This window comes from Lygodium microphyllum, chromosome 22, assembly GCF_053477565.2.
Source record: "Lygodium microphyllum isolate KBCC chromosome 22, Lygodium_microphyllum_v1.1.10, whole genome shotgun sequence".
Taxonomy (NCBI): domain Eukaryota; kingdom Viridiplantae; phylum Streptophyta; class Polypodiopsida; order Schizaeales; family Lygodiaceae; genus Lygodium; species Lygodium microphyllum.
In genome coordinates this window covers 16,432,136-16,576,314 of record NC_141156.1, presented here as the reverse complement: position 1 = coordinate 16,576,314, position 144,179 = coordinate 16,432,136, and positions in this window count along the sequence as shown.

The window sequence follows — 144,179 nt, the reverse complement described above, 5'->3', positions numbered from 1 at the left end:
GATCAGGCGATTGCAAATTTTTAGCAAATGGTAATTTGAAGTTAATATTAATCATGCATTGTACTCGCAAGCTAATTGAAAACCATACACAATAAGATTGGGTCTTGTTGGTAAATTTTCTATCCAGGGGGTGATGTCTCGACCCAAGGGGGAGTGCACCCTTTGCGGCCAATTAGAAGAGTTCGTGGACGTGCGATGGATGGATTACAGGAGCCAATCCACCGTTCACAAGGCCCATCTATACCGTCAATGCCAGAGGAGATAGACAACCTTCCCAACCTACCTACAATCTTGAAGCCTGAGATGGAAGCAATGATAGATGCATTGATTTCCATGGATGTCGAGACATTTGACCCGCTTAGAGAGGAAGCACCCATACCATTATATGATGGGTGCCGAGTATCTCGGTTGAAGACATTGCTTGCACTCTTAAGTGTGCAAGCAAAATACAGGTGGAGCGATACGAGTGTGACCGAGTTATTCAGGTACCTTGCACATAGGCTTCATTGATTTTTTTTTTTTGACACTATTACTACAAACATTTGTGCTTTTTCAAGGTGTTTTATGATTTTTTTCAGGTTATTGAAATATCATATATTACCAAATGCAAATACCATGCCTGAGTCTCGTGATGATGCCCGACATGTTTTACGGAAGCTTGGTATGAACTACAATAACATCCATGCATGTATCAACGACTGCATACTGTTTCGAGATGAATACGAGACTATGGAGACATGTCCAAAGTGTGGTGCTCATAGGTATCGATAGGACTTGCAAGGGCAAACCATCCCTCAAAAAGTTCTCAGACACTTTACGCTCATCCCCCGCATAAACCACATGTTTCGCACGTCCCGCATGGCAAGCTTGACAACGTGGTATGTGCAGAATAGGTCCACGGATGGAGTTCAATGAATATCAGCAGATTCGCGCGCATGGAGCCACATTCACTCTACCTTCCCAGGCTTTGCGTGAGAGCCAAGGAATTTTCGGCTCGGTCTCGCAATGGATGGTTTGAACCCATTCGGTATGCACTCAACTTCTTACAGTGTGTGGCCTATAGTGCTTGTCAACTACAACATCCCTCCATGGCTTTCTACGAAGAAAGGACATCTCATCCTTAGCTTGCTCATCCCAGGCCGCTACAAAGTAAAAAATATGGACGTGTATCTTCGTCCATTAGTTGATGAGCTTAAGATTTTGTGGGAGGAGGGGGTCATTGTGCAAGATATGAGTAGGCGCGATGGTCGGCGCGGTCAGCCAACATTCGAGCCATTCTCATGTGGACGATGCATGACTTTCCGGGATTGGGAGAGTGCTCAGGTGAGCAGACCTCCGTTCTCGCTGGTAATATCTATATTTTATCTCTTTCAATCAAGTATTCACTAGGTCGTGGCTTGCCTTACACGTCTGGTTACCTCAGGTTATCATGCATGTCCATTGTGTGGGCCACAGTTAGACTCTGGAAGGTCATGAACCATGAAGAAGATGGTATATCAAGGACACGCCGCTTTCTTGCCAGAGGATCATGAACTCAGGGAAGGTTTTCTTGGACGACCTCCAACACGTATGAACGCCGCAAGCTGGTACGAGCTGAAAATGGTAAACCCAGAATCACATCCAAATGGAATGTGATGGTTCTCTGTTTTCTACGAGTTGCCATATTGGACCCACTTACAGGTCAACCACTTTTTGGATCCCATGCATATTTTCAAGAATGTGGGAAGCTTGCTATGGGACCACATCACAGGAAAGAGAGACATTATAGGGTCACGAATGGATTTGAAGGAGGTAGGTAAGATGGAGGCACTTTGTCCGCAGTCGAGTGCTGAAGGGGTTTAGAATATGTCATATCTAAATTTTATATGCGACATCTAATTTAAGTGTTTCAATGTACAGTACAAAATATATAGTGCAACGTGGTCGCGTGGACGACATTTTCGCGTGGAGCGTATTGACAAAATGCACTCCACAGTGGACTGTGGTGTCATGGCAAGGTTTGAGCAAGAGAGCCGGCAACAAGCAATGGATCCGAACACGGTTGTGGACGAGATGGAGTATTTTGGGAACTTGCAAAGTATTATTACGGTGGATTACCATAGCTTCTCCATGATACTATTCGATGTGCAGTGGTTCAAAGTGGTACTTGGAGGAGCTAGAGCAACAGTTTGATGAGGTCCATCTGGATTTCTCAAAATAGATTCCAAAAAAAAATGGACGGATTTGCGCGACACCTTTGTGTTGCTGGCCCATTGTGAACAGGTGCATAGAGTCATTTGCTTGCTAATTGTAATACGACATGGTTTATGTCACAATGGTTTGAACTCACTTCGTATGTATTTGTGAACAGGTAATCTTCTATCCAAACCCCCGACAACCTCGATGGTGGTATGTTATACCTTGAACTCCTCGAAGTGCGAGAGTATATGATCAAAGCGATGTTCCGGGAATAGATGAAGATAATATGCAAATAGAGGGGTCGATATTACAAGGGGTGGAGGCCACCGCAAGCTTGGAGCCCGCATCGGCTAACAATGATGAAAATACAAGAGTCCAAGAATTTTTTGAGAACGAGGCAGACTCATTCTTTTGTGGTGACATGTCTATCGAACTTCCGGTGTATACAAAGTTGTGCCAGGAGATTAACATGGGACCATAGGATACTTCATTCTTGGAGAATTGTATTACTCAATTCGTTGTTTAGATCTTCCATAAAGTTACATAAGATATGCATTTTAAGAGGGATTTTTTAAAAATGATTTATATTATTGTGCTTTGTATAGATTAAATTGATTATTCTGACACCATTTTTTTATGTGCAGGTGACCTTTTCAGGATGAGTCGAGGAATGAGCGATGAGGAGTTTTAGGACATGATGGCACGCATGTCTCCAGACCAGTTCGCGAGATTCAGAGAGATGGCAGACCAAGAGCTATCTCATTCTTCATCAGGACGCTCTGCTAGATTTGCTTTAGTGTGATCAGATGCTTCAGCTTCGAGCAGACAATCTCGACGCTCGCGACTTGGGACAGAGGGAGGGATTGCATCGAGATCAGGGGGATACTGCTGTGGAGACACGGATGTGGTGTCTCCGTCTCGTCGTTCAGCTAGAGCTGTGTCACCTCCAGGATTTGTCACACCTATGGGGACGTCTAGTCTAGTTACTCCGGCTTTTGCGCAGCCGTCAGCAGGTGGCACCCCTTTTGGTGGCACCCCTTTGAGTGCCACTCCGAGAGAGGTTACCCCCGTCGGTACACCGGATGTATAGGGGTCTCCTGGATATGCCCAGGAGCGTGGACAGAGATGGGAGAGGACCCATCTTAGGTAGACTCCTAGGGGTTATGGATATCTGGTTGATAGTAGGTCAGGAGCCATCATCATGAATGATGAGGGGAGGAGGGTGATGGCTCGCATGAGAGAGTTGTGCCAACAAGTTTTTCGGCACAACGTCCTGGATCATTGGAAGAACATACTAGAGGGGAGCAAGGACTACATAGTAGCATCCTTACACGAGGAGTTTCCGGTGCCATCCGCAGTAGATAGATTCTCTACGGGCTAGATGATGGATTACATGCGTGTATACATGTCACATAGACGATCCGACACACACAAGGCAATCAAAAGTGGGGCTACAAAGCCTGAGTGGTTAGATGCAGACGACTGGTGCCGACTGAGGGAGGAGGTTACAGATTCACCAAGATGTTGGAGACAGCAACGGGAGGCGGCGAGGGCACGACTCGAGGCTGGAGTGGTCCATCATCTTGGGAGTGGCGGCCACAGGACATATTTGGAGGACTTTGTAAGTTTCTCTTTTGTTTTGCTTGTTTGTTTTTTTGAAATATTCTTTGTACTGACAATCATATTTTTAACAGTTAGCATTTTTTTTCTTTGCAGCACTCCATTACAAATCGCGATCCGCAAGGCCTTGAGACTCAATATGCAGAGAGGCACGGTCTCAATGCATTGATCGATCGATTGTATAGACGCGGTGGCCCTATAAGTCACTCATATTTCTTGTCCTAGTTACCATGAGATATTTGAATGCATTATTGTATGGTGGATTGATGTGTTGTTTTTTTTTCTGCAGAATCCGTTCGATGCTCCTTTGCGACAGGAGGAGCTTTCGAGGGACGAGGATTTCTAGCTCGCCCTTGGATCCTTGGAGCTCACACACCTTTATTTTTTAGTCACCTGATCTATGTAGACATTTTCTATGTATTAGTGATATCCTTTCATGATTGTACCAATCGCATTTTATGCGATCATGTATTTATTTCGTGTATCAGTTTTATGATTTCAGTATACATTCTTTTTGTTTGCAAGCGCTTTGTATACAGTAGTGCAGAAACTGTTTTGTATGGCTCTCATACAGCACACAGTGCTAACAAAATTTTTTTCCCTGTTACCGTCGCTATTTGCGTCGCAAGTTTACTGCTCGTGTCGCTATTGGCGTCGCTATGTGCGTCGCAAATTTATTGGTTGTGTCGCTATATGCATCGCATAGCGACACATATAGCGACGTTTCTATGGCCTCGTCAATAACGACGCTTTTTGCGACGACGGGGGCAAATTTTATTGTTTGTATTTTTGTCGCTTTAAACGTCAGTATAAGGTCTATATCTTGTAGTGGACACTTGTGCAACGTGCAGATTCGTATGATCTTGTGATTGGATCACAAGGGAATGGCCAATTCTTGGAAGGAGGTTGGCAGATTCTTACGCAAGTTATCTTGCAAGAGGATGAATAATAGTCCTAATATAGTATCTTTTTAGGGGTAAAGATAATTGCTTGGGGCAAAGGACAAACCAATAAATTGGAATAACATATGAACTTAAGGTATTGACCAAGTCGAGTTAATAGGGTACGGCCCTAACCCAGGATATAGAGGGATCTTGCCAAGTCGCAAGTCATCCCGGATCGAGTGCTGGATGCATTCGAAAAGAAGGATTCACTCCTTAGTAGTTGGCCAAACAATAAACGACCAATGGAAATGTTTGTGCTTGTTACAGATTTAAGAGCACTATTTTGTCTTTTTTGATCAATGAATTAAAGGATAAATGGATATCTAATACTTCAGGTTAAAGGCCTGAAGGAAGAGGCAGCTTCAGTTACCCCCGACTGCCTACCTGACCCTAACCAAGGGGGTTGTTAACCGCGATGGGAAGGTGGACCGAACCCGCCGCGAGAGATCTCTCCGTTGAGTGCTACTTGGAGCAAGAGGACCCTTGGGTGCTAGGGGGGCTCTGGTCTTAAATCCCTCACCTTCTAGGCCCTACACAAGAGGCTAACGTGACTCGGGATTGGATCTCAAGGCCCACATACTAGTCTTGTTAAGATTGTGGGAGAGAAGGAAGGAGTCTCACTTGTAGCTTTCTCACTTACACAATGGGGGAATACACACAAAGGTGGAGGTTGAAGCAGTTTTCCTCTTCTTAGTTGTGTAAGAAAAAGAACTCTAGTACAAAGAAATAGAAGAACCCTATATATGGGTCTCAAACCAAACTCAACTAACTAAGGTGGCATACTAACTGAGCCAGGAACTAGAGTAGATAAGGATAGCTATCATCTAGCTATTATTCATGGGCGGTGTACCAACCTCATCTGCAGCTAACAAGTCGGTGACATAAATGCACAACGATCACCCTGGCATATCACGAGTGGAGCTCGATATCTCAACACTCCCCCTTGAGCTCAATCCCAATTCCTGCACACCAAGCAGGTCTCTGAACTTGCGCAGCTTCTCTATGCCCAATGCCTTTGTAAATATGTCAGCTACCTGATCCTTTGTGCTGACATAAACTAGATCAATAGGACCTAGTAAAACCCTCTCCCGCACATAGTGATAATGCACCTCAATGTGCTTTGTTCTAGCATGATAGACTAGGTTATTTGCCAAGTGTATACTACTCATGTTGTCACAATAAATGACAATTGGCCCATCTGTAGGCTGATGCATATCATAAAATAGCTTATGCAACCAAGCTACCTCACATGCAGCCATTGCTCCACCCCTGTGCTCGGCCTCTGTGCTCGACAAGGCAACTGTAGGCTGTTTCTTGTTGCTCCAAGTGACTGCAGCACTCCCAAAAGACAACACATATCCACTGGTAGATCTTCTATCAGAAATGCTACCAGCCCAATCAGCATCAGTGTAACCATGCAACTATATCTGAACCCTAGTCTCATAAAATAGTCCATACTGCAATGTGGACTTCACATACCTGAGTATGCGTCTAGCGGCATCCAAATGCGGTTTCCTTAGAGCCTGCATGAACTGACTTTCCATTCCAACAGCATAGCTCAAATCTAGCCTGGTAATAGTCATATAAATCAAACTTTCTACTATGCATTTGTACATAGTAGGGTCTTCCAGAAGCTCACCTGCATATGCGCTCAGCTTCACATTCTGCTCCAAAGGAACTAAAATAGGCTTACAACCTGTCATCCCATATTTGGACAGCATGTCTAATCCATATTGCCTCTGCAAGAGCCGTATCCCACTTGGTGATCTAATCACCTCAATGCCCAAGAAATAACACAACTCTCCCAAATCCTTCATCTCAAACTTCTGCTTCAATAGCATTTTCACATAAAGGATATCTTCATCACTATCACCTGTCATAATCAAATTATCAACATAAATGACAAGTAGCATAATACCTTTCTCTGTTTTTCTCACATAAAGTGAGAAATCTGCCTTGGAAATCTGAAAGCCAATATGACAAGATACTGTCCTATCTTGTCAGACCATGCTCTAGTTGCTTGCTTCCAGCCATACAAGGCTTTCTTCAACCTACAAACAAACTCAGGATGAATAGCATGCACATAACCTACTGGCTGCTCCATATAGACCTCTTCTTGCAAATCACCATGTAATAAGGCACTCTTTACATCCATTTGATGTAAAGATCATCCCTTTGATGTAGCCATAGCAATGACTGCTCTTACGGTTGTCATCCTTGCAACCGGACTGAATGTTTCTTCATAATCAATGCCATATGTTTGTGCATACCCCTTGACTACTAATCTTGCCTTGTATCTGTTCATAGAACCATCTTTATTGTGCTTCACCTTATAAACCCACTTACAACCAATTGCATTCTTATCTTTAGGCAAAGGTACCAATTCCCATGTAGCATTTGCTTCCAAGGCATCCATTTCTTCATCCATGGCTTTCTCCCATTTTTCTTTTCCCATGGCTTGCTAAAAAAAAGTGGGTTCTGGTTCCTGTATCACTTTGACCATATAGGCATAGTGAATGGCTGTAAATCCATCATATTTCAGCCTATCCATAGGATACCTAGCTCTGGTAGACCTGCGCAAAGTAGGTTCACTCCCAGGTGCTCTCAAAACATCCCTGGTCTTCCTTACTCCATGTGTAATAATAGAAGGAATACCCAACTCATCATCAATGCTCTATTCTGACCCATTGGATTCACCATCCACATAAGAGTGATCTGCATTCACATCAAACATGGGCCAATCTACCTTCTCTTTTTCTTTTCGTGAAACCTGCATACCACTATCTTCATTGCTTTGAGGAGATTCTCCCGATCTCAATCTGCTTGTCCATGGTGAAGAATGTGAACCATTGCTAGAGGACACTCCAGGTCCACTAATATTTTGTGATTGCTGCTATGAATTCTATGCAGCATTACCATTTTGTGCATCTACATCATCAATCACATTTACTGGTTTATACCAGCTACTCATCTCATAAAAAACAACATCTCTGCTCACTGTAAACTTACGAGTAGAAGGGTTATAGCATCTATACCCTTTTTTCCGGAGAGAGTAACCAATAAAGATGCACTTCTCAGCTTTTGGATCCAACTTGGATCTCAACTCATCTGCCACATGAACATAGGCAATGCAACCAAAAATTTTCAAATGAGAAATATCTGGTTTCCTACCAGTATACCTCTCCTCTGGAGTCATCCCATGTATTGCTGCAGTGGGAGTTTTGTTCATTATGTAGACTGCTGTAGCAACTGTTTCAGCCCAGTAAAAATTTGGCAAGTCTTTTTCGTTGAGCATGGCATGAGATACCTCTCCAATATGCCTGTTTTTCCTTTCTGCAATTTCATTTTGTTGTAGGGTATGATTGCATGAATATTACTGCTTTATGCCATGCTCCTGCAAGAACCTTGCAAACTCATTTGAGAGGTACTCTTCCCCTCCATCTAACCTTAGGAATTTTATTTGCAAGCCTGTTTCTTTTTCAACCATAGCTTTAAGAGTTTTGAAATGCCCGAACATTTCACTTTTCTTTTTCATAAAATAAACCCAAACTTTTTTGCTATAGTCATCAATAAAAGTGACAAAATAATGATAGCCTCCAATAGATGTAGCTTTAGTAGTCCACACATCAGAGTGTATTAATTCCAATGGCTTCTTACTCTCTTGAACATGTCTAGGAAATGGTTTCCTTGTATGTTTTCCAAATTGAGAGGCTTCATATACCTTATGCATTTTTGCAACCTTGAATTTAGGCAATCCTGCAACAATATTTTGGGCATGCATTGATTTAAGTCATTGTACATTAACATGACCAATGCGTTTATGCTAGATATCAATATCTGCAACTACACCAGTCCCATGTGCAAACATTGCTGCACTCAATTCAGGCATGTCTGTATCCAACGTAAACATTCAGCCCTTCTTCTTTCATTTTTCTATCAAGTGACCTTTATTTTTTATATCCTCAACAAAGCATCCATGAGGATTAAATCTGACCTGCAAGCCCTGCTCAACCATTTGACCAACAGAAACTAGATTCTTGGTGATATTCCGGGCATGAAATATATCTAACAGGTATTTCTTTTTCCCATCCTGCATAGACAAAGGAATTTTTCCAATCTGCACAATAGGATGTGTAGTATCATCATCACTCTCCACAAATCCTAGTTTTTCCATTTTCCTTGCATCCTACATCCATTCTGCATGACCTGTCATGTGGTTTGACACACCTGAGTCAACATACCACACTTCGTTGCTTTCTTCTGCACTCGTCACAGAATTGTTCATGTACTGCACCATAAATAAATGCTCATCACCCTGTCTACTAGAAGATGCATAATTCCCTTGTTGCAATTTTCCATTCATGATGTCATTCTACTTTTTATAGCAGTCTTTAGCCATATGACCCATTTTACCACAGTAGTAGCATTCAACATTGTTGTTTGCATTTTGGCCTCTTTGCCATCCACCACGACCTCTTTGGCTCCCCTTGCCTCTAGAGTTACCACGTCCTCCTCCATAGGACTGGTTTTCTTGAGTTTGCTGCATATTCTGATTTCTACCACAGCCTCTAGATCGGCCTCCTCTACCTCTGCCTCTACCTCTTCCAGCATTTGAGTAGAAGATAGTTTCTTTTGAAGTTCCTCCTAAAGAAGATGCACCACCATTTCTCTGCTCCTCAGAAATTAGAAGAGTAATCAACTCCTCAAAATCAGGAAATCTTTCATGGATGAAAATGGATGTCCGAAACTGTACATCATCCTTTCCTAGACCATTCAAGGTCACAGACATTAAATCATCATCTTCCACTGGCGACCCAATGGAAGCAAGTGCATCTGCAATCTTCTTCACCTTCATGTGGTAGTCATTGATGCTCATACTTTCTCTTTGCACATTGTGCAACTCTTGCTTGAGTTGCATTTTCCTGGCTTGCGTATTTCTACTATACATTTTTTACAAAGTATCCCATGCCTCCTTTGGCGTACTTTCATCCTGAATATGCACAATCATAGAGTTTGAAATACTGATAGACAACCAGTACATAACTTTTCTAGCTCTCTCATGCCATCCTTTAAATGCCTGCTGAGGGCTGAAATGATGAACGGATTGCCTCTTACCCATCCAACCTCCAATCCTCACTAAGAGAACTAAAGAGGGGCACCACCTAGCCAAAGGGAGGATGGGCTAGGACATCCCTTTTCTCAAAGAGAATCAAGAGAACCAAGACACAAATTTACAAGAGAGAATATATGTGCTAGACACCATATTGGAATATAAGAGAGAGAGATGAGAAGAGAGGGAGACAAGAGGAGAAGAGGTAGAAGAAGCTTGCCATTATGCTACATGGAATGAGAAGATGAGAAGAGAGGGAGATAATAGGAGAAGAGGTAGAAGAAGCTTGCCATTATGCTACATAATAAAAGAACTTACTCATAGCTTACCTCAAAGAGATGAGGATATTGTAGAGTGCTCTCATGGACTTGTCATTCTCCTTCCTCCCTCTTTTCTAAAAGAGAATCAAGAGAACCAAGACACAAATTTACAAGAGAGAATACATGTACTAGACACCATATTGGAATATAAGAGAGAGAGATGAGAGGAGAGGGAGACAAGAGGAGAAGAGGTAGAGGAAGCTTGCCTTATGCTACATAATAAAAGAACTCACTCATAGCTTCCCTCAAAGAGATGAGGGTATTCTAGAATGCTCTCATGGACTTGTCATTGTCCCCCTCCCTCTCCTCCCTCCATGGGCTCTTTATATAGCCTCCATGAGGGATTAGATTAAGCTAATCTTCTTGATTAACATAATCCTAGATGATGTATGGCATCTTTGAAAATATGGAGCATAGTGGATGGGACAAGTCCCCACCTTGGTCATCATGCAAGAAGCCAAGGGTGGTGGTAGACAAAATAGATAAATGGAGCTAGATTACAAGAGGTGGGTGGCCAAAGCACATTATTATAATATATTTACAAGAAGGATAGAGTGGAAAGTTGGTGTGGTGAAAGAGAGAAGAAAATTGCATGTAGCCAGCAGTCTGCGCCTTCGTAACTTCAAATCCGTGAGGAATTTGAAAAAAGTTTCTTCTGCAACTTTGTAGACCAGGTCGAAACCGATCGGCCTTCGCGGGAATTTTCTTGAAATTAGCTTTTTCTTGGGAGTTATTGAGATTATAAAAAAGGCTTCCAAAAGCTGCTTTGACTTTAGTATCCCATATGTATATAAATACATATAAGCATGTGACAAAAGGGGTCCATGCTTGTAAGCTTTTGTGCAAGATCCAAATGACACCATGATGTGGATATTGACTTGTGTGCAAGGGTGAGGTGTCCTCTAATGATGGTGATAGATTCCAAATCTTAGTGATGCAGACGGGGCCCATGTGTAGTTGGAGGCTAGTCCTTTGAAAAATCCATGCATTCACTCAACTCCTAGGTGTAATCCTTTTTCATCTTCACTAAGATAACCATCCCTTTTACCCTTTACATTGACATGCCTCCTAAGAACTCGTTCCCCCCATTTGCTAGAGTTATCGTAATCGAGAAGCAATGTAGCATACCTAGTGCTTGAAGAGTAAACCCAGAGTGATATGGTAGGCTCTTGATAGGGGCTTTGGCCAAAATTTTGTGGTAGTAATCCGGGTTGTAAAAAACCCGGATCATTAGCCCTCCCCTTAGGCTAGAGGTATTCATGCCTCTAGCTTGATAATGATGGTCCAATAGAGCAAGGAGGACTGCACCCCCTCATTGGTGGCTCTTCATTGAATGACTGCTCCAAAGTGTTCATATTTCTTTGAAAATAAGGCTTCAGTCGCCATCCATTTACCCTTGTCTTGTGAACCTTCCCATCCATGTCACCTAGCTTATAACTGCCATTTGGATATCTCCTTATGACCATGAATGGCCCTTCCCACTTGAACACAAGTTTAGCATCCTTTCTGTTATCGAAGCGGTTATCATAGCGTAGCACAAGTGATCATTCCCTTATGTGTTTGCTAGCCAGCTTCTTATTAAAGGTCTTCCTCCTCTCTTCAGCCTGCATGGAATAGTGTTGGACTGCTGCTTCTCTATCTAACTCCAGCCTCTCCAGATCCAAGATCCTTTCCTCTAACTTCTTATCTTGATTCTTCTCTTGACTACTAAAACACGCAAACTGGCCAGTTCCACCTCTATAGGAAGCAAAGCTTCTTGGCCATAGACGAGGTGAAATGGAGTATAGCCAAGCGAGGTTCTAAATGAAGTCCTGTAGGCCCAAAGAGCTGCACTCAATTTTTTATCCCAGTGCTTGGGGTGCATGTGTACTTGCTTGGTAATTATCTTACAAATTAGCCCATTTACTTTTTCGACCAAACCATTACACTGTGGATAGTAGGGAGTAGAATGCTTGTGCTTGATTTTTAGCCTTTCCATTAGCTCCCCTACTAGGTTCGCCCTAAAACCAGGACCCCGATCAGAGATAATTTCCAAAGGTGTGCCAAACCTGCAACAAATATTTTCAAACACAAATTTTCCCACTTCTTGGGCTGTGATCCTACTAGTTGCTGAAGCCTCTGCCCACCTCGTCATGTAGTCCACTCCCATTATGATGTATTCCTTGCCAGATTGAGTTCGTGGGAGTGGCCCTATTGCATCAATCCCCCATTTCTCAAATGGGCCATATGTAGTTATGGGATTTTGTTCCTCATGCACTAGCTTCCTTGGTCCGGCCTTTTGGCAATCGTCACAAGTGCGGCACCAATGTTGCACATCTCGATGTAGACTAGGCCACACAAAACCGGCTTGGAGAATCTTTTTGCTGGTTATTTCTTGAGCAAAATGTCCACCACAAACCCCTTCATGGCAGCTCTTAATCACATCTATAATCTCCTTTGCTGTTGGCACCCTTCTAAGCACTGCATCCTTTCCTTTGCAATACAACACATCATTTATCAAGCGGTATTTAGTGGCCTTAGTAGCTAGCCACCTTTTCTCACTTTTACTCATATGTGTAGGTGCCTCACCTTGCTCGAGAAAATAAAGCACATCTTGTAGTTGAAACTTTCCTTGAAACAAGGGAAGCTTTACGGCAATGATGCCCACCATTGCCTCTTTCAATTTTTCAGCTGCTAGAGCATCTGCGTCGCCATTTGTGCGCCTTGGCACAAAATAGATTTGGGCTTTCTGTAGCTTTCTCATGAGAGTTTTAGCTTCCCTCATTTTCACTGCTAAGTTATCATTTTTACAAGCCCAGATTCCTTTCATTTGCTTAACAATGAGCATAGAATCCCCAAAAACATTAAGCCGAGTGATACCATGTGAGAGGCACCACCTCAAACCTAAAAGCAAGGCTTGATATTCTGCCTCATTGTTAGAATGGACATCCTCCAAGCTGATACCTTCTCCATAAAGTTTGTCACCTATGGGACTGAACACCACTATTCCTGCTGCCGCTCTGTCTTTAATACGCTTGTAGGCTCCATCAAAGTAGAGGGCATGGGCATTCTCCACCCGTGGCGGCTCCTCAAGAGGAGGTGTCTCCTCTTTTACCTTTCCCTTCTCATTTTCCTTCTTTTGATGGCATCTATGGGTCAACAAATCAGCTAGGCAAGCTCGAGTAGAATCCTCCACTTTGAAGGTGTAGTCAAACTCTTGGAGTTGTATCACCCACTTAGCGATTCTAGCTGAAACATCCATGTGCTGTAAGGCATAGGGAAAATGCTCTTATGTCGTGATCACTGTGAATGGCCTAGGGAGAAGATAAGGACGAAACTTTCTTATAGCAAACATTAGAGACAAAACCATTACCTCGACCATCTTGTACCCTCGTTCTGATGCTGTCATTACTCTACTAGAAAAGTAAACCGGTCTCATTAGTCCAGTTTTAGCATCCTTTTGTATTAGTGCTGCCCCTAGAGCATTGTCCCCAAAACTCGGGTTGACAAAAAACTCTTGATCCCAACAAGGCTGTAAAATTATAGGAAGGGTGCTAAGAGCCTTCTTCACCTCGTGAAAGCACCTTTCGCTTTCGTCACTCCACAGGAGCTCCTCAGAGTGGGTTAACTGTTGCAGTGGAAATATTAATTGGGAGAGGAGATGAATGAACCGCCCCATATATCGCACCTTCTGAATGAAAGAGGTTAGTTGCTTCACAGAAGATGGTGATGGCACCGCCAATAGGGCCTTAACTTTGTTTGGATCAGCTTCAATGCCCCTCTCACTTACGACATGCCCTAACAAAGTTACACTGCTTTCGCCAATGCGACACTTCTCATGGTTTAACTGCCCCCCCATTTGTGCGAGTCGGTTGAAAGCTTCATCCACCTTCCCTAAATGTAGAGCCTTAGAACTATAAATACAAAAATCATCAATAAAGACCCTGATGGATTTCCCAAAATATGGCTGGAAGACATAATTCATGAATCGCTGGAAGGTAGCTGGGGCATTTGTTAATCCAAATGGCATTACTTTGTAAGCAAAACAACCCCAAGGTGTAATGAAGGTGGTCTTCTGTTGATCCTCCTCAGCTATTCGGATCTGGAAATAACCTGAATACCCATCACAAACAGTGTATCTCTCATGCCCGGCCACCTCGTTAAGTATTTCATCCTGAAAGGGAAGAGGAAAGTGATCTCTCTTTGTTGCAGCATTTAGCGGCTTGTAATCCACACAAATCCTCCATTTTCCATTCTTCTTGGGTATCACCACCACAGGTGAAACCCACTCTGAATCCCCTATTGGATAGATAAAGCCTGCCTTTAAAAGTCGTTGCACCTCAGTGAGTAGAGCGTTTTGTTGAACTACTCCCAATCGTCGTAGTCGCTGCACCACTGGCCGTGCTCCCTCTTTTAGATTAATGTGATGTTGTACTGCTGTCACACCTGTGATGTGTTCATACTCAGAAATAAAAAGTGCAGAGTGTTTTATCACCACTTCCATGTAGGCTGCCTTCTCCTCAACTGATAGATCCTTAGCCAACATTTTTTCTAACCCCTCCTTCTCGACCTTTGGAAGCTGCTGCGGAATTTCACTACCAAAAGGCCCTTTTAATGTAATCCCCATCACTTCTAGAGAGCTTTCTTCCTCCTCATTAGAAGACTCTCCCTCTGTCATAGATGACCAACCCTTGCTGGAACTCCATTCATCAGCGGTGGTTTCTAACACAAGATCCTCCTGTCGGCCCTCCTTCATGTTGTAGATAGTGCTCTTCCATTTTTTATGCAGCCCCTTTTGTGGCCTGAGCTCTAAAGCCCCTGTCTCCCAATCTTGTCTGGCTTTCATTCCCATTAGCCATGGTCGCCCAAGAATGAGCGGATAGCCATCCCCCTTCACTGGCATCACATACATGTCAAGCTCCAGTTGCACTCCACACACCTTTACCTTGACTTTCTTTATAACTCCCAAACAATTTACTACCACATTGTTAGCCATTTTGGCCCCAAATTTAGTAGTTTCATTTACCTCTAATCCCAAACGATGCATCAACTTTTCCGTCATGACACAAATCTCTGCACCTCCATCCACATATGTCTTTGACACTCTCTGCCCATTGATTTCGGCTTCCACTAGAGATACAATATCTTTCATCTTTCTAGCCTGGATTGCATTCACATGTCTATTCTTCATGGGTCTAATGCTTACCATCTTTGACCATTGTCGCCGCACTGTTGGAGATAGATGTAGTAATTGTGGCCATGAAATTTTTGGCCCTTGATTCCTCACATCAGCAAGCAAATCATAAGCTCTAGTACCTTTACCCAAGGGAAAATCATCTGGCTCAATGTGTCGGCGTGAGCGAGCCCTCCTCTTTTTACTGGTGCGTGTCTTTGCAGCCAGTGATGACTCTGCCTCCTCTTCCATATTTTCAACCTCCTTTGGTAGTGTAGGCTCCATCTTCTCAATTCTCCGGGCTTTCTTCACCGGCATTGCTTCAACCTCTACTACTTTGGCCTTCCCTTTGACATCACTCTCATCTAAACTAATTATCCTAACATCATGATTCTCTGGCGGTTGGACAGGCAAGGGCGGCACCTCTGCAAGTGGTCGAGGATGCTGGAGAACTTGAACCGGTGGTGGAGGCCTTGGATTCGGTGGAACAAACCTTTCCCTAGGTGGTGTCACTTGTTGTCCCCTCCTTCTTGGTTGGAACCCATTTCCTGGAAAACACCTGGGATGAGGGCAAAAGTACATACCATGGCCAGTCTCCCCACAATTATAGCAAACATACTCTCTTTCTTGTCTTCTTGGACCTCGATTGCCTTCATTTATGAGGGGAGGGGGCCGCACTCCTTGCACCAAATTTAATGAAAGGCTTTCGAGTTGATTAGTAATGCGTTGTAGGAGCTCTTGCTGTGGTATCTCTGGTTCAGGTGGGGCCTCTGCTATTTCTCTAGGCCTTGGCATGGTTGGTAAAACCTGCATGGGCTCAACTCCCCCCTTCACTTGGGCTTGATACTTCAATTTTCTATCTTTCTCTCTCGCATAAGTGACTGATTCTTCATAGGATGTGGGAAACTTTCCTTTGACCTTCTCCCTTAGTAGAGGATGGAGTCCGGCTAGAAAACAATCTTTCTTAAGGCAATCAGGTACTCTTTCTCCCTCGGCTAAAGATGTTGTCCATTTATCCCATAATTTTATAAACATGCCTTCATAGGTTTGGTACTCCCCTGCTATGGTTTGGCGAAGATCTAAGAGTTGCCTCCAAATATCTTCAGGTGGCTCTGTATCTTGGTACTTGTGCATGAATGCGGTCTTGAGATTCTCCCAATTACCCCTTGTAGCCTCTAGGAGAGCTTGATACCACACTCGAGCATCACCCTTTAGAACTAAAGGGAAGGCCCGTACTTTGGTTGCTTCGTCATCCCGGCCTGTGACTAGGAAGGCCATTTCTAAGTCATCCAAAAAGTCCAGAGATTTCTCCCCTTTGTGCCCAAAAAAACTTGGAAAAGCCATGATAGGAAGATGTTGGCCTAGCTCAATACAAAATAAAGATGAACACGTCTAGGCCCAAGTCATATCTTATTAAGGGTAGAATAAATGGATTTACAGATGCATTAATCTCAGCAAGACGGCGAGGGCCCAATAAGCACCTTATAATATTTTGAAACCTGATCTTTGTGCTAACGATTATATGCACGGTTTGTCTAGCAAGTGGACGGATAGGTCCGCACAAGTCCCTATGGTTCATGGGACACACTTAGAGTAGAATGAATATGTGCACATTAAAGGAGATGTTATAATCCAAAATAGGGAGTATTATGGGATCAGGAGACAATAAGATCTCTCTCAACCTCTCAGCTCCAAAATAGAAGACCAACCTTTGCTGAAAATGTATCTTTCTACTAATGCACACATCCACCCGAATGTTTTGAACCGATTGAAAGTTGTAGAAAGTAGGAGTAGTCATTTATGCATTAACTACAAATTTACACTACAAACTTTCATGAAGCGTGTCGTTGAAGCTATGGCCTCTTAGATCCCACCATTCGAGAGATGCGAAGGATTTGCTCACCACTAATTAGCGTAGCTTTTGTGTGACCATCATCAGCCTTGTAAAGTTCATAGGCTTCGATAGCTATCTTTTCAATTACTTTGAGTCTTCTTGCTAGTAGCAGTTGAAGCGCATCACCATATGTAGCCTCTCGCCAATACCGCACACCATTAATGTGTAACTCACCCTCCAAAAACTTGTTAATCCCCGAATTTGAAAGCGCCTTCACCACTTGAAGACGAAGCTCCGTAGGGAGTGTCTTTACACTAGACACCAAGCACTCAACACAATGCCTTGACGTAGAGACTTGATGAGAGCAAGATTTCTCATGAAGCAAAGAAGGATGTGTGTAATTAACTTGCTTTACCCGCATACGTGCCGTTTGTCGATAAAGATCCTTCTTCTCATGAGCTTCTTTTGGAGACCATTGCGGTACTCTTGAGCGGCGAATCCCTTGAATAGGGTTTGATGAAGATTCCTCCTTAGTGATTTCTTGACAAACACTCGTTGAAGAAGAGGACAACTCCTTAGATGTTTCTTTCTTCATGGAAGTTGTAGAGCATAGCTTGAGAACTCCTCAGTGGGGCACCAAAAATGAGGGCTGAAATGATGAACGGGTTGCCTATTACCCATCCAACCTCCAATCCTCACTAAGAGAACTAAAGAGGGGCACCACCTAGCCAAAGGGAGGATGGGCTAGGACATCCCTTTTCTCAAAGAGAATCAAGAGAACCAAGACACAAATTTACAAGAGAGAATATATGTGCTAGACACCATATTGGAATATAAGAGAGAGAGATGAGAAGAGAGGGAGACAAGAGGAGAAGAGGTAGAAGAAGCTTGCCATTATGCTACATGGAATGAGAAGATGAGAAGAGAGGGAGATAATAGGAGAAGAGGTAGAAGAAGCTTGCCATTATGCTACATAATAAAAGAACTTACTCATAGCTTACCTCAAAGAGATGAGGATATTGTAGAGTGCTCTCATGGACTTGTCATTCTCCTTCCTCCCTCTTTTCTAAAAGAGAATCAAGAGAACCAAGACACAAATTTACAAGAGAGAATACATGTACTAGACACCATATTGGAATATAAGAGAGAGAGATGAGAGGAGAGGGAGACAAGAGGAGAAGAGGTAGAGGAAGCTTGCCTTATGCTACATAATAAAAGAACTCACTCATAGCTTCCCTCAAAGAGATGAGGGTATTCTAGAATGCTCTCATGGACTTGTCATTGTCCCCCTCCCTCTCCTCCCTCCATGGGCTCTTTATATAGCCTCCATGAGGGATTAGATTAAGCTAATCTTCTTGATTAACATAATCCTAGATGATGTATGGCATCTTTGAAAATATGGAGCATAGTGGATGGGACAAGTCCCCACCTTGGTCATCATGCAAGCAGCCAAGGGTGGTGGTAGACAAAATAGATAAATGGAGCTAGATTACAAGAGGTGGGTGGCCAAAGCACATTATTATAATATATTTACAAGAAGGATAGAGTGGAAAGTTGGTGTGGTGAAAGAGAGAAGAAAATTGCATGTAGCCAGCAGTCTGCGCCTTCGTAACTTCAAATCCGTGAGGAATTTGAAAAAAGTTTCTTCTGCAACTTTGTAGACCAGGTCGAAACCGATCGGCCTTCGCGGGAATTTTCTTGAAATTAGCTTTTTCTTGGGAGTTATTGAGATTATAAAAAAGGCTTCCAAAAGCTGCTTTGACTTTAGTATCCCATATGTATATAAATACATATAAGCATGTGACAAAAGGGGTCCATGCTTGTAAGCTTTTGTGCAAGATCCAAATGACACCATGATGTGGATATTGACTTGTGTGCAAGGGTGAGGTGTCCTCTAATGATGGTGATAGATTCCAAATCTTAGTGATGCAGACGGGGCCCATGTGTAGTTGGAGGCTAGTCCTTTGAAAAATCCATGCATTCACTCAACTCCTAGGTGTAATCCTTTTTCATCTTCACTAAGATAACCATCCCTTTTACCCTTTACATTGACATGCCTCCTAAGAACTCGTTCCCCCCATTTGCTAGAGTTATCGTAATCGAGAAGCAATGTAGCATACCTAGTGCTTGAAGAGTAAACCCAGAGTGATATGGTAGGCTCTTGATAGGGGCTTTGGCCAAAATTTTGTGGTAGTAATCCGGGTTGTAAAAAACCCGGATCACCTGCATTTGCTGTTGATTGGGAACATCAGGAAGAATTCGTTCTTCTTCATTTTCTGTAACGAATTTCCAATATCCTTTTCCCATAAGAAAATTCTTCATTCTAAACTTCCATGCTTGGAAGTTGTTCTTGTCAAGCTTTTCAGTGACAATCTGTGAAAGAGAATCAGACGCCATTACAGTACACTGCAAAATATTCTATCACTGCAAAAAAACACAACTTCAGCCTCACAAGGGAAAATCTGCAAAACTGATGAAAGTGGTATTTGACCACACAGTCACTTCCTAGTGATGATTTTACATATACTGCCCTCTTGCTACACCGCGAAAGGTGTCTCAATCTGAGACAATGCATTCTTGCACTTTCCGGTTGTGCTACCTGCAAAGACTTGCTCCCAAACTCGAAAAATGAAAGCAACACTGGTCCTCTTACCAGAACACCGCAAACTTGGTTTTCTTTCTTGAGCTCCTTACCACGAACCAGGCTCTGATACCATGTCAAGATTGTGGGAGAGAAGGAAGGAGTCTCACTTATAGCTTTCTCACTTACACAATGGGGGAATACACACAAAGGTGGAGGTTGAAAACAGTTTTTCTCTTCTTAGTTGTGTAAGACAAAAAGAACTTTAGTACAGAGAAATAGAAGAACCCTATATATGGGTCTCAAACCAAACTCAACTAACTAAGGTGGCATACTAACTGAGCCAGGAACTAGAGTAGATAAGGATAGCTGTCATCTAGCTATTATTCATGGGCGGTGTACCAACCACATCTGCAGCTAACAAGTCGGTGACATAAATGCACAACGGTCACCCTAGCATATCACGAGTGGAGCTCGATATCTCAACAAGTCTACGAGGGGAATCTTGGATTGGCAATCCCTGTGGATTGCTGGATAGCCTTCGGACGGATTGTGGATAAGCCTACGGGCTGTACTTTATGTATTTCCAAGATAAATATGATAACATGTTAATAAGGAACATGTTTAACATTGCTTTTCTATGTCAAGTGATATGATTACGTGAAGAAACCAGTGCCTAATGGGCTAATTAAGGAAACTGATTGATACATGTCCAACTAAATGTGTTAGGTAATTAAATAACTAAAACAACCTGAGGAAAGTGCGGTGGATGAGACCATAGGTCCGTCCTACAAATGGGTGGTCCCGGTTGGCCGAAAACTTTTCTCAAATCATGATGGACAGCCAAAAGATTGTCAAAGAACAAGAACAACAAAAGTGTTGACCTAGAGTTATAATTGATCCCGATTTACGCTGTTTTAGGGGAACAGAATGGGACTATGCCTTATGGTAGAGAGGTTGAGCTTCAGATCCCTCTCTTTTCCCATTGTCCTTGAACCAAGTGCAGCGTGAATCCGCTTAGGACCAGGCATTTCTGCGTAAAGTAGTTCGCTCGGGTTCAACGCTAGTTGCCGTTAGGAAATCACCAATATGGAAAACCCTAATTCAGGTCGGTCCTAAGTGGGAACGGCCGAAATACTTCCGCTACGTGGCAGACGTGGAAGGTCCTAGATCACAAACCCCGTAACATTCCATGGGAGTGCCGGGCAAAGCTTTCTAGACATCCTTTCCGATGGACTGCTAAGACTTGTCCTGAAGATAATAGGTGGACACGTTACAGGGTGGCTCTTCGCTCGTGGGCATCTCATAAGGGCAGGGAGGTGGGTGCACAATGGCCAAGCTCTGTGCTACCTCAATACTCTAGTTGTGGCCGAGAGGGTGCGTCGATGTCCTGGTCACTGTCCTCTTGCACCTCAGTGCACATAATATATATGGAAAAGGCGGCATCCCTCTCAAGGAGATCCATCATGACGTAGTCATGTGACGAGGTGGGCACTGCTCTAGCGTGGAGATGTTGCCCCACATGCACCAGGGCTCGACTTATCACCTTTCCATGGCTAGATCTGGCACGCAAACTATACAAAAAATCTAGGAATAGAGCAAGTGAGAGGGTTCAATGCAAGTGAGAGGGTTCACTGCATCACAAAACGATGCTAGTATACTAGAGTCAGGGTCTATAGCGGAAAGCGAGCTCTCTAAACTCAAGGTCACGCAAAACCTAGGGTATATCTGGTCCCCTATGTGCGCATAGCGTGTGGAGCTGATCCATGCGGCGAAGGCGGGAGTGATAGCCATGGCACACAAAGAGAGAAGGAAGGGGAGCACAAGTGTAGGGAAGTGGAGAATGAAAGTGAAAATGAGTTTGGAGTTATATCTTTTATGTGTCTAGGGTTTTAAATAAAGGTTCTTTATAAAGTTATTAACCCTACTGTTTCAAATTAAAACTCTTACCTTATTTTCTTTATTTCAATACTTTAAAGTCACTATTAAAATTACTCATACAGACAAACGCTTCGTTCTACATTATTATATCCTTACGTATGTTTGGATCGCTGAGTATATTCAAGTCTAACGAGAGAAAATATATAAATTTTTAAAGAAAATAAATCTAAAAGACCTTCAAAATCCCTTTGGATCCAATTTAATATTAAAATTTAAGAAACGAGTAGCAGAGATGCGCTACAATATATCATTGTGCAAAGACAATATTCTATAGATTATAGACCTCTAGCTTGCAATTTAATTATGATTTTTACTTGCACGATTGAGTAATTACAGTATGTATAATTGCACACTTGGATCACAGTAAACTAAAATTTAAAGTACTCAGAAGTTCAAAAAAGGTATGTATTCGCTCTTTATAAAGTTTTTTTACAAGGATTCCACTATCTTAAGGATATGTGGAGAAGCACACTGTTTACATGTCATGGATTTCTCACTACGAGTCGTGACTTTTCTATTATCTAGACTCATTGGACATTAATTGGATTTCTTGTCTCAGAAAATAAATGAGCCAATGACTCTTTGCGCTGACTACGAAAGGATTATGACCACTCCACAAGATTACCACATCTATGAGCGCTGTATGTGTCTCATCTCGGGTATCTTGATCCAAGCTGATCCACTCCCCTCGCAAAAGTCGCCATCTTCTATATTGAAAGTGAACGCACAGAGTTTGTCTAGCAATGAAATACCTGTAATAAAAACAAAAATAATGGTAAGTGAATGCAACTAACACAACAATTCATCTAAGCGAGACCTATGTCAATTAAATCGAGGTATGCAAAGTAGTAAAAAAGTTTTGTTTGAATGTAAGATCAGATTGGTTGACCTTGCACTCAATTGTCTCATTAAAATGTGTTCTTTTGACTTGCCAAGACTCACCCAATAGCTGACTCATCAATTCCTTGGATGGACACTTGCATTGATAAGTAATCTTTGTTTTCTTCAAAACATCATATGAACCAAACAAATGTGCAAACACTGAGAATGGAATAAACCAACTAAGATGCACATCTTTGGAGCCTGTGGTGGGTTTCATAGCATATTGATGTTAGATTTTATCTTCGACTTGCAAGCTCCTGACAATTCCAAGCTACCAATCAACCATTCACCACTAGATAGTGGCAGCAATGGGACATCCTGCAATCTCTAGCTTTCTACCACATACAATGAGTTATAAAAAAAGATATTTTGAGTGGAAAGTTGATTTGCAGAGTTATTATCACAGATCAAAGAACCTATCTCTTCATGCCAAACATGTATCTTGCCGCTTAAACATTCCACATTCTACCATTCATGCAAAGTCGATGGATATAGAGCTGTCAATCAAACAAGACTGAATTAGAATATTGTAAAATCTTTTAAAAACAAATTTGATACAAAAGAATAATCAATGATAAAATTTAACAACTTACTAGTTTTTTTATAATTTGCAATGTTGTTCTCGTTGTGTACAGAGATTTGTTTGTGTGTATAAACATGTTGAATCAACACTTCTCTTACTGCACTTCTGCCATTAAACACTTTTCTGAACTCTAGAATTCTACCTTTCCAATGTTTGCTAGGGTTTGCAATATCCTTACGCTTGACCTTGAAACTCCCTTGAGTACTTGGTTGCATCAAAATCCAATCCAACTTATAATACTTATCACAAATCCAATTACCGCCATAATCTTTCCTGTTGAAGACCTCCACTGCAAGTATGCTACTGATGTTTTTCCTTCGTGAAGACATCTATAACAACCAAATACAAAAGTTACCTATCAACATGTGTATAATTTGCAAATGTTCTCTCCAAAAGAAATTAAATTTAAATGGATCAATTTCAAAAAGAAACATTGTACCTGTAAATTCTTTCACAAAGATCCCTAGATATGTTGAACAAGAAGTTGACTTATAGCAAGACAATTGTTCCTTCACTGACAGATTCTTACAGTACAAAAACAAAAGAAATCTTGGGTCAAAGCATACATATAACTTATATAGGCTTTTTCCAAATGCATTGAAATTTAACCATGGAACAACAGTAAAAAATAGCAATATACCTGTGGCTTTCTCTACAAAAAAGCCCAAAGATGTTGTAGAAGTTGAGTTCTTAAAAAATCATTGTTCTTCACCCTCGGAGATTCTTGGAGTACAAAAACAAAGGAAAGCTCAGTATGCATATAACTTGTATACATTTTGCCCAAACGAGATAAAATTTAATAGTGGAGCAACAAAAAAACAAAACAATATACATGTAACTTTGTTTACAGAGAAACCCTAAGATGTTGAAGAAGAAGTTGAGTGTTCAAAATATCACTGTTCTTGACTATAAGAGACTCCTAGAGCACCAAAACAAAAGAAATTATATGTCAGAGAATGCACACAACTTGCACAGGTTTTCTCCAAACGAGATAAAACTTTACCATAGAACATCCATGGAAGAGAAAAATATACCTGTAGAGTTTTGTGAAGAGAATCTTAGGGCTTTGGTAAAACAAGCTCTGCTCTCATAAAACACGTGAAACTCTCTCTGTGCTTGTGTAGAGCAAATGAAAATCTACAGGGTTACAGATAGGGAAAGCAACAATGAGCTTGTAAAATTTCGTCAGGAAAGAAGAAGCGCGGAAAGAGATATGACAAATTTGAGTTCTGCCTAAGAAAGAGGGGGAAACTGAAAAGGGGAGAAAAGAAAAGTCAAACATAAAAAATAAGAAAATGAAAATTTGAGGCATAAACTTCCAAGAAGTGACAGCATTGTAGTTCCCACATTTCCCCTTATTTTATTGCTAAGGGAAGATTTGGGCCGAGATATGGCTAGAAGATTCATGTTACATGAATATGGAATCCCAACTCTCTCATTGGTTAGGCCTATATTTGTTTATTCACTCCTTAAGGGGCAAAAAAGAGAGTCCATATTTCTCCTGATGGATGTGAAAGAGGACAATGATGAAGAGATCAACCCACCCTCTCGACCACAGCTAGAGTATTTCGAGAGGGAGCTAGAAGAGATTGCACTTGATCCGAGCATAGAGGCATTACAAAGCTTAGCCATTGTGCACCCACCTCCTTGCCCTGATGAGACACTGACAAGCCATGAGCCACCCCTCGCTTCTCTCCATGCTATCATTATCGAGGTGGTGGAATATCTAGTCATGCAGGATGTACTAGAAATTTTGGAGCTAAGAGAAGAAGAACTATATTGTATCATGGTGTGTGATGCCCCTAATGATTCTATAGATTTTGATATACAAGATGCCCCAGTACATGTTGATGAGGTGGCTTGATATGATGGCATGGGTGCCAATGTCATCTCTACCATTGTGAGCATCCAAGAGAAAATTGAGAATGAAATTTCACAATATGATATCTCAAATGAGGAGTGCGAGCGGTTGCAAGAAAGCATTTTTGGACCTTGACTTGACTACACACTACCTCCTAAGGGAGAGACGAGGGTGGCCTAGTTGCAGGAGTAGACATGGACGCTCCATCACAACAACAAATAGATGATGCAAAGAAGGTAATGTTATTGGATTCGCACGCAAATTTATCAGTGGGGCACCTAGGGCATTGGGATCATTGGGATTAACTTTTACCGTGGGATTAGGCCCCCAGAGAAGCCCTGGGCCGGAGGCTCCCATTTGGGGGCAAAAATCAATCCCAATGGTCATGATGTCCCATTGGTAAATTTGCGTGAAAATATGATGTATATATATTTAGCATACTTCATGCATAGTGAGTTTGATAGAGTGAGTCTGACACTGAACTTGTGTGATGTAGGACATTATCTATATAGATGAATTTTCATCTAGACAAGGTGGCCAATCTGGTAGCCAAGAAAGGGTACAAGACTTAGCATTGAAGGAGTATATTGGCTAGCTTGTGAGTAACATTATTGTATTTCATTAGACATGCTCTCCGGCTTTTGTTGAGAACTTCTTGAAGTTGAGAGCACTAATGAAGGTTGGGCCCTTCAAGACCATCCCAACGAACTCTAGCTTGGAGAAAGTAGTATTGCTTCGACGTTTGAAGCTCCTCTACTTATTCTCTAGTACTAGGTCTAGGCCACTTGTTGAGTGTTGAAATGACTTGTTTTTTGGCTGATTTTTGTTGTTTTTGAGAGCTGAATGGTTGATTTTATGAGATGATTGATTAGTTTAGAAGTGGTTTGAGAGTGTTTTGGATGATATTGATTGTGTTTTAGAAGTTCATGATGTTTATTAGTGGTTCTGTGATGTTCTGATTGGTTCTGTATACCTTCTGTATAGCTTCTGTTTTGTTCTGTTTTGTTCTGATTGTCTTCTGTAAGGAGGGATGGATTATTGATTGATGAAGATTGAGATCTTGTGAAAGTTTATTGAATGGTTTGTGAGAGTTTGGAATGGTTTGAGTATGAGTTATGTGGTTTTGATGACCTTCTGTAACCTTCTGTAGGTCTTCTGTAGAGCCTCTGTCTCTGTTCTGTTCTGTTCTATACTGTAGCTGTTCTGGTACTATTCTATGACTGTTCTGTATGCTTCTGTATGTGTTCTGATGGATGAGAGTGTAGCTTGGGAAAGTTTTCTAGCCTTGGAAAGAGGTGAATACAAGTGTAAAAGAGCTGAAAGAAGTGAAAGAAGTAGATGTTGAAGACTCAAGTGAAGACTAGAGTGAAGTGACTGTAGTGAGCTATGAAAAGACATTGTAGTGGATCTGGTGACTCTTCATATCAAACATACCACTTGGGAGGGGTATCCACGACCTAAGAAGGATTATTGAGAGTGATTTTTAGGAGATTGTAGTGAGGACATGATGTATTATTGAGAGAGAGAGAGAGAGAGTCAGAGATAGCCAATTCTACTAAAACAAAGTGATTATATATGAGAGATTGGGAGAGAAGACTATGAAGATATTGAAGATGAATACTATGTGATATATTTCCATTCAAAGATGGTGTATTCCTTTGATTTCTTTGTTCTATTGATGGATTTTGTGAAGATATTGAAGAATATGGTTGATTCTATCAAATCCGTGGGAGATCTACATTATGTTGTATGAAGATTTGTTGTGCTTGGTGTTCTTTTCTTCATTGTGATCATATGAAACATGATAAACAAGCTTGTTGATGTTACAAGATAGATTTTCTTGCAAGATAATTCCCTTTTCCTTGGTGTTCCTCTTGGGGCTCCATGTTTTTGGTGCGCAACCGGGGAAAGTTGCCATCAACAAGCACCAGAAGAGGCTGAAAATGAAGGAATTGGCATTGCCAAGAAGAGAAGAATTCAATGGATGTTTGTAAAGCTCCTTCTTCCACTGAAGAGTTGGAATTTCTCATAATCAAAGACACTTTCCACAAGAAGTTCATCCCACAATGGGGGAAACACATCACCATCATGATGCATGCTCTATGTGGTGGACAGTTTCCTCTTCCTATTGAAGCAGCAGAAACTTGCATCTTGGTGGCAAACTGTTTGGGAACAAACTGAAGAGCAGAAATAGAGAGAATGACCGTCCATGGAAGATTTGGCATTCATTGAGAAGTTTCCAGACATCATCAAGTGGGAGATTGTGAAGAAGCTTCAGGAGTCTTGGTCTGTGGAGGTTCACAGAGACAAGAAGGAAAAGAGTTGGAATTTGTTCGTGGATGCTCAACAGCAAGATACATGGGATGCTTGGTGCACTTATAACCTTCTGTTTGTTCAATTAGCAACCCACTGGAAGTTGGTAGACAGAGTGTTTTTCACAACATACACTGTTGAAACCATCAGAAGCTGGCATTACTATGATGATGGCACCACCACAATGCTTAGACGTATGCATTTTGACACCTTCAGAACCAAATACCTTCCTCTGTGCAGTGGCATGAAAGCAGAATTCAGAGATGTTGAAAAGGAAGAAGTAGAAGAAATGTTGGCAAGATAGTCCTCCAGAGACTGAAGCCTTCTGTTAACCCTCTGTGGATCACTAACAACATAGTGGAGCCAACCCCCTGATGAATGATGCAATAAAGAGGCAAGCGTTAGAACGAGTCCAGAGGTACGTGAGAAGAGAGAAAGCAAAAATCAAAGCTGAGAACGAGCTCGCAGTAGAAGCCGCCTTTGACGCCCTTGCGGAACTCTTTACAGAAGTCCCAATGGCACATCAAGCCCTTCCTCCTCCTACTGGAGGTCCACTTCCAAGTCAGATCCATCCTGGAAATATTGATGACATGCCAGCAAATGTAGTTCCATTGCCAGTTTTTAAGGGAGAGTACAATGAAGACCCTGATCTTCATGTAGCAGAGTTTATGGTAGCATGTGTGGCTAACAATGCCAGAACCCCTGAGCATTGGTTGGTAATATTCCCCGCCACTTTCAAGGGCGCGGCGTTTCAGTGGTATGAGAGACAAGCAGCAGGAACTTTTGGCACATGGGACGACCTGAAGTTGGCCTTCCTCACTAAATTCAGGCGTGAAGGTTTTGAAGAGCGGATGCGAGAGGAATTTATGAACCTAAGTCAGTCTTCTGGAGAAAGAGTAGAAGCTTATGTCTCACGAATGGAATCCATCCTGAAGAGATGGACTAACCATAATCTAGATGATGGCATTCAGAAGGGAGTGTTTCTCAGAGGATTACAACCAGAAGTTCGTAAGTTTGTGGAGTGCAAAGACCAGCCACACTGCAAGCTGCAACAGAAGGTGCAAGACTATACGATGAAGTGGAAGCTAGATTAGCGATGGATACAGGAAGAGGAGTCCTACCTCCTCTGATGCCAGGAATGATGTATCCACCAAATCCAGTCCCAAGGACTGTCCCCTACCCTTACCAAAAGATGCCCCCAGTATCACAATACAGTGCACCAAATCCACAGTGGCCACAATCAATGCCTCAAATGATGGTTCAACCACAACAACAATGGTCCCAACCAATTTCCTCAATGCCAAATCAGCAGCAACAGTGGAACCCTACCAACTGGAGTCAACAGCCAACAGTTCAAACAGGAGCTCTGAATCAGAATTAGAATAGAGACCCCTCTGTACTAGCCCAACCGGTTCATACAGTGATTACAGAGACTCCTCAAAACCCTCCTGCCAATGCCTCATGAGGAGAAAGCTTGAAGGACTACTTATCCAACTCAGTTGCAAATATCAAAAAGGAGTTGATGGATGTGATTACAGAGCAGCTACAGACGCTGAAAGTGAATACTGCTAGCATATCCAACGTTGTAGGAGTAGGAAGAGATGTGATGCAGTCAAATACTTGGTGTGGTAAGTGTCATCAAGCAGGCCATTTAGCCACTGAATGTACAAGAAAACCAACCATCCCTGGAGCCTTCTATTCCTACTGTTTGCGGAAGAACCATACAGAGGACATTTGCTCTCTGAAGGAGATGCATGATAGGGGGAGGAAGGAAGAAGACGCAAGATTCAACTTGTTGGAATCCAAAATGACAACACAGGATATTGGACCCAAGCCTAGAGAGTTTGGCCCTAATTTTTGGACCCAGAAGATTTCCCTCTCAAAGTTACAGAGGAAGACAGTCTGGCGGTGGTCAGAGGACAGAAGTGGAGTGTTACAGATGCGGAGAAAAGGGACACATCTCACCAAATTGTCCAAATCCCAAAAGGTCACTGGATTACAAGCCCTTATGCAGTCGATGCAAAGGAGAAGGCCACACTGCAAAAGACTGTCCAAGCCCAGCCCCAGTGAAAAACAGTGTTACTGATAGTCTGGCTAAGGCCCAAGAGCCTACCTCCAATTTAGTGGAATTGGAAGTTGCTGCCATCACACGTGCAAACAAGAAGGAACCACCTATCCAGAAAGAAAATAATCCTCCTGCCAAAACAGTGAAGTTCAATCTTCCACCAGAAGAACAGAACAGAACAGAGCCTGACAGTGCCGTACAGAGCACTACAGTGCCACAGAGAGTTACAGAGACAGTTACAGAGACAGGACTAGAGGTCCAGGAGACAGAAGAGGAGGAAGTGCCACAAGTGACAGAAGAGGTTCCCATGATTCCTCTGTTGGAAGAAAGAGGGAAAATGAAAATGGGTGTTGCCCCATTCCCTAACCGATTAGAGAAGCCAGTGGATCCTATTAAGGAATATGATCTGGTTAGAGATCTAGATACCTTTAAACCAAACCTTACATTCTGACAATTATTGATGTTGTCTCCCAGTTGCCGAAAAAGGTTCAAAAGTATACTGACAAGAAGATGTGGCTCAAGGATTGCTCCCTCAACAGCAGCAAAGTCCAACAAAGCTCCAAGCTCCAGAGCCTGTCAAAGCAGTGGACGTGGCTAACGCCTTCCTAGATCCAAGTACCCCAGAGACTGGCGTGTGGATTGAAGGCTGCTTCATTGCAAATGCACTGATTGATGGTGGTTCATCAGTGAACATTATGATGTATGTGACAATGAAGGATCTAGGCCTACAAGGTGTGCAACCCACCCAATGTCTTATCAGACTGGCGGATCAGAGCAGAATCAAGCCTTTGGGCATTCTTGATGCCAGGAGGCATATTCCACGGTGGATTCCGTGAGGTTTTACGGTGGATTCCGTAAACTTAGATGACCGGGGCTCATACACAAAGAGGATTCTTTGTGCGAGAAGTTGATGGGGACGCCTGTCCTTTTCGGACGTTTCATTAATTTAGTGTGTACATGGGTGATTCCATAGCGGGTGATTTCGCAAAATGCATATTAAATTAATAAACGTTTATGAGTTTAGAGTGCGCACTCGTAATAAATTAAGGTTAGGATTTATTTCTAACCAGTTGATTTATTTATGTAGCTGAAGACTGCTAGGTATTCACTTTTGTCGGTTTAATTGTATTATTTTACTAACGATTGTGAATGCTTCAGTTGATGTGTAGAGATAGCAACAGTGGCAGAGGAAAGCATTGGAGTGTAGCGAGTATTCGACCTTTGGATTATATTTTGATAGGCGCCACGCATATATTTTGTTATGTCTATAGAGACATTGATTATTGATTATTATTTTGTATGCGCTTATGCGCCCGGATATGTTATTTCTATTTGGACATTGAGATTGGGCGTGCCAGACTCTATGGGCACCGTCCATTAGCTTTATTTTCCTATTTTTGTAGAAAGCAAACTCAAAAGCTAAAAGCTTGTCATATTTTTGTAATTGGGCTATTATTGAGCATGAAGATTGAAATATACATAAAATACATGCTTTGTGAAGCGCTCACACAAGGCATGGGGGAGATTGAAACCAATTTGTCTCTTGCCTCTTGTCGTTCATGCTTTTACATGGGTTTTTGTGCAAAAAGGTAGAGTTCTTTGTTCTTGGGGACCTTTCGGGATTCACCACGTGAGCTATGTGCGACCGATCTGCGCACCAGTGGTATCAGAGTGGAGCAGAGATCAAGAGCTTCCAATCGCTACCAATCTCGGGCGAAGGCAGAGCTCTAGGAACAAACGGGCTCTACAGTCAATCTCGTCGTGAACCGTCGATACAGGCAGACTTCTGGCGATCAAGAACCCCTGTTTCCACTGTCAGATCGCGAAGGACCAAGCTCTGCAGGCGGAGGACCACGCATACACTTCCATCATCAAGTCGTTGAAAACCAGTGAGAAAATTCTTAATCTTCTCAATAAAAAGCTTAATTACAAAGCTTTAAAAGCTTAAAGGAAGCTTAAGGCTCCTTCAAATCATCTCGGCGTGTCAGAGAGTGGCCCAAAATTTCCGTGTGAAGAAAAAACGGACCCCCTCCCTCGAAAATTCACGCCGCTGCCAAGCCTTTCATTAAGCTTCATAAGCTTAAGCTTAATCACTTAAGCTTAAGGCTTTCTGCAAGTTACACAGGTCAGACAAGTCGGCAAACTCCGGGTCTCGCACTTCTGAAGTTAAGTTCCGGAAGTCGACAGTAATCAAGTTCTGCAAGTCGGCCTAAGTTCAGCAAGTCAACAACTCTGCAAGTCAGACTAAATCAGAACTGACTAGTGCTTAAAACTCCTAGAAGACTTGTTCGTATGCAAAAACTCTGAACTGGAAAGTTGTTCGCAGCAAGCTGTTCTACTTATCTGCAAGTTCGTTGAAGTACTTTCAGCAAACGGAGACAGAAATATTGCAGAATTTCTGAAAATTGAAGAAGAAATACCCAAAAATACATAGCCTTGTAACCCCAAATTTGAGCTACGCTCATCCCGCTAACCTGATTTTGAGAGAGAAAGGTTTGTTGAGTTTTACAGGATGACTACCCCACATATGGATGATCCTATGACTGAAGACGACTTACTTGAGCCTACCATGGAACAAAAGCTGGATCTAATCATGCTATAATTGGAAGAAGAGCGAAGGGCTAGGCAAGCATTGCAAGCGCAACTAACAAAACTTCAAAGAGCGTCCACCGATAAAGAAGAATCCTCTTTGTGTATGAGCCCCGGTCATCTAAGTTTACGGAATCCACCGTAAAACCTCCCGGTATGATGCCAGGAGGCATATTCCACGGTGGATTCCGTGAGGTTTTACGGTGGATTCCGTAAACTTAGATGACCGGGGCTCATACACAAAGAGGATTCTTTGTGCGAGAAGTTGATGGGGACGCCTGTCCTTTTCGGGCGTTTCATTAATTTAGTGTGTACATGGGTGATTCCATAGCGGGTGATTCTGCAAAATGCATATTAAATTAATAAACGTTTATGAGTTTAGAGTGCGCACTCGTAATAAATTAAGGTTAGGATTTATTTCTAACCAGTTGATTTATTTATGTAGCTGAAGACTGCTAGGTATTCACTTTTGTCGGTTTAATTGTATTATTTTACTAACGATTGTGAATGCTTCAGTTGATGTGTAGAGATAGCAGCAGTGGCAGAGGAAAGCATTGGAGTTTAGCGAGTATTCGACCTTTGGATTATATTTTGATAGGCGCCACGCCTATATTTTGTTATGTCTATAGAGACATTGATTATTGATTATTATTTTGTATGCGCTTATGCGCTCGGATATGTTATTTCTATTTGGACATTGAGATTGGGCGTGCCAGACTCTATGGGCACCGTCCATTAGCTTTATTTTCCTATTTTTGTAGAAAGCAAACTCAAAAGCTAAAAGCTTGTCATATTTTTGTAATTGGGCTATTATTGAGCATGAAGATTGAAATATACATAAAATACATGCTTTGTGAAGCGCTCACACAAGGCATGGGGGAGATTGAACCCAATTTGTCTCTTGCCTCTTGTCGTGCATGCTTTTACATGGGTTTTTGTGCAAAAAGGTAGAGTTCTTTGTTCTTGGGGACCTTCCGGGATTCACCACGTGAGCTATCTGCCCATGTCCTCTCTCCCTCGTCCTTCCGGGATTCACCACGTGAGCTATCTCCATTTCCACCCCCCCATGTCCTTCTCTCTCCCCGACCCCTCCCAAATCCTAACTGCCTCCCCTCCCCTCTTTCCCTCTCCCCCTGCTCCTGCGTGCCGCCATTTCCCTTCTTTCCCTCCTCCTCTTCTTCTCCTTCTCTCCTCCTTCCTCCCCTCTCCTTCCCCTCCTTCCTCTCCCTCCTGCCCTCATCCTCCCTCCCTGTTCAAAGTCCTCGCCTCCAGCCGACGCTGCCTCCTCCCTCAACCTCTACAGCAACGCCAACAGCACTTTCTCCGGCCAACTCCCCGTCGCTACTGCCCTCCATAGCAACACCACCCGCGATGTCGACGAGCTTCTCGACGCCCTCCCCCTCTTGGCCGCTGCCGCCGCCGCTGAATTCTGCAGCATCGGCAGCCACATCAGCCTCCAGCCTCTAGCCTGCGCCGCCACACCCCTCGCCTCCAGCCTGCGGGCGCCCCCTCGCAGCCTGGCCTCGTCCGCCCCAGCCTGGCCTCGTTCGCTTCAGTCCGGCTGCGCCGGTTCGCCCTTCGCCCGCTTGTGCTGCGCCACGTCTCCCGGTGGCTCTGCGACAGCCGCCCGGCACCGCCGTGAGCTCTCGCCTTCTAGCCGTCCGCCCCGCCTCCTTGCCACCTCTCCCGCCTTCTAGCCATCCGCCCCGCCTCCTTGCCACCTCTCCCGCCGGCCACGGACTCCCCTTCCTCCTCCTCCTCCTCCCCCACCACCTCCATCTCCCCCTCCTCCCTCTCCTCCTCCATCTAACCACAGCCAGGTTAGAACCTAACCTAAGTTTAGTTAAACCTAACCTAAGTTTAGTTACCCCCTAACCTAAGTTAAGTTAAAACTAACCTCAGTTAGGTTAAAAACTAACCTAAGTTAACCTCTAACCTAACTTAAGTTAAAGACTAACCTAACTTAAGTTATTAAACCCCCTTTTAGTTACCATAACCCCATTAGGATTCCACTAACCTAACTAGGGTTAGGATTCCACTAATCTAACTAGGGTTAGGATTCCACTACCCTAACTAGGGTTAGGTTTCCACTAATCTAACTAGGGTTAGGTTTCCACGAATCTACCTGTCGTCGGTCTGACTAACCTAACTCAAGTTAATTCCACCCCCACTAACTAACCTAGACTAACTCAAACTAACCTAATCAACCCTGACTAACCTGACTAGACCAGACTTGACTTACCCTGACTTACCTGACTTATCTAGACTAACTTGACTTTACTTACCCACCTAACCTCATTTACATCATTTCATTGATTTAGTTAATTTAACAAAAAATTCATTTAAATTAAAAAAATTACCAAAAAAATTCTAAAAATTTCCCCATATTTTTGTCATATTTTGAAATATTTGTCAGGTGAACATTTGAACAAAAAAATTAAAGAAACTTAAAATTTTAAAAAGTCATTCAAAATGACCTGCCAAATGCATAAAATTAATTTAAAATTAATAAAAATACAAAAAAAATTCCAAAAAAAATCTTAAAAATTCCACCCACCCCTGAACTTTTTCCATTAATTTCTCAGTTTCAAATATTTTCATACAAGGCCCAAATATTCTTTTTTAAAAAAACAATACCCTAATTTTATTAACCTAAATTGTGGATATTTCCTCCATGGCTGAATTTTCATTTTTTCGCTTTATCACATATTCATGTGCTATATATCTTGATTTCATTATTATTATTATTAAAAACAAACACAAAAACAAAAACAAACCATAAATAATAACAAATTAAAAAGCCAAAAAACAAATAAACGAAACCACACTATAAAACCAAAACAAACACACCTAAAACATAACCTCACTCCCATCCACAATCACAAATTAAAAATACATTCACAATCACCAAACCCACTAAGGTGTTGTCTTTGTTGTTTCGTCAGTGGTCTTTACTTTTCTTTTATTGGATTCACTCCTTTTGGGGGACTCTTCCGTGCGCATTTAGGCCATTACATACACACCTCTTCCAGGTATTTATTTTATGTGCTTTATTTATTTTCATTTCCCCCTTAATCACAAATTAATTGTTAAAATGACATATTTATTCACCCACAGTTTCCACGCGCATTCGCGCTAAAGACACCATATTTTTTAATTAAAATAAACCTGCCGTTCACTTAGCACGCGCTACGTGCGCTAAAGAGGCACTTTAATTTTTAATTAAAATGAACCAGCCATCACAAGAGCACGCGCTGGCAAAAAAGCACTCCACATCACTTTAATTTGTAATCAATGAACTTGCATTTAGAGACCCAATCTGGGTATCAAAGTCCGGGATTCGAATTAATGCACCGCTTTAACCTAATATTTGGTAATTAATTTTTTAAGAAGGAACCGCCATTTTCTTGATAAGGTTTATCACTTAATAAAACTTCACCCATTCTTAATAATTTCTTTAGATAAACCCTTCATTAAATTAATTTCCCCCTCACTGCACTTAAATTCCCTTTTTTAACGAACCGGTTTCGTGGGATGGGTATGCGCAGTCATTGGAGTTATTTCCATGGTCCAATACTGGTTTATCAATGATGTAGTCTTGATCTGTGTCGGATGTGGTGATGTTTTGGTTTACTATCTTTGTTACGGTTAAGGGTACGGCGTATAGTTTTTTTCTTTTATTGCCTGATACAGGGTTCTGGGTGTTTGTCTAATGCATAGCATGAAGCTTTCGGTCGCATATGTCTAGAGGTCATGTCGAATTTTTTCTAGGTTGTGGTTTGCTTGGGGTTAGTTGGTCGCGTCACGTTTTATTGTTTTGGTTGTTCTCTTATCCTTGGATTTTGTCTGTTGCTTTGCAGGCATTCTCCTTGATTGTCTGTGTTTGTGGTGTGTGTGTAACCATCTGAATGGCACCTTCTCACGCTCCTCCCCCTATCCAGTATGTCCCATTAGTTAGTAGGGATTACTCTTCTCTACTCACTTTTGAGCCTCTCACGAAGGCAGGACTCGCTGCTTTTGTGGCTACTTCTTTTCCATTGCTTCCCGAGGATCCGTCGTTATGTGATGAGTTTCTGGCCTCCTACAGCAAGAAGACAGGACTAGTCCAGGGAATTTCTATGACTTTGATACCTCGAGGCCTAGGGAAGGCTCTGTCTCTTCCCTCCAAAGGTGAACCCTTTGTTACCACTCGTCAGCTTTTCTCTAATGAAGAGATTCTGAAGCTATTGCAAAAGCAGACAAGGGAAATGCTGGATGTTAAGAAGGTGATCAACTCTTCAGGAGTTTCCTTTTCCATGATCACTGATCCCGTATGGAAGATGGTCTGTCAGTTTCTCCAAGACAGGTTTATGCCTGCCAAAACGCCATCCCAGTACTTGTCCAAAGAGCTTTTCACAGCTTCCAAGATGGTGTTGAAAGGAGTTGCTATTGATTGGAGCACTTACCTCCTCACTAAAATGGATCAATATTTCGTTAAAGTCACCAGGGGTAATGTTACCAATGTCACATATGGATCATATTTGTCTCCCTTCTTAACCTATTCAGGTTTACAGAAGACTGTGCCTCCACCTCCTCCATCAGATCCAGTACCTCCTCCTCCACCTTCCGATGAGTCAGAACCTATTGACATAGAGGATGATGATTCTTCGCCTCCCCTGGTCATACAACGCAAACGCTTGAAGCGGGTAGCGGATAAAGCTCCTTCGGTTCTTCCTTCAGTGCCCATTCCTGCTACCTCTGGCAGTGATCTCCCTGGGTATCTCACTTGTAATAACCTGTTCAGAGCACATCGAGAAGGATCATTGGACATATCAATTCCCTCACTGAACAGTCTAGTCTCAGGGGATGCAATTCCTTTCCTCTGTAAAGATATTCAAAGTTCCATTGAATTGTTAGTGACAGCCTGTGTTCAACAACTGTACGCATCTTTTTATGAAGAACTCATGCAGTCTAAGGACCAGTTGCATAAGGCAACATCCGAGTTAGCTTCTGCTAAAGATACCCTAGCAGATTTGTTTAAGCAAATGGAACACCAAACCCAACTGGTTGCCACCCAAAGTGATGAGATCTCTTCTTTGAAGCTCCAGTTTACTAGAGGCTCAATCAAAGGTTACTAGCCTTTCAGAGGAGAAGGAGAGGATTTCCAGAGAAGCGCAGGAGTTCCAAACTCTCTTAGATGACAAACTTTCAGCTTTAGAGACTGCTAATGACACAGTGGCATCCCAAGCCTCCCAAATCAAGCAGTTGCAAGATCAACTGGTAAAGTCCCGGTCTGTTCCTCCAAGCCCTAATGTTCCCTTGATTCCTTCTCTTTCACAGCAGGACTTGGCTGCTCTTCAAAGACAGGCTACCTTGTGTCTTCTATTCCAAGATAAAGTGGAAAGATTGCAATCCAGAATGGACTTGTTATGGTCTACATTTGAGCAGTTTCAGGAATATGTTCCACCAAACCATTCTTTCTTTGTCCACTACCACTTACAGAAGTTGGTCTTCTACATGAAGCTTTCCACGATGGATTTACCTCTTCCAGAGGATGGATGGAGTGGGGCTTGGTCTGCTGAGTTGTTGACAGAGGTGGTCAGGATGGTGTTTGAGGATTCTGTCACGCCAGATACCATGTTGATGTCCCACATGTATCTACGAGGAGACTTGTTAATTCCAGATGAGGTGGATATGGCATGGTATGTGGGGGATGTGGTTCTACAAGCTGTTTTGTATGTCAACCATTTGGAGTTGCGCATAGTTGACATGTTTTAGAGTTACTCCTCCAAAGTGGCTGATTGTCATGATAATTCCTGGCATCCCATGATTGATTCGGTGGTCCTGAATCAAAGACAAAACACAGCTCCTACTTATGCCCAGAGTACTAATCAATTGAGGATGGATCTCTTAGCCTATCTTTCAAAACATAATCTGTTTGATTCTACCTTCTTTGATGCCTATCATAGACGATCTCTCTTAGGACCTTCTATTCCTACCCTCCTCTATTACCAACAAATGGCTCACCGATATGATCTATATCTTTCCCTTTTTCAATCTAATTCCACCACTATTTTACCCCTTCTTTTCCAACCTTCATCTTTCCCTCAAATTCCCATTTTTACATACTGTTCCTTTATTGAGGATAGGGTATTTTCCCCTTCTCCACCCTGTCATTCTCCATCCATTCATGTACCCTCCACATTTCCTATTTATCAGTTAACACCCTTCCTTAGTGATTCCCTCCAAATTTTTGCCACTCCTTATTTAAATCATTCTTCCTTTTATGATTTTGCATATCCCTCACTTCATCCACTTTTCCTTATTCCACTACCCTCTCCTAACACTTCTATATCTCAACCACCTCAGTTGGTTAGTAACTATGACGGGTTTGATAATCAGATTTCTAGAAGAATGGGATGGAGTTTGAATGATTCCCTTAGAGGACCTAAGATCAATTGGCCAGTAATTCCAGGAGAATGGACAGGTGCCAGTCAAGCTTATCAGAACTATGTTCATTTTGCTCAGCAGTATTCACAGTCTGCAAATCCCTCAGTGAGATTAACTGCTCACTTTGCTTGGTACCTGGCGTATATGCATAGGCACTCTCATAATGATTCCAAGCCTATTCCAAAGTTGTGCATGAATTTCAATGTGAGCATTGATTCCCAGCAGCTGGATATATTGTATTTTCATGCCCTTTGTTTGCCTAGCAGATACCTGGTCCTGTTGGAAAGGATGTGTTGTCTTCAGTTTTTTCAAAATCCTCCCAAAACCTTTGTAGATGAATCCTTGTCTATGGATCGTTTCTGACAACATCAATCTTTCAAGAGGGATCATCTTCATTGATACCTTTCCAATGTATGGTGGATGCTTTTTAATGAAAATCTCTCTTTTTGGAGGAGTCATTCAGATGGTTGTGTTGTATTAGTGTTTGTGTTGTGAGTTCATTTATGTAATACAAACATGGTGGTTTCCTATTGGATTGGATTTCGTGTGCGAGCTACATTTTGGAGAATTGTGGTGTTGAGGTCGTGGTTGTAGAGTTGAAGCTGATGCTGATGAAGAAGAAGAAAACTCTTATATCCTTTACAAATTTGTTGTGATTTTTAGTTTGATCAGAAGTGTTCCTGTAAAACGGGTTTTCCTTTCTTTGTATTTTTATATCAGATACAGGTTATAAGTTGAGGTCGTGGTGGATGGATTCTTTTTGAAGAGATATTGAAGATCAAAGTTGAGCTTTTCCCTGAACTTGTATTCCCTTTTTTTGGGTCGCGAGGAAGCTTCCTTATTAAGTGTGGGGATATGTTGAGTGTTGAAATGACTTGTTTTTTGGCTGATTTTTGTTGTTTTTGAGAGCTGAATGGTTGATTTTATGAGATGATTGATTGGTTTAGAAGTGTTTTGAGAGTGTTTTGGATGATATTGATTGTGTTTTGGAGGTTCATAATGTTTATTAGTGGTTTTGTGATGTTCTGATTGGTTTTGTATAGCTTATGTTTTGTTCTGATTGTCTTCTGTAAGGAGGGATAGATTATTGATTGATGAAGATTGAGATCTTGTGAAAGTTTATTGAATGGTTTGTGAGAGTTGGGAATGGTTTGAGTATGAGTTATGTGGTTTTAATGACCTTCTGTAACCTTCTGTAGGTCTTCTGTAGAGCCTCTGTCTCTGTTCTGTTCTGTTCTGTACTGTAGCTGTTCTGGTACTGTTCTGTGACTATTCTGTATGCTTCTGTATGTGTTCTGATGGATGAGAGTGTAGCTTGGGAAAGTTTTCTAGCCTTGGAAAGAGGTGAATACAAGTGTAAAAGAGCTGAAAGAAGTGAAAGAAGTAGCTACTGAAGACTCAAGTGAAGACTAGAGTGAAGTGACAGTAGTGAGCTATGAAAAGACACTGTAGTGGCTCTGGTGACTCTTCATATCAGACATACCTCTTGGGAGGGGTATCCACGACCTAAGAAGGATTATTGAGAGTGATTTTTAGGAGATTGTAGTGAGGACATGATGTATTTATTATTGAGAGAGAGAGAGAGAGAGAGTCAGAGATAGCCAATTCTACTAAAACAAAGTGATTGTATATGAGAGATTGGGAGAGAAGACTATGAAGATATTGAAGATGAATACTATGTGATATATTTCCGTTCAAAGATGGTGTATTCCTTTGCTTTCTTTGTTCTATTGATGGATTTTGTGAAGATATTGAAGAATATGGTTGATTCTATCAAATCCGTGGGAGATCTACATTATGCTGTATGAAGATTTATTGTGCTTGGTGTTCTTTTCTTCATTGTGATCATATGGAACATGATAAACAAGCTTGTTGATGTTACAAGATAGATTTTCTTGCAAGAGAATTCCCTTTTCCTTGGTGTTCCTCTTGGGGCTCCACCACTCTTTTTCACGGTGGCTGGTGGCATCATTGTTGATGTTCAAGACCCCCATGTCATTAGGCACAAACTACGAGGGAAAAATGTGTTTCTTTCTATGATAAGGAATAGCTCTCACCATGGGGACTATAGCTTGAAGAAGCCTAGAAGAGAGTAGATGTACTTATTGCCAAATGATATCTCATCACCAATGTATTGCACTTTGTAATCTTCTCTTGAAGTAATAAAAACCGATATTTGTTTGATTTGCGTGCAATGTAGTTTGCCATATAGATCATTTATTATTATTTTTAGCTTGAATATTACGCTTATGTATCGGATTTATATGCAACACAATTTGTACCCTAAATTTAATATGCAATGTTCTATCGGTTCGTGCACACAACATGTGTTCGTTCGAACGCATGTAACAATAACTCAAAGACAAATAAAACAAATAAGAAGAGAATAAACAAAAATAAGACGCACCAAAAAATCCATATTCATATTCATAACATTTTACATAGGATCCATTACAACCAAGATTTTACAAAATCTCTTTGGAAGCTACATTCCGTATATGTTTTAGTAGTACACCCCTATCATTGTTGATCATTGCAAGGACTATCCTTCCATAGTCGGGAGAACCTCACTATCCGTAAATCCCTATCGGTGACAATCACCCTCCTTGCATGCACTATTGCCTAGATCTGGTCTTCGAACAAGTTGATAAGGTAAGCTTCAACAGCTTCCTATAGTGCAAGGAGGGCTTGGATAGTCTAGCGATCGGATTTTTGCAAGTATGATCCATCTAGGAAGTGTCTCCTATAGTTCTTAATGAGTATGCCATTCATAATCTTCGGCACTAGCTTCTGGAATGGAGCCTTTGGTATCAGGAGTTGTGTAGTCTTATGGTAATGGCAGATCTCATGAAGAGCTAATGTTCTTGGCATCCATCGACTCTTGCGATGCTAGCATGGTGGTGGTGGTGGAACTGGGAGGTGGCTGATCCGGGTTTTTTACAACCCGGATTACTACCACAAAATTTTGGCCAAAGCCCCTATCAAGAGCCTACCATATCACTCTGGGTTTACTCTTCAAGCACTAGGTATGCTACATTGCTTCTCGATTATGATAACTCTAGCAAATGGGAGGAACAAGTTCTTAGAAGGCATGTCAATGTAAAGGGTCAAAGGGATGGTTATCTTAGTGAAGATGAAAATGGATTACACCTAGGAGTTGAGTGAATGCATAGATTTTTTCAAAGGACTAGCCTCCAACTACACATGGGCCCCGTCTGCATCACTAAGATTTGGAATCTATCACCATCATTAGAGGACACCTCACCCTTGCACACAAGTCAATATCCACATCATGGTGTCATTTGGATCTTGCACAAAAGCTTACAAGCATGGACCCCTTTTGTCACATGCTTATATGTATTTATATACATATGGGATACTAAAGTCAAAGCAGCTTTTGGAAGCCTTTTTTATAATCTCAATAACTCCCAAGAAAAAGCTAATTTCAAGAAAATTCCCGCGTAGGCCGATCGGTTTCGACCTAGTCTACAAAGTTGCAGAAGAAACTTTTTTCAAATTCCTCACGGATTTGAAGTTACAAAGGCGCAGACTGCTGGCTACATGCAATTTTCTTCTCTCTTTCACCACACCAACTTTCCACTCTATCCTTCTTGTAAATATATTATAATAATGTGCTTTGGCCACCCACCTCTTGTAATCTAGCTCCATTTATCTATTTTGTCTACCACCACCCTTGGCTTCTTGCATGATGACCAAGGTGGGGACTTGTCCCATCCACTATGCTCCATATTTTCAAAGATGCCATACATCATCTAGGATTATGTTAATCAAGAAGATTAGCTTAATCTAATCCCTCATGGAGGCTATATAAAGAGCCCATGGAGGGAGGGGAGGAGGGAGAATGACAAGTCCATGAGAGCATTCTAGAATACCCTCATCTCTTTGAGGGAAGCTATGAGTGAGTTCTTTTATTATGTAGCATAATGGCAAGCTTCCTCTACCTCTTCTCCTATTATCTCCCTCTCTTCTCATCTTCTCATTCCATGTAGCATAATGGCAAGCTTCTTCTATCTCTTCTCCTCTTGTCTCCCTCTCCTCTCATCTCTCTCTCTTATATTCCAATATGGTGTCTAGTACATGTATTCTCTCTTGTAAATTTGTGTCTTGGTTCTCTTGATTCTCTGAGAAAAGAGAAGAAGAAGAATGACAAGTCCATGAGAGCATTCTAGAATACCCTCATCTCTTTGAGGGAAGCTATGAGTGAGTTCTTTTATTGTGTAGCATAATGGCAAGCTTCCTCTACCCCTTCTCCTATTATCTCCATCTCTTCTCATCTTCTCATTCCATGTAGCATAATGGCAAGCTTCTTCTACCTCTTCTCCTCTTGTCTCCCTCTCCTCTCATCTCTCTCTCTTATATTCCAATATGGTGTCTAGCACATATATTCTCTCTTGTAAATTTGTGTCTTGGCTTTCTTGATTCTCTTTGAGAATAGGGATGTCCTAGCCCATCCTCTCTTTGGCTAGGTGGTGCCCCTCTTTAGTTCTCTTAGTGAGGATTGGAGGTTGGATGGGTAAGAGGCAACCCGTTCATCATTTCAGCCCTCAGTGGCCTATGCATGGGATTTCTAGGGGGTGCATGCCATGTCTTCTAGGAGAGAAAACTCGAAACTCAAAAGTGAAATGTGTATAATGAGGTGAAAATTTAAACTTAAAGCAAAACTTTTCAAAAATCCGTAAACTTGAATTAATGTAACTAATTTCTTAGAATCTACAACCAAATTTAATTACAAGGTTTCTTCTCAAAACATATTGTTGACATTAATATTAAATGCATCCTTGTTGTTATGGATCCTACAAACAAGAACTATATCTATGGGCTTAATAGTGATACGTCCGGCATGAATGGCTAAAAGTTGACAATCTCATTAGATCGATCAAGTAACTTTCAGCTGCTTCTTGGAGAGCAAGCAAGGCTTGGTTTGACCATCGCCCCACATTCCTTGCTTAGTTCCTTGAAAAGAACTTGTGATGATGCCCTAACTGCAGATCTTGCAGTATTTCTCACACTAACCTAGAGAATGGTGCCTTAGGAATAATCAAGTTGGCAGTCTTGTGGAATTTCCTTATCTCACCTAACACAGCTGTACTTGGTTTCCATCTTCACTTCTTATGTGTTGAAGGACGTGTATTACTAGCTAGAGCAGTAGTGGGAGGTGGAGTAACTAGAGCACGTGGACCACCATTTCTGGACAGTGGCGAACCATCATTATTGACCATACTAGGGCCACCATTGTTGGACATAGTAACTATAAAAATTACATGCCGCAGCGAACAGAATCTGAAAAAGAGATAGAGATAGAGAGTAGACAATAGATAAGAGGAGAATTAGGAAAATTCTTTAGCTCCCAAAAGCTGATATAGAGATGGCTCTGTCCACCCATGTGCTTCCACAATGAATCCTAGATGGCGATCTAGACAGAAGATAGGTGAAGAGCTTAAGGCTAGCTGGAACAACTCTAACTCGGTGAAAGATAGATGATCGATGGCTGTGAATGGGTTTAGCTTTTATAGCCCGTGAAGGTGGTTAGGTTGGCATGACTGACCTACCATATGAGCCTCCACTAGTCGGCTAGGGAATATTCCATATGAGCCTCCACTAGTCCCCCTTGGGACCCCCCAGCCAGGGGCCTCTTTCGCGGCCCTTGAACCCCAAAATAGGGGCCCCTTTTAACTCCTTTACTGGCATATATGGGGAATAAGTGAAAAGTGTCTAAGAAATTTATGAGGGATGGTTTGGCCTTACAAGTCATGTCAATATCTGTGAGCACCACACTTAGGACATGTCTCCATAGTCTCATACTCTCCTCAAAACAGTATGCAATCATTGACACATGCACAGATGCTATTGTAGTCCATGCCAAGCTTTCGTAAAACATATCACGCATCATCACGAGACTTAGGCATGGTATTTCCAAGTGGAAATATATGATACTTCAGCCACCTGAAAAGAAATCATAAAACACATTTAAAAAGTATAATTGTTTTTTTCTAATGGTGTTGAAAAAAAAATCAACGAAGCAAATGTAGAAGATACCTGAAAAACTCGGTCACATTCTCATCTCTCCACTCGTATTTTGCTTGCACACTTAGGAGTGAAAGCAGCGTCTTCACACGAGATGCTTAGCACCTATCATATAATGTTATGGATGCTTCCTCTCTCAGTGGATCAAATGTCTCGATATCCATGGATATCAATGCATCAATCATTGCCTACATCTCAAGCTCCAACATTGTAGGAAAGTCTGAAAGGCTACATGTCTCATCTGGTATTGACGGTATAGATTGGATCATGCCTTCCAAGTGATGGATTGGCTCTTCTAAGCTACAATTTGTTCTATATATAGGCGATGTTTTCATCTGATTGCCAACTTGCATTGAGAGCAAGGACACAGGACATGTTGATTAAGATATGCCTTGTGATCTTGAATATCATGACCATCATCGTTTTCCATTTTGTCTACGTTACGACAAACAATTGGTTTTTGTTCCCATTCTCTTTTTCTTTCTTAATTTGTTTAAGAAGGGATTTTTTCTCTTGTAACTCAATAAAATTAATGTCACCTAAAGTCTTGGTTTTCTCCCCCTTTCATTGCACATTTCTTTGCACTCTGTGTTTTATGTTCTCTCCCCCTTCTCTTTCTTCCTCTCTCTCTCTCTCTCTCCATTTCTTTATTGCCATTCTCTTTGTTTCTCTCCATCCCCTCATTTTTACTCACTCATTCTCCTCTCTCCCCCCTCTCTCTCTCTCTTTCCCCATTTCTTTGTTATCTTTCATGTCTATCCTCTCTCTCTCTCTCTCTCTCATTCTCTCTTCATTTTCCTTTCTTCTTCTCCCTCTCTCATTTCCTCTTTTTCTCCCTCGATGCACCTCATTCTCAATAAAAACAAACTTTAAAAAATTAAGAAAGAACAATAATAGACCAAGAGGAGGATGGATTGTTCGTCTCCTCTTTGCAACAAACCCTCTCTTTGTTTATCCCCACCCCCTCATGTTTTCTCACTAATTCTCCTCTCTCCCTACCTCTCTCTCTCTCTCTCTATCTTTAAATTAGCTAGAGATCATGGCTAGAAATTTGTAAATCTAAACTTACTAATTGTAAACAAACCTACTAACTTACTAATAAATTATTTAAATAGATAACAATTTAAACAATGCAAACATTTTTTTCTCTCTCTCTCTCTTAATCATTGATCAATAATATAAACAAATTAAAGCAAAGTATCTAATTAAACTAACTAACTAATAGATAAATCTATAAATCTATCACCCCCTCGTGTTTTCTCAGTCATTCTCCTCTCTCTCTCTCTCTCTCTCTCTCTCTCTCTCTCTCAATCAGCTAGAAATCTATAAATCTAAATTTACTAATTGTAAACAAACCTACTAACTTACCAATCAATTATTTAAATAGATAACAATTTAAACAATACAAATCTATCTCTCTCTCTCTCTTTCTCTCTCTCTCTCTCAATCATTGATAAGTAATCTAAACAATTTAAAGCAAAGTATCTAGCTAAACTAACTAACTAATAGATAAATCTATAAATCTATATCCGTAAACTATACAAATCTCTCTCTCTCTTTCTCTCTCTCTCTCTCTCTCTCTCTCTCTCTCTCTCTCTCTCTCTCTCTCTTGCTCTTGCTCTTTCTCTTTTCCTTTCTTCTTCTCCCTCTCTTATTTCCTCTCTTTCTCCCTCAATGCACCTTATTCTCAAGAAAAACAAAAAAGAAGAAGAAAGAACAAGAATAAACCAAGAGGAGGATGGATTGTTTGTCTCCTCTTTGCGACAAACCCTCTCTTTGTTTCTCTCCACCCCCTTGTGTTTTCTCTTTCATTCTCCTCTCTTCCTCCCTCCCTCTCTCTCTTTCTTACATTATTTGTTATCTTTCATGTTTATTCTCTCTCTCTCATGCTCTCTTCCTTTTTTTTTGTTCTTCTCCCTCTCTCATTTCCTCTCTTTCACACTCAATACACCTCATTATCAACAAAAACAAACAAAAGAAAAGAAGAAAGAACAAGAACAAATCAAGAGGGGGAAATGTACTCACCACAAAAGCCCGAGGATAGATTCTTTGTCTCCTCTCACAATGGCCTCTCTTAACACAATATTAGTGAGTTTGGGAATCTCCCAGTTTCCATTTTTTGAATACTAAAGAAGGTGGCACCTTGATAACATGCCCATAAGTTTCTCAAAACCATATTATGTGACCTATCATTTGAAAGTGCTTGAAAAATTGAATCTATTGAGCTATAGAGCGCTCGATTTGGAGTTATAGTGTTCAAGTTATGACAAATCCAAAGATTTGACCACATATCCCAAACTTATGGGAAATTCCCATAATATTCCCCCATATGGTGTTTCTTCTTCCTTCGTACACTTCCTCCCCTTCTTTGCGAACAGTAATGGTGGTGGTGGTGGTGGTGAGAAGCTCTCCTTCTCTCTCTTTCTCTCTTAATCTCCCTCTCCCTCCCAAAGGCACGATATCTTTCACTCTCTCTTTCACTCTTTGTGGCAAAATGCCGTGCTCGGGTTTTACGTGCTTTTTTTTGCTTTGAGTACCATCACTATTTGTGACGCACATAGCCACACCACTAATATGCATTGCAACTGCCTATCACTATGTCCCTGTATCATTGTAGTTATTGGAATAATGAAGAATAATACTTCACAAATCCTCTTTGGTCTTGTACACACCTCCTAAGAGGTATGTTTACTATAAAGAATCACTAGATCCACTATTGTGACCTTTTGTAGATCAACACTGTCACTATCACTTCAGTATTTACTTCAATCTTCAACAACTGCTGCTTCTTTGAGCCATTTTGAACTTTTATTTATCTCTTTTTATGTAACGTGTCCACCTATTCCCTTCATGACACGTCTTAGCGGTCCATCGGAAAGGAGGTCTAGAAAGCTCCGCCCGGCACTCCCATGGAATGTCATGGGGTTTCGATCTAGGACTTTCCGCGTCTACCACATAGCGGAAGTATTCTGGCCATTTCCACTTAGGACCGCAGGGATTTCCCTAATGGTCATTTCCTAAACGGAAACTAGCGTCGCACCCCGAGCGAACTACTTTACGCAGAAACACTAGGGCCGAAGCGGATTCACGCTGTACTTGGTTTAAGGAGAATGGGAAACGAGATTGATGCAAAGCTCAACCTCTCTACCATAAGGCATAGTCCCATTCCATTCCCCTAAAATAGCGTAAATCGGGATTGTTATGACTTAGACTCTAGGTCAGTGCCCTTGCTGTTCGTGTCCTTTGAAAGGATCTTCTTGCTATCCATCATGATTGAGAAAAGTTTCCGGCCAACCGGGACCACCCATCCGTAGGATGGATCCATGGCCACATCCACCGCATTTTCCTCAGGTTGTTTTGGTTGTCTAATTACCTACCACATTTAGTTGGACATGCATCAAACAGCATCCTTAATTAGTCTGTTATGCACCGGTTTCTTCACGTAATCATAGCACTTGACATAGAAAAGCAATGTCAAACAAGTTCCTTTTCAACAGCTTATCATATTTATCTTTGGAATATATTTATAAAGTCCAGCTCGTAGGCTTATCCATAATCCACCCGAAGGCTATCCACTAATCCACAGGGATTACTAATCCAAGATTTCACCCGTAGTCTAGTATGCGGGCCTCAAGATCCGATCCCGAATCAGGTTGGTCTCTTGTGTTGCAGGGCCCGGAAGGCAAGGGATTTATGGCCAGAGCCCCCCTAGCGCCCAAGCGTCCTCCTACTCCAAGTAGCACTCAACGGATAGACCTCTCGCAGCCGGTTCGGTCCACCTTCCAGGCGCGGTTAACAACCCCCTTGGTTAGGGTCACGCAAGCAGTCAGGGGTAACTGAGACTGCCTCTCCCTTCAGGCCTTCAACCTGAAGCATAGATATCTTTTCATCCTTTAATTCCTTGAGCAAACAAAGAAAAACAGTGCTCTTTAAACTGTTACAAGCACAATCATTTCCAGCGGTCGTTATTTTTGGCCAACTACTAAGGAGTGAATCCTTCTTTCCGAATGCATTCAGCATTCGATCCAGGATCAATTGTGACTTGGCAAGATTCCCAAGGGTTTGTTTGTTAACCCTTATATCCTTGGGTTAGGGCCGTATCCTATTAACCCAACTTAACCAATACCTTAAGTTCTATTAGTAGTAAATATGTTATTCCAATTTACTGATTGGTCTTTTTCTTCCAAGCAATTATCTAATCCCCTTATCTTGGTTCTTTTCCCAAGAAGGTGCTATGTTAGGATGACTACTCATCCTCTTGCAAGATCAACTTGTGCAAGAATCTGCCAATCTCATTCCGAGGATTTGGCTATTCCCTTGTGATCAAATCACAAGATCATGCGACTTTGCAACATGTTGCACCATTGTCACATCTAATCCATGGGACTATTTTACCCATCAAATGGCATCTTCTAATTACGGAATAATGATTAGATAGGAAACAGGGTTAGGGTGTCTTCATATCAATCCTTTCATGATTGCACTAGGCCGACATTGTCGGTCCTAGAGTTCCAAATTCAAACTGAGTTTCATCTTTTTAGCGAGGGATCCTTAGGGTAGAAACCCTAGATCGTTCCTTGCAAATATGCCCTATTGTCCCTACATTCCGTGAATGTGAACAGGTCTTGAGAGTTTCATCTTGGCAATAAGTGCGACTAGGTCACGTCCTCAACGTGCTAAACCCTAGTTAGCACTTTGGGATATGTTGCATCGATTTAACCCTTCCTAAGCGATTCCTTTGCAGTTTTAGGTGTTTAGGGTAAACCAATTTACTTGTCTATTCATGAATATATTGTCTTGATCAAATAGGAGAAAAAACTAGTTGCATTATGATACCATTCTCGTAAGCACACAATTTATTGCCTACGTATGATTAGATTTACAATCCCTAACTTTTCTGGATAAGATCAAAGCGTATGTTAAGTTGAGGCATAATTCTTATTGATCCTTTTATAACATGCAATCAAGATTAATGCTACTAAGATTTAAGGTTTTATGTGAACCATGCAGCCTTTTCCTAATTTCATTTCTGAATGAATTATTCATATGCTAAATTTACCCAACCTTTCGTAACCGCTTACATAATTGATTGAGATTTATGCCAATTTCCTAGAGATTTATCTACTTCATGTAGTCCTAAAATCATTTCCATGCCTTGCGAATTCCTAGGGTTATTATCAACCTTCTTTAAAGAATCATTTCAAAGAAAAGATGTCTAATAATGTGACATGCGATTTATTCTTTCCATGCATAATTGAAGTGTACTACCATAATTTTGACTTGTAAAGATGGTCATTAGTTGATCTAAATTCGTTACTTTGCAATGCATAAAAACCATTTGCTAAGAATTCATAGAGATCTTATGCTTCTTTTTTTTGTTGGATTCTATTGAAAAATACCAATGATCGAATTCTTCTATCGTGAGCTATTAGCCAAAGTATTTCAATCGAAAAAGTACATCCTAATTCCATAAATGATCCATGCACAGTTGTAATATTATGACAGATCATCAAAATTAGGAAGAAAACCTGAACTTGTGGATTCGGTGAAATGTCCACATGAATGCTAGGAGATGATCCTCCTATGGTTGCACCTTGTGCCTTTTTAGGAGCCATCACGTATTCAACCTTCTTGCCTTGGCCCGCAGACTTATGATCTTGGCTCATCTCCCTCGCACACAAAAATCCCTTTGAGATTCGACTTCCTTTACCGATTTCACCATCTTTCACAATCGGGCTTTAGAAGACCTTATAGGTTTGTGGGAGTTTCAATAGGAAAGATGGTTCTTGAATCCAGCGGTTAGAGTGAACTTAAGGAGGACCAATGAAAGAGGGTGTAAAACTTGCTAATACAGTTTGAGTGGGAATGCCATGAGAGCCTTTAAAGAACTTGAGTGGGGGAAATCCACGAAAGGGTTAAAAATGGCTTTGTGGAATGCAAGGAGAAGTACACAATTTTCAAGGATGCAAGGGGAAAGGGTGTTTAAGTCCCCTGTTTGTAAAAAACCTACTTTGTAAGGGCAATGGAAAAGGGTCCACGAGAAGAGAGTTTATAACCCGGCCTTATGTGAGCTTATGGGGGATGTAAGGGGAGGAAAATCCATGGAAGGGGGTTTAAATTGACTTGGATGGAACCCCACGGGAAGAGGGTGCTTAAATTTAGGGGGGAGGGGGTTATAAAACCCACCTTGGAAGGGTCTTATGAAAGCCCACAAGAAGGGGGCTTCCTAAGGGCCCAAGAAGCTTCTAAGAGCTTCTGGGAGTCGTGGAAAAAACCACATGGACGAAAATGATGGTGGCAGCTAGCGCAAACTTCACGACTCCTCCTTGTTGAGAATCAGCAATCACACTCAAACAGCCTCTTTGTATGGAGTCTCAGGGTCAAGGACATGCAGGCTAACTTATCCCATATGCACAATAGTGCCTACTGCAGTTTCCTACTTTCCTATAAAGCATTGTACTTGCTTCCTTTCTTAATGCAATGATAGTACTCTTTTCATTTCAGTAAAGTGTCAATGTCATTGTCCACATACACAAGATTGTGTTTATGAGTCCAAGTCTCAATCTTGGAACCTAATTCACTTGTGTAACAAACAGTGTCCATTCCATCATGAGTCTACACTTCTCTTTCCATCCTCCATAGCTTCCGGTTATGCCATGCTCTAGATCCCGCATTTCTCACATGGTATCAGAGCCCAGTTGGGCATGGCATTGCTTGTCTAGCCTCTCTTGATTCCTTTCAACCTCAATCTAGCTCAATGTCAGCTCATGACTTCATCTCCCAACTCTACTCTCACTGAAGCTTCCATGGCAGCCATAGCCAGCAGCACCCTGTCAGATTGAACTGCTTATATCTCACTCCACAGGTCAAATCTCTTGGAGCTTCCTTCTGGAAAAGTATTCCCCAACTCATAAAGCTTCCCTGTATCACATCAATCCAGGACATTGGACCATCTGGAGCTCAGCATTGTGAAAATCCCCAATCTCTGCTCTGTGTCTGCCATAGCCAGACAGGACCTACCTCACTTGGAGCTTCCATAACTCTTCAACCAGGCCATTTCAGCCCACAATTTCTTCTAGGAAGTTGTTCCTCTGCTCAAGGCGCTTCATCCTGGCACAACAAACAACCACATTGGCAAGCTATAGCTCTGGCATTGCACAAATTCGACCTCGCTGCCCCAGACTGTGCCGATTCTGTTCGCGGCTCCTGCGTACTGCATACTGTCCACGATGTTGAGATTTTGATAGGGCTTTTGTAGCCCATGAAATCAGCTTCCTAGGCATATAAAAAGTTTTGAAAATGATCCACTGTAGCTCCTGCAATCAGCAAAAAACCAGGCCCCTGTCTCAGAAACCCTAATTCCACCATAGCCAAAAGCTTCAAAATCTTGACATTTTTCACTGTTTCTCTCACTGAAGTTATCAACAGTGATTTTAATCACTGAGCAATACTCTCTGAAGTTCGTTAAAGTACTGTCACTCAGATCTGAAGGCATCAGCATCAAATCAAGAAGGGGAAGATCACTTGGATTTTAAAAGAGTAAAAGACTTTTGCAGATTTGGTATTAATTGACACTCAGTTAGTGTTTTTTAACACTTGTGTCTCTCAATCAATTCTTCTGTTGCTCAAATCCAATAAGTCTGAAGTTGATTTGCTACTGTTCCCGTAAATCTAACATGGGAAAAGACTCTCCAAATGCTCGATTCAAAGGAGTCGGATTCCACACTTGGCAAACCCGCATCAAGCTCATTCTGATGAAGAAGGGTCTCTGGGCCATCACAAATGGCAAAGAGAAGAAACCTCGGGACACGGACCTTGCAACTACTTGGCAAAAGAATGATGACAGAGCTCAGGCCATTATCAAACTGGAGCTAGACGACAGTTATATCCATCATGTGGATAACTGTGAGACCTCACAGGATATATGGAAAAGACTTGACACCCTGTTCGGTGCACAATCTAAATCATCAAAGTATGGTCTTCTGATTGAGTTCTTCAGGCTTGAAATGAAGTCAAGCACATCACTTGCCACACATCTTAATTACATGGAAGGACTCCTAACCCAACTTGCAGGAATCAACATTAAAATGGATGAAGATGTTTGCATCGGTGTTCTACTTAAGAGCTTGCCTCCTGAATATAATAACGTATCAACAACTTTAATCAACATGCCAAATCCTGAACTTGTTGATATCCAGGCATCACTATTAGAAGAAGAAAAGAAGCTAAAAACCAAAGAAGAACCAAGTACCTCTAGAGATGAGCATGCATTATATGTTGGCAACAGGTACAAAGGCAAGAAGGATCAGCTCTTTTGTGACTTCTGCAAAAGGACCGGACACACCGAGAAGTTCTGCCACGCAAGAAAGAGATTCCAAAAGGCCTATCTAGTCGCAGTCAAAGAAGAAGAAGAAAATGGAGCAAAGGAAGAAGAAGATGAAGATGAAGACCACCAGGATCGGAAGGACAAGACTCATCAGTCCTTGTACTCTCATAATTCTGATAGACTATTTTAATGGCGCATCATGCCTTGTTGTTGTTGGTACTGAGCGTAGTCTCAGACACATGATTTATGTAGTAACTGATGAGTTCTTATTACTAATAGGGCTGGACAACTGTAGCACTCTCTCCATCACTGGTCACCAAAGTAGCCTGTGAGGTTCTTTCATTTTATTTCAGCTCTGAGGAAAGCTTCCATGTTGTCATCAACTTTCGACTTGCTGGATTGCCTATATGGCATTGCCACTCAAGCTCGCAAACTCAGAAGCTTGTGGAGAAGCCAACCCACTTCCCATCTACAGTTTATCTTCACAATTGTGGTATCAAATTACAACGTGTAGCACCACGTTACATGAACTCAGTCAGTTTCGATGCTAAGAAGACCATTCTGTATTTGACCAAAATAAGAGTGGGAGATGATACAAAGAGGTTGTTTAGAAACCTGGTAGCTTACGAGAGCCACTTAGCAGATAAGCTTCCTCTCTCTCTCTCTCTCTCTCTCTCTCTCTCTACATTTCCACATCAACATTACTTTTGGATGTTGATATTGTCATGCTTCATGATGATCGTCCTCGTTCGTTATTCCATTGATGAGCGTCTATATTCTAGCTCATGATACATTGTTTCATTTATATTTCTTCCAGCTGATAAGCATCTATATTCTAACTGATGAAAAATTGTCTTATTTATATTCTGTTCATGGCACCCCACATTTGTTATGTTGTCTATAGAGCAGCATCGTGAACCGTCACTATAGACCTTGTGTTGTTCTAATGTCACTATAACGTTTTTCTTTAAGTTTTGATGTGACAGATATACTGCTTACATCCCAAGTTCAGTTGAAGGAATTTCTTGGAGATTTTATCTTTTGCAATGATGTCGCTTATCCTTATTTTACATGTTGTATATTTAGGAGTGATAAAGCCCTTTTGATGCCTCTGAATAGGCTATTGTAATTCAGGAGTGATGTAGCTCCTGAGTGATGTAGCTCCTTCTCCGTTGATGTTGTAGTTCACGAGTGATGTAGCTCCTTTGATGTCTATGAATAGGCTCTTGAAAGTTCAACTTTGTGATTTTATATTTTGAATATTAATATAACGGTAGGCCTATATAGAGCTGTGGGTTTTTCCCTTGAGCCCCCAAGGGTTTTTTCATCCATAGTAAGGGACCTTTATTTGAGCGGGGGTGTTAGCTATATATAGTCTGTCTATATATAGCGCCCCTTAGCTATATATAATCTGTCTATATATAGCGCCCCAGGTCCCTTTTATATATTCCTATCATGTGTGCTCAGTTGACACACTTCTGGGGTTCCACTTTTGCTGTCTCGTGTCTCTCTTCTCCTCTCTCTTCCTCCGTTCCACGTCTCCCTTGTGCACTATTCAACAGGAGGCAAACTGGGAATCTGTACCTGGGGTTGTGCCTGGATAAAGGTTTCTTAACGTTTATACTCGTTAATCGTTATGATTTATATTACATCTCCATTTCCATTATCAACCAAGCAATCTAGCCACTTAACTTTTTATCAATTCTCATAGACAAAATAGACATTGATAAAAAGAAGTCTTATTCCATTGATATGGGTCTAGCCCTTTCGGAGTACAACATGTCCTGATATGGCAAAGCAACTGTTACATTTAGTTCGGAGAGAATAGTATTGTATTACATTTATCTATCGGAACTAGATAATAGTATGGTTTCGGGTCATGAATCTTCAGGAATCGGTAAGTCATCAGAAGATAGGGTTGTCCTTTCCTTTGGAACCCATTCTTCTCATAGCACCCCAACACCTTGACCCTGTCAATGGGGATTACACGGGTCACTTCCTCATATACATATGAGTTCAGCTCAACCCTCTGACCTCGGACTTATAGGATCGCGTTTGCGTGAGCCTCAATAAAGACGAACAACTTCACGATCTTTAAGTCCTCCATCCACTTGATTCTCTTCAAGTTAATTCGAAGGCACACAGGACGATGGGTAGCTATGTAATAGATCCCTGAAACACCCATCCATCTCCATTCCACGTACATAGGTGATAGATTGTAAATGCGATCTAGGATGTTCATCATCTCAACCCTTTGATGATAAACCGCGGAATGCATCGCAGTCATAAACATGACTCAGAAGACTAAGAACTTGTTCCATGCTTCATAATTTTGCAAGGCAGCATCGAAAGTAAGGAAATGTTCGAAACAACAACATTTGCTTTACTTTTTCTTATTAAGATCTCTTAAAAACAAATCCTCCGTTGGTTTGATCTGATACCAACAGTAACGTGTCCACCTGTTCCCTTCAAAACACATCTTAGTAGTCCATCGGAAAGGATGTCTAGAAAGCTCCGCCCGCCACTCCCATGGAATGTCACGGGGTTTGCAATCTAGGACTTTCCACGTCTGCCACGTAGTGGAAGTATTCTGGACGTTCCCACTTAGGACCCGACCTGAATCAGGGCTTTCCCTAATGGTCATTTCCTAATCAAGAACTAGCGTCGCACCCCGAGCAAACTACTTTATACAAAAATGCTAGGGCCACCTACCTGAATCAGGGCTTTCCCTAATGGTCATTTCTTAAACGGGAACTAGCGTCGCACCTCGAGCGAACTACTTTACACAGAAACACTAGGACCGAAGCGGATTCACACTGTACTTGGTTCAAGGAGAATGGGAAACGAGAGGGATGCAAAGCTCAACCTCTCTGCCATAAGGCATAGTCCAATTCTATTTCCCTAAAATAGTGTAAATCAGGATTATTATGACTTAGAATCTAGGTCAGCGCCCTTACTATTCATGTCCTTTGAAACGATCTTCTTGCTGTCCATCATGATTGAGAAAAGTTCCCGACCAACCGGGACCACCCATCCGTAGGATGGATCCATGGCCATATCCACTGCACTTTCCTTAGGTTTTTTTAGTTGTCTAATTACCTACCACATTAAGTTGGATATGCATCAAACAACTTCCTTAATTAGTCCGTTAGGCACTAGTTCCTTCACGTAATCATAGCACTTGACATAGAAAAGCAATGTCAAACAAGTTCCTTTTCAACAGCTTATGATATTTATCTTTGGAATACATTTATAAAGTCCAGCCCGTAGCCTTATCCATAATCTGCCCGAAGGCTATCCAGTAATCTACAGGGATTACTAATCCAAGATTCCGCTCGTAGACTAGTATACGGGCCTCGAGATCCAATCGTGAGTCATGTTGGGCTCTTGTGTAGGGATTGAAAAGCGACAGATTTACAGCCAGAGTCCCCCCTGGCACCCAAGCGTCCTCTTACTCCAAGTAGCGCTCAATCGAGAGACCTCTCACGACGGGTTCGGTCCACCTTCCAGGCATGATTAACAACCCCCTTGGTTAGGGTCAGGCAGGCCGTCGGGGATAACTGAGACTGCCTCTCCCTTCAGGCCTTCAACCTAAAGCATTAGATATCTTTTCATCCTTTAATTCCTTGAGTAAACAAAGAAAAATAGTGCTCTTTAAATTGTTATAAGCACAATCATTTCCAATGGTTGTTATTTTTTACCAACTGCTAAGGACTGAATCCTTCTCTTCCAATGCATTCAGCATTCGATCCGGGATCAATTGCAACTTGGCAAGATTCCCAAGGGTTCTTTTGTTAACCCTTATATCCTTGGGTTAGGGCCGTACCCTATTAACCCAACTTAACCAATACCTTAAGTTCTGTTAGCAGTAAATATGGTATTCCAATTTACTAATTGGTCTTTTGCTTCCAAGCAATTATCTAATCCCCTTATCTTAGTTCTTTTCCCAAGAAGGTGCTATGTCAGGATGACTACTCATCTTCTTGCAAGATAAACTTGCACAAGAATCTGCTAATCTCATTCCAAGGATTTGGCTATTCCCTTGTGATCAAATCACAAGATCATGCGACTCTGCAACATGTTGCACCATTGTCACATCTAATCCATGGGACTATTTTACCCATCAAATGACGTCTTCTAATCACGGAATCATGATTAGATAGGCAATAGGGTTAGGGTGTCTTCATAACAATCCGTTCCTGATTGCACTAGGCCAACATTGTCGGTCCTAGGGTTCCAAATTCAAACCGAGTTTCATCTTTCGAGCGAGCAATCCTTAGGGTAGAAACCCTAGATCGTTTCTTGCAAATATGTCCTATTGTCCCTACATTCGGTGAATGTGGACAGGTCTTGAGAGTTTCATCTTGGCAATAAGTGCGACTAGGTCACGTCCTCAATGTGCTAAACCCTAGTTAGCACTTTGGGATATGTTGCATCGATTTAACCCTTCCTAAGCGATTCCTTCGCAGTTTTAGGTATTTAGGGTAAACCAATTTACTTGTCTATTCATGAAGATATTGTCTTGATCAAATAGGAGAAAAAACTAGTTGCATTACGATACCATTCTCGTAATAAGAACACAATTTATTGCTTGCGTATGATTAGATTTACTATCCCTAACGTTTCTGGATAAGATCAAAGTGTATGTTAAGTTAAGGCATAATTCCTATTGATCCTTTGGTGCGCAGATCGGTCGCAGATAGCTCACGTGGTGAATCCCGGAAGGTCCCCAAGAACAAAGTACTCTACTTTTTAGCACAAAAACCCATGTAAAAGCAAGCACGACAAGAGGCAAGAGACAAATTGGGTTCAATCTCTCCCATGCCTTGTGTGAGCGCTTCACAAAGCATGTATTTTATGTATATTTCCAATCTTCATGCTCAATAATAGCCCAATTACAAAAATATGACAAGCTTTTAGCTTTTGAGTTTGCTTTCTACAAAAATAGTAAAATAAAGCTAATGGACGGTGCCCATAGTGTCTGGCACGCCCAATCTCAATGTCCAAATAGAAATAACATATCCAGGCGCATAAGCGCATACAAAATAATAATAAATAATCGATGTCTCAATAGACATAACAAAATATAGGCGTGGCGCCTATCAAAATCTAGTCCAAGAGTCGAAAACCCGCTAGACTCCAATGCTTTCCTCCGCCACTGCTGCTATCTCTACACATCAACTGAAGCATTCACAATCGTTAGTAAAATAACACAATTAAACCGACAAAAGTGAATACCTAGCAGTCTTCAGCTACATAAATAAATCAACTGGTTAGAAATAAATCCTAACCTTAATTTATTACGAGTGCGCACTCTAAACTCATAAACGTTTATTAATTTAATATGCATTTTGCGGAATCACCCGCTATGGAATCACCCATGTACACACTAAATTAATGAAACGCCCGAAAAGGACAGGCATCCCCATCAACTTCTCGCACAAAGAATCGTCTTTGTGTATGAGCCCCGGACATCTAAGTTTACGGAATCCACCGTAAAACCTCACGGAATCCACCGTGGAATTATGCCTCCTAGCATCATCCTTTTATAACATGCAATCAAGATTCATGCTACTAAGCTTTAGGGTTTTATGTGAACCATGCAGCCTTTTCCTCATGGATACATACATCATATCATAAAGGATATTTTTAGATTCTCAATTCAATTATGAATGTAAAATGTAAGATCTAATAGCATTTATTTCAAGTACATGGATGGATTTCAACCCTTTGGAACAAGTATATTGTTGATAGACTCAAATGCATCCAAGATTTGGGCCAAAGATACATGAAATGAATTGAAGAAGCATAATTTTAGCTTCATCCTTGTTTTAAAATAGAAAATTCCAGCCCATAATCAAGTTCAAAATGAGTGCATAAGCTCAAGAAGAAGCACGTCTGATCATTCATGAACAATGTCCTGAAGAAAAGAGGTCATTTCCTTCCATTACAACCACATAAATCCCATGTTTGCTCATAAAAATAGACCATAACAGTGGGCTGCCCTGTTTATGACTGGTTATTTCAGCCCATAACAGCCCATATGTCTTCAATATCCTCACCTTTTCTTGCCCCAAAGTCACTCAAGTACTTGGGTACAAGTCGGGCTTCATTGGACCAAGAATAAGGTAGACAAAATGAGAGAAGTCGTGTATAATAGCAGGCTGAATACTCTTCTCTCAAATTTCCCTCTTTTATAGACTGTTTCAGCATGCATTTTTGTCAGACCAAAGAGGCAGAGAAGTGGAGCTCTCACCATGTTTACATCTTCAGTAGTTGGGCCTGTTGATCTTCAGTTTGCATGCTCCATTTCATGCACCATAGCTCCATCTCTCTCCAGTTTGCCTCAGACTATGCAGTCCGCATTTTGCACTGAAAAATGTGGGCTTCTCCCTGCTCAGTCCCTGGTCACTTTTTGACCTACCCAGGTCACTTGCTGGTCACTTAAGTCTGTTACTCCAGGTCCCATGTGGACCTAATGGACTTTTGGCAACTTTTGGCATCTTTCTTGGGTTCTAACCATATTTTTGTACCTGAACTAATGTGATTTATCCTGCAGACTGTCAATTACTTCCAGATGACCAAGTTGTAGGTTCCCATAGACTTATTTTTCATAAGTATACATGGTATAAGTGAAAATTATATGCTAAATACAAAAGAACTTGTGTAACTAAGGTGGTTATTGGATAACAATGTCTGAATTTTGTATGCAAATTTCTCATATAACTTCTAGTGAAACTCTTCTGTGTTCATAAGAATCCCATGATTTATATTATGAACAGTAAACTCTTTGACATTCACCCCCTCCTAACCTGCACATCCTCCGGCAAGTGCCATTTCATAAGATTACAGGTCAAGGAGGGTCTTCTTCTTCATCTTCATTCTCTAAGTCTTTTTCTTCTTGCATGTCTTCAAGTAGAGGGCTTATTTCTAAGTCATCAAGTTCATAAGTTGAAGATTCTCTTCATTTGAAGAGTTTGATTCATTTCCCAGCTATTGGAATCTTTATCATGGTTCCATCCATTTTAGCCAAAGAGTAAGTAGCATTATTATGTACTACTTTTACAACATATGGTCCAAACCATCACTTGGCTAACTTCCTATGAGCACTATATTGATTGTCAAGGCTGCTATCATAGACAACAACCCAGTCATTCTCTTGAATAGCTCTTGGATGGAGTTGATGATGCTTGTCAAACCTCTTCTTATTCTTTAATCTTATTGTTTTTAGCCTTTCAATGGTTGTTTTGACATCTTCTGGCCTTCTTTCAAGTTGCCTTATGCGTAAAGACAGCAATTCTTCTCTATTCATTCCTTCATCCCAAGGCAAGATACTCCATGTGACAATGGATTCCTCAATAGGCATAACGGGTGGCTGTCCATACATGAGTTCTGGCATATATCCTATCACTGCACTATGGGTAGTTCTATCAGCCCATAATGCAAATGGTAGCATTTTAGGCCATTCCCTCAACTTTCCTTTGCATGATTTTGCTAAAGCTTTAAGAATTGGTTGATGGCCTCTTTCACTCTTACCATTGCCTTCAAGATTGTAGGCTGAAGTAAGAGATAGCTTAATTCCCAATTGAGCAAAGAAATGGAGAGCCTCGTCGGTATCCAATTATCCTCTATCAGCAGTTACTTTAGCAACACATCCATACCTGCAAAATACTTCTTCAAGTAAAAATCTACAAACAACATGAGTGGACTTTGTTGTCAAGGCCTTTCCTTCCACTTGATTTGTGAGATCTTCTCTAGCAAGTACTAGATATCTCATGTTCCAAATTCCTGTAGGCATGGTTACTAAATCAATAACCCATCTATAGTGAATGGATAAAGGATAGGTAGGCTGAAGCCCATCTCTATGCTTTACCATGGAATACATTTGACAAACATGACAAGACTCAACAAAATGCTCAATGTCTTTATACATGTTTTGCCACCAAAATTTCTCTTTTATTTTGGCAAAAGTGCCCCATATGCCTCTATGACCAGCCAATAGGCTTTCATGGAATTCTTGCATAACCTGTATTTGTGTCTTTTTATCTCCTAAGACACGAACATGCGCCCTTCCTTTCTTTTTCGCATGCCTCCAAAGGTAACCATCTTTAAGAAAAAAACCATAAGCTTTTCTCTTAATTCTCTTGAACTCTTCATTAGTCCAATCTTCCTTCTTTGTCATAGTGCTCAAAAATTGGCCAATTTTTAGCCAATCATCTGCATAATATTCTTCTTTGAAGTGTGAACAAACCATGACAAAACATTGAATATGCTGTTTACTAGCTGTCCATTGTCCTTTTTTGGTTGTTTCATCCTTCCTTGCTGATGAAAAATTTGTTTTAGCAGTTGAACCTGTTGTACTTGCTGTAATTTTTGTTGTACGTGCATTTTTGACTGCTGAATCAATATTAGATTCAGCTATACTTGTTGTTTTCAGATTTGTACCTGCATTAACAACATCATTTATAAACTTTGATTCTTATTCATCCATCATTTCTTCTTTATCCATATATCTGGCACATGAAAACATGTCAGCAATTGGATTATCTCTACCTGCAATATGTTTCAAATCAAGATTTAAGGATTTAATATAGGCTATCCATCTTAGCATGGCTATGTCAGGAGTGGAACAGTTGGCGATCATGCCCAAGAGTGGAAGGCATCTGTCTCAACTATAACATGTGTGCCCATGAAGTATTCCCTGTCACATTTTAATGCAGTTACTACTCCCCAAAGCTCTCTTTTAATTTGAGCATACCTTCTTTGTCATTCATTAAGAACCTTTGCTCCAAAGCGGATTACATATCTGTTACCTTCAAGGTCGTGTTGACCAACTGCCCATCCTATTCCAATAGGACTTGTGTCCACTGTGAGTATAATGAGCTGTCCATTAGAGTAATTAGCCCTTTTTAAAGTGGGGGCTGAAGTTAGCATTTTCTTGAGTTTCGGAATAGCATGAGTGTGTTCTTTTTCCCATATAAACCTTTGGCCCTTTCTCAGAAGTTGATAAAGACTTTCAGCAACATGGGCAAAATGTGGTATCCAAATAAGATAGAAGACACATGCTCCAAGAAATCTTCTCAACTTCTGAAACATTTGTACATTCTTCCTGCATTTTGCTGATAGCATTTATTTTGGATGGAGAAGGCTTTCGGCCATATGGATCACACATATGACCAACCACAAGGACTTCTTCGACTCCAAAAACAGATTTAGCTCCTGAAAGAGTAAGATGAACTTCTTCTAATTTAGATAAGATTTGAGCACAATCATTAATATGATCAGAAACAAACTTTCGACATCCAAGCTCATTGAGTTCTTCATTTTTCTCATGAACTTCACATCCTTTGATTGGAACATCATCAAGAAAAGGAAGAGTCAATTGAGGAATATAATCCCTCAATACTGTCAAGAATCGCGTGGTGGAGGGGGTTGCTCAAGATGCTGCGCCGAACACACACAGAATGCACAAGGAGAAGCTCACTCAAGAGAGAAGAAGAGAGATGGAGGCCAAAACGTTTTCTTGCTAATTTCTTCTTCTTCTTCACACTCTTTACAATGTACACAAAGTATAGATAAGATACAACATAAAAGGAAAGTGGCCTACTAAGTCAAACAATGCATAACCGAATACACTAGTCGACTGGCGCTATAACTATGCCAGCTGTAAATAGGTGTAACAACCTGAATATAATAAGTAATGAGTCAGTGGCCATGTGAGAGTCATAATGACCACCGACGTGCTAAGTGTAGACGTGTGGACCCATCTAACCAGGCGGTCCATCATCCATATCCACATGTGTTGAGCTTGTCATCTCAACAAATACTTTATGCATAGCATTCATCATGTGAACTACTGAATTCGTAGCCCCTTGAGGTTGAGTGCACATGCGGACTAGGCCAAGAGGTGTCTTCATTGTGGTAATGTCACGACTTTCCAAAGCAATCTGAAATTGGTCGTAGCCTGAATATAAGTCTCCCATGGAATAGATTGTCCTACCTGCAAAAGCTTCAGCAAACTCATCTACAATTGGTCCTGATCCAAAATTTCTTATAGTGACTTTATTGACGGGTTGTAAATCTTGAATGAATCGTAAAGATCCATTCTTCTTAGGTACGGTAAACCATCGGTTGGAATATGGAGCTGAAGATGGCTCCAATATTCGCATTTTTATCTTTTCATTTAAAAGTTCCAATAATTTAGGCAAATGAGCCCTTGGAACCGGAATTGGTTTAAGATTCCAAGGCACATGTGGGACTGTAAAAATTATCATTGGTGCCACAATGCTTGGATCCACACAGCCAATTTCATGTGGCTGAAATGAAAAGGCTTTGCCATGGTTCTTTAACATCTGCATGAAGATTTGCTTTTCAGCCGCGGCAAGAGAAAAGAGTCTTCACCAATTTTAAGCTTTTGTAGACTTTCTGCTGTAAATTGGTGACCAATATCTTTAGGATCAAGAAGGCTTGGTTGTTTGGATACCCTTTCTGCCAGCCCTTCGCTTTCAGGTGGTAGAGGAGTAGCTACCGGCTTGACCTTCTTATCAACTATTTTATACTTTGTTTCTACTCTTGCTTCATCCTTGTTTGGCTGTCCAAAAGCTTCATAATCTGCAAATTCTTGAATTATGTCATACATATCCAATGTACATACCTGTATGGACTGATTTTCAGCTTGATTTTCTGCATGAACGGCTGTATAAATTTCAGCCATTGTATCATTATAATTCAGCCCATAAAATAGTCCTGAAATTTCTTCATATTTAGGTAAAATATCAATTTGCTTCAGCTCTTGCTCCATATGACTCAAATACTTTCTTTCAGCCCAGTTCATGGCTGAAAACTGTTTATAACAGCCCACACCATTGGCTGAAAAAACCTGCAAATCAGCTTTGGGCCTTGTCTCCTTCATATGTGGAGGCAATTTTTTGTGACATGATGCACTCCATAGCCTCCACTTATAGCAGCGCTACCCGAAAACCCTTAAATTCTCGGGCATTAGGAGGAAAAGGATGATCTCTCAATCGATCCCTATTCCAATGGTGATTAACACAGATAGTTAGGAATTGAATAGCTTTATCATTATCCTTGCTTCTTATCCGAGCATATGATGAACCATCATCAAGAGCCTTTGTCTCTAAAGGAGACTCAAAAATAAATGGTTGTCCAAGAATGATAGGATGACTGCAGGAATCTTGAACAAAGAAATGAAATTCATCTTTTACATTACCAATAGTAACTTGTACATAAGGACACGCTGCATAAAGATCGCCAAAAGAGTTATTGGCTGCCTTCATGCGCCATCTTGGGTCCACATCAATGGGCCATCCACCATTCTCATAGAGACTTCTTGACATAACATTAATTTCCGAACCATGGTCTATAAGGGCAATGCATGGAGTTTCTTTTTCACCGATTTTAACAACAGTTTCAGTAGTCGCCCTTGCCCAATGGGTACGGGAATAGTAACTACTAGGAATAAAGTGAGTTTCACTTTCTTCTTGCATGTTGTGAAGAAGAGTCTCTTTCTTATGCATGGTCTGCACTTTAGATTGAGAGGTTCCCACCATTATGGCTTCTTTAGCTTCTGCTTCATAAATGTCTTCATCTTTGGCTTCTATGGGTGCAATCAATTCTTTGATTGCCTCCAATCGAATCCCTTGAGTTTTCAGCTGCTCTTCATCCTGCAAATACACATGAAGTACTTGCAAAAAAGCATGTACAGATTCTTCAGTTTCCTCACCAACATATTGTCTTTTTCATTTAATTACATCAATTATTACATCATGAAATCCTCGTTTTGCAATACCGAGAATTTCTCCTCTCTTGAATCTTACACTCTTCTTCTGCACTAAAGCCCCGGTGGTAGACCTTCAACCCTTAACGCAACGACAACGTCATGACAAAAGGGTGCGAAGAGAACGAGGCATGTCGAGGCATGTTAATTAAAAAATGTGCGTGTTTACGCGCAAGGTAAGGTGCACGGGGACATAGCAAAACAAAGAAAATTTAATAACTCGCAAACCATTCGTCAGAACACAATGCGGTAAAAAGGAAAACTGGGCCCAAAGGTAAGGGGGAGACTGCAAAAAAGTAGAATGGGGTGTATGGGATCAAATCAGGGCGTTCCCTTGGGAAAAACACAAAAAACGACATAAAAAATACATACGGGGATTAATATTGGAAAATTAGCACGTCGGAACACGGGACGGAAAGAAGGAAAATTGTGCCAACTAACGTGTTCGATAAATCTATCATGTCAAAACATGGTTCCGATCGAGAGAGGATGTGTTCACATGCAAAAAACCCAAAAAACGAACCTGAAAATTGACTCAAAGATGAATACGAAAAGAAGCGAGCAATGAAATGAAGGGCAATAAAAAGAGAAAATGTCTGCGAGAAGGGAATGCACAGGACTATCATGTCAAAACTCACTTTTGGTGAAGTTAAAAGGGGTTTACATGTGAAAAACACAAAAAAAAGAATTGAAAATATATTGAAAAATTAATAACAAAAAATCCAGCAGTCAAAATAGGGTGGAGAAAAAAGAAAAAATGTGGGGAAAGTCTGGGGGACACAATAGTCAAATGAAAATGGAATCCCAGTGAAAATAGGGTGTGTTCACATGGAAAAATATTAAAAATCTGCATGAAAATGGCCCAAAAACATGCAAAAATTGATAGCAGATGAACCGTGCATTGGAAGGATAGGGAGAAAAAAGAAAAAATGTCAGGAGAAAGATGGAGGATAAGACTATCACGTCAGATTGTTGCTTGGAAGGAATAAAGGTACATTCACATGGAAAACCATCCAATTTACGAGAAATACTTCAAAAATTAATAACTCAAGAACCGTCAATTGGAACAGGGGTTGGTAAAAAGAAAAAATAATCAAGTCAAAGGGTCAAACAGGACTGTAAGGTTGGATGGGGGTCTCGGTGAACGTAGGATGCGTTCTCATGAAAAGTCGTCACAATAAGAGATAAAGGGAAAAAAAAGAAGGAACAGCTCCAAGGATGGGTTAAACATTGACGAGTGGGTGGGGAAGGGACCCAATCAGGGTAAAAATAGGTCATGGCATACATACAAGATTAAAGTGAAGCATATGCAGGGGCTATGCATCATAGATGCGCAGGGATGTGTCCCCACACTTAAAACCTTAATGGAAAGGGTTAGATATAGTAACACAGCCTAGGACTTATCACTCGACTAGACTCTAGCATCCCCACATTTAAAATATAACGTATAATTGCAATCATAATGATAAGGTTAGAAAAACTTGGCTCGTTTCGCGTATGGTTGAAGGAACCGTCACTACTACAGAAGGGTTGGAGTCAGCTATAGGAGGTACCACGGCTCGCTCCCAACATTCAGCCAACATGGCAGGGACCATACAGCAGCACCCAAGGAGGTATCTGGTTGATAAAGATCGTCAAGGTAGGTGTCGTTGACAAAGGATAGTCACTCAACTCACGGGCACTCAAGAGGATGATAGAATAGTCACTCACTCCATGATGCACATTGCTCAATGAATACACATGAAATCCCATAACTCACGGCCAGTGTAGAATTGAACAAGGAAAAAATGATTTGGAGGGAGTATGCCAGTATGCACAATTGATGGTGCAGTCATGCATTCCACCCATTTGGCATAGGTGCAAGGAGGAAGACTAGGGAGCCTTGTAGTGCAGTGCACAGAACAGAGTGGCATGTCCTGTAATGATGGCAAAGACCCATCCCATGGATACATAGGAAAATAGAAAAGTACCTGATGCCAATTGTCGTAACGTTCCTCAAGCCTCACCTCCTCAATAATTGATTGAAGAAACACCAATCACACTCAATCCACCCTTTGTCTCACTCTTTGTTGAAAGATGTGGGAGCTTTCGCTCAACCGCCAAGACCCTCGGACCGCTTATTCTTTCAAGCGTTTCAAGCGAGCTCTAATGGCTATCTCTCACCTAGCCAACGCGCCGTCAATCGTACGAGTGTAGTGAGCTTACCTTGATGCTCGATCGAGTACCCTCCTCTCTCTTGCACTTCGGTAGCTCCACGATCCTAGATGCTAGTGCAAGCATCCTCAAGCCTCCTCCGTCTCCAAGCTCCATCCTCCATAGCCGCGTGCGCAAGAGAAGAGAAGGGAAGAGAAGAGAAGAAGAGGAGAGGAGATGGTGAAGAGCTTCACCCTTTTGATCCCTCACCCTCACACACACTCACTCCCTTACACTCTCACACTCCCTCTCTCAAGAGCACACACAAGCAAGAAGGAGAGAAGAAGAGAAGAAGAAGAGGACTCCTTTTGCCACACACCAAAGAATGAGCTTCTCATTCATTTTTCAACTTTATATACAAAACCCTAAATCCCTTTCGGGCGGTCATCCCCTTTTCCTTTTTTACATGGCTGGCCGTAGCCTAGGCCCTCTTTCCCATTTCCCACCATTCTAATTTACCCTATTCCCACTAATGCATACACTTTGCACAGGAGCAAGCCTGGAACTCTTTTACACAGATTTGGGAGAGCTCCCATATTTTAATGGTGCGCCTTTTCCTCTTTTATTGCCGTGGCCCAACACCGAAGCCTCTTGAGGGTCGTGTCCGAATATTTGAATTTTTCAGGGATTGGTTGCCAGTCAAGGCGCCTTTTTTGCTCTTGCGCCTTTTTTGCTCTTTTTCCTTCTTCCCAGTTTCTGCTCCTCTGTGCTGCGGTAACGTGGTCGGAAACATGGTAACATTAGCCCCCTCCTAGCCAAGTGTCAGTCCCATGGCACTGCGGTGGGACAAGGGGCATGTTAGGTTGGCTGGTAGGCTGAACAGGTAGGTGGGTGGTTAGGGACGATGACCCGAAGGCGTATGGTAAGCTCCATGGAGACACTCGGCAGCTGTCACACAATTGTAGCCGGTCGTCTTGTGAGTAGGAGAAGCGCTTGAAGCAATGCAATGATGGTGTGGGGGAATTTATTCTGGTAAAGACCCCTTGAACTCGGTTTGACTTGAACTCCATGGCTTTGATTGAAGATTTGTGCCTTGGATTTGAAGGTCCTCAGGCCAGTGGAATCAATAAGCTATCCGTGGATCTTGAGGCGTAGGGCATGGATCGTTGGATGATACATGTCCAAGATCTATGCCAATGGCGGACTCACCTTGAGCTGGTTTGATCATAGTGGCCATCAACACTAGGCTGTTGGCTGGAGGCCAGCACGCTTTGGGTCCTTAAGGGGTGCCAGGGGTGACGGTCTTCCGCGTGTAGCCAGCCCCTGAGAGTTAATATAGCCTGCAAGAAAAGTTGTGCCCTCCCTAAGGGGTGTGCTGCTTGTCATGTAGTGTGTTGTGCTTTTGGCAGTGGAATTGGGAGATGGGTCTAACCTTCGGCAAGCCCTTGGTAACATCCCACACTTGAGGACCCAGCTTGTGCTTCGTTGGTGGTGCGGTGCGAGCCTTAGGGTGACAGGTCTGAAAGTCCTACCCTTGATGAGCCCTAGGCGTGAAGTGGGGGAGGGGGCTAGGGAGATCCCTAGGTGGTTTTTTTTTTTTTTTTTGAAGATGAGACATAGGCCCAAGTATCTTAGTCGGAATGAGGAGGAGAAGGTGGGCGGAGAGACTTGCTCAAAAATTGGCGACTCTGCATGTAATTCTTTAGATTCATGCGGACATGTAGGGAGGTAGTGGAGAGGAAGGGGTGGTTGCATCTAGTGAACTGGCTGTCGTTCATGTCCTCTAGAAGGGCTAGGCAAAAAGAAGGGAGGAGGGTAGCCCTCATCATGAGACAAGCCATGGCACAATTATCTATAGCATTACGGTCGAAGAATAGGGGAGGCAGGCCACGCTCTTGTGGAGTCAAGTCCTGCTGAAGGAGTAGCCTAAGTAGCCTAAGATAGTTACACGTGGTTATGAAGGCGGGGTTAGGACATGAGGAAAAGTCCGCAAGGAAGCGCATCATAGATTCATCTAGGATTTTTGCGTTAAAAAGAAGGGTGTTTTTGAAGGATGCTACAATGGAGTTATAAATGACGGGGAAGTCATAGCACCCATGGAGGGTGGCATCAAAATCTACACCTACCCTTCGAGGGTACGCCATATAAGTAGGGTCGTTCCGCTCGAACGGCAGGTATTACAAAAAGCCATCTAGGCGAGCATGCTTATGTCGCATACTCGTCTCCTCCACAGGGGTTGGTCCCTATAGTTTTGCACAGTGTAGGGGATTTCAAAAACTTTATCGTGCCAGTATTCGGCCGCTTCGATGCCCCAAGAGAATGGGGTCTTTTCCCGCTCTTCCAGCCATCTTTTCCCTAGCCGGCCACCGACCACGATCACCTCGTCCATCACTTTGAGGGGCAAGACCCTTCGCAGACTGTTGGGTAGGAGGAAACTGAAGGAGAATGGCTCCTTTGCTAGTTCCTGCACCTCCCACACCACCAGTTTTGCATGGAATCCCGCCGGGAGATCATCTGGGAACGGAGGGAGAGGCGCGGACGGTAGCACGGCTGGTTTGGCTCTCAGCTTCTGTTTGGCCTCCTCCACCAACTTTTTTCGCCTTTCTTTAGAGATGGCTTTTCTTTCTGTAGAGCTGGGTTTGCTTGTGGTGGATCTTGGGCCTGTGGCGAGGGGGGTTGCGGGACCACATCTTCCCTGAAGCGATTCACATTGATTTCCAGCTCGGCTTCTTCCCCCTGCTGTTCTGCGTGTACTGCTTCTTCCTCGAACCCGAGGGCATCTATTTCCTGGGGGGTTAGGCCGGCTCTCATCAGGTATTTCCACTGTTCCTCCAGACTCAGCCTCACCTCCGCCGGCAGTGGTGGCATTTGTAGTCCAGCATGTAGAGCTCTTCTTGCCATACCAAGCTTCCTCTGTACTGCTTCCAGCAACTCTCATTGTGCTGTGTGGGTGGCGTCCAAGATGGTATTGAGGAAGATCTTCTGTTGAGCAGGCGCTGAAGGCCACTTGGGCTACCTCTGCCTTGCTCTCCGCAATGATTTTCAATTTTTTTGTTAAAGCAAGGCGGTGCGCCAGTGTCTTTACCCTCCTCTCGTTATGCGTGGCCCACTCCTCTGCCCTCTTGTTCATCACTTCCAGGGGTTCCCCTTGTCTCAAGGGTCAACATCATGATTTTCTGTCCATAATCCTCTAGTTTTCTGACCAGCCTCTCTTGTTCTTGTCGTTCCGAGGTCAGTTGATCTGTTAGGCGCTTGAGCTCCTCCTCCTGCTCCTCCATTCCTGCCTGGACTCTGCATCTGTCTGGACTCTGCATCTGCCGTTGGCCTTTTCTGTCTTGTGGCCATAGTTTCCGTGCTCCGTCCCTCGCCCATTTCTTTGTTGATAAAATAGTGCATCCACGCCACAAAATTCGACACATCTACACTGGTGGAGATGCTGGGGGTGACGGTGGTGAGTTCTGCGGGAGGTACCAGGAGGGTAGGGATTGGATGAAGCGGGGCCTTGCCTTTGCCTTCAGAGACTGGGGGTGAAACGAATTTTGGCACCTGTGTGCTAGATCTAGGACCCTCCTCTCTGCATGGGCTTAGGTTCCTTAGTGCGTCTGCTCGGCACTGCTGTTCGATGGACCGTCGTGTGGCCTTCGCCACGTCCTCCTCCTCTTTCCTTCGCAGCTCCTCCTCTTTTTCCTCCGCTTTCCTCTTCCTTTCCTCCTACCTTTTCTTTTGCTCCTCTTGATTTTTCCATTTTTGTTCTTTTTCCCTCCTTTTCTTTGCTTGAGCTTCTTGTTTGGACGCCTCCAATGGATACATAGGAAAATAGAAAAGTACCTGATGCCAATTGTCGTAACGTTCCTCAAGCCTCACCTCCTCAATAATTGATTGAAGAAACACCAGTCACACTCAATCCACCCTCTGTCTCACTCTTTGTTGAAAGATGTGGGAGCTTTCACTCAACCGCCAAGACCCTCAGACCGCTTATTCTTTCAAGCATTTCAAGCGAGCTCTAATGGCTATCTCTCACATAGCCGACATGCCGTCAATCCTACGAGTGTAGTGAGCTTACCTTGATGCTCGATCGAGTACCCTCCTCTCGCTTGCACTCCGGTAGCTCCACGATCCTAGATGCTAGTGCAAGCATCCTCAAACCTCCTCCGTCTCCAAGCTCCATCCTCCATAGCCGCGTGCGCAAGAGAAGAGAAGGGAAGAGAAGAGAAGAAGAGGAGAGGAGATGGTGAAGAGCTTCACCCTTTTGATCCCTCATCCTCACACACACTCACTTCCTCACACTCTCACACTCCCTCTCTCAAGAGCACACACAAGCAAGAATGAGAGAAGAAGAGAAGAAGAATAGGACTCCTTTTGCCACACACCAAAGAATGAGCTTCTCATTCATTTTTCAACTTTATTTACAAAACCCTAAATCCCTTTCGGGTGGTCATCCCCTTTTCCTTTTTTACATGGCCGGCCATAGCCTAGACCCTCTTTCCCATTTCCCACCATTCTAATTTACCCTATTCCCACTAATGCATATACTTTGCATACGAGCGAGCCTGGCACTCTTTTACACAGATTTGGGAGCACTCCCATATTTTAATGGTGCACCTTTTTCTCTTTTATTGCCATGGTCCAACACCGAAGCCTCTTGAGGGTCGTGTCTGAATATTTTAATTTTTCAGGGATTGGTTGCCAGTCAAGGCCCCTGTTTTGATCTTGCGCCTTTTTTGCTCTTTTTCCTTCTTCCTAGTTTCCGCTCCTCTGTGCTGCGGTAACGTGGTCGGAAACATGGTAACATTACCCCCTTCCTAGCCAATTGCCATTCCCATGGCACTGCGGTGGGACAAGGGGCACTTTAGGTTGACTGGTAGGCTGAACAAGTAGGTGGGTGGTTAGGGACGATGACCCGGAGCGAGTGTGGCGTACGGTAAGCTCCATGGAGACACTCGGCATTTGTCACACGGTTGTAGCTGGTTGTCTTGTGAGTAGGAGAAGCACTTGAAGCAATGCAATGATGGTGTGGGGGAATTTATTCCGATAAAGACCCCTTGAACTCGGTTTAGCTTGAACTCCATGGCTTTGATTGAAGATTTGTGCCTTGGATCTGAAGGTCCTCAGGCCGGTGGAATCAATAAGCTATCCGTGGATCTTGAGGCACAGGGCATGGATCGTTGGACGATACATGTCCAAGATCTATGCCAATGGCGGACTCACCTTGAGCTAGTTCGATCATAGTGGCCATCAGCACCAGGCAGTTGGCTGGAGGCCAGCACGCTTTGGGTCCTTAAGGGGTGCCAGGGGTGACGGTTTTCCACGTGTAGCCAGCTCCTGAGAGTTGATATAGCATGCAAGAAAAGTTGTGCCCTCCCTAAGGGGTGTGTTGCTTGTCATGTAGTGTGTTGTGCTCGTGGCAGTGGAATTGGGAGATGGGTCTAACCTTCGGCAAGCCCTTGGTAACGTCCCACAATTGAGGACCTAGCTTGTGCTTCGTTGGTGGTGCGGTGCGAGCCTTAGGGTGACAAGTCTGAAAGTCTTGCCCTTGATGAGCCCTAGGCATGAAGTGGGGAAGGGGGCTAGGGAGATCCCTAGGTGCTTTTTTTTTTTTTTGGAGATGAGACATAGGCCCAAGTATCTTAGTCGGAATGAGGAGGAGAAGGTGGGCGGAAGGACTTGTTAAAAAATTGGCGACTCTACATGTAATTCTTTAGATTCATGCGGACATGTAGGGAGATAGCGGAGAGGAAGGGGTGGTTACATCTAGTGAACTGGCTGTCGTTCATGTCCTTTAGGAGGGCTAGGCAAAAAGAAGGGAGGAGGGTAGCCCTCATCATGAGACAAGCCATGGCACAATTATCTATAGCATTAGGGTCAAAGAATAGGGGAGGCAGGCCAGGCTCTTGTGGAGTCGAGTCCTGCTTAAGGAGTAGCCTAAGTAGCCTAAGATAGTTACAGGTGGTTATGAAGGCGGGGTCAGGACATGAGGAAAAGTCCGCAAGGAAGCACATCATAGATTCATCTAGGCTTTCTGCGGTAAAAAGAAGGGCATTATCGAAGGATGCTACAATGGAGTTATAAATGACGGGGAAGTCATAGCGCCCGTGGAGGGTGGCATCAAAATCTATGCCTAACCTTCGAGGGTACGCCATATAAGTAGGGTCATTCCACTCGAATGATAGGGTATTACAAAAAGCCATCTAGGCGAGCATGCTTTTGTCGCATACTCGTCTCCTCCACAGGGGTTGGTCCCTATAGTTTTGTACAGTGTAGGGGATTTCAAAAACTTTATCGTGCCAGTAGTCGGGTGCTTCGGTGCCCTAAGAGGTTGGGGTCTTTTCCCGCTCTTCCAGCCATCTTTTCCCCAGCCGGCCACCACCGACCGCGATCACCTCGTCCATCACTTTGAGGGGCAGGAGCCTCCGTAGATTGTTGGGTAGGAGGAAACTGAAGGAGAATGGCTCCTTTGCTAGTTCATGCACCTCCCACACCACCAGTTCTGCATGGAATCCCACCGAGAGATCATCTGGGAACACAGGGAGAGGCGTGGACGGTAGCACGGCTGGTTTGGCTCTCAGCTTCTGTCTGGCCTCCTCCACCAGCTTTTTTCACCTTTTTTTAGAAATGGCTTTTCTTTCTGCAGAGCTGGGTTTGCTTGTGGTGGATCTTGGGCCTGTGGCGAGGGGGGTTGCGGGACCACATCTTCCCTGAAGCGATTCACATCGATTTTCAGCTCGGCTTCTTCCCCGTGCCATTCTGCGTGTAGTGCTTCTTCCTCGAACCCGAGGGCATCTATTTCCTGGGGGGTTAGGCCAGCTCTCGTCAGGTATTTTTGATGTTCCTCCAAACTCAGCCTCACCTCCACCAGCAGTGGTGGCATCTGTAGTCCAGTGTGTAGAGCTCTTCTTGCCATACCAAGCTTCGTCTGTACTACTTCCAGCGACTCTCCTTGTGCTGTGTGGGTGGCGTCCAAGATGGTGTCGAGGAAGATCTTCTGTTGAGCCCTGAAGGCCACTTGGGCTACCTCTGCCTTGCTCTCCGCAATGATTTTCTCTTTTTCTGTTAAAGCAAGGCGGCGCGCCAGTGTTTACCCTCCTCTCATTATGCGTGGCCCACTCCTCTGCCCTCTTATTCATCACTTCCAAGCCTTCCTCTTGTCTCAAGGTCAATATCATGATTTTCTGTCCATAATCCTCTAGTTTTCTGACCAGCCTCTCTTGTTCTTGTCGTTCCGAGGTCAGCTGATCTGTTAGGCACCTGAGCTCCTCCTCCTACTTCTCCATTCCTCATTGCCTTTCTTCGTCCCTAACACTCAGCTCCTCCCTGAGTGCATCCACCTTAGAAGCTTTTGCAGCAAGCTCCTGGTATTGCCCTATGAGAAGCTTGTGCCCTCTTTGCATGCTTACTAACTCTTGCGTCTCATTTTCGAGTAACTGCCTCCAATGTTTTTCCCTCTCATCCCTAGCCTTCAGTTCCTGTTTCAGCTCTGCAATTTCGTGTGCTGCAAGGCTACCATTCTTGTCTTGTCCAACTGGAAGGCGGCCATGGTTTTCTTCTCGGCTGCCAACTCAGCCACGGCTGTTTTGCGTTCCTCCTTTGCTCTCTCCAACTGGGAGAGTAGCTCGGCGACGTATTCATCATAATTAGCTAGTGGCATCATCGTTGCGTGAATAGGTGAGGTGGAGGCTTCGACTTTTTGCTTTTTGGGTTCCTGCCTAGACTCTGCATCTGCGACTGGCCTTTTCTGTCCTGTGGCCGTAGTTTCCGTGCTCCGTCCCTGGCCCATTTCTTTGTTGATAAAATACTGCATCCATTCCACAAAATTCGACACATCTGCGCTGATGGGGATGCTCGGGGTGACAGTGGTGAGTTCCATGGGAGGTACCAGGAGGGTATGGATCGGATGAAGCGGGGCCTTGCCTTTGCCTTCGGAGACTGGGGGTGACACGAATTCTGGCACGTGGGTGCTGGATCCAGGCCCCTCCTCTCTGCATGGGCTTAGGTTCCTTAGTTCGTCCACTCAGCACTGCTGTTCGATGGACCGTCGTGTAGCCTCCGCCAGGTCCTCCTTCTCTTTTCTTTGCACCTCCTCCTCTTTTTCCTCCGCTTTCCTCTTCCTTTCCTCCTACCTTTTCTTCTGCTCCTCCTGATTTTTCCCTTTTTGTTCTTTTTCCCTCCTTTTCTTTGCTTGAGCTTCGTGTTTGGATGCCTCCTTGGCTTTCTGCAACTCCTCTCTTTCCCTCTGCTCCTCCTGCTTTTTCATCCTCTCTCTTTCTTTTGCTTCTTTGAGGGATTCCTTCTTTGTTCTTTCCAAGTCCTCCCTTTCTTTCTTCCTGCATTCATCACCCTTTTTCTTCCCCTGCACTGCCTTTTTCTTCGTTGTCTTGATTGCCCTCTTGCTAGTTGGTCCTTCCCCTTCTTCTTATGTTTCTGTTTTGTTGGTGGACCTGTCTTTGTCCTGTCGAGGGGGCGACTTCTCCGGCCTTTCTCCTTCTCCCTTCTCCGGCTCTTGTGCTGCCTTTACTGCCTCCTGAATTAGTGCAGTTAGGACTCCTCCATAGCCGATGAAAGAGGCCTTGGAGGAGGCTTTCTTCCTTTCCGTCACCTTAGAAGCAAGAGAATCTCCTCCTGTTGGTGCACTTCCTAGGGCTAGTGCTCTGGCCGCTTGATCGATAGTCTTCCGCACGTAGCCATTCCAATCCACCTCATCTAGAGTGTGGGCTGCTACATTCTCCAGCATGGGCACACTAATCCGATGCATTAAGGAGTTGTATCGTTGGCTGGAGAAGAGCACGTGCACCAACTTGGCCTGCAACCTAGCGTCAGTGTCGGGGATGTCTTGGATGCTTATGCCGTCATTTGTAAGTACCTCTTCCTTCTTCATTTTTAGCAAGGCATAAACATCCCTTTTTTGCCACCTTTCTGTCCTAGGTGCCATTCCCAGAGCTTTTTCCACCAGGACTGGGTCCAATCGGACTGGTACCTTCTTTGCGCCCTCTCCTCGGCCTACTGTTACAGTGCCCGCTTCCTGGTCTGAATTGTATGTCCTGAGGAATTCCACGCATTTAAAGTGATCAGGCTCCTGTGAGAACTTTTCAATATATTTTGTCAGGTTGCATTGCTCCACCACCCCTCTGGCTGCCTCCTCCTTCGCCACCACGACTCAGATGTTGTGGATGGTTTGGAACTTCAGCTGGCCGAAGGTGTGGTTTTCCAATTGGATGCAATATAGCTCCCTTTCCTCGTCAGTGAATGTGAGTCGATGGGCAGGGTCTTGTTGCGACATTTTCTGCTCCTACCACAATTCATAACTTCCGTTAGTGTTTTCCATATAGCAATTTGCTATTTTTGAACTCTTAACTGAATTTTCTGGAAGCCCTTTTTCTCATACTAATGCTTATGTCTTTCACTACTTTTACTTTACCATACCCTCTTTTTATTCATTTCCTATCTAATTCCTTCCAACGTATTTCCCACTTTTCTTTTTATCGGGTTTCCCACGTGTATACTTTCCCACGTACATACCACCTTTCTTCCGGCTGAGAGAAGAATCCTTCCTAGGATTGGGAGTTAAAGGGTGGCATTGGTGATGTTGGGGTATGAATTGACGTGTGAAGAAGCCACGTGTAGAATCATGGGTTGTATTCTAGTTGCACATGATAATCGAGAGCAGCCGGTTGGATAGAGACCTGGGAGATGTAGGTCAAGACATCATGAAAGAGATCCCCAGTATTAAGGCGGTTGGCGACATGTAATTTCTCTTTGGTGAGAAGTTGGTCAATATAGGGGTGGGCGAGCACATGGTCGTCCAATTGCTGATTGCGGGTGATGGCCAAAACCCAAAACAAGATGGGTGCCACATAAGTGGGGTCGTATACAATGGTTTTAATTGCCTTGCGTTGCTCAACATTGGTCATTATTCGGCAACCTTTTTTCTCCCATTGGATTCCCAGAGCAAACCACTGCTGTAAGAACGTGGAGGGCAAGCTTGCCATCTGCATGAGCTCGTGCATCTCGTGTTCAGGAACAGAGCAGGGAGGCTTTCAATATGAAGTGACTAGGTGTCTGAGCTCCACTTGCTCCTTTGAGATTTCATCGTTTACTATGAGTTCTGCAGCGATCATGGGGGATTTAGTAGTTATAAGTTTGTATTCCTCCCATGTGCATGGTAATGCACGAACCTCCAAAGCAAGGGTTCTGTCAAGGAGGCCTAGGTCTAGCCTCTCATAGCTTCTAGCAAATGTGGTGAAAGTGTCGTCCAACATCCTGATGCAGGTTATTAAGTCATCCCCAGAGGTCGCGGCAAGGTCATTAGCCAAGGAGAGGAAAGGTCGGACGGCATACGAGGGTCTAAGACCTGCTGGTGGGGATGGTGCAACTGGACTGGACAGTGGTGACTCCCTTCTCGCTGTCACAGGTTGGGTTTTGTACGTAGAAGCACATTGAGGTGCTGCAGGAAGCTCTGGGGGCTTGGGGATTGGGCTGGGTTCTGAGTGAGCAGTCATAGGGCTTTTTAAGCCCTCTGGATTAAGCAGGTTTAAGTCTTGTGGCGTTTGCTTTGGTCGATAGATGAGTTGAGGCTTACTAGCCGTTGCTGGCAATGGCGTGCTGATTATGTGCTAGTTACCCCGTGTGCAAGCCTTCCTTTCTAGGGCGATATCACTTGTAGATGAGCTTTTTAGCCGGCCATTTTTAGGCACCCAAATCTAGGGGTTGCCCTCGTAGTATCCTTGTGTCCACAAGAGATCCTTATGAATCCATCGCAACATGGTTGTTTGTCTATGGCAATAGCATCTATACTACCTCCTAGGCCGGAACGGCTGACGTTTCTGGCAGTTAGGGTTCCGTTTGGGTGGTGTACCCGAATGTGGTTCCTGCCGTTTTGGCACCCACATAAGTTTGGGCTCCTTGGCCTTGTGAGCATTCTTGGTGGATTTGGGCCTTGGGTCGAGTGCGTGGCATGAAGCCACAGGTTTCGCCCATTTAAACTAGGTCTGGGGCATGGTCCTAGGGGTTTCTACCAGTGGTGTCGTGATGGTGGAGGAATCATGATAGCCCTTGCTAAAGGTCGTTACTATACGGGTGCTGCCAATGGCAAGATGAATGCGGTTTAGGTTGTAATCCACATTACAGTGCGTTAGCTTCTTGAAGGTGCAACCCAATAGTGACACATTACCAGCTTCTTTAGTGTTAGGAAACACATGGAAGAAGGCTGGTAAACTTTCAATCTCGATGGAAACAAGCACCTTGCACTTCCCTAGGAGTGCATAGGCAGCACCTCCAAATGGGGTGAGGTTGGCATTAGTGGGCTGTAGCGTCGGTTGACCAATGCGTGTTCAATGGTCATGTGTCAAGATGTTGTAGTCGGCCCCTTCATCAATCAAGGCATCGAAAGAATACACCGTGCCTGCTATGACTGTGATTCATAGATACGCCGGTGCCACTGCTTCCTCGTCCTGATCCGTAAGGTCTGTTACAATTGCCATTTGGACGTTCAACGGAGCTTCTAGCATGGGTGGCTCATGTAATGGATGGGAAGGAGGATAGTACTTCTTTACGCGGCTGCCGTTAAAAAATCCTACTCCTTCACCGTCAAGTGTCTCCAACTCAACATTCCTGGTTCTACCAATCATGCGTACTCTAAAAGGACCTAGTCCTCAAAACTTCATCTTTTGTTTGTGTCCTTTCACTGAGTATAGCAAAGCAAGATCTCCTTCTTCGAAGTCTCGCTGCTTGACATGCTTGTCAAACCACATCTTTCGTCGAGCCTTCTCGCACAGATGAGCGCATGGGTGGTTAGAAGACGAGTCTCTGACAGGCGTTCCAGCTCGGTCAGGTGTTGCGTCCATGCTTCCTTCCCTTCCCATCATTCTTGGAGTGCTATTCTCAGGCTAGGGACAAATAATTTGACCGATAGAATCGCTTCAATCCCATAGGTCAGCCTAAAGGGGGTTTGACTGACAGCTGTTTTATAAGCTGTGCGGTAGGCCCACAAGGCGGCCATCAACTTGTTGTCCCAGTTGCTTCTCAAGGCTGAGATCACCTTAGTCAGGATGTTAATAAGAATTTTGTTAGTCGATTCAGCTTGGCCATTAGCCCGAGGGTAGTATGGCGAGGATTTGCGATGGATGATGAGAAAGGTGGATAGGAGATGTGCTATCACTTCGTTGATGAAGTGTGTGCCTTGGTCGCTGACCAGTTCAATGGGGCAACCAAAGGGCAAGATCACTTGCTCCCATAAGAATTTGGCAGTCATTCTAGCGCCGTTTTTTTGTGTTGCTCTTGCCTCTGCCCATTTCGTGAGGTAATCCGTAGCCACTACGATGTACTTAGCTTGCGAGTACTGCGCTGTGGGGCTTATTGGTCCTATGAAGCCAATTCCCCATTTTTCGAAGGGTTGGCGAGCAATAATTGGGGTTAACTCCATCTGATCCTTACGAATCGGAACTTTTTCCTACTGGCACTCGTCATAATGCTTGACAAATCGCTTGGCGTCGCGGAAAAGTGTGGGCCACCATAGTTGGGACTGCAGCACCTTCCGTGCTATCGTGTCTCCGCTAAAGTGCCCATCTGCAATGCTGCTGTGCGCTTCTGAGAGCACATCATGCATGTCATGTTCACACACACACCTTCGCAGCAATCTGTCTTGCCCCAACCTAGAGAGTTGGCCTGCAATTAGCTGTTAGGGCTAGAGCTTCAACATCAAGCGCCTAAGTCGTGCCTTTTCTATTGGTCGCTCAGGTAGTCCGTGCTCGAGCACTTGGACTTTGTCAAAAAGCTGCATTCGGACCAAGTGGTCCGAATTGCAGGCTCTGAGTGGGTCACTCGGACGGGCCGAATGGCATGGGGTCAAGGGCCGAATCTCCAAATCTGGCTTGGACGATTTTTACTCAAACGAGCCGAATGGCTGGTTTGACAGATTCAGACAAGCTAATTCGGACAGGTCAAACCGCAGTTGGCGGAGGGTCGAATCCCGGGTGTGGCCGAGTTCTGATTTTGGACGGTCACTCGGACGGCGGGCCGAATGGCACAAGGCCAAATGTGCCACGTGGTCAAAAAGTTCTGGCTCGGACGGTCTGAGTAGGGTCTCTCGGATGGGTTGACTCGGACCGGTCCGACTAGGGTTCCGGACGAGTGGCCGAATGGCAAGGGACCGAAGGCCGATTCTGGGCCTTAGCCTAGAAGCAATGGCTCGAACACCGAAAACGGCGCAACGCAAACAGCGCGATGCTGATCCTGCCTGGTTCTTATGATTTACTCAACCATTACAAGCACAAACCTCCAGATATCATCTATGGGGTTTGAGGGAGGGATTCATATACCTGAATGGATCGGTGAGTGCGTCGGTGTTGCGATCGAATCATATGGCTTGGGGCTTTCTAGCTCTCTCTCTCTCTTTCTCTCACACTGAAATGGCACAAATGAGTTCTCTTTTGGCCTCCTGGTTCTTATATGCCCTCCTAGCTATGGTGTTGACACCACTGATCCCTCTCTTGTCGATCGTAGTCCTCACTAGCAAGCATTTTGCGCATTTGCATGACCTTTTCCCTGTTTTTCCCTTGTTTCAAAACAGTGAACCCTACCCTTTTCCGGTTCAATCTCCTAGCTCTAACCTACGCTAAATGCAACAAAAATCGAAGGCAAAAAATTGGAATAGACTCTCCATGCTTTCCAATCATCAAACAACCAAAATATCCAAAATACTTACTTGTTCCGAAGATTAAAAGTACCCAACTTCCTACCTATCTCAAGCTCCGTTTCGGGGATGAATACCCTACTTCGACGCTCGATGTGAGGCACCCAAGTGCTCAAGCTTGAATCCGTTGGTCTTGACAACGGAACCAAAATGTGGGAGCTTTCGCTCAACTGCCAAGACCCTTGGACCGCTTATTCTTTCAAGTGTTTCAAGCGAGCTCTAATAGCTATCTCTCACCTAGCCCACATGCCGTCAATCCTACGAGTGTAGTGAGCTTACCTTGATGCTCGATCGAGTACCCTCCTCTCTCTTGCACTCCAGTAGCTCCATGATCCTAGATGCTAGCGCAAGCATCCTCAAGTCTCCTCCGTCTCCAAGCTCCATCCTCCATAGCCGCGCGCGCAAGAGAAGAGAAGGGAAGAGAAGAGAAGAATAGGAGAGGAGATGGTGAAGAGCTTCACCCTCTTGATCCCTCACCCTCACACACACTCACTCCCTCACACTCTCACACTCCCTCTCTCAAGAGCACACACAAGCAAGAAGGAGAGAAGAAGAGAAGAAGAAGAGGACTCCTTTTGCCACACACCAAAGAATGAGCTTCTCATTCATTTTTTAACTTTATATACAAAACCCTAAATGCCTTTCCGGCGGTCATCCCCTTTTCCTTTTTTACATGGCTGGCCGTAGCTTAGGCCCTCTTTCCCATTTCCCACCATTCTAATTTACCCTATTCCCACTAATGCATACACTTTGCATAGGAGCGAGCCTGGCACTCTTTTACACAGATTTGGGAGTGCTCCCATATTTTAATGGTGCGCCTTTTCCTCTTTTGTTGCCATGGCCCAACATTGAAGCCTCTTGAGGGTCGTGTCCAAATATTTGAAATTTTTAGGGATTGGTTGCCAGTCAAGGCACCTTTTTTGCTCTTGCGCCTTTTTTGCTCTTTTTCCTTCTTCCCTATTTCCGCTCCTCTGTGTTGCAGTAACGTGGTCGGAAACATGGTAACAAAAGATATAGGAGGGCAACCCGTTCTTGAAATCCATTGATGTAATCTTTACTGTCACTTGTGCAGAGGTCGTATGCCTTTTGCGCATTTGATGGTGCAACTGTGCATCCCACCCTATGCCGGCATACAGTGTAAGAAGGAAGGCTAGGGAGCCTTATGGTGCAGTGCACAGGATTAAATCGTGCATTGTGCATTGAGAGGCCCATCCCATGCATGCAATACTTAAGTCACAGATCTCACCTCTCATTTAATTTGAAGGGAAAGATATGTCACTTAGCCCACCCTCTGTCTCACGCTCACTGATAGATACAGAGGGCAACCCATACTCACATCCCCATCCTGTTAGGATGAAAGCTCACATCACTCAAGGGGTTGGTGATGAAGATCATATCGGCTGTTGTTGTCATTAGGATATTGAAGACAAGGCATACCCAGGGAGGTAGCCAACAAGTCTGGTACTTCAATGATTTGTAAGAAAGGTCGTCTGTTAAGAAGGGTAGACGGATCGATATTGCAGAGACAGCGCACCAAGGGAGGTGACTTCAAATTACTTGTTGGAAAGGTTCTACTGGTGAGGCAACTATCCTGAATTGCGCAGTGTTACCACCTTTTACATAGTCAGCTTCCCACCCAAGGGTATTTCCACCTTTTCTTGGAATGAGACCTATTATGATAGGGAATTTCTTTCTTTTCTCCCATAACAATTTCTTTTGTTTTGTTTTTTTATCATTAATAAAAAGAATGGTAGAAATACCATGTGTCAGGACCAACCTCACCACCGTTGTTGGATCAGACAAGAAGAGAACAAGGTAGGCTTGAGAGGTATCTAGCAAAATGAGACCACCTCATGAGGAGAATCATAAGGGCTATCAGAAGCACGAAGAGAATGACAGTGCGATGCCCAAAAGGGAGAGGGTAGGTGGACTGTGATTTTCAAGATCCCCAAGGAGGGAAGTACTTCTTCAGACGATAGCCATTGATCAGAAAAGGATCATCAAAGGCATCAATGGTCTGCACCTAAACAAAGCCATTCGGATTGACAAAAAGTACTTTGTACGGGCCCATCCACCATTGTTGAACCTTGCCAAAAAACTTGTCAAATATCAAATCATAGGCCAGGACAAGATCACCTTCTTTGAACTCCTTGTGCTTGATGAAACTGTCATGATAGGCCTTGTGTCGTGCTTCAGCGGTTTCCATACACTCTGTAGGGCCATCCACCGAATCTCATCCAAACATTCCAAGTGCAAGAGGCGGCGTTGCAGTGACTCATCACCTCCCAAGTGTTCTTTAATTGTCACTCGCAAAGAGGGAAATTCCAGTTCAACATGGAAGACGGCTTCTGTACCATACACTAACAGAAAGGGATATGTCCTATAGCTGCCTTATGGGAGGTTCTGTATGCCTAGAAGGCCTCTGTAAGTCGATCGTCCTAGTCGCAATGATGTGCGGCAATCGTTCTTGTCAGAATCAAGCAAAGGATGCAATTGGTGACTTCAATTTAGCCATTAGCTCTAGGGTAGTAAGTAGTGGACTTGCGATGGCGGATCTTATATAGCTCCGTTAGCTCCTCCATGATTTTGTTAGGGAAATGAGTACCTCTGTCACTTACCATCTCGAGGAGACAACCAAACCAGGTGATAATATTTTTGTACATGAACAGAGCTACATTGTTACCATCATCCCACTTCAGAGCTTTAGCTTCACACCACTTTGTGACATAATCCTTACATACTAAGATGTATCTATTCTGATTCTGTCTGGTGGGTGGATCAATGGGACCCACAAAATCAATTCCCCACTTCTTGAATGGCTTTAGGGAAAGAATAGGCTGTAGTGGCATGGCACTCATTTTGGTGGGTTTCCCCATTCGCTGACAAGCATCACATCTCTTGCAGTAGTCATGTGCATCCTTATGGAGGGTCAGCCACACCAGTATCCCGCCAAAACAGAGCCTTCCTGGCTGTCGCTTCTCTTGCAAAGTGTCCACCACATGGTTTGTCATGGCATGCTTTCAATACTATGCTGATTTCATCTCCTTCAACATATCTTCGCAATACCTCATCTTTGCCTCTCTTGTACAGTGCACCGCCTAGCAAAGTGTAGGGGGCTGATTCTAACAGAAGCTTCTTCTTCTTACAACTTGAGATGCCAGGAGGATATTGTTGAGTTTCTAAGAGGTTGGCTATGTCTACATACTAGGGACTAACTCTTTCAACTAGAAATAAGGAAGCATTAGGAAGGTCTGGATCATCATGTTCCTCTTCTGCAGTTTGAGGGATCTGTGATAGATGATCGGATAGAACATGAGAATGGCCAGGCTTAGTGACCACTTCAAAATTGAACTCATGGAATAGGAGAAGCCATCTCATCAATCTTCCTTTAATATCTACTTTTTTCATCAAGAAGAACAGGGCTTCATGATCCACGTAGAACTTGAAATGCATTGACAATAGATAGTGTCGAAACTTCTCCAGTGCAAACACCATTGCCAAGCACTCAAGCTCTATCACTGTGTAGTTTCACTCGCTCCCTATCAATGACCTTTCGGCTTGTATAATATATTGGTTGATCTAATTTAGAGGGGCCCTTTTGACATAGGATAGCACCTAGCCCTTCAATTGATGCATCCGTGTGCACATGAAACTCCTTCATCCGGTTAGGAGGCTACAAGATAGGTGCTTGGATAAGGCATTATTTTAGGGTATTAAAGGCTCCTTCGCAATCATTAGTCCAAAGAAAATCCGCATCTTTCCTTAGGACCTTGTGTAGAGGGGCTGCCTTGGTTGCAAAATGTGCAATAAATCTTCTGTAGTAGCCCATGTGGCCAAGAAATCCTCTCCATTGCTTGAGATTTGTTGGTGCTACTAAGGCGGCAATCTTCTCAATCTTCGTCGGGTCTAATGCAACCCCTTGTGTAGAGAAAATATGGCCCAGAAGAACACCTGATGAAACGCCAAAGACACATTTGTCAAGGTTGAGAGCAATTTCATACTCTCGGCATCTGTCAAAACACTGCTCTAGGTGTCCCGAATGCTCACGGATTAAGCTATAGACATAGAAATCATTGAGATATACCTCAATCAAATCATGCAGATGATTCTAGAAGGTAGGCATCATTACTCATTGGAAGGTGTCGGGAGCATTACAGAGCCCAAACAACATCACTCTGTAGGCATAGGTCCCCCATTCTATGGTGAAGGTTGTTTTGGATTGGTCCTCTTCTATGATTTGGACTTGGTTATATCTGCTGAATCCATCCAAGAGGGAATATAGCTCATGGCCTGCCACTGTGTCCAACAGTTGGTCTATAAAAGGGATAGGAAAATTATCCTTCTTCATCTTCAAGTTCAGCTTCTAGAAGTCCACACATATTCGAAGTTTCCCATTCTTCTTAGGTACTACCACAATGGCTGAAACCCATTCACTGTTAGCCACTGTATAAATGAACTCGACTTCAAGAAGTTTCAATAATTCAACCTTCACTAGAGCAGAATAATTAGGATTCATACGCCTTTGTCTTTGACTTACAGGTTTGGCATCAGGCTCTAGGTCAATGTGATGTTGGCATACTGTGGGATTAATCCCCTTTAGGTCTTTGTACAACCAAGCAAACACGTCTAAGTTCTCCTTTAATAGATCTCGCAGGACCACTAGTTCTTCTTCTAGAAGATTGAGACCCACTTTTAGGTGATGTTAAGTACCGTCACTATCCAGGAACGTCACTTTCCTTTCACCTTCCACTTCATGGATAAATGTCCCATAGATTGCTTCTGGATAGAGGTTTGAGTCTTTCAAGAAAGTAGTGGCCTTGTCTGATATTCCAGTAGAACTAGTGTCCTCCTTCTGAACAAATGACTCATTTTTATGTTGAGATTGTTGGAAGGGTATCAGAGCTTTGTTTTCTTCTCTGTGAGTGGTTATTTCTTCTAGAGTTAGGGATTCATCTTCAGAGGATACGTCTAGGAATGTCACATAGCACGAACCTTTAGAAGCCGTGGCTCTAATGGCTCTGGCTTCTGTTAACAAGGGGCATCATCATCATCTTTTCTCCAGAATGAATGGTTAGGGCGACAGGAGCCACTGGTGAACTTAATTTTTATGCTTTTGATCCATTGCTTATGCAGATTTTGCATACTTTGTGGTCCATTGGTAAACCCAATGGGAACCATGGTCATTCCATCCAACACCCCGAGATCTTCGGCCTCTGAGGTCTCTATAGGGACATCAACAAGATCATTTGCTAGTAAAGAATCTTCTTCATTTGCACTTTCATAAGCTTCTTTGTTTTCTCCCTCATCATTTTCATCCTCTTCCTCTGGAGGCTCTATCTCTGCTTTTGTAGAGGATTTGTAGCAGAAGAACAGATCCTCCACCTCTGTGTCAGCTTTTGCTTCTGCCTCTGTCTTTGGCTCTATCTCTATTATTGTCTCTACGACTAACATGTAACAAGGAGAACAGTACATCCATGCTTCTATCTTGCTGTCAGAGGTGATTTCAGAGGTTAATTCTAGTTGAGGCAGGAGGTATTCTCCCATGGACAAAGACTTTGCTTCCTTTGGTAGTTGGCTTACAGTGCCCATTGTTAGGGACTCTGCCTCTATTTTCTTGGGAAAGATCTGTTTAACAGCCTTTTCATCTCCTGATGTACCATCTGTTACTTCATTTGAGGAGTTAGTTATGACTTCGATGGATGTGGATCCATTGCCTTTTTGTGATCCATACAATTTCAACACCACTTTGTTGGGTCCTTTTCCTAGGGTTAGGATTCCTTTGAACCATTCCATCTTGGCTCTTGCTTCAAAAATCCAAGGTCTTTCCAACAACAAAGGATATGAGGTCCCATAAGAATTTCTTTAAACCACTAGATAGGTTAGCTAGTAATCTTTTCATGCAAGGGTTGTTTTTACGTATGGGAGGATGCCCAACGGTTTAATTCTACTTTGGTCTGCCAATCTGATAAGCCACTATGTAGGTTGAATTCCTTGCAACCCTAAGTTTTTCGTCATTATGTTTACTAATGAGTCTCCATCAATCAATGCATTTGAAATAAAGAATCCTTTGATCCATACACTAATCTCTGGGGTTCCAGGATCTAGGAAGGCGTTAGCCACATCTACTTCCTTTACAAGCTCTGGGGTCTTATTGGTCTTGGTCGCTATTGAAGGAGCAATCCTTAGTCCAGGTCTTCTTGTCAAGATGCTTTTGAATTTCTTTCAGTAGCTCGAAGACAACATTAGCAACTGTCAAAATATTAAGTTTGGTTTAAAAGTGTCTAGGTCTTTTACCAAGTCATATTCTTTGATAGGATCCACGGGATTCTACAGCCTGCTCGGGAATGGGACTAAAACCATTTTCATCTTTCCTTTTTCTTCTACTAATGGTAGCATCGGCACTTACTCTATTTCTGGAGGTGCTTCTGTACCGTCTATCTCTCAGACCTCTGATCCTATTTTTGGGACTGTCTCTGTGACTCTCTGTGAAACTGCAGTGCTCTATACTACACTGTTCTATCCTGTACTGCTCTGTCCCTTTGTTTGGAAAGTTGAACTTCACTGTCTTGGCAGGGCAACTATTCTCATTCTGGACAATTGGTTTCTTCTTCTTGGCGCACGTGATAGTGGCAACTTCCAACTCTACCAAATTGGAGGCAGACTCTTGTGCCTTTTGTTGGTTATCAATGGCATTGGCCTTGACAAGGGCTGGACTTGGATAGTCCTTTACAGTGTGGCCTTATCCTTTGCATCAGTTACATAAGGGCTTGTAATCCATAGATCCTCTAGGGTTTGGACAATTCGGGGAGATATGACCATTTTCTCCACATCTGTAACATTCCACCTCTAATCTTTGACCATCAACAAACTGTCGTTCTCTGTAACTTTGAGAGGGAAACCTCCTTGGACCAAAATTAGGACCAAACTCCGTAGGCTTTGGTCCAATATCCTATGTTGTCATTTTGGATTCTAGCAAGTTAAATCTTGCATTTTCATCTTTTTGTCTTCGTTCATGCATCTCTTTTAGAGAGCAAATATACTTTGTATGGTTCTTCTACAAACAGTAGGAACAAAAGGCTCCGATAATGGTTGGTTTTTGGGTACATTCAGTGGCTAAATGTCCCGCTTAATGACACTTTTCCCACCATATATTAGAACGCATCACATCTCTCCCAGCTCCCACAGGAGTAATATATTAGCGGTATTCACCTTCATCATCTGTAGCTACTCTGTAATCACATCCATAAGCTCTTTCTTGATACTTGCAACTGAGTTGGATAAGTAGTCATTCAGATTATCACCTCCTGAAGTACTTGTAGTAGGATTTTGGGAAGCTTCTGTAATTACTGCATACACCAGTTGGGTTGATCGAGAGGATCCTCTATTCTGGTTATGATTCAGAGTCCCTGTTTTGAGACTTGGATTGTTGATTCCAGTTGGTAGGGTTCCACTATTGCTGAGTCTCCATTGGAGGAACTGTTTAAGGCCACTATTATTTTGGTTGAACCATCATTTGAGGCATTGTCGTCTGTGGCGACCACAGTAGATTAGGTGCATTATACTGTGGCACTGTTTGCATCTGGGGATAGGGGTAGGGAACTATCCCTGGGACTACATTTAGTGGGTATACCATTCCTGGCATGGGAGGAGGTAAGACTCCTCTTCCTGGAGTCATTGACAGCCTTGCTTCAACTTCATCATACAATCTTGCACCTTCCGCTGCAGCTTGCAGATTGACTGGTCTTCTCAATTCCACAAACTTGCGAACTTCTAGTTGTAGGCCTCTGAGAAACACTCCTTTTTGGATACCTTCGTCCAAATGATGGTTAGTCCATCTCTTCAGGATGGATTCCATTCGTGAGACATAAGCTTATACTCTTTCTCCAGAGGATTGACTTAGGTTCATGAACTCCTCTCGCATTCGCTCTTCAAAACCTTCACGCTTGATTTTAGTGAGGAAGGCCAACTTCAAGTCATCCCATGTGCCAAAATTTTCTGTTGCTTGTCACTCATACCACTAAAATGCCGCGCCCTTGAAAGTGGTGGGGAATATTGCTTACCAATGCTTAGGGGTTGTGGCATTGTTAGTCGCACATGCTACCATAAACTATGCTACATGAAGATCAGGGTCTTCATTGTACTCCCCCTTAAACAATGGGACTACATTTTTTGGCCTATCGTCATTATTTCCAAGATGAATCGGACTATGAAGGGGACCTTGAGTGGCCATGGGGACTTCTGTAAAGAGTTCTTTTAGGGCATCAAAGGAGGCTTTTGCTGCGAGAGCTTGTTCTGAGCCTTGATTCTTGCCTTCTCTCTTCTCACATACCTCTGGACTCATTCTAACGCTTGCCTCTTGTTTGCATCATTCATTAGGGGCTTGGCTCCAACCAGTTGTTCAGTACTCAATAGAATAGAATCAGAGAGGGGCTTCAGTCTCTCGGGGATTCTCTGGCCAACATCTCTTCTACTTTCTTCTTTTCAACATCTCTGAATTTGGCTTTCAAACCACTATAGAGGGGGAGATATTCCGTTCTGAAAGTATCAAAACTCATTCTTCTAAGGATCGTTGTTGTGCCATTATAATAATGCCAGCTTCTGATGGTTTCAATAGTGAATGTTGTGAAAAACACTCTGTCTACCAATTTCCAGTGGGTTGCTAATTGGACAAAGAGAAGATTGTCAGAACACCAAGTATCCCACACGTATCTTGCTGTTGAGCATCCACGAACAAATTCCAACTCTTTTCTTTCTTGTTTTCGAGAACCTCCATAGACCACGACTCCTGAAGCTTCTTCACAATCTCCCACTTGATGATGTCTAGAAACTTCTCAATAAATTCCAAATCTTCCATGGATAGTCATTCTCTCTGCTTCTCCTCTTCAGTTTGTTCCCAAACAATTTTCCACCAAGATGTAAGTTTATTTGCTTCAACAGGAAGAGGAAATAGTCCACTGCATAAAGCTTGCATCATGATGGTGATATGTTTCTGCCATTGTGGGATGAACTTCTTGTGGAAAGTGGCTTTAGCAATAAGAATCTCCAACTCTTCAATGGAAGAAGGAACTTTGCAAGCATTCATTGAATTCTCCTCTTCTTGGCAATGCCATTTTCTTCATTTTCAGACTCTTCGGATGCTTGTTGATGGCAAGTTTCTGCAGCTGCGTACCAAAAACAGGGGGCCCCAAGAGGAACACCAAGGAAAAGGGGATTCTACTGCAAGAAAATCTATCTTGTAACATCAATAAGCTTTTATTTCATTCTTTTGATGTCCAAAACAAGGAAAACAGTAAATCTTCACGCAGCATCATAGTAGATATCTCCCATGGATTTGATAAAATCAACCATAATCCTCAACATCTTCATAGAATCCATTAAAAAAACAAGGAACATAAAAGAATACACCATTTTTGAATGGAAATTATTCACATATGATTCATCTTCAATGTCTTCATAGTTTTCTCTCTCAATCTCTCATACATATATACATTATTTTGATAGAATTCTCTCTCTCTCTCTCTCTCTCTCTCTCTCTCTCTCTCTCTCTCTTTCTCTCTCTCTCTCTCTCAATAATACATCATCTCCTCACTAAAATACTCAATAATGACTCTATATAATTATTCTTAGGTCGTGGATGAACCTCCCAAGAGGTATGTTTGTGTCGAAGAGGCACCAAAGCCACTACATTGTCTCTTCATAGCTCACTTTTGTCTGTGTCACTCCAATCTTCTCTTCAGTCTTCAATAGCTGCTTCTTCCATTTGTTTAGCTCTTTTGAACTTAGATTCATCATTTCCAAAAGTTAGAAAACTTTTCCAAAGTCACACATACATTCTACAAAACACTTACAGAAGATCTACAGAACAGAACAGAACATGAACAGAGCAGAGATAGAAACAGAGATAGAGGCTCTACAGAAGGTTTATAGAGAGTTATAGAAGGTCATCAAAGAACATCAAAACCTCATAACTCATACTGGAATCATTCTAAACTATAAAAAACTATTCAATTAGCTTTCAAAAAATTTTAACCTTCATCAATCATCAATCCATACTTCATACAGAAGAAAATTAGAACAAAACAGAAGCTATACAGAAGGTATCAGAACCAATTAGAACCTCAACATAGCCTATTAAAACATCACAAAGCCTCATATTTCTACTAAGAATCATCATGAACTTCCAAAACATAATTAATATCATCCAAAACACTCTCAAACACTTCCATTAAAAACCATACATCACTCTAAATCCATAAAAAATCAACCATTCAGACCTAAAAAACAACAAAAATCGGTCAAAATTTCAGTCTTTTTCCACTCTCAATAGAATTTTAGTTAACATCCTTTTTTACGAAGTCATGTTGTTGTGCCTTATCTAAATCCTTATATTGATTATGCCTCACATAATTTACTATATGTATATCCTCTACATCACGTGTGTTCAAGGCCAGTTTATAAATTTCTTTATTTGTAAATTTTTCTTGAATAAAACATAACCCTTTTCTATTCAATTTGTAAATAATAACTTTATATTACACCCTTCTATATATGAAATATATATATATATATATTTAAAAAAAACCTTATTTTGAACCCACATGATGCACACATATGATCATGAGTAACTTACCCGAGGATTATGCTAATACTAGTTTTTGACTATGTAAGTTACCTTTGATAATACCCAAAGAGTAGGATGAGTCAAAGGATGATAGACGAGGAACTGCAAGAGATCTTCATACATATCTTCAAATCAGATGGCTCGTGGCTTTAGAGATATGGAAAACCAAGAGTTTTCTTGATCATCATTTGGCCATTCTTCATAGTCTACCTTAGTATAGTTTGATGCTTTGATCTCTAATAGTGGTAGAGTTGATGTTCTAGATTGGCCCTAGTTGAGGGAGAGAGTGGTTCTAGAAGGTGTTGTGGAGATATAGATGTTGTGAGCTCATGGTTGATTGCTAATACTCCCTCTCATACCGGTTTTAGAGAGGGTGGCTCATGTGGGTGTTATGGAGGTAGTGATGTGCTGTCCCTATATCATCGATCTAGTGGACAATTGTCACTTCTAGGGTTTGTACCACCTATAGAGATGTCTACTCATGTGACTCTAGTTTCGCTCAAACATCTATAGATGACACCCCTATGAATGCTTCTTTGAGAGATACCACCCCTGCAAATACGCCAAATGTATAGGGATGTCTTGGTTGTGCTTAGGACATATCCCCAATAGGGTATGTACTTGAGGAAGTTACTATATGTATATCCTCTACATCACGTACGTTCAAGGACAAATTTATAAATATCTTTGTCTATAAATTTTTCTTAAATAAAACATAACACTTTTCTATTGAATTTGTAAATAATCCCTTTATATTACACCCTTCTGTATGTAAAAAAGTATAAAAATGATATTTTAAAAATATCTTATTTTGAACCCAGGTGATGCACGCATATATTCATATGTGGCTTAGTGAATGGTGTGAATACCTCATAGATAAGAAAATAGGTGCTATGATCATGAATGAAGAGGAGAGGAGGGTGATGGCTCACATGAGAGAGTTGTGCCAAAGGACTATGTGGTAGTGTCCTTACACAAAGAGTTATTGGTATCTACGGTGAGATAGAGAGGTTTTCCACAAGATGGGTGATGTATTGTATGCGTGCATATATGTCAGACGATTAGAGAGGATGTTGCAAACCCTAGAAAACATTGGAAATGTAGAATTTTAGAGTTCAAAAAAGTGTTTAATGGAACAAGTACAGTAACAGAAGTGTTGATCCAACATGTTTATAAACACAAACAAATCTCTATACACGATAAGAACTACATTGAAAATTATAAACAAAATAGTAAGTTTTTAAATTTTATCATTTTTTATTCTTTTGCATCAGAGTTGTGTTTAAAAATCTTTGCAGTGTTCTAATTCAGTCTTATTTTATTGACAGATCTATATCCATCAACTTTGCATGAATGGCAGAATATAAAATGTTTGAGTGGCAAGATACATATTTGGCATGAAGGCATAGGTTCTTTGATCTATGACAATAACTCTGCAAGTCAACTTGCAAATTAAATATATATTTTTATAATTCATTATATGTAGTAGAAAGCCAGAAATTGCAGCATTTCCCATTTCCCCCACTATTTAGTGGTGGTGAATGTTTGATTGATAGCTTGGAGTTGTCGGCAACATGTAAGTCCAAGATAAATCTAACATCAATAGTGCTATGAAACCCACCACAGGCTCCAAAGATGTGCATCTTATTTGGTTGATTTCATTGTCATTATTTGCACATTTGTTTAGTTCATGTGATGTTCTAAAGAAAACAAAGATTACTTATCAATGCAAAAGTCCATCCGAGGAATGGATAAGTCAGCTATTGACTGAGTCTGAGCAAGTCAAAAGAACACATTTTAATGAGACGATTGAGTGTAGGGTCAACCAATCTGATCTCACATTCATGTAAATATTTTTTACTACTTTGAATGCCTTGATTTAATTGACATAGGTCTTTCTTAGATTAATTGTTGTGTTATTTGTATTTACTTACCATTATTTTTGTTTTTATTACAGGTATTTTATCACTAGATAAACTTTGTGCATTTGATTTCAATATAGAAGATGGTGACTTTTGCGAGGGGAATGAATCAACTTGGATCAAAATACCCGAGATGAGACACATATAGCTCTCATAGATGTGGTTATCTTGTTGAATGGCCATAATCCTTTTGTAGTCAACACAAAGAGCCATTGGCCCATTTTTTTCTGAGACAAGATATCCAATTAATGCCCAATGAGCCCCTCTACAACTTCTATTTCCACTTAGATATAAGAAAAGTCAAGATTCATATTGAGCAATCCATGACATATAAACAATGTGTTTCTCCACATATAGTTGAGATAGTGGAATCCTTGTAAAATTTTTTTACAGAAAGAATATAAAATTTTTTAAAACTTTTGAGTACTTTCAATTTAGATAATCTTAGTTTACTCCGATCCAAGCACGTGATAATACATACTTTAATTAGTCAATCATGATGGTTAAAATCATAATTCAAATGTAGGCTAGAGTTCTATAATCTATGCAATATTGCCTTTGCATAATGTTATATTGTAGCTAATCTCCTCTACTCATTTCTTAGATTTAAATATTAAATTGGATCTAAGGGATTTTGAAGGTCTTTTAGGTTTCTTTTCTTTAAAAAATTCTATATTTTCTCTAGTTGGACTTGAATACACTCAGCGATTCAAGTATATTCGAGGATATAATAATGTAGAACGAAGTTTTTCTCTGAATGACTAATTTTAACGGTGACTTTAAAGTATTGAAATAAAGAAACTAAGGTAAGATTTTTAATTTGACACTTTAGGGTTAAAAAAGAACCTTTATTTAAAACCCTAGATACATAAAAGCTATAACTCCAAACTCATTTTCACTTTCATTCTCTACTTCCCTACACTTGTGCTCTCCTTTCTTCTCTCTTTGTGTGCCATGGCTACCACCCCTGCCTTCTCCGCATGGATTAGCTCCACATGCTACGCACATATAGGAGACTAGATATACCCTAGGTTTTGCATGACCTTGAGTCTAGAGAGCTCGCTTTCCGTTGTAGACCCTAGCTCTAGTATAGTGGCATCGTTTTGTGATGCGATAAACCCTCTCACCTATGGGACTCTGCTCTTAGATGGGTCCCCATAGATTTCTTATATACTTTTTGTGTTGGATCGAGCCATGCAAATGTGATTAATTGAGCCCTCGTGCATGTGGGGCAGCATCTCTGAGCTAGAGTCCACCTTATCCCACGACCATGCCACAATAGATCTCATCGAGCACGATGTAACATTTTCCATATATGTTTTGTGCATTCATTAGGAGAATTGTGGACTCTCTTTTTTGCCCCTTAAGGGGTTTCTCTCACCTCTCTCTCTCTAAAAAGAGATTCCAAAATAATATTATAAAAAGAGATCTTCTACAATCAAGCAAATCTCGTATTTGTATTTTCAATTGATTTCACCTATTATTTTATTCCCAAACTGCAGGATAAGGTTACTTTTTCTCAAAATCCTTATAACTAAAAAAATACAATTCTATTTTTTCTAAAAACGGATCCAATCATTGATACATGACTCTTTAATGCCCTCATGACTTTTCAACATTAAAATATATTAGAATCATTCTCATTCTTGCTTCTTAAAAGGGTGGAAGTTGAAAAACGATATAAAATGACGTACACATCATATTTTAAGATTATTTTTTACCCAAAGACACCTTTTTGACTCAAGTTTTTCCTTGTAAATTTTCATCTTTTTTGGACAAGTATATACCTATTTCTGGGCATTTTTTCATTCCCTCATAAAGCACTAGTTTTGTCCCAAATTTTGTGTAATCTTCTCTTTCCCTCCAGAATATGATTTCTTGCATACGAGTTCTTCTAAAGCAACATTGAGGAGTAGCTTTGATACCATTTCTTGAAATCAAATAATCTCTATCTACAACACACTCTACCCTACTACAAGCCATCTCCCTCTTCAGAAATATGCAGTAAGAAATCTCCGTCTTCAACAGTCTATACTACAAGCAATCAAGTGATAATGGAGGTATCTTTATTTTTTTAATCTCTGTGATTTTATTACTCTTCAGAGTTGTCGTTCAGTCCTGAAGCATCAATTCATATAGAGAGAGAGAGAGAGAGAGAGAGAGAGAGAGAGAGAGAAAGAGAGAGAGAGAGAGAGAGAGAGGAGGGGAGAAGGGGGGGACAGAGAGGATTGTGTAAGATAAAAAAGAAAATAAGTGATAGAGTGACAGATAGTAAATTAGGGCAGGAGATAAGATGATGTTATTGTTTTCCTCTAGTCAAGCTTCGGTATGAATGTGTTTAGGGTTTCCTTGATGAATTTTAGTTGAGAGAGAGAGAGAGAGAGAATATTTTGGATAGAACAAAAGATAAGATTTGATGCTAATTAGAGGTAGATTAAAAGCCAAGATTACAACCTGATTAGGAGTTGATTAGGGTCTATCAAGATTGAAAGCAAGAGAAAGAGACAAGAACCAACAGGGTTAAAAAAAACACAGATATAGTGAATCAAAGGGGTGTAGTTCTGTGATTTGAATGTTAATCCAAGTTAAAATTTGCATACTTTTTTTTTTTGCAGAATGGAGGTGCAGGATGTACCAAGAGAAAGAGAGATATTCACTTTCAATTGGAGGATGAGTATGTATCAATGTTCAAAAGAACTATGGAAAGAGATGATGCAATAAGATACATGATGCAACAAGAAAGAAATGTAGGGAAAAAAAATGTGGACCTTTGGGTTGATGGGTGCATTTATCCACCCGATCCACTCACTTGAAGGCCACCACAATTTGAAGGGCTTACATCATTTGTAAAGTTTGCTTGTGAAGGCAATGAAGGATTGTATGGATAGACATGCAGACTTTTCACACAAGGATTAGCAGGGGTTCATCAAACCTTGACAAATATGCAGACAAGATTACAAGGGAATATGCAGTCTTTGATGGAAAAGAATAGATTATTGGTTGAGAAGGATAGGGAGAACTAGAACCTACAACAAGCAATGTCTGTCATTGAAGATACTATGCATGCTACACACATGCAGAATATGAAGTTATAATCTAAAGTCAATGACTTGGAGAAGGAGAATCGAAACATAGAGAGGAAGCTCACAAAAACTTTGGAGATTGGGCCCACTTTAAAAACCAAAGAGGCACGTCTGCGCATCCGATCAGTTAAACCAATTCACCAATTAACTAAAGGAAGTGGACAATATCACAGACAAATATATGCTCAATCTACTACAATGAGAAATATGTTTCCTCATGTAGAGAATGATACTATTGCCAAATTCCTTAGCAAAGATATGGTAAAAAATGCATTGGAAAATCTTAAATTTAGGGACATTGTTGATGGTGTTGCTAGTGAACGTCTTAGGGATGTGAGCAACTTTTTTGCCGCTATAGATGCTCAGGGATTATGTGACAAGGTGGGAATGAGTTCTGAGTCATATAGTATGCTCTATCAACAATTGGATACAAGTTTTAAGCAAGTCTTCAATACTGAGCGAGTAATGCCTCTGCCAAAACCATTTCACTTGAAGAAGGCTCGAAAACAAATAAATGAGAAAGTTTTGGAACTAATTGGTGAGCCTACACATCTGGAACACACACACATATTGAAGTATGGTTCCAAAGAAGTTGCCTTTGTATTGAATGCATCCAACAACTTTGTATTGGGTATATGTAGGGTTCAAATTGCTATGGTAAAGTTCTACAATATGTCTATGGAAGAATGTAGAGGCAAGCTAAAGTTTGTCCTTAAACTTGATGAGAGTGAGATTATCAAGGGGTAAAAACTTGAGTGTGTGAGTATAACACTTATGAATCGAGCATTGGATCCCAACATCGATGAAAAACATCCTTTATACTTCAGTGTACAATCGGAGAATGAAATATGGTGGCTTGCAACATTTGAAGTACCAAAGGAGGACCATGAAGTACTTAAAGTTTTTTTTAAACCTAACTAATATACCCAGTGTTATTCAACAACAAAATAATGGAGCAGTTTTACACATTGAGGGGTTTGGGGACTATCAAGTTGAATGGCATCTTGTAGGTGATTTAAAAACATTGAAGTGTATGTTTGGTTTATCAAATGTAGCGAATGAAAAAATTCCATGCATGCATGCAAACTAGGAAGAAAGGGAAAGATGGAAAGAAAGAATGGCTTGCCAAGGCAGGACAATAGGGTGCTCTGACACGTGATTAGAAAGTCATGAGAAATGGAATGCTAGTTCCAGTGGATCCAAACTGGCACCCTATTTTGGAAATACCACTAACAAGGGTTCACTTTTGCACATTGCATTGTGTAACGTGTCCACTAGTATCATCCAAGACATGTCTTAGCAGTCCATCGAAAAGGATGTCTAGAAAGCTCCACCCGGCACTCCCATGGAATGTTACGGGATTTGCGATCTAGGTCTTTCCGCGTCTGCCACGTAGTGGAAGTATTCTGGCCGTTCCCACTTAGGATGGATCGAAATTTGGGTTTTCCTGATTGGTCATTTTCTAACAGCAACTAGCGTCGGACCCAAGCGAACTACTTTACGCAGAAACGCCAGGTCCGAAGCGGATTCACGCTGCACTTGGTTCAAAGAGAATGGGAAACGAGAGGGATGCAAAGCTCAACCTCTCTGCCATAAGGCATAGTCCCATTCCATTTCCCTAAAACAGTGTGAATCGGTTAAGACATAACTCTAGGTCAATACTTTTGTTGTTCGTGTCCTTTGACGATCATCCCGCTGTTCTTCGAGATTTGAGAAAAGTTCCAGGCCAACTGAGACCACCCAATCGTAGGACGGACCCATGGCCCATCCTTCGCACTTTCCTCGGTTTGTTTTAGTTAGGTAATTAGCTAACACGTTAGTTGGATATGTAAGAATCAGCTTCTTTAATTAAACCATTAAGCACAAGTTCTTTATTGACATATCATCATATTTATCTTTGAAATACAAGGAGTTCTGCCCGTAGGCTTGTCCATAATCCGCCCAAAGGCTATCCAGTAATCCACAGGGATCTCTATTCCAAGCTTCCGCCCGTAGACTAGTATGCGGGCCTCAAGATCCAATCCCGAGTCACGTTAGCCTCTTGTGCAGGACCCGAAAGGCGAGGGATTTACGGCCAGAGTCCCCCCGGCACCCAAGCGTCCTCCTGCTCCAAGTAGAGCTCAATGGAGAGATCTCTCGCGGCGGGTTCGGTCCACATTCCCGGCACGGTCAACAACCCCCTTGGTTAGAGTCAGGCAGGCAGTCGGGGGTAACTGAAGCTGCCTCTCCCTTCAGGCCTTCAACCTGAAGTATAGATATTCATTTAATTTGTAATTCATAAATCAAAGAGTGCTTTAAAATCTCTAGCAAGCACAAACATTTCCATTAATTGATCTTGTTGTTGGCAAACTACTAAGGAAGGAATATTTCCTTTTGAATGTATCTAGCACTCGACCTGGGGTGCCTTGCAACTTGGCAAGATCCTTTGTATTCTAGGTTAGGGCGTACCCTATTAACCCGATTTGGTCAACCCTAAAGTTCATTGGATACTTTAGTGTCCGGATTTTAACCTTCCTTACTTAGAAGGATATCAAAGAATACATCCTTTTGCAAGATAACTTGCGTAAGGATCTGCCATCCTTGTTGAGGGTATTTAACCTTTCTTCTTGTGAATCAATCACAAGACCATATGACTTCGTACTTGCTACGCAAGTCCTGCATCGTAATATGCGATGAAACAATCCATTTCAGTTTCTTTAAGCTGATGTTTGTCAGACCTAGGGTCTCCTTTTATTTTTTTTCTTTAAGAACCTCAGGGACAAACCCTAGTTCTTTTACGTTTACGATTTATTGACCCTACAATCAGGGAAGGTGGGCAAGTATTTAAGGTATAAACGTTTCTTGGATTTTAAATAATTCCCAATGCATATTTCACAACGTAGGTATTTCTAAGTTTATATTAATTTGGTTAATTTTAGAAGGTAATATCAAGATCACCTCGGCATGATTTGTTATCTATGTGACAATTGATTTTTCAATCCTAAACTTTATTGCTTTGAGGTTAGGTAAATTCAATTAATCTTCCTTTTTCCTTGCGAACAAAACTCATGCCAAATAAATAATCTTTTCCTTGCTAAGATATGCAGTTATGAATGATAAATTCCTAGAGTTTAAGCAATGTAAGAAACCTTTCATGAATTTCACCTTCTATGATGATTCGTTGTAAAAAAGAATAGGGGTTAATGGTGCAAGATGCAGTTTTTATACCTTCAAGATTTAACCGAAATATACTACTATAGTGGGTAGATAATCTTGCTCGTAATTCGTTTCAATGCATAATGCTATTTGAAGGAAAACTATGTTTTATACTTTATCCATTTTGCATGTTCAATTAAACTAAATTCCTTCATCGTAAATAACTAGGACAAAATATATATCATCCCTAACAATTCATCTTGCATGATTGAATTAAAACCGATATAAAACCAAGAAGGAAAAACCTGGTTTTGGGGTGAGATATCCACATGGATACTGGGAGATGACCCTCCCGCAGCTACTCCTTGGACTTTCTTAGGCGGCATCGCAGTTATAATCCTTCGAACGTGAAAGCAGCTTTACACTCCTTTTCGGAATTCCACCGTCGCTTCAATACTCTTCTTCTCTCTTTTGAGGCAAGGAGTTGTTAAGGGATTGACCACGAGAAGGGGGTAATAAGACCTTTAAGGTCTTAGCTTCTTCGGGAGGGAAAGGTTTACAAAGCCTAAAAAGGCCCTATAGGGGTATATACACGGTAAAAAGGTGTGTGTGTGTGGTTTCGCAAACATATGAAGGGCCTTGAAAGGGTATAAAAAGGGGGATCTTGAAGGATTTCCGGACACGGGGGTAAGTTCCAAACCAAGGGGAAAGGTGAAGGGTGAAAGGGGGTAAAAAGCACAAGAAGGGGGTAATAAGTTAAACACGGGGGTTAAGTTGGATAAGACTTTTCAAGCCTTAGTTCTTTGGGGGGTTCCATCCAAGGGAAGGGGGCTTAAGGGAGAAAGGGTCTTAAGGCTTATAAAGCATGGAGGGGGGGGTTAGTGGTTTTTGAGGCCAAGGGGAGTGGGGGACTAAGGTGGCTCAAACATGGGTGGGGGTTTAGTGGCTCCACGGGAAGGGGTTAAGGGTTTAAAACCGGGGGGGTGAAAGGGTAAAAGGGGATAAAACCGGGAGGGGGTGAAAGGGTAAATGAAGGGTATAGGAAGGGGGGCTTAGAGGAGCCCCCCCTTAGAAGCTTCTTGAAGCTTCTGTGGGCTCGAAGGCCCACGTGGGGAGAGAGGATGGAGTCACTTCAAGACGGCGGATGTTTGATGGAGGCAGCGGCAGCAGCTGGCGGTTGGCGGCAGGGTGGCTCCTCCTCAACAGGGGTTCAGTGGCGGCGTTTAGGCATCAGGTGGCAGCAGCATTGTCCTTTCCTCCCCTTTTCTAGGAGCCTGTGGCCCTCCCTCAATTATATAGGAGAGGGGAGGGAATCCTCCCTCTCAAATGTGTCCCTACGCATGCCCGTGAAGCCGAGCAAGCTCCAGCGAGGAGCTTGCTAGCTCCTCTATTCCCTTCCCCCCTTCCAGCACGACGCGCCGCCAAGAGAGGAAAAAAAAATATTTGATATATATTACACATTGTTTGGTTAGAATAATTGAGAAGCTAGTATATGAATATATATGCTTTGCATACAAGATGCAGCCCGTGTCAGAATCTGATGCTACATACAAGAAGGTAGAACAAGTCCTCTCTGAAGTTGGATTGCGCCGAGGCCAAGTAAAAATAAAAAAGGACGAGAAAAAAATCAAGGAAGAGTGGAAATGTTCCTTGTAAACCATGCTTTGGTGGACCCAAGGCTAGGAAGTTCTTATCCCCACCTCGAGATGAGAAAGGCAATATACTAGTAAAACAACCAGAGAAGTATGAAGCATGGAAAAAGTTGCACCTTGCTGTTTCAGATTGGAGCAATGGGGGATGAACGAGGATTACACCTAGATAGATTAGAAGCTCTCTTACAAAAGTTGAGGTTTATGGATGGTGATGTCAATGCATTTAAAGAGACAGCTACTAAATTTCATAAGTCCATGGTGGAGGCATGGACTACAAATAGCATAACACACTACATGGTCAGTATTATCACCATTACAAAAAAGAATCATCATTTCAAATTACCTTGTGTTTCTAATCTCTTTTCTTGTGCAGCATATACTTGAAGCACATGGTCCATACTTTGCAGATCAAGGAAGTTTGGTAATATGGTCAACTCAAGGCATGGAAAGATCTCACTGGCTAGCTCACTGTGCTTTTCAAAAGGCAATTGATCATGGAGGTGGCTTCAATGATTCCAATTCTATGAGGCAATTATTCCAATGGTGGTACAAGAGACTAGAGATATGATACGAGGAAAAAGAAAAGAAGTCCAAAACATATCAAGAAGAATCTATAAGTAGGGCAATATATGAAGTAAGAAAAGCAAGATATGAAAATAGCACAGCTAGACAACGGCATGCAGAATGGTTGGCAACCCAAGAGAGAGATGGCAAAAAATGGAGACCTAGATAAAAATAATAATTTTGATGCATTTAGAGTCCACAAGAGAGTGCAAGTACCAAGGATATGACACATTAATACTCATATCTCTAACATGAGATGTCTTATAAATTTTCTTTAAAATTTCAAAGGTTTGTCACTATGTTTTTCAAAGTTGATTTTGAACTATGTTTTCTAATTATGAAAAGTCGATTTTGAAATCCTAAGACAAAGATATGAAAATTCCAAACCTTGGAACTTTCACTGGCCTAGAGAGAGAGAGAGGGGGGCATGAGGGGGGTGTCAGGAGATAGAGAGAGGTAGGGATGGGATGGAGAAATGAAATGAAATGATAAATTTTAAAATAATTTATACCACAGTAAGTTTGAAATTTTTGTATTTAAGTCGTCTCTCCTTTTATTTTTTCCCATTGCTCTTCACTCTACCCTCTACTTTTCTATCTTTCATCATCATAGCCATGGCACGTTCCGAGCTTCCTATAAAAAAGGCACCTGTGAGAGCAAGAGCTCAACACTCTTCGGAATCTAGTGAGTGTACTGTGAGTGAAAAAGATCCCGTGGTGACCTATAACGGTGGCCCTACTACAGCTAATAATGGTAGCGCTACTATGGCAAACAATGGTGGCCCTAGTGTGGTCGATAATGATGGTTCGCCATTGTCTAGAAATGATGGTCCACATGCTCCAATTGCTCCACCTCCCACTACTGCTCCAACTCGTAATGCATGCTCTCCAACACATAAGAAGTGAAGATGGAGACCAAGCACAGCTGCACTACGTGAGATAAGGAAATTCCAGAAGAGTAAAACCCTCTCCCGCACATAGTGATAATGCACCTCAATGTGCTTTGTTCTAGCATGATAGACTGGGTTATTTGCCAAGTGTATACTACTCATGTTGTCACAATAAATGACAACTGGCCCATCTGTAGGCTGATGCATATCATAAAGTAGCTTATGCAACCAAGCTACCTCACATGCAGCCATTGCTGCACCCCTGTACTCAGCCTCTGTGCTGGACAAGGCAACTGTAGGTTGTTTCTTGCTGCTCCAAGTGACTGCAGCACTCCCAAAAGAGAACACATATCCACTGGTAGATTGTCTATCAAAAATGCTACCAGCCCAATCAGCATCAGTGTATCCATGCAACTGTATCTAAACCCCAGTCTCATAAAATATTCCATACTGCAATGTGGACTTAACATACCTGAGTATGCGTCTAGCCGCATCCAAATGCGGTTTCCTTGGAGCCTGCATAAACTGACTTACTAATCCAACAACATAGCTCAAATATGACCTGGTAATAGTCATATAAATCAAGCTTCCTACTATGCGTTTGTACATAGTAGGGTCTTCCAAAAGCTCTCCTGCATCTGCGCTCAGCTTCACATTCTGCTCCAAAGGAACTGAAATAGGCTTACAGCTTGTCATCCCATATTTGGATAGCATGTCCAATCCATACTGCCTTTGCAAGAGCTGTATCCCACTTGGTGATCTAATCACCTCAATGCCCAAGAAATAACGCAACTCTCCCAAATCCTTCATCTCAAACTTCTGCTTCAATAGCATTTTCACATGAAGGATATCTTCATCACTGTCACCTGTCATAATCAAATCATCAACATAAATGACAAGTAGCATAATACCTTTCTTTGTTTTTCTCACATAAAGTGAGAAATCTGCCTTGGAAATCTGAAAGCCAATAGTGACAAGATACTGTCCTATCTTGTCAGACCATACTCTAGGTGATTGCTTCAAGCCATACAAGGCTTTCTTCAACCTGCAAACAAACTCAGGATGAACAACATGCACATAACCTGGTGGCTGCTCCATATAGACCTCTTCTTGCAAATCACCATACAAGAAGGCATTCTTTACATCCATCTGATGTAAAGACCATCCCTTTGATGCAGCCATAGCAATGACTGCTCTTACGGTTGCCATCCTTGCAACCAGACTGAATGTTTCTTCATAGTCAATGCCATATGTTTGTGCATACCCCTTGACTACTAATCTTGCCTTGTATCTGTTCACAGAACCATCTGCATTGTGCTTCACCTTATAAACCCACTTACAGCCAATTGCATTTTTACCTTTAGGCAAAGGTACCAATTCCCATGTAGCATTTGCTTCCAAGGCATCCATTTCTTCATCCATGGCTTTCTCCCATTTTTCTTTTCCCATGGCTTGCTCAAAAGAAGTGGGTTCTGGTTCCTGTATCACTTTGACCATATATGCATAGTGAATGGCTGTAAATCCATCATATTTCAGCCTATCCACAGGATACCTAGCTCTCGTAGACCTGCACAAAGTAGGTTCACTCCCAGGTGCTCTCAAAACATCCCTGGTCTTCCTTACTCCAGGTGTAACAATAGAATGAATACCCAACTCATCATCAATGCTCTGTTCTGAGCCACTGGATTCACCATCCACATAAGAGTGACCTGCATTCACATCAAACATGGACTGATCAACCTTCTCTTTTCCTTTTCGTGATACTTGCATACCACTATCTGCATTACTTTGAGAAGATTCTCCTGATCTCAATCTGCCTGTCCATGGCAAAGAATGTGAACCACTGCTAGAGGATGCTCCAGGTCCACTAATATTTTGTGACTGCTGCTGTGAATTCTGTGCAACATTACCATTTTTTGCATCTACATCATCAATCACATTTACTGGTTTATACCAGCTACTCATCTCATCAAAAACAACATCTCTGCTCACTGTAAACTTACGAGTAGAAGGGTTATAGCATCTATACCCTTTTTGCTGCAGAGAGTAACCAATAAAGATACACTTCTCAGCTTTTGGATCCAACTTGGATCTCAACTCATCTGGCACATGTACATAGGAAATGCAACCAAAAATTTTCAAATGAGAAATATATGGTTTCCTACTAGTATACCTCTCCTCTGGAGTCATTCCATGTATTGCTGCAGTGGGAGTCCTGTTCATTATGTAGACTGCTGTAGCAACTGCTTCAGCCCAATAAAAATCTGGCAAGTCTTTTTCATTGAGCATGGGACGAGATACCTCTCCAATATGCCTGTTTTTCCTTTCTGCAATTCCATTTTGTTGTGGGGTATGACTGCATGAATATTGCTGCTTTATGCCATGCTCCTGCAGGAACCTTGCAAACTCATTTGAGAGATACTCTCCCCCTCCATCTAACCTTAGGCATTTTATTTGCAGGCATGTTTCTTTTTCAACCATAGCTTTAAGGGTTTTGAAATGCCCAAAAAATTCACTTTTCTTTTTCATAAAATACACCCAAACTTTTCTGCTATAGTCATCAATAAAAGTGACAAAATAATGACAGCCTCCAAGAGATGCAGCTTTAGTAGTCCACACATCAGAGTGGATTAATTCCAATGGCTTCTCACTCTCTTGAACATGTCTAGGAAATGGTTTCCTTGCCTGTTTTCCAAACTGACAGGTTTCACATGCCTTATGCATTTCTGCAACCTTGAATTTAGGCAAACCTCCAACAATATTTTGGGCCTGCATTGATTTAAGTCGCTGTACATTAACATGACCAATGTGTTTATGCCAGATATCAATATCTGCAACTACACCGGTCCCATGTGCAAACATTGCTGCACTCAATTCAGACATGTCTGCACATCCAATGTAAACATTTTGCCATTCTTCTTTCCTTTTGCTATCAAGCGACCTTTATTTTTCATATCCTCAACAAAGCATCCATGAGGATTAAATCTGGCCTGCAAGCCCTGCTCAACCATTTGACCAACACAAACCAGATTCTTGGTGATATTCGGGACATGAAATACATCGGACAAGTATTTCTTTTTCCCATCCTGCATAGACAAAGGAAATTTTCCAATCTGCACAATAGGATGTGCAGTATCATCATCAGTCTCCACAAATCTTGGTTTTTCCATTTTTCTTGCATCCTCCATCCATTCTGCATGACCTGTCATGTGATTTGATGCACCTGAGTCAACATACCATACATCATTCCCTTGTTGCAGTTTTCCATTCATGATGTCATTCTGCTTTTTATAGCAGTCTTTAGCCATATGACCCATTTTACCACAGTAGTAGCATTCAACATTACTGTTTGCATTTTGGCCTCTTTGCCATCCACCACGACCTCTTTGGCTCCCCCTGCCTCTAGAGTTACCACGTCCTCCTCCATAGGACTGGTTTTCTTGAGTTTGCTGCATATTCTGATTTCTACCACGGCCTCCAAATCGGCCTCCTCTACCTCTGCCTCTACCTCTTCCAGCATTTGAGTAGAAGACAACTTCTTTTGAAGTTCCTCCTGAAGAAGATGCACCACCATTTCTCTGCTCCTCAGAAATTAGAAGAGCAATCAACTCCTCAAAATCAGGAAATCTTTCACGAATTGAAATGGATGTCCGAAACTGCGCATAATCCTTTCCTAGACCATTCAAGGTCACGGAAACTAAATCATCATCTTCCACTGGTGACCCAATGGAAGCAAGTGCATCTGCAATCTTCTTCACCTTCATGTGGTAGTCGTTGATGCTCATATTTTCTCTTTGCACATTGTGCAACTCTTGCTTGAGCTACATTTTCCTAGCTTGCGTATTTGTGCTATACAATTTTGTCAAAGTATCCCATGCCTCCTTTGGCGTACTTGCATCTTGAATATGCACAATCATAGAGTCTGAAATGCTGATAGACAGCCAGTACATAACTTTCCTGGCTCTCTCATGCCATGCTTTAAATGCCTGCATTTGCTGTTGATTGGGAACATCAGGAAGAACTGGTTCTTCTTCATTTCCTGCAACAAATTCCCAATATCCTTTTCCCATAAGGAAATTCGTCATTCTAAACTTCCATGCTTGGAAGTTGTTCTTGTCAAGCTTTTCAGTGACAATCTGTGAGAGAGAATCAGACGCCATTACAAAACACTGCAAAAAATTCTGTCACTGCAGAGAACACAGCTTCAGCCTCACAAAGGCAAATCTGCAAAACTGACGAAAGTGGTATTTGACCACACAGTCACTTCCTAGTGACGATTTTCCATCAACAGGCAACAGGGATGATTCTATAACTCCCAATGTCTCTGCGCACAAGCATACGATGCAATTTCTACAGTAACTTTTCACCGACCTGTAGAACAATGGCTGCACAGCATAAAACTGGGCCTTTTCTTGAGTGCGTGCAGAAAACTTCTCCCTCCAAAACAGGCCCCGAAATGGCCTCAAATAAAAAAAACAAGCATATACTGCCCTCTTGCTTCACCGCGAAGGGCGTCTCGACCTGAGACAATGCACTCCTGCACTTTTCGGATGTGCTACCTGCAGAGATTTGCTCCCAAAACAGAAAATGAAAGCAACACTGCTCTTACCAGAACACCACGAGCTTGGCTTGCTTTCTTGAGCTCCTTACCACGAACAAGGCTCTGATACCATGTCAAGATTGTGGAAGAGAAGGAAGGAGTCTCACTTGTAGTTTTCTTGCTTGCACAATGGTGGAATACACACAGAGGTGGAGGCTGAAAACGTTTTTCTCTTCTTAGTTGTGTAAGCCAAAAGAAGTCACATACAAAGAAATAGAAGAACCCTATATATGGGTCTCAAACCAAACTCAACTAACTAAGGTGGCATACTAACTGAGCCACAAACTAGAGTAGATAAGGATAGCTATCATGTAGCTATTATTCATGGGCGGTGTACCAACCGCATCTGACTGACACGTCGGTGACATAAATGCACAACAGTCACCCTAGCATATCACGAGTGGAGCTCGATATCTCAACACGTCCTGGGTCCTCTCCTATTGGTGGGTTCCTTGAGCGATTTATCTGAGTGAGTTTCCTTAATTACTGAATACAATTCTTAATTTACCGCCACTCGGTGAGTGTGTTGTTCCTCGTGCACTTGTGCCCAATCAGGCTTTCAGTTTCCCTAAGTGTACTTCAAGTGCAAAATTCAATGTGAGTGTATCAAGCAATTCCTCGGCGCCCCACTCACTCTCGCTCGTTTCTGGCCTGATAGGCTTGTAGGTCCATTTTTTTGGTCGTTTAGTCAGGGTTTAGGGTTCCTTGTTTGTTTCCTTGTTCACTTGTGATAGATCAAGTCTTCCTGGTTCAACGGCTATCATTCTAGTCCGTGGATCCCTCGACTGTCTACCGCCCACTGCTAAGCGGCTGTGTACTACAATTTCTCTTATCCCGGGTGCCAGAATCAAGTTCTGAACGCCCGAAGGGTTTCGACAAGTTGTGCTAATGCGCGTTTGCCGGTCGGATCAAATTTCTGACAACTTTGTCAAAAAGCTGCATTCGGACCAAGTGGTCCGAATTGCAGGGTCTGAGTGGGTCACTCGGACGGGCCGAATGGCATGGGGTCAAGGGCCGAATCTCCAAATCTGGCTTGGACGATTTTTACTCAAACGAGCCGAATGGCTGGTTTGACAGATTCAGACAAGCTAATTTGGACAGGTCAAACCGCAGTTGGCGGAGGGTCGAATCCCGAGTGTGGCCGAGTTCCGATTTTGGACGGTCACTCGGACGGCGGGCCGAATGGCACAAGGCCAAATGTGCCACGTGGTCAAAAAGTTCTGGCTCGGACGGTCTGAGTAGGGTCTCTCGGATGGGTTGACTCGGACTGGTTCGACTAGGGTTCCGGACGAGTGGCCGAATGGCAAGGGACCGAAGGCCTATTCTGGGCCTTAGCCTAGAAGCAATGGCTCGAACGCCGAAAACGGTGCGACGGAAACAGCGCGATGCTGATCCTGCCTGGTTCTTATGATTTACTCAACCATTACAAGCACAAACCTCCAGATATCATCTATGGGGTTTGAGGGAGGGATTCATATACCTGAATGGATCGGTGAGTGCGTCGGTGTTGCGATCGAATCATATGGCTTGGGGCTTTCTAGCTCTCTCTCTCTCTTTCTCTCACACTGAAATGGCACAAATGAGTTCTCTTTTGGCCTCCCGGTTCTTATATGCCCTCCCAGCTATGGTGTTGACATCCCTGATCCCTCTCTTGTCGATCGTAGTCCTCACTAGCAAGCATTTTGCGCATTTGCATGACTTTTTCCCTGTTTTTCCCCTGTTTCAAAACAGTGAACCCTACCCTTTTCCGGTTCAATCTCCTAGCTCTAACCTACGCTAAATGCAACAAAAATCGAAGGCAAAAAACTAGAATAGACTCTCCATGCTTTCCAATCATCAAACAACTAAAATATCCAAAATACTTACTTGTTCCGAAGATTAAAAGTACCCAACTTCCTACCTATCTCAAGCTCCGTTTTGGGGATGAATACCGTACTTCGATGCTCGATGTGAGGCACGCAAGTGCTCAAGCTTGAATCCATTGGTCTTGACAACGGAACCAAAATGTGGGAGCTTTCGCTCAACTGCCAAGACCCTTGGACCGCTTATTCTTTCAAGTGTTTCAAGCGAGCTCTAATAGCTATCTCTCACCTAGCCGACATGCCGTCAATCCTATGAGTGTAGTGAGCTTACCTTGATGCTCGATCGAGTACCCTCCTCTCTCTTGCACTCCAGTAGCTCCACGATCCTAGATGCTAGCGCAAGCATCCTCAAGTCTCCTCCGTCTCCAAGCTCCATCCTCCATAGCCGCGCGTGCAAGAGAAGAGAAGGGAAGAGAAGAGAAGAATAGGAGAGGAGATGGTGAAGAGCTTCACCCTCTTGATCCCTCACCCTCACACACACTCACTCCCTCACACTCTCACACTCCCTCTCTCAAGAGCACACACAAGCAAGAAGGAGAGAAGAAGAGAAGAAGAAGAGGACTCCTTTTGCCACACACCAAAGAATGAGCTTCTCATCATTTTTTAACTTTATATACAAAACCCTAAATCCCTTTCCGGCGGTCATCCCCTTTTCCTTTTTTACATGGCTGGCCGTAGCCTAGGCCCTCTTTCCCATTTCCCACCATTCTAATTTACCCTATTCCCACTAATGCATACACTTTGCATAGGAGCGAGCCTGGCACTCTTTTACACAGATTTGGGAGTGCTCCCATATTTTAATGGTGCACATTTTCCTCTTTTATTGCCATGGCCCAACATTGAAGCCTCTTGAGGGTCGTGTCCAAATATTTGAAATTTTCAGGGATTGGTTGCCAGTCAAGGCACCTTTTTTGCTCTTTTTCCTTCTTCCCTATTTCCGCTCCTCTGTGCTGCAGTAACGTGGTCGGAAACATGGTAACAAAAGATATAGGAGGGCAACCCGTTCTTGAAATCCATTGATGTAATCTTTACTGTCACTTGTGCAGAGGTCGTATGCCTTTTGCGCATTTGATGGTGCAACTGTGCATCCCACCCTATGCCAGCATACAGTGTAAGAAGGAAGGCTAGGGAGCCTTATGGTGCAGTGCACAGGATTAAATCGTGCATTGTGCATTGAGAGGCCCATCCCATGCATGCAATACTTAAGTCACAGATCTCACCTCTCATTTAATTTGAAGGGAAAGATATGTCACTCAGCCCACCCTCTGTCTCACGCTCACTGATAGATACAGAGGGCAACCCATACTCACATCCCCATCCTGTTAGGATGAAAGCTCACATCACTCAAGGGGTTGGTGATGAAGATCATATCGGCTGTTGTTGTCATTAGGATATTGAAGACAAGGCATACTCAGGGAGGTAGCCAACAAGTCTGGTACTTCAATGATTTGTAAGAAAGGTCGTCTGTTAAGAAGGGTAGACGGACCGATATTGCAGAGACAGCGCACCAAGGGAGGTGACTTCAAATTACTTGTTGGAAAGGTTCTACTGGTGAGGCAACTATCCTGAATTGCGCAGTGTTACCACCTTTTACATAGTCAGCTTCCCACCCAAGGGTATTTCCACCTTTTCTTGGAATGAGACCTATTATGATAGGGAATTTCTTTCTTTTCTCCCATAAAAATTTCTTTTGTTTTGTTTTTTTATCATTAATAAAAATAATGGTAGAAATACCATGTGTCAGGACCAACCTCACCACCGTTGTTGGATCAGACAAGAATAGAACAAGGTAGGCTTGAGAGGTATCTAGCAAAATGAGACCACCTCATGAGGAGAATCATAAGGGCTATCAGAAGCATGAAGAGAATGACAGTGCGACGCCCAAAAGGGAGAGGGTAGGTGGACTATGATTTTCAAGATCCCCAAGGAGGAAAGTACTTCTTTAGACGATAGCCATTGATCAGAAAAGGATCATCAAAGGCATCAATGGTCTGCACCTAAACAAAGCCATTCGGATTGACAAAAAGTACTTTGTACGGGCCCATCCACCATTGTTGAAGCTTGCCAAAAAACTTGCCAAATATCAAATCATAGGCCAGGACAAGATCACCTTCTTTGAACTCCTTGTGCTTGATGAAACTGTCGTGATAGGCCTTGTGTCGTGCTTCAGTGGTTTCCATACACTCTGTAGGGCCATCCACCGAATCTCATCCAAACATTCCAAGTGCAAGAGGCGGCGTTGCAGTGACTCATCACCTCCCAAGTGTTCTTTAACTGTCACTCGCAAAGAGGGAAATTCCAGTTCAACATGGAAGACGGCTTCTGTACCATACACTAACAGAAAGGGATATGTCCTATAGCTGCCTTATGGGAGGTTCTGTATGCCTAGAAGGCCTCTGTAAGTCGATCGTCCTAGTCGCAACGATGTGCGGCAATCGTTCTTGTCAGAATCAAGCAAAGGATGCAATTGGTGACTTCAATTTAGCCATTAGCTCTAGGGTAGTAAGTAGTGGACTTGCGATGGCGGATCTTATATAGCTCCGTTAGCTCCTCCATGATTTTGTTAGGGAAATGAGTACCTCTGTCACTTACCATCTCGAGGAGACAACCAAACCAGGTGATAATATTTTTGTACATGAACAGAGCTACATTGTTACCATCGTCCCACTTCAGAGCTTTAGCTTCACACCACTTTGTGACATAATCCTTACATACTAAGATGTATCTATTCTGATTCTGTCTGGTGGGTGGATCAATGGGACCCACAAAATCAATTCCCCACTTCTTGAACGGATTTAGGGAAAGAATAGGCTGTACTGGCATGGCACTCATTTTGGTGGGTTTCCCCATTCGCTGACAAGCATCACATCTCTTGCAGTAGTCATGTGCATCCTTATGGAGGGTCAGCCACACCAGTATCCCGCCAAAACAGAGCCTTCCTGGCTGTCGCTTCTCTTGCAAAGTGTCCACCACATGGTTTGTCATGGCATGCTTTCAATACTATGCTGATTTCATCTCCTTCAACACATCTTCGCAATACTTCATCTTTGCCTCTCTTGTACAGTGCACCGCCTAGCAAAGTGTAGGGGGCTGATTCTAACAGAAGCTTCTTCTTCTTACAACTTGAGATGCCAGGAGGATATTGTTGAGTTTCTAAGAGGTTGGCTATGTCTACATACTAGGGACTAACTGTTTCAACTAGAAATAAGGAAGCATTAGGAAGGTCTGGATCATCATGTTCCTCTTCTGCAGTTTGAGGGATCTGTGATAGATGATCGGATAGAACATGAGAATGGCCAAGCTTAGTGACCACTTCAAAATTGAACTCATGGAATAGGAGAAACCATCTCATCAATCTTCCTTTAATATCTACTTTTTTCATCAAGAAGAACAGGGCTTCATGATCCACGTAGAACTTGAAATGCATTGACAATAGATAGTGTCGAAACTTCTCCAGTGCAAATACCATTGCCAAGCACTCAAGCTCTATCACTGTGTAGTTTCACTCGCTCCCTATCAATGACCTTTCGGCTTGCATAATATATTGGTTGATCTAATTTAGAGGGGCCCTTTTGACATAGGATAGAACCTAGCCCTTCAATTGATGCATCTGTGTGCACATGAAACTCCTTCATCCGGTTAGGAGGCTACAAGATAGGTGCTTGGATAAGGCATTATTTTAGGGTATTAAAGGCTCCTTCGCAATCATTAGTCCAAAGAAAATCCGCATCTTTCCTTAGGACCTTGTGTAGAGGGGCTGCCTTGGTTGCAAAATGTGCAATAAATCTTCTGTAGTAGCCCATGTGGCCAAGAAATCCTCTCCATTGCTTGAGATTTGTTGGTGCTACTAAGGCGGCAATCTTCTCAATCTTTGTCGGGTCTAATGCAATCCCTTGTGTAGAGAAAATATGGCCCAGAAGAACACCTGATAAAACGCCAAAGACACATTTGTCAAGGTTGAGAGCAATTTCATACTCTCGGCATCTGTCAAAACACTGCTCTAGGTGTCCCGAATGCTCACGGATTAAGCTATAGACATAGAAATCATTGAGATATACCTCAATCAAATCATGCAGATGATTCTAGAAGGTAGGCATCATTACTCATTGGAAGGTGTCAGGAGCATTACAGAGCCCAAACAACATCACTCTGTAGGCATAGGTCCCCCATTCTATGGTGAAGGTTGTTTTGGATTGGTCCTCTTCTATGATTTGGACTTGGTTATATTTGCTGAATCCATCTAAGAGGGAATATAGCTCATGGCCTGCCACTGTGTCCAACAGTTGGTCTATAAAAGGGATAGGAAAATGATCCTTCTTCATCTTCAAGTTCAGCTTCTAGAAGTCCACACATATTCGAAGTTTCCCATTCTTCTTAGGTACTACCACAATGGCTGAAACCCATTCACTGTTAGCCACTGTATAAATGAACTCGACTTCAAGAAGTTTCAATAATTCAACCTTCACTAGAGCAGAATAATTAGGATTCATAGGCCTTTGTCTTTGACTTACAGGTTTGGCATCAGGCTCTAGGTCAATGTGATGTTGGCATACTGTGGGATTAATCCCCTTTAGGTCTTTGTACAACCAAGCAAACACGTCTAAGTTCTCCTTTAATAGATCTCGCAGGACCACTAGTTCTTCTTCTAGAAGATTGAGACCCACTTTTAGGTGATGTTAAGTACCGTCACTATCCAGGAACGTCACTTTCCTTTCACCTTCCACTTCATTGATAAATGTCCCATAGATTGCTTCTGGATAGAGGTTTGAGTCTTTCAAGAAAGTAGTGGCCTTGTCTGATATTCTAGTAGAACTAGTGTCCTCCTTCTGAACAAATGACTCATTTTTATGTTGAGATTGTTGGAAGGGTATCAGAGCTTTGTTTTCTCCTCTGTGAGTGGTTATTTCTTCTAGAGTTAGGGATTCATCTTCAGAGGATACGTCTAGGAATGTCACATAGCACGAACCTTTAGAAGCCGTGGCTCTAATGGCTCTGGCTTCTGTTAACAAGGGTCATCATCATCATCTTTTCTCCAGAATGAATGGTTAGGGCAACAGGAGCAACTGGTGAACTTAATTTTTATACTTTTGATCCATTGCTTATGCAGATTTTGCATACTTTGTGGTCCATTGGTAAACCCAATGGGAACCATGGTCATTCCATCCAACACCCCGAGATCTTCGGCCTCTGAGGTCTCTATAGGGACATCAACAAGATCATTTGCTAGCAGAGAATCTTCTTCATTTGCACTTTCATAAGCTGCTTTGTTTTCTCCCTCATCATTTTCATCCTCTTCCTCTGGAGGCTCTATCTCTGCTTTTGTAGAGGCTTTGTAGCAGAAGAACAGATCCTCCACCTCTGTGTCAGCTTTTGCTTCTGCCTCTGTCTTTGGCTCTATCTCTATTATTGTCTCTACGACTAACATGTAACAAGGAGAACAGTACATCCATGCTTCTATCTTGCTGTCAGAGGTGATTTCAGAGGTTAATTCTAGTTGAGGCAGGAGGTATTCTCCCATGGACAAAGACTTTGCTTCCTTTGGTAGTTGGCTTACAGTGCCCATTGTTAGGGACTCTGCCTCTATTTTCTTGGGAAAGATCTGTTTAACAGCCTTTTCATCTCCTGATGTACCATCTGTTACTTCATTTGAGGAGTTAGTTATGACTTCGATGGATGTGGATCCATTGCCTTTTTGTGATCCATACAATTTCAACACCACTTTGTTGGGTCCTTTTCCTAGGGTTAGGATTCCTTTGAACCATTCCATCTTGGCTCTTGCTTCAAAAATCCAAGGTCTTTCCAACAACAAAGGATATGAGGTCCCATAAGAATTTTTTTAAACCACTAGATAGGTTAGCTAGTAATCTTTTCATGCAAGGGTTGTTTTTACGTATGGGAGGATGCCCAACGGTTTAATTCTACTTTGGTCTGCCAATCTGATAAGCCACTGTGTAGGTTGAATTCCTTGCAACCCTAAGTTTTTCATTGTCACATCCGTCATTATGTTTACTAATGAGTCTCCATCAATCAATGCATTTGAAATAAAGAATCCTTTGATCCATACACTAATCTCTGGGGTTCCAGGATCTAGGAAGGCGTTAGCCACATCTACTTCCTTTACAAGCTCCGGGGTCTTATTGGTCTTGGTCGCTATTGAAGGAGCAATCCTTAGTCCAGGTCTTCTTGTCAAGATGTTTTTGAATTTCTTTCAGTAGCTCGGAGACAACATTAGCAACTGTCAAAATATTAAGTTTGGTTTAAAAGTGTCTAGGTCTTTTACCAAGTCATATTCTTTGATAGGATCCACAGGATTCTACAGCCTGCTCGGGAATGGGACTACACCCATTTTCATCTTTCCTTTTTCTTCTACTAATGGTAGCATCGGCACTTACTCTATTTCTGGAGGTGCTTCTGTACCGTCTATCTCTCGGACCTCTGATCCTATTTTTGGGACTGTCTTTGTGACTCTCTGTGAAACTGCAGTGCTCTATACTACACTGTTCTATCCTGTACTGCTCTGTCCCTTTGTTTGGCAAGTTGAACTTCACTGTCTTGGCAGGGCAACTATTCTCATTCTGGACAATTGGTTTATTCTTCTTGGCGCACGTGATAGTGGCAACTTCCAACTCTACCAAATTGGAGGCAGACTCTTGTGCCTTTTGTTGGTTATCAATGGCATTGACCTTGACAAGGGCTGGACTTGGATAGTCCTTTACAGTGTGGCCTTATCCTTTGCATCAGTTACATAAGGGCTTGTAATCCATAGATCCTCTAGGGTTTGGACAATTCGGGAAGATATGACCATTTTCTCCACATCTGTAACATTCCACCTCTAATCTTTGACCATCATCAAACTGTCGTTCTCTGTAACTTTGAGAGGGAAACCTCTTTGGACCAAAATTAGGACCAAACTCCGTAGGCTTTGGTCCAATATCCTATGTTGTCATTTTGGATTCTAGCAAGTTAAATCTTGCATTTTCATCTTTTTGTCTTCGTTCATGCATCTCTTTTAGAGAGCAAATATCCTTTGTATGGTTCTTCTGCAAACAGTAGGAACAAAAGGCTCCGATAATGGTTGGTTTTTGGGTACATTCAGTGGCTAAATGTCCCGCTTAATGACACTTTTCGCACCATATATTAGAACGCATCACATCTCTCCCAGCTCCCACAGGAGTAATATATTAGCGGTATTCACCTTCATCATCTGTACCTGCTCTGTAATCACATCCATAAGCTCTTTCTTGATACTTGCAACTGAGTTGGATAAGTAGTCATTCAGATTATCACCTCCTGAAGTACTTGTAGTAGGATTTTGGGAAGCTTCTGTAATTACTGCATACACCAGTTGGGTTGATCGAGAGGATCCTCTATTCTGGTTATGATTCAGAGTTCCTGTTTTGAGACTTGGGTTGTTGATTCCAGTTGGTAGGGTTCCACTATTGCTGAGTCTCCATTGGAGGAACTGTTTAAGGCCACTATTATTTTGGTTGAACCATCATTTGAGGCATTGTCGTCTGTGGCGACCACAGTAGATTAGGTGCATTATACTGTGGCACTGTTTGCATCTGGGGATAGGGGTAGGGAACTGTCCCTAGGACTACATTTAGTGGGTATACCATTCCTGGCATGGGAGGAAGTAAGACTCCTCTTCCTGGAGTCATTGACAGCCTTGCTTCAACTTCATCATACAATCTTGCACCTTCCGCTGCAGCTTGCAGATTGACTGGTCTTCTCAATTCCACAAACTTGCGAACTTCTAGTTGTAGGCCTCTGAGAAACACTCCTTTTTGGATACCTTCGTCCAAATGATGGTTAATCCATCTCTTCAGGATGGATTCCATTCGTGAGACATAAGCTTATACTCTTTCTCCAGAGGATTGACTTAGGTTCATGAACTCCTCTCGCATTCGCTCTTCAAAACCTTCACGCTTGATTTTAGTGAGGAAGGCCAACTTCAAGTCATCCCATGTGCCAAAATTTTCTGTTGCTTGTCACTCATACCACTAAAATGCCGCGCCCTTGAAAGTGGTGGGGAATATTGCTTACCAATGCTTAGGGGTTGTGGCATTGTTAGTCGCACATGCTACCATAAACTATGCTACATGAAGATCAGGGTCTTCATTGTACTCCCCCTTAAACAATGGGACTACATTTTTTGGCCTATCGTCATTATTTCCAAGATGAATCGGACTATGAAGGGGACCTTGAGTGGCCATGGGGACTTCTCTAAAGAGTTCTTTTAGGGCATCAAAGGAGGCTTTTGCTGCGAGAGCTTGTTCTGAGCCTTGATTCTTGCCTTCTCTCTTCTCACATACCTCTGGACTCATTCTAACGCTTGCCTCTTGTTTGCATCATTCATTAGGGGCTTGGCTCCAACCAGTTGTTCAGTACTCAATAGAATAGAATCAGAGAGGGGCTTCAGTCTCTCGGGGATTCTCTGGCCAACATCTCTTCTACTTTCTTCTTTTCAACATCTCTGAATTTGGCTTTCAAACCACTATAGAGGGGGAGATATTCCGTTCTGAAAGTATCAAAACTCATTCTTCTAAGGATCGTTGTTGTGCCATTATAATAATGCCAGCTTCTGATGGTTTCAATAGTGAATGTTGTGAAAAACACTCTGTCTACCAATTTCCAGTGGGTTGCTAATTGGACAAAGAGAAGATTGTCAAAACACCAAGTATCCCACACGTATCTTGCTGTTGAGCATCCACGAACAAATTCCAACTCTTTTCTTTCTTGTTTTCGAGAACCTCCATAGACCACGACTCTTGAAGCTTCTTCACAATCTCCCACTTGATGATGTCTAGAAACTTCTCAATAAATTCCGAATCTTCCATGGATAGTCATTCTCTCTGCTTCTCCTCTTCAGTTTGTTCCCAAACAATTTGCCACCAAGATGTAAGTTTATTTGCTTCAACAGGAAGAGGAAATAGTCCACTGCATAAAGCTTGCATCATGATGGTGATATGTTTCTGCCATTGTGGGATGAACTTCTTGTGGAAAGTGGCTTTAGCAATAAGAATCTCCAACTCTTCAATGGAAGAAGGAACTTTACAAGCATTCATTGAATTCTCCTCTTCTTGGCAATGCCATTTTCTTCATTTTCAGACTCTTCGGATGCTTGTTGATGGCAAGTTTCTGCAGCTGCATACCAAAAACAGGGGGCCCCAAGAGGAACACCAAGGAAAAGGGGATTCTACTGCAAGAAAATCTATCTTGTAACATCAATAAGCTTTTATTTCATTCTTTTGATGACCAAAACAAGGAAAACAGTAAATCTTCACGCAGCATCATAGTAGATATCTCCCATGGATTTGATAGAATCAACCATAATCCTCAACATCTTCATAGAATCCATTAAAAAAACAAGGAACATAAAAGAATACACCATTTTTGAATGGAAATTATTCACATATGATTCATCTTCAATGTCTTCATAGTTTTCTCTCTCAATCTCTCATACATATATACATTATTTTGATAGAATTCTCTCTCTCTCTCTCTCTTTCTCTCTCTCTCTCTCTCAATAATACATCATCTCCTCACTAAAATACTCAATAATGACTCTCAATAATTCTTCTTAGGTCGTGGATGAACCTCCCAAGAGGTATGTTTGTGTCGAAGAGGCACCAAAGCCACTACATTGTCTCTTCATAGCTCACTTTTGTCTGTGTCACTCCAATCTTCTCTTCAGTCTTCAATAGCTGCTTCTTCCATTTGTTTAGCTCTTTTGAACTTAGATTCATCCTTTCCAAAAGTTAGAAAACTTTTCCAAAGTCACACATACATTCTACAAAACACTTACAGAAGATCTACAGAACAGAACAGAACATGAACAGAGCAGAGATAGAAACAGAGATAGAGGCTCTACAGAAGGTTTATAGAGAGTTATAGAAGGTCATCAAAGAACATCAAAACCTCATAACTCATACTGGAATCATTCTAAACTATAAAAAACTATTCAATTAGCTTTCAAAAAATTTCAACCTTCATCAATCATCAATCCATACTTCATACAGAAGAAAATTAGAACAAAACAGAAGCTGTACAGAAGGTATCAGAACCAATTAGAACCTCAACATAGCCTATTAAAACATCACAAAGCCTCATATTTCTACTAAGAATCATCATGAACTTCCAAAACATAATTAATATCATCCAAAACACTCTCAAACACTTCCATTAAAAACCATACATCACTCTAAATCCATAAAAAATCAACCATTCAGACCTAAAAAACAACAAAAATCGGTCAAAATTTCAGTCTTTTTCCACTCTCAATAGAATTTTAGTTAACATCCTTTTTTACGAAGTCATGTTGTTGTGCCTTATCTAAATCCTTATATTGATTATGCCTCACATAATTTACTATATGTATATCCTCTACATCACGTGTGTTCAAGGCCAGTTTATAAATTTCTTTATTTGTAAATTTTTCTTGAATAAAAAATAACCCTTTTCTATTCAATTTGTAAATAATAACTTTATATTACACCCTTCTATATATGAAATATATATATATATATTTAAAAAAAACCTTATTTTGAACCCACATGATGCACACATATGATCATGAGTAACTTACCCGAGGATTATGCTAATACTATTTTTTGACTATGTAAGTTACCTTTGATAATACCCAAAGAGTAGGATGAGTCAAAGGATGATAGACGAGGAACTGCAAGAGATCTTCATACATATCTTCAAATCAGATGGCTCGTGGCTTTAGAGATATGGAAAACCAAGAGTTTTCTTGATCATCATTTGGCCATTCTTCATAGTCTACCTTAGTATAGTTTGATGCTTTGATCTCTAATAGTGGTAGAGTTGATGTTCTAGATTGGCCCTAGTTGAGGGAGAGAGTGGTTCTAGAAGGTGTTGTGGAGATATAGATGTTGTGAGCTCATGGTTGATTGCTAATACTCCCTCTCATACCGGTTTTAGAGAGGGTGGCTCATGTGGGTATTATGGAGGTAGTGATGTGCTGTCCCTATATCATCGATCTAGTGGACAATTGTCACTTCTAGGGTTTGTACCACCTATAGAGATGTCTACTCATGTGACTCTAGTTTCGCTCAAACATCTATAGATGATACCCCTATGAATGCTTCTTTGAGAGATACCACCCCTGCAAATACGCCAAATGTATAGGGATGTCTTGGTTGTGCTTAGGACATATCCCCAATAGGGTATGTACTTGAGGAAGTTACTATATGTATATCCTCTACATCACGTACGTTCAAGGACAAATTTATAAATATCTTTGTCTATAAATTTTTCTTAAATAAAACATAACACTTTTCTATTGAATTTGTAAATAATCCCTTTATATTACACCCTTCTGTATGTAAAAAAGTATAAAAATGATATTTTAAAAATATCTTATTTTAAACCCAGGTGATGCACGCATATATTCATATGTGGCTTAGTGAATGGTGTGAATACCTCATAGATAAGAAAATAGGTACTATGATCATGAATGAAGAGGAGAGGAGGGTGATGGCTCACATGAGAGAGTTGTGCCAAAGGACTATGTGGTAGTGTCCTTACACAAAGAGTTATTGGTATCTACGGTGAGATAGAGAGGTTTTCCACAAGATGGGTGATGTATTGTATGCGTGCATATATGTCAGACGATTAGAGAGGATGTTGCAAACCCTAGAAAACATTGGAAATGTAGAATTTTAGAGTTCAAAAAAGTGTTTAATGGAACAAGTACAGTAACAGAAGTGTTGATCCAACATGTTTATACACACAAACAAATCTCTATACACGATAAGAACTACATTGAAAATTATAAACAAAATAGTAAGTTTTTAAATTTTATCATTTTTTATTCTTTTGCATCAGAGTTGTGTTTAAAAATCTTTGCAGTGTTCTAATTCAGTCTTATTTTATTGACAGATCTATATCCATCAACTTTGCATGAATGGCAGAATATGAAATGTTTGAGTGGCAAGATACATATTTGGCATGAAGACATAGGTTCTTTGATCTATGACAATAACTCTGCAAGTCAACTTGCAAATTAAATATATATTTTTATAATTCATTATATGTAGTAGAAAGCCAGAAATTGCAGCATTTCCCATTTCCGCCACTATTTAGTGGTGGTGAATGTTTGATTGATAGCTTGGAGTTGTCGGCAGCATGTAAGTCCAAGATAAATCTAACATCAATAGTGCTATGAAACCCACCACAGGCTCCAAAGATGTGCATCTTATTTGGTTTATTTCATTGTCATTATTTGCACATTTGTTTAGTTCATGTGATGTTCTAAAGAAAACAAAGATTACTTATCAATGCAAAAGTCCATCCGAGGAATGGATGAGTCAGCTATTGACTGAGTCTGAGCAAGTCAAAAGAACACATTTTAATGAGACGATTGAGTGTAGGGTCAACCAATTTGATCTCACATTCATGTAAATATTTTTTACTACTTTGAATGCCTTGATTTAATTGACATAGGTCTTTCTTAGATTAATTGTTGTGTTATTTGTATTTACTTACCATTATTTTTGTTTTTATTACAGGTATTTTATCACTAGATAAACTTTGTGCATTTGATTTCAATATAGAAGATGGTGACTTTTGCGAGGGGAATGAATCAACTTGGATCAAGATACCCGAGATGAGACACATATAGCTCTCATAGATGTGGTTGTCTTGTGGAATGGCCATAATCCTTTTGTAGTCAGCACAAAGAGCCATTGGCCCATTTTTTTCTGAGACAAGATATCCAATTAATGCCCAATGAGCCCCTCTACAACTTCTATTTCCACTTAGATATAAGAAAAGTCAAGATTCATATTGAGCAATCCATGACATATAAACAATGTGTTTCTCCACATATAGTTGAGATAGTGGAATCCTTGTAAATTTTTTTTACAGAAAGAATATAATTTTTTTTAAAACTTTTGAGTACTTTCAATTTAGATAATCTTAGTTTACTCTGATCCAAGCACGTGATAATACATACTTTAATTAGTCAATCATGATGGTTAAAATCATAATTCAAATGTAGGCTAGAGTTCTATAATCTATGCAATATTGCCTTTGCATAATGTTATATTGTAGCTAATCTCCTCTACTCATTTCTTAGATTTAAATATTAAATTGGATCTAAGGGATTTTGAAGGTCTTTTAGGTTTCTTTTCTTTAAAAAATTCTATATTTTCTCTAGTTGGACTTGAATACACTCAGCGATTCAAGTATATTCGAGGATATAATAATGTAGAACGAAGTTTTTCTCTGAATGACTAATTTTAACGGTGACTTTAAAGTATTGAAATAAAGAAACTAAGGTAAGATTTTTAATTTGACACTTTAGGGTTAAAAAAGAACCTTTATTTAAAACCCTAGATACATAAAAGCTATAACTCCAAACTCATTTTCACTTTCATTCTCTACTTCCCTACACTTGTGCTCTCCTTTCTTCTCTCTTTGTGTGCCATGGCTACCACCCCTGCCTTCTCCGCATGGATTAGCTCCACATGCTACGCACATATAGGAGACTAGATATACCCTAGGTTTTGCATGACCTTGAGTCTAGAGAGCTCGCTTTCCGTTGTAGACCCTAGCTCTAGTATAGTGGCATCGTTTTGTGATGCAGTAAACCCTCTCACCTGCGGGACTCTGCTCTTAGATGGGTCCCCATAGATTTCTTATATACTTTTTGTGTTGGATCGAGCCATGCAAATGTGATTAATTGAGCCCTCGTGCATGTGGGGCAGCATCTCTGAGCTAGAGCCCACCTTATCCCACGACCATGCCACAATAGATCTCATCGAGCACGATGTAACATTTTCCATATATGTTTTGTGCATTCATTAGGAGAATTGTGGACTCTCTTTTTTGCCCCTTAAGGGGTTTCTCTCACCTCTCTCTCTCTAAAAAGAGATTCCAAAATAATATTATAAAAAGAGATCTTCTACAATCAAGCAAATCTCGTATTTGTATTTTCAATTGATTTCACCTATTATTTTATTCCCAAACTGCAGGATAAGGTTACTTTTTCTCAAAATCCTTATAACTAAAAAAATACAATTCTATTTTTTCTAAAAACGGATCCAATCATTGCTACATGACTCTTTAATGCCCTCATGACTTTTCAACATTAAAATATATTAGAATCATTCTCATTCTTGCTTCTTAAAAGGGTGGAAGTTGAAAAACGATATAAAATGACGTACACATCATATTTTAAGATTATTTTTTACCCAAAGACACCTTTTTGACTCAAGTTTTTCCTTGTAAATTTTCATCTTTTTTGGACAAGTATATACCTATTTCTGGGCATTTTTTCATTCCCTCAGAAAGCACTAGTTTTGTCCCAAATTTTGTGTAATCTTCTCTTTCCCTCCAGAATATGATTTCTTGCATACGAGTTCTTCTAAAGCAACATTGAGGAGTAGCTTTGATACCATTTCTTGAAATCAAATAATCTCTATCTACAACACACTCTACCCTACTACAAGCCATCTCCCTCTTCAGAAATATGCAGTAAGAAATCTCCGTCTTCAACAGTCTATACTACAAGCAATCAAGTGATAATGGAGGTATCTTTATTTTTTTAATCTCTGTGATTTTATTACTCTTCAGAGTTGTCGTTCAGTCCTGAAGCATCAATTCATAGAGAGAGAGAGAGAGAGAGAGAGAGAGAGAGAGAGAGAGAGAGAGAGAGAGAGAGAGAGAGAGAGAGAGAGAGAGAGAGAGAGAGAGAGAGAGAGAGAGAGAGAGAGGAGGGGAGAAGGGGGGGACAGAGAGGATTGTGTAAGATAAAAAAGAAAATAAGTGATAGAGTGACAGATAGTAAATTAGGGCAGGAGATAAGATGATGTTATTGTTTTCCTCTAGTCAAGCTTCGGTATGAATGTGTTTAGGGTTTCCTTGATGAATATTAGTTGAGAGAGAGAGAGAGAGAGAGAGAGAGAGAGAGAATATTTTGGATAGAACAAAAGATAAGATTTGATGCTAATTAGAGGTAGATTAAAAGCCAAGATTACAACCTGATTAGGAGTTGATTAGGATCTATCAAGATTGAAAGCAAGAGAAAGAGACAAGAACCAACTAGGTAAAAAAAAACACAGATATAGTGAATCAAAGGGGTGTAGTTCTATGATTTGAATGTTAATCCAAGTTAAAATTTGCATACTTTTTTTTTTTTGCAGAATGGAGGTGCAGGATGTACCAAGAGAAAGAGAGATATTCACTTTCAATTGGAGGATGAGTATGTATCAATGTTCAAAAGAACTATGGAAAGAGATGATGCAATAAGATACATGATGCAACAAGAAAGAAATGTAGAGAAAAAAAATGTCGACCTTTGGGTTGATGGGTGCATTTATCCACCCGATCCACTCACTTGAAGGCCACCACAATTTGAAGGGCTTACATCATTTGTAAAGTTTGCTTGTGAAGGCAATGAAGGATTGTATGGATAGACATGCAGACTTTTCACACAAGGATTAGCAGGGGTTCATCAAACCTTGACAAATATGCAGACAAGATTACAAGGGAATATGCAGTCTTTGATGGAAAAGAATAGATTATTGGTTGAGAAGGATAGGGAGAACTAGAACCTACAACAAGCAATGTCTGTCATTGAAGATACTATGCATGCTACACACATGCAGAATATGAAGTTATAATCTAAAGTCAATGACTTGGAGAAGGAGAATCGAAACATAGAGAGGAAGCTCACAAAAACTTTGGAGATTGGGCCCACTTTAAAAACCAAAGAGGCACGTCTGCGCATCCGATCAGTTAAACCAATTCACCAATTAACTAAAGGAAGTGGACAATATCACAGACAAATATATGCTCAATCTACTACAATGAGAAATATGTTTCCTCATGTAGAGAATGATACTATTGCCAAATTCCTTAGCAAAGATATGGTAAAAAATGCATTGGAAAATCTTAAATTTAGGGACATTGTTGATGGTGTTGCTAGTGAACGTCTTAGGGATGTGAGCAACTTTTTTGCCGCTATAGATGCTCAGGGATTATGTGACAAGGTGGGAATGAGTTCTGAGTCATATAGTATGCTCTATCAACAATTGGATACAGGTTTTAAGCAAGTCTTCAATACTGAGCCAGTAATGCCTCTGCCAAAACCATTTCACTTGAAGAAGGCTCGAAAACAAATAAATGAGAAAGTTTTGGAACTAATTGGTGAGCCTACACATCTGGAACACACACACATATTGAAGTATGGTTCCAAAGAAGTTGCCTTTGTATTGAATGCATCCAACAACTTTGTATTGGGTATATGTAGGGTTCAAATTGCTATGGTAAAGTTCTACAATATGTCTACGGAAGAATATAGAGGCAAGCTAAAGTTTGTCCTTAAACTTGATGAGAGTGAGATTATCAAGGGGTAAAAACTTGAGTGTGTGAGTATAACACTTATGAATCGAGCATTGGATCCCAACATCAATGAAAAACATCCTTTATACTTCAGTGTACAATCGGAGAATGAAATATGGTGGCTTGCAACATTTGAAGTACCAAAGGAGGACCATGAAGTACTTAAAGTTTTTTTTAAACCTAACTAATATACCCAGTGTTATTCAACAGCAAAATAATGGAGCAGTTTTACACATTGAGGGGTTTGGGGACTATCAAGTTGAATGGCATCTTGTAGGTGATTTAAAAACATTGAAGTGTATGTTTGGTTTATCAAATGTAGCGAATGAAAAAATTCCATGCATGCATGCAAACTAGGAAGAAAGGGAAAGATGGAAAGAAAGAATGGCTTGCCAAGGCAGGACAATAGGGTGCTCTGACACGTGATTAGAAAGTCATGAGAAATGGAATGCTAGTTCCAGTGGATCCAAACTGGCACCCTATTTTGGAAATACCACTAACAAGGGTTCACTTTTGCACATTGCATTGTGTAACGTGTCCACTAGTATCATCCAAGACATGTCTTAGCAGTCCGTCGAAAAGGATGTCTAGAAAGCTCCACCCGGCACTCCCTTGGAATGTTACGGGATTTGCGATCTAGGTCTTTCCGCGTCTGCCACGTAGTGGAAGTATTCTGGCCGTTCCCACTTAGGATCGATCGAAATTTGGGTTTTCCTGATTGGTCATTTTCTAACAGCAACTAGCGTCGGACCCAAGCAAACTACTTTACGCAGAAACGCCAGGTCCGAAGCGGATTCACGCTGCACTTGGTTCAAAGAGAATGGGAAACGAGAGGGATGCAAAGCTCAACCTCTCTGCCATAAGGCATAGTCCCATTCCGTTTCCCTAAAACAGTGTGAATCGGTTAAGACATAACTCTAGGTCAATACTTTTGTTGTTCGTGTCCTTTGACGATCATCCCGCTGTTCTTCGAGATTTGAGAAAAGTTCCCGGCCAACTGAGACCACCCAATCGTAGGACGAACCCATGGCCCATCCTTCGCACTTTCCTCGGTTTGTTTTAGTTAGGTAATTAGCTAACACGTTAGTTGGATATGTAACAATCAGCTTCTTTAATTAAACCATTAAGCACTAGTTCCTTCACGTAATCTTATCACGTGACATAGAAAAACAATATCAAACAAGTTCTTTATTGACATATCATCATATTTATCTTTGAAATACAAGGAGTTCCGCCCGTAGGCTTGTCCATAATCCGCCCAAAGGCTATCCAGTAATCCACAGGGATCTCTATTCCAAGCTTCCGCCCGTAGACTAGTATGCGGGCCTCAAGATCCAATCCTGAGTCACGTTAGCCTCTTGTGCAGGACCCGAAAGGCGAGGGATTTACGGCCAGAGTCCCCCCGGCACCCAAGCGTCCTCCTGCTCCAAGTAGAGCTCAATGGAGAGATCTCTCGCGGCGTGTTCGGTCCACATTCCCGGCACGGTCAACAACCCCCTTGGTTAGAGTCAGGCAGGCAGTCGGGGGTAACTGAAGCTGCCTCTCCCTTCAGGCCTTCAATCTGAAGTATAGATATTCATTTAATTTGTAATTCATAAATCAAACAGTGCTTTAAAATCTCTAGCAAGCACAAACATTTCCATTAATTGATCTTGTTGTTGGCAAACTACTAAGGAAGGAATATTTCCTTTTGAATGTATCTAGCACTCGACCTGGGGTGCCTTGCAACTTGGCAAGATCCTTTGTATTCTAGGTTAGGGCGTACCCTATTAACCCGATTTGGTCAACCCTAAAGTTCATTGGATACTTTAGTGTCCGGATTTTAACCTTCCTTACTTAGAGGGATATCAAAGAATACATCCTTTTGCAAGATAACTTGCGTAAGGATCTGCCATCCTTGTTGAGGGTATTTAACCTTTCTTATTGTGAATCAATCACAAAACCATATGACTTCGTACTTGCTACGCAAGTCCTGCATCGTAATATGCGATGAAACAATCCATTTCAGTTTCTTTAAGCTGACGTTTGTCAGACCTAGGGTCTCCTTTTATTTTTTTTCTTTAAGAACCTCAGGGACAAACCCTAGTTCTTTTACGTTTACGATTTATTGACCCTACAATCAGGGAAGGTGGGCAAGTATTTAAGGTATAAACGTTTCTTGGATTTTAAATAATTCCCAATGCATATTTCACAGTATAGGTATTTCTAAGTTTATATTAATTTGGTTAATTTTAGAAGGTAATATCAAGATCACCTCGGCATGATTTGTTATCTATGTGACAATTGATTTTTCAATCCTAAACTTTATTGCTTTGAGGTTAGGTAAATTCAATTAATCTTCCTTTTTCCTTGCGAACAAAACTCATGCCAAATAAACAATCTTTTCCTTGCTAAGATATGCAGTTATTAATGATAAATTCCTAGAGTTTAAGCAACGTAAGAAACCTTTCATGAATTTCACCTTCTATGATGATTCGTTGTAAAAAAGAATAGGGGTTAATGGTGCAAGATGCAGTTTTTATACCTTCAAGATTTAACCGAAATATACTACTATAGTGGGTAGATAATCTTGCTCGTAATTCGTTTCAATGCATAATGCTATTTGAAGGAAAACTATGTTTTATACTTTATCCATTTTGCATGTTCAATTAAACTAAATTCCTTCATCGTAAATAACTAGGAAAAAATATGTCTCATCCCTAACAATTCATCTTGCATGATTGAATTAAAACCGATATAAAACCAAGAAGGAAAAACCTGGTTTTGGGGTGAGATATCCACATGGATACTGGGAGATGACCCTCCCGCAGCTACTCCTTGGACTTTCTTAGGCGGCATCGCAGTTATAATCCTTCGAACGTGAAGGCAGCTTTACACTCCTTTTCGGAATTCCACCGTCGCTTCAATACTCTTCTTCTCTCTTTTGAGGCAAGGAGTTGTTAAGGGATTGACCACGAGAAGGGGGTAATAAGACCTTTAAGGTCTTAGCTTCTTCGGGAGGGAAAGGTTTACAAAGCCTAAAAAGGCCCTATAGGGGTATATACACGGTAAAAAGGGTGTGTGTGTGTGGTTTCGCAAACATATGAAGGGCCTTGAAAGGGTATAAAAAGGGGGATCTTGAAGGATTTCTGGACACGGGGGTAAGTTCCAAACCAAGGGGAAAGGGGGTAAAAAGCACAAGAAGGGGGTAATAAGTTAAACACGGGGGTTAAGTTGGATAAGACTTTTCAAGCCTTAGTTCTTTGGGGGGTTCCATCCAAGGGAAGGGGGCTTAAGGGAGAAAGGGTCTTAAGGCTTATAAAGCATGGAGGGGGGGGTTAGTGGTTTTTGAGGCCAAGGGGAGTGGGGGACTAAGGTGGCTCAAACACGGGGTGGGGGTTTAGTGGCTCCACGGGAAGGGGTTAAGGGTTTAAAACCGGGGGGGTGAAAGGGTAAAAGGGGATAAAATCGGGAGGGGGGTGAAAGGGTAAATGAGGGGTATAGGAAGGGGAGCTTAGAGGAGCCCCCCCTTAGAAGCTTCTTGAAGCTTCTCTGGGCTCGAAGGCCCACGTGGGGAGAGAGGATGGAGTCACTTCAAGACGGCGGATGTTTGATGGAGGCAGCGGCAGCAGCTGGCGGTTGGCGGCAGGGTGGCTCCTCCTCAACAGGGGTTCAGTGGCGGCGTTTAGGCATCAGGTGGCAGCAGCATTGTCCTTTCCTCCCCTTTTCCAGTAGCCTGCGGCCCTCCCTCAATTATATAGGAGAGGGGAGGGAATCCTCCCTCTCAAATGTGTCCCTACGCATGCCCGTGAAGCCGAGCAAGCTCCAGCGAGGAGCTTGCTGGCTCCTCTATTCCCTTCCCCCCTTCTAGCACGATGCGCCGCCAAGAGAGGAAAAAAAAATATTTGATATATATTACACATTGTTTGGTTAGAATAATTGAGAAGCTAGTATATGAATATATATGCTTTGCATACAAGATGCAGCCCGTGTCAGAATCTGATGCTACATACAAGAAGGTAGAACAAGTCCTCTCTGAAGTTGGATTGCGCCGAGGCCAAGTAAAAATAAAAAAGGACGAGAAAAAAATCAGGGAAGAGTGGAAATGTTCCTTGTAAACCATGCTTTGGTGGACCCAAGGCTAGGAAGTTCTTATCCCCGCCTCGAGATGAGAAAGGCAATATACTAGTAAAACAACCAGAGAAGTATGAAGCATGGAAAAAGTTGCACCTTGCTGTTTCAGATTGGAGCAATGGGGGATGAACGAGGATTGCACCTAGATAGATTAGAAGCTCTCTTACAAAAGTTGAGGTTTATGGATGGTGATGCCAATGCATTTAAAGAGAGAGCTACTAAATTTCATAAGTCCATGGTGGAGGCATGGACTACAAATAGCATAACACACTACATGGTCAGTATTATCACCATTACAAAAAAAAATCATCATTTCAAATTACTTTGTGTTTCTATTTTTTTTTTGTGCAGCATATACTTGAAGCACATGGTCCATACTTTGCAGATCAAGGAAGTTTGGTAATATGGTCAACTCAAGGCATGGAAAGATCTCACTGGCTAGCTCACTGTGCTTTTCAAAAGGCAATTGATCATGGAGGTGGCTTCAATGATTCCAATTCTATGAGGCAATTATTCCAATGGTGGTACAGGAGACTAGAGATATGATACGAGGAAAAAGAAAAGAAGTCCAAAACATATCAAGAAGAATCTATAAGTAGGGCAATATATGAAGTAAGAAAAGCAAGATATGAAAATAGCACAGCTAGACAACGGCATGCAAAATGGTTGGCAACCCAAGAGAGAGATGGCAAAAAATGGAGAACTAGATAAAGATAATAATTTTGATGCATTTAGAGTCCACAAGAGAGTGCAAGTATCAAGGATATGACACATTAATACTCATATCTCTAACATGAGATGTCTTATAAATTTTCTTTAAAATTTCAAAGGTTTGTCACTATGTTTTTCAAAGTTGATTTTGAACTATGTTTTCTAATTATGAAAAGTCGATTTTGAAATCCTAAGACAAAGATATGAAAATTCCAAACCTTGGAACTTTCACTGGCCTAGAGAGAGAGAGAGGGGGGCATGAGGGGGGTGTCAGGAGATAGAGAGAGGTAGGGATGGGATGGAGAAATGAAATGAAATGATAAATTTTAAAATAATTTATACCACAGTAAGTTTGAAAGTTTTGTATTTAAGTCGTCTCTCCTTTTATTTTTTCCCGTTGCTCTTCACTCTACCCTCTACTTTTCTATCTTTCATCATCATAGCCATGGCACGTTCCGAGCTTCCTATAAAAAAGGCACCTGTGAGAGCAAGAGCTCAACACCCTTGGGAATCTAGTGAGTGTACTGTGAGTGAGAAAGATCCCATGGTGACCTATAACGGTGGCCCTACTACAGCTAATAATGGTAGCGCTACTATGGGCAATAATGGTGGCCCTAGTGTGGTCGATAATGATGGTTCGCCATTGTCTAGAAATGATGGTCCACATGCTCCAATTGCTCCACCTCCCACTACTGCTCCAACTCGTAATCCATGCTCTCCAACACATAAGAAGTGAAGATGGAGACCAAGCACAGCTGCACTACGTGAGATAAGGAAATTCCAGAAGAGTAAAACCCTCTCCCGCACATAGTGATAATGCACCTCAATGTGCTTTGTTCTAGCATGATAGACTGGGTTATTTGCCAAGTGTATACTACTCATGTTGTCACAATAAATGACAACTGGCCCATCTATAGGCTGATGCATATCATAAAGTAGCTTATGCAACCAAGCTACCTCACATGCAGCCAATGCTACACCCCTGTACTCAGCCTCTGTGCTGGACAAGGCAATTGTAGGTTGTTTCTTGCTGCTCCAAGTGACTGCAACACTCCCAAAAGAGAACACATATCCACTGGTAGATTGTCTATCAGAAATGCTACCAGCCCAATCAGCATCAGTGTATCCATGCAACTGTATCTGAACCCCAGTCTCATAAAATATTCCATACTGCAATGTGGACTTAACATACCTGAGTATGCGTCTAGCCGCATCCAAATGCGGTTTCCTTGGAGCCTGCATAAACTGACTTACTAATCCAACAACATAGCTCAAATCTGACCTGGTAATAGTCATATAAATCAACCTTCCTACTATGCGTTTGTACGTAGTAGGGTCTTCCAGAAGCTCACCTGCATCTGCGCTCAGCTTCACATTCTGCTCCAAAGGAACTGAAATAGGCTTACAGCCTGTCATCCCATATTTGGATAGCATGTCCAATCCATACTGCCTTTGCAAGAGCTGTATTCCACTTGGTGATCTAATCACCTCAATGCCCAAGAAATAACGCAGCTCTCCCAAATCCTTCATCTCAAACTTCTGCTTCAATAGCATTTTCACATGAAGGATATCTTCATCACTGTCACCTGTCATAATCAAATCATCAACATAAATGACAAGTAGCATAATACCTTTCTTTGTTTTTCTCACATAAAGTGAGAAATCTGCCTTGGAAATCTGAAAGCCAATAGTGACAAGATACTGTCCTATCTTGTTAGACCATACTCTAGGTGATTGCTTCAAGCCATACAAGGCTTTCTTCAACCTGCAAACAAACTCAGGATGAACAACATGCACATAACCTGGTGGCTGCTCCATATAGACCTCTTCTTGCAAATCACCATGCAAGAAGGCATTCTTTACATCCATCTGATGTAAAGACCATCCCTTTGATGCAGCCATAGCAATGACTGCTCTTACGGTTGCCATCCTTGCAACCAGACTGAATGTTTCTTCATAGTCAATGCCATATGTTTGTGCATACCCCTTGACTACTAATCTTGCCTTGTATCTGTTCACAGAACCATCTGCATTGTGCTTCACCTTATAAACCCACTTACAGCCAATTGCATTTTTACCTTTAGGCAAAGGTACCAATTCCCATGTATCATTTGCTTCCAAGGCATCCATTTCTTCATCCATGGCTTTCTCCCATTTTTCTTTTCCCATGGCTTGCTTAAAAGAAGTGGGTTCTGGTTCCTGTATCACTTTGACCTTATATGCATAGTGAATGGCTGTAAATCCATCATATTTCAGCCTATCCACAGGATACCTAGCTCTCGTAGACCTGCACAAAGTAGGTTCACTCCCAGGTGCTCTCAAAACATCCCTGGTCTTCCTTACTCCAGGTGTAACAATACAAGGAATACCCAACTCATCATCAATGCTCTGTTATGAGCCACTGGATTCACCATCCACATAAGAGTGACCTGCATTCACATCAAACATGGACTGATCAACCTTCTCTTTTCCTTTTCGTGATACCTGCATACCACTATCTGCATTACTTTGAGAAGATTCTCCTGATCTCAATCTGCCTATCCATGGCGAAGAATGTGAACCACTGCTAGAGGACGCTCTAGGTCCACTAATATTTTGTGATTGCTGCTGTGAATTCTGTGCAACATTACCATTTTGTGCATCTACATCATCAATCACATTTACTGGTTTATACCAGCTACTCATCTCATCAAAAACAACATCTTTGCTCACTGTAAACTTACGAGTAGAAGGGTTATAGCATCTATACCCTTTTTGCTGCAGAGAGTAACCAATAAAGATGCACTTCTCAGCTTTTGGATCCAACTTGGATCTCAACTCATCTGGCACATGTACATAGGCAATGCAACCAAAAATTTTCAAATGAGAAATATGTGGTTTCCTACTAGTATATCTCTCCTCTGGAGTCATTCCATGTATTGCTGCAGTGGGAGTCCTGTTCATTATGTAGACTGTTGTAGCAACTGCTTCAGCCCAATAAAAATCTGGCAAGTCTTTTTCATTGAGCATGGCACGAGATACCTCTCCAATATGCCTATTTTTCCTTTCTGCAATTCCATTTTGTTGTGGGATATGACTACATGAATATTGCTGCTTTATGCCATGCTCCTGCAGGAACCTTGCAAACTCATTTGAGAGGTACTCTCTCCCTCCATCTGACCTTAGGCATTTTATTTGCAGGCCTGTTTCTTTTTCAACCATAGCTTTAAGGGTTTTGAAATGCCCAAAAAATTCACTTTTCTTTTTCATAAAATACACCCAAACTTTTCTGCTATAGTCATCAATAAAAGTGACAAAATAATGACAGCCTCCAAGAGATGCAGCTTTAGTAGTCCACACATCAGAGTGGATTAATTCCAATGGCTTCTCACTCTCTTGAACATGTCTAGGAAATGGTTTCCTTGCCTGTTTTCCAAACTGACAGGCTTCACATGCCTTATGCATTTCTGCAACCTTGAATTTAGGCAAACCTGCAACAATATTTTGGGCCTGTATTGATTTAAGTCGCTGTACATTAACATGACCAATGCGTTTATGCCAGATATCAATATCTGCAACTACACCGGTCCCATGTGCAAACATTGCTGCACTCAATTCAGACATGTCTGCACATCCAATGTAAACATTTTGCCCTTCTTCTTTCCTTTTGCTATCAAGCGACCTTTATTTTTCATATCCTCAACAAAGCATCCATGAGGATTAAATCTGGCTTGCAAGCCCTGCTCAACCATTTGACCAACACAAACCAGATTCTTGGTGATATTCGGGACATGAAATACATCGGACAAGTATTTCTTTTTCCCATCCTGCATAGACAAAGGAAATTTTCCAATCTGCACAATAGGATGTGCAGTATCATCATCAGTCTCCACAAATCTTGGTTTTTCCATTTTTCTTGCATCCTCCATCCATTCTGCATGACCTGTCATGTGGTTTGATGCATCTGAGTCAACATACCATACATCATTGCTTTCTTCAGCACTTGTCACAGAATTGTTCATGTGCTGCACCATAAACAAGTGCTCATTTCTGTCATCACCCTGTCTACTAGAAGATGCATAATTCCCTTGTTGCAGTTTTCCATTCATGATGTCATTCTGCTTTTTATAGTAGTCTTTAGCCATATGACCCATTTTACCACAATAGTAGCATTCAACATTACTGTTTGCATTTTGGCCTCTTTGCCATCCACCACGACCTCTTTGGCTCCCCCTGCCTCTAGAGTTACCACGTCCTCCTCCATAGGACTGGTTTTCTTGAGTTTGCTGCATATTCTGATTTCTACCACGGCCTCCAAATCGGCCTCCTCTACCTCTGCCTCTACCTCTTCCAGCATTTGAGTAGAAGACAGCTTCTTTTGAAGTTCCTCCTGAAGAAGATGCAGCACCATTTCTCTGCTCCTCAGAAATTAGAAGAGCAATCAACTCCTCAAAATCAGGAAATCTTTCACGAATTGAAATGGATGTCCGAAACTGCGCATAATCCTTTCCTAGACCATTCAAGGTCACGGAAACTAAATCATCATCTTCCACTGGTGACCCAATGGAAGCAAGTGCATCTGCAATCTTCTTCACCTTCATGTGGTAGTCGTTGATGCTCATATTTTCTCTTTGCACATTGTGCAACTCTTGCTTGAGCTACATTTTCCTAGCTTGCGTATTTGTGCTATACAATTTTGACAAAGTATCCCATGCCTCCTTTGGCGTACTTGCATCTTGAAAATGCACAATCATAGAGTCTGAAATGCTGATAGACAGCCAGTACATAACTTTCCTGGCTCTCTTATGCCATGCTTTAAATGCCTGCATTTGCTGTTGATTGGGAACATCAGGAAGAACTGGTTCTTCTTCATTTCCTGCAACAAATTCCCAATATCCTTTTCCCATAAGGAAATTCGTCATTCTAAACTTCCATGCTTGGAAGTTGTTCTTGTCAAGCTTTTTAGTGACAATCTATGAGAGAGAATCAGACGCCATTACAAAACACTACAAAAAATTCTGTCACTGCAGAGAACACAGCTTCAGCCTCACAAAGGCAAATCTGTAAAACTGACGAAAGTGGTATTTGACCACACAGTCACTTCCTAGTGACGATTTTCCATCAAGAGGCAACAGGGATGATTCTATAACTCCCAATGTCTCTGCGCACAAGCATACGATGCAATTTCTACAGTAACTTTTCACCGACCTGTAGAACAATGGCTGCACAGCATAAAACTGGGCCTTTTCCTGAGTGCGTGCAGAAAACTTCCCCCTCCAAAACAGGCCCCGAAATGGCCTCAAATAAAAAAAACAAGCATATACTGCCCTCTTGCTTCACCGCGAAGGGCGTCTCAACCTGAGACAATGCACTCCTGCACTTTTCGGCTGTGCTACCTGCAGAGATCTGCTCCCAAAACAGAAAATGAAAGCAACACTGCTCTTACCAGAACACCACGAGCTTTGCTTGCTTTCTTGAGCTCCTTACCACGAACAAGGCTCTAATACCATGTCAAGATTGTGGGAGAGAAGGAAGGAGTCTCACTTGTAGCTTTCTTGCTTGCACAATGGGGGAATACACACAGAGGTGGAGGCTGAAAACGTTTTTCTCTGCTTAGTTGTGTAAGCCAAAAGAAGTCACATACAAAGAAATAGAAGAACCCTATATATGGGTCTCAAACCAAACTCAACTAACTAAGGTGGCATACTAACTGAGCCACAAACTAGAGTAGATAAGGATAGCTATCATGTAGCTATTATTCATGGGCAGTGTACCAACCGTATCTGACTGACACGTCGGTGACATAAATGCACAACAGTCACCCTAGCATATCACGAGTGGAGCTCGATATCTCAACACGTCTTGGGTCCTCTCCTATTGGTGGGTTTCTTGAGCGATTTATCTGAGTGAGTTTCCTTAATTACTGAATACAATTCTTAATTTACCGCCACTCGGTGAGTGTGTTGTTCCTCGTGCACTTGTGCCCAATCAGGCTTTCAGTTTCCCTAAGTGTACTTCAAGTGCAAAATTCAATGTGAGTGTATCAAGCAATTCCTCGGCGCCCCACTCACTCTCGCTCGTTTCTGGCCTGATAGGCTTGTAGGTCCATTTTTTTGGTCGTTTAGTCAGGGTTTAGGGTTCCTTGTTTGTTTCCTTGTTCACTTGTGATCGATCAAGTCTTCCTGGTTCAACGGCTATCATTCTAGTCCGTGGATCCCTCGACTGTCTACCGCCCACTGCTAAGCGGCTGTGTACTACAATTTCTCTTATCCCAGGTGCCAGAATCAAGTTCTGAACGCCCGAAGGGTTTCGACAAGTTGCGCTAATGCGCGTTTGCCGGTCGGATCAAATTTCTGACAACTTTGTCAAAAAGCTGCATTCGGACCAAGTGGTCTGAATTGCAGGGTCTGAATGGGTCACTCGGACGGGCCGAATGGCATGGGGTCAAGGGCCGAATCTCCAAATCTGGCTTGGACGATTTTTACTCAAACGAGCCGAATGGCTGGTTTGACAGATTCAGACAAGCTAATTCGGACAGGTCAAACTGCAGTTGGCGGAGGGTCGAATCCCGGGTGTGGCCGAGTTCCGATTTTGGACGGTCACTCGGACGGCGGGCCGAATGGCACAAGGCCAAATGTGCCACGTGGTCAAAAAGTTCTGTCTCGGACGGTCTGAGTAGGGTCTCTCAGATGGGTTGACTCGGACCGGTCCGACTAGGGTTCCGGACGAGTGGCCGAATGGCAAGGGACCGAAGGCCGATTCTGGGCCTTAGCCTAGAAGCAATGGCTCGAACGCCGAAAACGGCGTGACGGAAACAGCGCGATGCTGATCCTGCCTGGTTCTTATGATTTACTCAACCATTAGAAGCACAAACCTCCAGATATCATCTATGGGGTTTGAGGGAGGGATTCATATACCTGAATGGATCGGTGAGTGCGTCGGTGTTGCGATCGAATCATATGGCTTGGGGCTTTCTAGCTCTCTCTCTCTCTTTCTCTCACACTGAAATGGCACAAATGAGTTCTCTTTTGGTCTCCCGGTTCTTATACGCCCTCCCAGCTATGGTGTTGACACCCCTGATCCCTCTCTTGTCGATCGTAGTCCTCACTAGCAAGCATTTTGCGCATTTGCATGACTTTTTCCCTGTTTTTCCCCTGTTTCAAAACAGTGAACCCTACCCTTTTCCGGTTCAATCTCCTAGCTCTAACCTACGCTAAATGCAACAAAAATCGATGGCAAAAAACTGGAATAGACTCTCCATGCTTTCCAATCATCAAACAACCAAAATATCCAAAATACTTACTTGTTTCGAAGATTAAAAGTACCCAACTTCCTACCTATCTCAAGCTCCGTTTCGGGGATGAATACCCTACTTTGATGCTCGATGTGAGGCACGCAAGTGCTCAAGCTTGAATCCGTTGGTCTTGACAACGGAACCAAAATGTGGGAGCTTTCGCTCAACTGCCAAGACCCTTGGACCGCTTATTCTTTCAAGTGTTTCAAGTGAGCTCTAATGGCTATCTCTCACCTAGCCGACATGCCGTCAATCCTACGAGTGTAGTGAGCTTACCTTGATGCTCGATCGAGTACCCTCCTCTCTCTTGCACTCCAGTAGCTCCACAATCCTAGATGCTAGCGCAAGCATCCTCAAGTCTCCTCCATCTCCAAGCTCCATCCTCCATAGCCGCGCGCGCAAGAGAAGAGAAGGGAAGAGAAGAGAAGAATAGGAGAGGAGATGGTGAAGAGCTTCACCCTCTTGATCCCTCACCCTCACACACACTCACTCCCTCACACTCTCACACTCCCTCTCTCAAGAGCACACACAAGCAAGAAGGAGAGAAGAAGAGAAGAAGAAGAGGACTCCTTTTGCCACACACCAAAGAATGAGCTTCTCATTCATTTTTTAACTTTATATACAAAACGCTAAATGCTTTTCCGGCGGTCATCCCCTTTTCCTTTTTTACATGGCTGGCCGTAGCTTAGGCCCTCTTTCCCATTTCCCACCATTCTAATTTACCCTATTCCCACTAATGCATACACTTTGCATAGGAGCGAGCCTGGCACTCTTTTACACAGATTTGGGAGTGCTCCCATATTTTAATGGTGCGCCTTTTCCTCTTTTATTGCCATGGCCCAACATTGAAGCCTCTTGAGGGTCGTGTCCAAATATTTGAATTTTTCAGGGATTGGTTGCCAGTCAAGGCACCTTTTTTGCTCTTGCGCCTTTTTTGCTCTTTTTCCTTCTTCCCTATTTCCGCTCCTCTGTGCTGCAATAACGTGGTCGGAAACATGGTAACAAAAGATATAGGAGGGCAACCCGTTCTTGAAATCCATTGATGTAATCTTCACTGTCACTTGTGCAGAGGTCGTATGCCTTTTGCGCATTTGATGTTGCAACTGTGCATCCCACCCTATGCCGGCATACAGTGTAAGAAGGAAGGCTAGGGAGCCTTATGGTGCAGTGCACAGGATTAAATCGTGCATTGTGCATTGAGAGGCCCATCCCATGCATGCAATACTTAAGTCACAGATCTCACCTCTCATTTAATTTGAAGGGAAAGATATGTCACTCAGCCCACCCTCTGTCTCACGCTCACTGATAGATACAGAGGGCAACCCATACTCACGTCCCCATCCTATTAGGATGAAAGCTCACATCACTCAAGGGGTTGGTGATGAAGATCATATCGGCTGTTGTTGTCATTAGGATATTGAAGACAAGGCATACCCAGGGAGGTAGCCAACAAGTCTGGTACTTCAATGATTTGTAAGAAAGGTCGTCTGTTAAGAAGGGTAGACGAACCGATATTGCAGAGACAGCGCACCAAGGGAGGTGACTTCAAATTACTTGTTGGAAAGGTTCTACTGGTGAGGCAACTATCCTGAATTGCGCAGTGTTACCACCTTTTACATAGTCAGCTTCCCACCCAAGGGTATTTCCACCTTTTCTTGGAATGAGACCTATTATGATAGGGAATTTCTTTCTTTTCTCCCATAACAATTTCTTTTGTTTTGTTTTTTTATCATTAATAAAAAGAATGGTAGAAATACCATGTGTCAGGACCAACCTCACCACCGTTGTTGGATCAGACAAGAAGAGAACAAGGTAGGCTTGAGAGGTATCTAGCAAAATGAGACCACCTCATGAGGAGAATCATAAGGGCTATCAGAAGCACGAAGAGAATGACAGTGCGACGCCCAAAAGGGAGAGGGTAGGTGGACAATGATTTTCAAGATCCCCAAGGAGGGAAGTACTTCTTCAGACGATAGCCATTGATCAGAAAAGGATCATAAAGGCATCAATGGTCTGCACCTAAACAAAGCCATTCGGATTGACAAAAAGTACTTTGTACGGGCCCATCCACCATTGTTGAAGCTTGCCAAAAAACTTGCCAAATATCAAATCATAGGCCAGGACAAGATCACCTTCTTTGAACTCCTTGTGCTTGATGAAACTGTCATGATAGGCCTTGTGTCGTGCTTCAGTGGTTTCCATACACTCTGTAGGGCCATCCACCGAATCTCATCCAAACATTCCAAGTGCAAGAGGCGGCGTTGCAGTGACTCATCACCTCCCAAGTGTTCTTTAACTGTCACTCGCAAAGAGGGAAATTCCAGTTCAACATGGAAGACGGCTTCTGTACCATATACTAACAGAAAGGGATATGTCCTATAGCTGCCTTATGGGAGGTTCTGTATGCCTAGAAGGCCTCTGTAAGTCGATCGTCCTAGTCGCAACAATGTGCGGCAATCGTTCTTGTCAGAATCAAGCAAAGGATGCAATTGGTGACTTCAATTTAGCCATTAGCTCTAGGGTAGTAAGTAGTGGACTTGCGATGGCGGATCTTATATAGCTCCGTTAGCTCCTCCATGATTTTGTTAGGGAAATGAGTACCTCTGTCACTTACCATCTCGAGGAGACTACCAAAACAGGTGATAATATTTTTGTACATGAACAGAGCTACATTGTTACCATCGTCCCACTTCAGAGCTTTAGCTTCACACCACTTTGTGACATAATCCTTACATACTAAGATGTATCTATTCTGATTCTGTCTGGTGGGTGGATCAATGGGACCCACAAAATCAATTCCCCACTTCTTGAACGGCTTTAGGGAAAGAATAGGCTGCAGTGGCATGGCACTCATTTTGGTGGGTTTCCCCATTCGCTGACAAGCATCACATCTCTTGCAGTAGTCATGTGCATCCTTATGGAGGGTCAGCCACACCAGTATCCCGCCAAAACAGAGCCTTCCTGGCTGTCGCTTCTCTTGCAAAGTGTCCACCACATGGTTTGTCATGGGATGCTTTCAATACTATGCTGATTTCATCTCCTTCAACATGTCTTCGCAATACTTCATCTTTGCCTCTATTGTACAATGCACCGCCTAGCAAAGTGTAGGGGGCTGATTCTAACAGAAGCTTCTTCTTCTTACAACTTGAGATGCCAGGAGGATATTGTTGAGTTTCTAAGAGGTTGGCTATGTCTACATACTAGGGACTAACTATTTCAACTAGAAATAAGGAAGCATTAGGAAGGTCTGGATCATCATGTTCCTCTTCTGCAGTTTGAGGGATCTGTGATAGATGATCGGATAGAACATGAGAATGGCCAGGCTTAGTGACCACTTCAAAATTAAACTCATGGAATAGGAGAAACCATCTCATCAATCTTCCTTTAATATCTACTTTTTTCATCAAGAAGAACAGGGCTTCATGATCCACGTAGAACTTGAAATGCATTGACAATAGATAGTGTCGAAACTTCTCCAGTGCAAACACCATTGCCAAGCACTCAAGCTCTATCACTGTGTAGTTTCACTCGCTCCCTATCAATGACCTTTCAGCTTGCATAATATATTGGTTGATCTAATTTAGAGGGGCCCTTTCGACATAGGATAGCACCTAGCCCTTCAATTGATGCATTTGTGTGCACATGAAACTCCTTCATCCGGTTAGGAGGCTACAAGATAGGTGCTTGGATAAGGCATTATTTTAGGGTATTAAAGGCTCCTTCGCAATCATTAGTCCAAAGAAAATCCGCATCTTTCCTTAGGACCTTGTGTAGAGGGGCTGCCTTGGTTGCAAAATGTGCAATAAATCTTCTGTAGTAGCCCATGTGGCCAAGAAATCCTCTCCATTGCTTGAGATTTGTTGGTGCTACTAAGGCGGCAATCTTCTCAATCTTTGTCGGGTCTAATGCAATCCCTTGTGTAGAGAAAATATGGCCCAGAAGAACACCTGATGAAACGCCAAAGACACATTTGTCAAGGTTGAGAGCAATTTCATACTCTCGGCATCTGTCAAAACACTACTCTAGGTGTCCTGAATGCTCACGGATTAAGCTATAGACATAGAAATCATTGAGATATACCTCAATCAAATCATGCAGATGATTCTAGAAGGTAGGCATCATTACTCATTGGAAGGTGTCAGGAGCATTACAGAGCCCAAACAACATCACTCTGTAGGCATAGGTCCCCCATTCTATGGTGAAGGTTGTTTTGGATTGGTCCTCTTCTATGATTTGGACTTGGTTATATCTGCTGAACCCATCCAAGAGGGAATATAGCTCATGGCCTGCCACTGTGTCCAACAGTTGGTCTATAAAAGGGATAGGAAAATGATCCTTCTTCATCTTCAAGTTCAGCTTCTAGAAGTCCACACATATTCGAAGTTTCCCATTCTTCTTAGGTACTACCACAATGGCTGAAACCCATTCACTGTTAGCCACTGTATAAATGAACTCGACTTCAAGAAGTTTCAATAATTCAACCTTTACTAGAGCAGAATAATTAGGATTCATATGCCTTTGTCTTTGACTTACAGGTTTGGCATCAGGCTCTAGGTCAATGTGATGTTGGCATACTGTGGGATTAATCCCCTTTAGGTCTTTGTACAACCAAGCAAACACGTCTAAGTTCTCCTTTAATAGATCTCGCAGGACCACTAGTTCTTCTTCTAGAAGATTGAGACCCACTTTTAGGTGATGTTAAGTACCGTCACTATCCAGGAACGTCACTTTCCTTTCACCTTCCACTTCATGGATAAATGTCCCATAGATTGCTTCTGGATAGAGGTTTGAGTCTTTCAAGAAAGTAGTGGCCTTGTCTGATATTCCAGTAGAACTAGTGTCCTCCTTCTGAACAAATGACTCATTTTTATGTTGAGATTGTTGGAAGGGTATCAGAGCTTTGTTTTCTTCTCTGTGAGTGGTTATTTCTTCTAGAGTTAGGGATTCATCTTCAGAGGATACGTCTAGGAATGTCACATAGCACGAACCTTTAGAAGCCGTGGCTCTAATGGCTCTGGCTTCTGTTAACAAGGGACATCATCATCATCTTTTCTCCAGAATGAATGGTTAGGGCGACAGGAGCCACTGGTGAACTTAATTTTTATGCTTTTGATCCATTGCTTATGCAGATTTTGCATACTTTGTGGTCCATTGGTAAACCCAATGGGAACCATGGTCATTCCATCCAACACCCCGAGATCTTCGGCCTCTGAGGTCTCTATAGGGACATCAACAAGATCATTTGCTAGCAGAGAATCTTCTTCATTTGCACTTTCATAAGGTGCTTTGTTTTCTCCCTCATCATTTTCATCCTCTTCCTCTGGAGGCTCTATCTCTGCTTTTGTAGAGGCTTTGTAGCAGAAGAACAGATCCTCCACCTCTGTGTCAGCTTTTGCTTCTGCCTCTGTCTTTGGCTCTATCTCTATTATTGTCTCTACGACTAACATGTAACAAGGAGAACAGTACATCCATGCTTCTATCTTGCTGTCAGAGGTGATTTCAGAGGTTAATTCTAGTTGAGGCAGGAGGTATTCTCCCATGGACAAAGACTTTGCTTCCTTTGGTAGTTGGCTTACAGTGCCCATTGTTAGGGACTCTGCCTCTATTTTCTTGGGAAAGATCTGTTTAACAGCCTTTTCATCTCCTGATGTACCATCTGTTACTTCATTTGAGGAGTCAGTTATGACTTCGATGGATGTGGATCCATTGCCTTTTTGTGATCCATACAATTTCAACACCACTTTGTTGGGTCCTTTTCCTAGGGTTAGGATTCCTTTGAACCATTCCATCTTGGCTCTTGCTTCAAAAATCCAAGGTCTTTCCAACAACAAAGGATATGAGGTCCCATAAGAATTTTTTTAAACCACTAGATAGGTTAGCTAGTAATCTTTTCATGCAAGGGTTGTTTTTACGTATGGGAGGATGCCCAACGGTTTAATTCTACTTTGGTCTGCCAATCTGATAAGCAACTGTGTAGGTTGAATTCCTTGCAACCCTAAGTATTTCATTGTCACATCCGTCATTATGTTTACTAATGAGTCTCCATCAATCAATGCATTTGAAATAAAGAATCCTTTGATCCATACACTAATCTCTGGGGTTCTAGGATCTAGGAAGGCGTTAGCCACATCTACTTCCTTTACAAGCTCCGGGGTCTTATTGGTCTTGGTCGCTATTGAAGGAGCAATCCTTAGTCCAAGTCTTCTTGTCAAGATGTTTTTGAATTTCTTTCAGTAGCTCGGAGACAACATTAGCAACTGTCAAAATATTAAGTTTGGTTTAAAAGTGTCTAGGTCTTTTACCAAGTCATATTCTTTGATAGGATCCACGGGATTCTATAGCCTGCTCGGGAATGGGACTACACCCATTTTCATCTTTCCTTTTTCTTCTACTAATGGTAGCATCGGCACTTACTCTATTTCTGGAGGTGCTTCTGTACCGTCTATCTCTCGGACCTCTGATCCTATTTTTGGGACTATCTCTGTGACTCTCTGTGGTACTGCAGTGCTCTATACTACACTGTTCTATCCTGTACTGCTCTGTCCCTTTGTTTGGCAAGTTGAACTTCACTGTCTTGGCAGGGGAACTATTCTCATTCTGGACAATTGGTTTCTTCTTCTTGGCGCACGTGATAGTGGCAACTTCCAACTCTACCAAATTGGAGGCAGACTCTTGTGCCTTTTGTTGGTTATCAATGGCATTGGCCTTGACAAGGGCTGGACTTGGATAGTCCTTTACAGTGTGGCCTTATCCTTTGCATCAGTTACATAAGGGCTTGTAATCCATAGATCCTCTAGGGTTTGGACAATTCGGGAGATATGACCATTTTCTCCACATCTGTAACATTCCACCTCTAATCTTTGACCATCGCCAAACTGTCGTTCTCTGTAACTTTGAGAGGGAAACCTCCTTGGACCAAAATTAGGACCAAACTCCGTAGGCTTTGGTCCAATATCCTATGTTGTCATTTTGGATTCTAGCAAGTTAAATCTT